This window comes from Tenrec ecaudatus, chromosome 10, assembly GCF_050624435.1.
Source record: "Tenrec ecaudatus isolate mTenEca1 chromosome 10, mTenEca1.hap1, whole genome shotgun sequence".
Taxonomy (NCBI): Eukaryota; Metazoa; Chordata; class Mammalia; order Afrosoricida; family Tenrecidae; genus Tenrec; species Tenrec ecaudatus.
Genome location: NC_134539.1, coordinates 147427382 through 147571560, shown reverse-complemented (window position 1 = coordinate 147571560; position 144179 = coordinate 147427382). Strand labels below are relative to the sequence as shown.

The 144179-nt window shown below is 40.5% G+C and overlaps 1 protein-coding gene and 1 non-coding gene across 2 annotated transcripts; one reads left to right on the top strand and one right to left on the bottom strand.

Moving 5' to 3' along the window:
* Positions 1–35851: 35851 nt before the first annotated feature.
* On the top strand, positions 35852–132288 carry ABCA5 (ATP binding cassette subfamily A member 5). The gene is made up of 39 exons (XM_075562150.1): positions 35852–36059; positions 52688–52804; positions 56141–56345; positions 56945–57106; positions 58714–58802; positions 61242–61471; positions 65376–65517; positions 66439–66627; positions 67376–67523; positions 70467–70635; positions 72398–72456; positions 74076–74186; positions 76264–76439; positions 77307–77426; positions 81333–81471; positions 82706–82796; positions 82929–83068; positions 85568–85687; positions 86923–87124; positions 89612–89781; positions 92299–92426; positions 92809–92946; positions 101515–101628; positions 105401–105571; positions 108879–108992; positions 109646–109780; positions 110477–110551; positions 110904–110995; positions 114467–114593; positions 114884–114998; positions 115100–115191; positions 116190–116365; positions 116737–116812; positions 116941–117035; positions 119945–120064; positions 121107–121256; positions 123606–123685; positions 125105–125160; positions 130155–132288. Exons 2-39 carry the CDS (start codon positions 52703–52705, stop codon positions 130260–130262), a joined length of 4926 nt encoding a protein of 1641 aa, XP_075418265.1. The 5' UTR covers positions 35852–36059; positions 52688–52702; the 3' UTR covers positions 130263–132288.
* LOC142460415 (U6 spliceosomal RNA) lies at positions 46991–47097 on the bottom strand. The gene has a single exon (XR_012786626.1). It is a non-coding gene; the product is annotated as a U6 spliceosomal RNA (small nuclear RNA).
* Positions 132289–144179: the final 11891 nt, after the last annotated feature.

Sequence of the window (144179 nt, the reverse complement as noted above, 5' to 3'; positions counted from 1 at the left end):
TTTTGGACTCCCACTGTTCCCCATAGCCCTCCACAAATTGGGTGTTCATAAATTTTTCTCACATACTTTTCTCCTCATTATTTTTGAATTTTGCAATTGTCATCTCTGAATCACACAAGCTGAAGTGTGTGTTCAGTGTGGACTTAGTTGACTCCTCGTCAGATAGCTGCTTGTTTGAGTGCAAGTCTTTAAGACGCCAGACAGTATTCCTATGGATAGCCGGGCACCATCTGCTTTCTTCACCACCTTCGCTGTAGCATCTGTATCTTCAGAGATTATTTCATGAAGATGAGTATGTAGCAGGGCCACGATGTAAGAACGAATTGTTCTTAAGTTGGAGCTTCCCTAGGTCTTTTCAAGGGGCAACTCCACCTCTGCTATCCCCTTCATGGATTTCAGAAGTATTTCATGGAAACCAAATCATTTGTAATGAAACAGGATGTAGCCCGTTGACTGTGCATGCACAAACATACACGCTTTTGTTGTATGTTGTACACTGTAGACTAAATCACCTTGAAAGCAGCTCGGCTCAATTTTTGAAGAGTTTTGATTTAGTGATGTGCCTGACTCTTAACCAAATGGTTGGTGGTGTGAACCCGGTTCTGTGGGAGAAAACCCTAAAGGACAGCTTGAGTCAGCCACAGAGGGTCACTAATGCATCAGGATCAACTCTAAGGCACCAGCAGCAGTGGTGAAAAAGAAGATACCTGTTAACTGAAAGTGAGCAAATAAAGTAATGATCATCATCCTTATGTCTTGGATAGGAGGTCTGGTGGTGTAGTGGTTACACGCTGGGCTGTTAACTGCAAGGTCAGCAGTTGGGAATCACCAGCCATTCCAAGGGAGAACGACGGGGCTTTCTACCCCTGGAAAAGTGACAGCCTGAGAAACTCACGGGGCCAGTTCTCCCCTATCCTCTAGGGTTGCTCTGAGCCGGCAGATTGGATGGCAATGAGTTTTGTTCTTTGGCTTCATGTCTTGGATACAGTGCCAAGTGCTTCAGATGCATCATTTTACTTAATCCTCAAAATAATCCAATGCTTTGGGTCTATGAAATGATCATTTTGAAAAGATTAAAATCTTTCCCCAAAATCTTGAAGGAGACCAAAATCATGTAAAGACAACATGGTGTCCAAGTAGATGCTCCGGTGACTCAGTGATTAAAGTGCTTGGCTACTAACCAAAAGGTCCACAGTTTGGTTCCATAAGGATTCAAGACACTGTCGCCCAGTAGAGCTGAGACTGTCCATCTTCATGGAAGCGGACAGCTTCATCATCCTCCCTTGGTGCCGCTGCGGGGTTTGAACTACTGACGTGTCAGTTAGCAGCCAGAGGCTCATCGCCCAGTATCACCAACCAGGACTCCTCCCACAAAGATTACAGCCTTGGAACCCTGATGGGGGCAGTTCGTGTCTTTCCTACTGGTAGCTATGAGTCATGGGTGACTGGCATGCGTGCAAGATGAATGACAATAAAACTACAGTGCCAGCCTCTGTGTATCCTAAGAAAATAGAGGGGAAAGGATGTCACGATTCACAATTAATACATTTCATGATGGTCCAGGACGGGCTGGGAATGGGAGCCGGAGGGACAGGGTGGATTTGACACAAGAATCAAAGACAGCTTTTTGGTCTGAGTTGGAGTGACTCAGCTGGTGGGAGAGCCATGAAGAGCTGTCAAGCACACTTCCTGGAAGGTGATGATTTCTGTTTGGGATGTAATTAGTTTGAGAAGTCAAAACAATTATGAAGAAATGGCTGTCAAGTACCTGGTAATGCATCACTAGTATTTTCAACTCATAGGGACCCCACTGGGGGCTCCCAGGGATTTATTCATTCTTTCTCTCATGGATTGGCTGCTGGGTTTGAACAGCTGACGTGGGCAGTTATCAGTCCAATGCTTATTGACAGAACCACAAGGGTTCCTTGGGTTTTAAATTGGACTTTAAATCAGTTCGTTCTGGTTTGAATCCCTGCTAAGGATTTCCAGTTCCACTCCAGATATACTGAATCAGCATCTCTTTTCGATCTTATATATACACCTAAGGATCATGGAGATCTTGCTAAAATTTAGATTATGATTCAGTATATCTGACGTGGAAGGCAATATCTTGGCCCAGGGTTGAACCACAATAAAGTGGTCTGAAGTCCTGATTGAAAACATCAGTCACCTAGAGGGAGAGAGATTGAGACAGTCTACTTCTGTAAAGATTATAGCCTTGGAAAGCCGATGGGGGCAGTTCTACTCTGTCCTGTCGGCTTGCTCCCAAACAAAACAAACTCACTGCCATCTAGTCAATGCAGACTCATGGCCACCCTCTAGGACAGGGTAGAACTGCCCCTCTGAGTTTCTGAGACTGTAACTCTTTACAGGAGTGGAAAGTCCCGTCTTTCTCCCACGGAGCAGTTGGTGGTTCCAAACTGCTGACCCTGTAGCTCACAACCCAGTGGAGTTGCTGTGAGTGGGCATCGACTCAATGGCAGTGGGGTCTTGAAGGTCACAGATTTGTGAGTTGTCATTGTTGAGGCGATAGTGGAGGTTACGCACAGAGATGAGATGGCTGAAGGGAACATTCAAGGAAAGAGAGATGTTTCATAATTCAATTGTTATTCTGACTGCACGAGTCTTACCTCATTTGTACCCACGATAGTACTGCTTGTAATGGTTTCGAAAGGGCAGAAGCCATAGCATGTCCAGACATGAGGCCACTGACACACTCTTTAAAAATAAAATGAAAAAATAAAAAACTAAAATGAAATGAAACAAGAGGCGTGCTTTGGAGGATATTGAAAAGCAGACTCCAAGCATTACCATTTCCCCCCCTTCTTTCTACTTCAGACTTCCGTGAACTTTGGTTCCCGCTTGGTCTGTGGCTGGCTTGAATTTTGAGCTCATTCATCTCTACTTGTTTTGCCTCACTTGGATTTTTTTTAGCCCTGGATGGCTGGTTTACCCTGTTGCCAAACTGGAAACCTAAGGCATTTATTTGCCTTTGTAACTGTTGCTTTTTTTTTTTCCTCCAGGAAGTGATATGCCCAGAGTACAACTCTGTTGTTGTTTTAACCCATCTGGGAATTAATCTAGTACATTGGGTTAAGCCACCATGATGCTTTAAAAATGCTTCAGGAAATTTGTAGACACCAGGTGTTATTAAAAAAAATCAGCTGTATTTTCAATCCTTTGGAGAGCGCCTGGCATATAGTAGGTGCTCAGAACAGCTGAACACGAAAATCCCCCCAAACTCAGTGCCATTGCATCGATGCTAACTCACAGTGACCCTGTAGGACAGGATAGAGCTGCCCCCTGTGAGTTCCCAGTTCGGTAACTCTTTGTGGGAGCAAAAAGCCTCATCTTTCTCCCACAGAATGGCTGGTGGTTTCAAACTATGGACCTTGCAGGTAAAGCAGCCCAATGAATAACCACTACACCACCAGGGCTCACTAAAGATATGTTATATAAATGTATGGAATCTTAGTGACATAGTTAGAGGGGCGTTTGAGTTACAAGGAGCCCTGGTGGCTCAGTGATTACAAGCTGGGCTGCTAACTGCAGAGTCAGCAGTTTGAAACCAGGAGGTCCTGGTGAGAAAAAGGAGAGTTTGAGTTACTTAGAGGATTGAATGAGGTTTTCCCCACCCCTTGAACCTGGCATTATGGGATTGTCACTGTGCACCATGCTGCGCATAGAGCTGCAAGCATCAAATAAATGGCAGTGGAGGGCCAACACAAACCCTGGAAATATACAAGTGGGAAAATAGGGTTCAAAGCCAAGATTTTCGTTTGCCGAGCTGGGTCTTCAGAAAAGAATAGTGTTTTGAATTCGAAATGAAGCAGGATTTAAAATTTACTAAATAATAAATAGGAAAGGGGCCGCCACCCTAAAGTCTATCTAAACTCAACTCACTGCCAGCGAGTCAATTCTGCCTCGAGGCAGCTCTGCAGGACAGGGTAGAGCTGGCCCCTGGAGCTCCTGCCTGTCCATCTTTAGGGGAACAGAAAACCCCGTCTTTCTCCCTCGACACAGTGGCTGTGAACTCAAACGGCTAACCTCAGCTCCTAGAGATTAAGGAGTTCTAAAAATCAATGAAAATGACAAACATCTGGTTTAGGGGGCTTGAAAATTCATATGTTACAGCACCATAGACTCCACCATTCATCTTTTTTTTTGACATTTGGGGTTTTTTCCCCCCCTACATTTAAATTTAAAATAAAGATGAGTGACTATTGGTAAGCTTCCATCTCAGCCCGCATTTCAGTTCTCCCCTCCATAAATACACCATCATTATTTTGAAATTCCTAATGCTAGCCATATTTCACAGAGATAAAAACGTCTTCTTAGGAATCCCCACACAAAACAGAACGAAGAAGCCACCCAGACACAAAAACAGCAGAACTTCCCAGCAGTTTACTCCCATTTCGATTTTTACTTTTATGGCGAAGGAGTCGGGCCAAAGTCAAGAGGGTTCCAAGATCATGTAATAACAGGGCCAAGAACCAAAGGTGAAGGGTTATACTTGCTTCCGTTTAATTTATTTTATTTCAGATCATTTTATTGGAGCTCTTACCGCTCCTATAACAATCCAAACATCCATTGCATCAAGCACATTTGTGCATACATTGCCACCATCATTTTCAAAACATTTTCTTTCTACTTGAGCCCTGGGTATCAACTTCTCATTTTTCTCTCCCTACCCCCTCCCACCCTTCTGGCCACTTGATAAAGTAGTATGATTTTCATATCTTACCACCAATCTCTGTCTCCCTTTCCCCACTGTTTCTGTTGTTCGTCCCATAGGGTGGGAGTGGGGGTGTTATGTGTTGTTCATTGTGGTCCGTTCCCTCTTCCTCCCCACCCCCCACCTTCTCCCTACCTTCCTGGTATCGCTACTCCCATTTCTGTTCCTGAGGGGTTTATCTGACCTGAATGCCGTGTGTTGTGGGCTCTTATTTGTACCAGTGTACATGCTCTGATCTAGCTTGAAGTGTAAGACAGGACTGGGGACATGATAATGGGGGATGAGGAGGCCCCAAAGAACCAGAGGGATATTGTCTGTTTCACTGGTGCTACACTGCACCCTGTTTGACTCATCCCTTCCTTGTGACCCTTCTGTGAGGGGATGTCCCACTGTCAACCGCTGCTTCTGTTTGAAGAGTACCTGCCTATTTTGTGAAGAAGAACGGACACACTTTGGTTAGAAAATATCACTGGATTTTGGGCCTCGACTCAAGTATTCCCTTAACACAAGAATACTTTGTTCTAATAATCCAGTATTCTGTGATGCTCACATTCTCGATACGATCACTCAAGACAAATTGGGTGCATAAGCAAATGTGGTGAAGAAAGCTGATGGTGCCCGGCTATCACAAGATAGAGTGTCTGGGGTCTTAAAGGCTTGAAGATAAAGAAGCAGCCATCTAGCTGAGAAGCAACAAAGCCCACATGGAAGAAGCACACCAGCCCGTGTGATCATAAGATGTCAATGGGATCAGGTATCAGGCACCTAAGATCCAGAACAAAACCATACCCAAAGTGAATGGGGCGGGGGGAGGGCATGGAGTGAACACCCAATGCCCATCTGTAGACAATTGGACATCTGGTCACAGAGGGGTCCCAAGAAAGAGATGACCCAGTCAGGATGCAGTATAGTACTGATGAAACACACAACTTTCCTCTACTTCTTTGGTGCTTCCTTCACCCCACTATCATGACCTCAATTCTACTTTACAAATCAGATTAGACCAGAGCATGCACACTGTTACAGATAAGAGTCTGCAACACAGGGAATCCAGGATTAGATAAGACCCTCAGGGCCAACAATGAGAATAGAGATACCAGGAGGATTAGGGGATGGTGGCAGGAGAAAGGGGGAATTGATCACAAGGATCAAACTAGAACCCCCTCCCAGGGGGATGAATAATGGAAAAGTGAAGGAGGACAATATAAGCTATGGAAATAATAATCTATGACTTATCAAGGGTTTGTGAGAAAGGGTGGGTGGGGGATGGGGAAGAAACGGGGAGCTGATATCAGGGGCTCAAGTGGGAAGAGAATGCTTTGAAAACGATGATGGCGGCATATGTGCAAATGTGCTTGACACACTGGATGAATGCATGGATCGTGATAAGAGATGTAAGAGCCCTCAATAAAAGTATTTTAAAAACACAACAATCAACCCAATGTGGAGATAGACTCTACACACTTCTCAGTAGTAAAGTGTGATTGTAGATCCAGTGCTTAGGAGCAGACCACGGGCCGCCCCTGAAGAGCAACCGACCGTAGATCGACACACGGTGTACACCATCATTTTCTCTCCTGTAGCTTGTTAGAATAGAAATCAGTGGCGTTAACCCATCGGTTGGAATTCCCACCTAAATTCCACCTCTCTATCTAGTTTCTGTGAAGAACACAGATATCTGTGACACAGAATGTCCGTGTTTATCGCATCAACCGGTTCACGATTCACATGGGCAGGTGGGACACATCTGTTAGGTATTTTGCCAGTTACTGCCACCGACAAGGACTTGGAAGGCAGCCTCCGTGTGGGGTGACTTTGACTCACTTTTCCATTGCGACTCCATGTTTCACTCCCCTGTTCCGCCCAGTCTTACTTTACAGCACGGCAGGCACTGTTTCTCTGACTTTACCCTGAGTTGGCACTGAGCAGGGGAGATGAAAATATCTTTCGCGTCAGTCTGTCTTGCCTCATAACATTCTCCAGCTGTTTTCTCCATTTGAGCATCTCAAGGGCAGACTGGGCCGCATGGGTCCGCTTGGAACTGATTTGGCTCCCACTGGAGAGGGTACCGGCAGAGTTGATAACCGAACAGAGAAACGAGGACATTAAACTCACCTGCACTGACCAAGGGGGCAAAAACCACACAACCCAATGTCGAACAAGGGCTATTTAAAAAGTCAAGCTTCAAGGACATTTCTGTTGTATGGAAAACTCAGCCAGAAATGTCCTCCACTCAGAACATTTTTTTTCCTACTGGGCATCTTAATGTTCTTTTTATAGTATCTACATTGGTTTTCATTTACCATAAATAGAAGAAACACACACACACATACACTCACTGGGTTGAGGGACTAGAATGATCATTTGAGTTGAGTGATGAGTGGGTAGGGCATGGAATAAAAATGCCAGTTCTTCATATAGAAAAAGGTTCTATTTTAGAGCGAAAACAAAACCCACTTGGGATTCTAAAAACAGTCACTTGGATGCCGCTTGTTTTCTTCTCTCTAAAAGCACAGGTATAGCGACTCTCATTATTTAATGTCGAATGCTCGTTCACTTCAACAGACAGGATGTAATTAAGTGGGTGCAGAATGTGCTTGGGATGCAAGTAGGTCCACATTTAATTCTTCCTTGGTGTCCATTTCAGTGTGGAAAATGCCAACTTTTAAACCATCTTGCAGAAAAATGATAGATGCGTATATTCATATTAAAAGCCAAACCCATTGCCGTCCAGTTGATTCTGACTCATTGTCAGAGACCTACCTATCCCATAGGCTTTCCAGGGTCAGGAGAGCCTTGGTGGTGCCGTGGTCACACACTGGGCTGCAAACCACATGGTCAGCAGTTCGACACGAGCAGCAGCTTCTCAGGAGCAAGAGTGGGTTTTCCACTCCTGTGAATAGTCATGGTCTTGGGAACCCACAGAGGTTCACTATGAGTCAGCACTAACTCCATGGCAGTGAGTTTGCTATTTTTATTTTAAAGCTTTCCTGCCACATCTTTCCTTTGCACTGATTAGTACACGGTGGGTAGGAACCACTGACCTCTTGGCTAGCAGCCAAGGGCTTAACTATTGTGCCACTAGGGTTCCTTTTCCTTAGATGGGATCGAATGAAATTACATGCATTTGGGAAAATAACGCTCACATTGCTTCAATGGAGACTTAGAACAAAGATATATGTAATTCGAAGAACATTTTGATTCTTGCAAAAAATGAGGTGGTATTTTTCCTCTTTAACTTGACTGACAGGTATTGTTCTGATGAATGGGTAAAGACAATTTTGTGTCACTAGGTTTTAACCCCGGGTGCCCTGGTGGCACACTGATTATACATTGGACTGCTAACTGGAGGGTCATCAGTTTGAAACCTCTAGCCACCCCATGGGAGAAAGATGGGGCTTTCCACTCTTATAAAGAGTTATAGTCTCAGAAACTCACAGGGTCAGTTCTACCATGTCTTATAGGGTCACTATGAGTTAGTATTGACTCGATGGCACAGAGTTTTGAAAAGTCAGTGGTTAACTGCCTGGCTCCTATCCAAAAAAGTTGACAGTTCCAATACATCAGCCGCAGCAAGAAGACACAAGAAATCTGCTTATGACTTACAGCCATTTAAACCCTCTGGGGCAATTCTACTCAGTCCTGCAGGGATGCAAGTCAACCCAAGAGCAATGAGCATGCATTAGCCAAAGTGTTAAGTGTATTGAAGATCCCTCGGAGAGGTGCACTTTCTCTAGTAATACACAGACTAGATATAAATGAGCATCGCCAGGCTTTACTCAGAATAATTATCCTGTGCCAAGTTATAAGCTAAGTATGTCGCTTGTATCACCTCATTCAGGTCTCATCACAACCCCCTGTCATAGTTGCCATTTTTTCATTTCCACTTTTGCAGTCAGAGACCCTGAGCCTGAGCCCATGGCTCTGATCACACAGAATGTACAGAACCACTGCCTGCATACTTTGTCTTCTGGCTGGGTGAAGAGCCCTCTAAGTTAACCCTGATGGTCTTCTTGTAGTGGAGGAGCTGGGAACGATCATGTTTCTGTGACCACCAGAGAACTGACATAGGATGGCATTTGATAACTTGATATGAATCCATCCATTTTTACCATTCCCTATGTAACAGCACCCACCACTTGCCTGTCCGTTTGTCGTACTGTGGGGACTTGTGTGTTGCTGCGACGCTGGAAGCTATGTCACCGGGATGTGAAATGCCAGCAGGGTCACCCGAGGTGAACAGGTTTCAGCAGAGCTTCCAGAAGGAGAACAGATGACAAAGAAGGAATAGGCTGTCCACCTTTGAGGGATTAGCCCCCGAAGCCCTTCTGAACAGCACATTGTCAGATATAGTGCCGGAGGATAAGCTCCTTACAGGGAAGACACTGACAGTCCAACGGAGGGAGAGCTGTGTTCTCAAAGTAGTCAACACAGAGACATGGAAGGAGCAGAGCGCTCAAACCCTTCATCTGGGGCTCAAAAGGAGACAAAACAGCTGTAGACGTTCCCTAATAATGAGGACGTGCAATGCACAGCATACGAAGCTAGGAAAATTGGGAATCATCAAGAGGGAAATGCATAACTGTTGACATCTTAGACATTATTAGTGAGCTGAAATGGATTGGTTTGGAGCATTTAGAATCCGATAATCACATAGCTTACTAGGCCAGGAATAGTAAGTTCAAGACAAACGGTGTTGGATTCATTCGTATCAAAAAGAACATTTCAAGATTTACCTTGATGTACAAGGTTGTCTGTGTTAGGATAATATCAAACCGCATACAAGAAAATCCAGTTGACCCAACTACTATTCAAATTTACACACCAACCACTAAAGCTAGGGACGAATAAATTGAAGAATTCTACTAACTTCTTCAGTCTGACATTGGATAAACATGTAATCAGGATGCATCGTTAGCTTCTGGAGACTCAAGTGCAAAAAATTGGAAGCAGAGAAAGTAATAGTTTGAAAAGATGACCTTGGTGATAGAAATGAAACTGGAGATTGAATGGTAGAATTTTAAAAAAAATAATAATTTTATTGAAGGCTTGTACAACTCTTATCACAATCCATACATCCATCCATTGTGTCAGGCACATTTGTACATTTGTTGCCATCATTATTCTCAAAACATTTGCTTTCTACTGGAACCCTTGGTATCAGCTCCTCATTTTTCCCCTCCCTCCCTACTTCCCCCTCCCCCATGAACCCTTGATAATTTATAAATTATTATTATTTTGTTATATCTCACACCATCTGACATCTCCCTTCACCCACTTCTCTGCTGTCCATCCCCCAGGTTATATGTAGATCCTTGTAATATGTTCCCCTTTTCTCCCTCACCTTCCCTCCACCCTCCCCGTATCACCATTCTCACCACTGGTCCTGAGGGGTTCGTCTGTCCTGGATTCCCTGTGTTTTCACTTCCTATCTGTGCCAGTGTACATCCTCTGGTCCAGCCAGATTTGTAAGGTAGAATTGGGATCATGATAGTGGGGAGGAGGAAGCATTCAAGAGCTAGAGGGAAATTGTATGTTTCGTCATTGCTATACTTCACCCTGCAGCCTGCAGCCCTTTTGCAAGGGGATGTCCAGTTTCCCACAGATGGGCCCTGGGTCCCCACTCCACACTCCCCCTCACTCAAAATGCTATGATTTTTTTTTGGGGGGGAGGTTTTTAATTCCTGATACCTGATCCCTTGTGACCTCACTTTCTGGGCTTTGTTGTTTCTCAGTTAGATGGCCCTTTGTTTATCTTCTAGCCTTTAGAACCCCAGATTCTATATCTTTTGACAGCCAGGCACCATCAGCTTTCTTCACCACTTTTGCTTATGCACCTGCTTTGTCCTCATCAATCAAGTCAGGAAAGGCTGGTGACCTCTTCCATGTGAGTTTTGTTGTTTCTCAGCTAGTTGGCCGCTGTTTATCTTCTGGTCTTTAAGACTTCAGATGCTATATTTTTTGGTAGCCAGGCACCATCAGCTTTCTTCACCACATTTGCTTGTGCACCCATTGTCTTCAGAGATCGTGCCAGGCAGGTGAGCATCTCAGACTGCCAAATTAGAGCAAAGTGTTCTTGTGTTGAGGGAGTACTTGAGCAGGGGCCCACTGTCCATCTGTTTCCTTAATACTTAAACCTATAAATATATATACATAGATCTATTTCCCCCTCGTCATATATAAATATATTTACATCTGTATTTAGATCTCTATAACTACCCTTTGCCTCCTAGTTCTTTCCTTGATTTTTTTGTACTTTCCTTTTGTCCCACTATCATGTTCAGCCTTCATTTGGGTTTCAGGAATTCCTCTCAGTTACATTGCCCTTGATCCAGCCCTGCCAGACCTCTTACACCCTCCCTGCCACTGATTTTGGATCACTTGTTGTTCCGTTGTCCCTGGATTTGTTAACACCTACTTCCTTTCCCCCATCTCTCTTCCCCCATGTCCCCTGGAACTGCCATCCCATTGTTCTCTCTTCCGGCTAGTTTATCCCGCCTATCCCTTCCAGGGAGACATGCTATGTGCCATCACAAGACCGAGTACAATGAAGCAACAATAGAAAGTAAAGCAGTAGCTACAACGACACACACACACACACACACAGAAACTCCTATAAATAGTTCCGAATCTATTTGTTGTCCTTACGAGTGCTTTCCAGTTGTGTCTGATGGGGTGCCATGCCCTGGCCCCATATCTATTCCTGGGGACTTCATTGCTCTGCTCCCTCCGCTGCTCTGCTGCATGTTCCCAGAGGTTGTCTTCGGTGTAGTGAGCTCAGGGCAGGCACAGTTCCAGCCGTGTGTCTCTAGTGTTGTCCCCAATGGTGCTACAGGTCAATGAAAAATGTGTCCGTGGTGAGGCCAGCCTTGTGGTCGTCTCTGTGCATTGCTGCTCTGAGCAGAAACATTGTCCTCAGGGCTTGGTGAGCCAGGATGTGCTTCACTCATTTTTCCCCCCTTTCTCCCTAGTTGGCTCTTGTGTGCTCTGATGAGACAACTTCAGTTGTCAGTAGCTTCAGTTCTGTCCTCTGAAGTGAATTCTTCTTGGGGGGAGGGTGGTGCTGTATACTTAGTTGGTAATGGGGCTGGCCCCTCAGGCCTCTCTTTTTCGGTTCCCTGCTTCATGTCAGTGTGTTGCGTTCTTGGAGCATTGGGTTGAAGTCTGGTCCCTCTTTCCCTGTGGAGACACAATCAACCCCACCCCCCCCCCCGCCGCTGCGCCGTGTGGGTTAGTGCCCTGTTACCCCGGCTACCCATGTCTTTCCCCCTCTCCTTTTCAGTGGGCTACCATATGTATCCCATATATATCACTGAGTTTAGTCTGGTCCCTGCCATATTACCTGTACCTCACCCCAGAGATGTATGTATACAGTAACTTCTTCCCTGTGCCCCTTTTTAATTTTTGAGCTTACCTCAGTGGTCTCATGCAGTACTTGTCCTTTTGTGCTTGGCTTACTTCACTCAGCATAATTTCCTCCAGTTCTTCTTATGCGATGATGTGCTTCATAAGTTCATCATTGCTTTTTAGGGATGCGTAATACCCCATTGTATGTATGCACCAGAGTCTTTTAATCTTGAATGGTAGAATTTCGCAAGACCAACTTCTTTACCTTTTTCAACAACATGAAAGTGATGGGACACATGGAGGTAGCTGGATGGAATTGCCAGGATTCAAATTGATCACATCTGTGAGAAAAGACGTGAGAGAAGTAAAATATCATCAGCCAAAATGAGGCCATGGCTGACTGTGGGACAGACCATTAATTGTTCATCTGTAAGTTCAAGCTGAAGTTTAAGAAAATTAAGACAAGTCCACGAGAGCAAAAATATGACCTTGAGTCTATCCCACCTGAAGTTAGAGAATATCTCAAGAACAGAGTTGATGCATTGAACAGAAGTTCCTGAAGACCTGGACAACTGCGGGATGACATCGAGAACACCAAACATAAAGGAAGCAACAAGTCCTTAAGAAGACAAGAAAGACAAAAATCAAAGTGGATGTCAGAAGAGACTGAAATTTGCTCTTGATCCTAGAGTAGCTAAAGCAAGTGGAAGAAATGATAAAGGAAAAGAACTCAACAAAGAATTTCAAAAGGCAGCTCAAGAAGACGTTCAGCCCCAAACCTCGGCCATCCAGTTGATTCCAACTCACAGCAGTCCTAAAGGAGAGGGTGGAACTGACCCTGTGGATTTCTGAGAGTGTAACTTTTTCCGTGAATAAGTAGAAAGCTTCACCTGTCTCCTGTGGAGTGGCTGGTGGTTTTGAACCGCTAATCTTGTGGTTAATAGCTCAATTTATAACCCACTAGGGTTCGTCCCACGAAGACAAAGTAAACTGGTAAGCTGATTTGTGCAAAGGCCTGGAGTTAGAAAACAAAAACAGAAAAAGAGGGAAGGCACATTCTGTGTATCTCAATCTGAAAGAACTGAAATGGAAAAATTCAACTCTCAAATTACAATATTGAAGCAAATATGGGAAAATTTTGAATGATACAGGAGACATCAAAAGACAATGGAAGGAAAACACATACCAAAAAAGAACTGGTTGACATTCAGCCATTTCAAGATGTAGCACATGGTTAAGAACTGGCAGTACTGAAGGAAGATGTTCAGACTATATTGGAGGCATTAGCAAAAACAAAAACACCCTCCGGCCCCACCCCACAGCTCCAGGAATTGATGGAATACCAGTTGAAATGGTTTGCCAAACTGACGAAGTAGCTGAAACACTCACTTCGTCTCTGCTAAGAAATTATGCAGCAGTTACCCGGCCAACCAGCTGGAAGAGATCCATTTTGCAGCCATTTCAAAGAAAGCTCACCTGACGCAACGGAATGCAGAAATTATAGAATAATTCCACCAATATCATATGCAACCAAACTGTTGATGAAGACCATCCAACAAAAGCGGCAGCAGCACATTGCTAGGGAGCTGCCAGGGGTTCAGGCCAGAATCAGAAAAAGACATGGAACAAGGGATATCATTGCGGATGTCAGATGGAACTTGGCTGAAAGCAGAGACTACCAGAAAGGTGTTAATTTATATTTTATTGACTATTCAAAGGCATGCAACCGTGTGAATCATAACAAACTATGGCTTACATTAAGAAGAGTGGGAATTCCATAACAACTCTTTGGGCTGTTGTGGACTCTATAAAGGGACTACTGTATGGTTTAACATAGGAAATACGTGTGTATAGATCGTATCTTTTCACCGTACCTATTCAATCTTTATGTTGAACAAATAATCCCACAAGCTGGACTATATAAAAAGAACACGGCATCAGGAGCGGAAGAAGGCTATGAACAACCCGTGACAAACTGATGATTCAACCTTATTTGCTGAAAGCTAAGAAGACTTGAAACCCTGGCTGGTGAAAATCAAGGACTGCAGTCTTCAGTATGGATTACATTTCAATACAAAGAAAACCAAAAGATTCCCAACTGGACCAAGGGATAACATCCTGATAAATGGGGAAAAGATCGAGGCAGTCTATCAATGCTGTTGGACGCAACAGTCAAGAAATCAAATGATGTGTAGCATTGGAAAAATCTGCTGTACAAGATCTCTCTAAAGCAAGGTACATCCACCCAAGCCATGGTGTTGTCAACTCTCTTATGCACATGCGAAAGTTGGCCAATAAATAAGGAAGACCAAAGAAGAGTCAATGCATTTGAATTATGATTTTGGTGAAGAGTACTGAAAGTAGCATGGATGGCCAGAAGAACAAACATAGCCGTCTTAGCAGAAATACAATAGAATGCCCCTTGAAAGAGGTGATGGTGAAGCTTTGTCTGAAGTACTTCCTATATGTTATCAGCAGAGACTCAAAAAAACCCCTCTCTACTCACTACCAGTCAATGTCTACTCACAGTGACCCCAAAAGACAGTGTAGAACTGATGCTGTGGGCTTCCAATATGTAAATCGTTGTGAGAGTTGATAGCCTCATCTTTCTCCCATGGAGTGGCTAGCGGTTTTGAACTGCTGACCTTGTGGTTAGCAATCAAACATATAATCCACTACATGACCAGGGGTCCCTATATAAACCAAGTTCACTTCCATCAAGTGTACTAGTAGTGACCCAGGAACAGACAGAACTCCCCTGTAGGTATCACGCTTGGTAAAGTTAAAGGTCAGCAAAAACGAGTAAGCTCTTCAAGGTCAGGGCGTAACCCAATGACTGCAACAAAGGACTCAAACATAAAAACACGTTTGAAGATGGCATGCAGGACTGGAGTCTTTTTCCGTCTATGATCCATAGGGTCGTTATGAATCGGAACCAATGTAAAACAACTTCGTGTAATGCACACGTTTATACAAAAACACTTGTCTTGATTTCCTAGTGCTGCCGCAACACAAATACATCTAGTGAGTGACTTTAAAGAATAGACGTGCGTTTTCTCACAGTTCTGGATCTAGAAGTCCACAGCAGGCCCTGTTCATTCCTATGGGTTAGGCAATGAATTCCTTGTCTCCCTGCGACCGTTACAAGGCATCCACCTTCCCTTGTGTGTGCCTGTCTATGTCTAATCTACTCTTTTTAGAACTCAAAAGTGATTAGACTTTGAACCCACCTTACTGGGGTATCAGCTCACTAACATAACCCCAAACCACCTTATTTTCAATCAGGAGTTCATCCACAGGTGTACAGTTAGGGTCAAAGAATTATTTTAGGGGGGATTCACAGTTTAATCCGTAGCACCTAAGATTTTATCGTGTTTGATTTTGTAACGGAAAACCTTGTTAGTGAAGGGCTCGGTTTTCCTCATGTTGTTAAGAATGAAGGGGTCTGCTTGCACCCTTTATGGTCTTTTTGTAGCTACTAGCAAATTCACTTCAGCATTCTTGATTGCCTGCACACCAAGGGACTTCAAACGTGTGGGGGGAGTTCCATTAGCTTTCAATGCCATTTAGCGTTTTTGAAGCTCCTTCTTGGATGTAGTGTTTGAATTCGCCTTTGAATCAATTGTATTGTAGCATCTTATTGATTCACCATTATTGAATTAGTTAAATAAAATACTTGAAATGTTAATTTTTTTATTTTTATATGATTTGTGATTTCACCATTCAATTTTTTTCTTTAATGATTTCTTACACCTGAGCATTTATTAAAGGGGTTGACAAAACTGCATCACAGTTCAAGTCCTGTTTTTGTATGGTCTAGTCGTAAAATATTTTTACATATAAATGGTAGGAAAGGTAAAAAGAAAAATATTACTTTGTGACATATGAAAGTGATAGGGCATGCAAAATGTAATGTCCATAAATAAAGTGTTTTTAAAATCTTTTTATTTTTAAAAAATCATTATATAAATAAAGTTTTATTGGAACACAGCCATGCCGGTTATGGTACATATTGTCTATGGCTGCCTTTGTGCTGCAAAGACAGCTGGGTAATTATGATGTAGACCAAGACCTTCTTATGTATTTCACCTCCTGCCTTTTAATCTGTGGGCTTTACCTCTTACCTAGCCCAGACTTTGTGACATTCCCATTGACCAAAAGAATTCTGGTCACCTTTGCTCACCAAGCCCAACAGAACACTTGAGAACGCCTTTAGGATTGTGTGTGTGTGTGTCTGTCTGTCAGCAATAGCTACTGCTGTTTTGTTCACTGTCTTTGTTGGTTAGGTTCCCTAGAAAAGAAAAGCCAATGAGAGAGAGAGCGAGTGTTAGTGACGGATTCATGACAATGAAATAGCTCACACGGTTGTAGAAATGGGTACGTCAAGTCCACTTACAAGATCCTGAGTCAGATGTTAAGTTGGAGGCTTCTCCTGACTGATATGGTTTTTAGGGGTTGATGGACCCAGGATCAGCAGGACCACCACAGGCTGCAGACTCAGATGCATCTGAAGTCAGTCAATCAGACAGCAGACTGCTGATGGCTCCCAATGTTAGCAGACAATGTGGCGGGCCATTGACCCAAGTCCAAACACCTGGAGGTCTACATTTCAGATAAAGCATCTTGGCCTAGCAAAAACAAAACAGGCTTTCCACAGTGTTTATTTATGTAAGGACCAGGCCATATCCCCAAGAAACCTCCTTCCACTTGCATCAGGGTTGTGGACTATGTTAGTAAATTACATGTCATCCCAATCTTCTCCAAACGGCTTTGCTGTTCTCAGCAGATACCATTGAGGAGGTGATTACATTAAGTTAGGTCACATTCTAGGAGATTAACAGGCTTTACCTTCCAAACCACCGAGACTCCTGACCCAGTCAAGTTGACATAAAACCTAACTATTGCACCTTCTTTCTCAAAGACTCATCTCTGCTCATTGTTCTCTACCAGCTAATTCTTCCTTTCTGTCTCCTCCCTAATCCAACCCAGCAGGATCACAAAATTAATTGACTCTATTTCATTATATCTTGAATATAATAATATACATCTGTGAAATATGTCTTCTCTTGTTGCATATGTATCTTAAAAAATCTCTTCAGGTTTGCCTCTTGCCTTGCAAAGTCAAAGATATACATTGTCCAACCCTTTGCAGAAGAATGTGCTAATACTCGTTCTGTCAATGATAAGCACTGTTCTAGCCTCTGAGGATATGGCAAGGAACAAGGAAGAAGCAATTCTTTTCCTGGGGAGCTTATAAGACAGACTTTTTGTAAACAAAATGATAATTGTATGTGTGTAGTAAATTTACTTTGTCCCTAGGAAATGCAAACAAAGATATTTAGTGAAAAAGAGTAACAAATGACTCTCAGAAACAGCCATTCTAGTCTGTTCAGTAGGATCATTGTGAAACAGAATTTACTTGAAGGCAGTGGGGAAAATTAATAGCAGTAGCCTTCATGACAAACCAACCCACCAACCAGCAAAAATTTAGAAATTGAGAATGTCTCAACTTTGACTTCCTTCTTTCACATTACAGTATTATAATTTCATTATGACATTATTATTACATCTGGAAATATTTAGTTTCTCCATCCATCTTCATCAGTTTCTTTATTCAGTAGTTCTTGCATCCTGTTTCTTCCTCATCAACTCGATTTTCTTCTTATTGAAGTCCATCCATTCATCAGTTTTTCAGCCCAGGTTTCTGAGTACTGATATATATCAGGTCTTTGTCTGAAAATGCCATTTCATCCTCATTTGAATGTTAATAATAGAATTTCCTTGTCCCTTTAAAATTTTTATCTCAATTTTTACCAATGAGATATCTGATATCAATTTGTGTCTTTGTAAATTATATCTTTTCTTTTTTTGTGTGTGTATAAGAAAGAACTTTATATGAAGGGCAGTTATATATTAAGAAAATGTCCCAGCCCAGTTCAGTTCAAGTCCATAAGTCCGATATTAGTCCATTTGTCTGATACCAATCTATAAGTTCTTCTTCAGACTCACTCAACACGTGCAATGATACAGAATATAGGAAAATTGAGCAGCCCATATTAAGGGATCAAGTAGAAGGTAAATGTTTTGAGAAGGATGATGGCAACAAATGTACAAATGTGCTTGATACAATGGATGTATGTATGGATTGTGATAAGAGTTGCATGAGCCCCCAATAAAATGATTAAAAAAGAATATAGGAAAATTGCAGGTCATTGGGTGGAAAGCCTTGTGGATCCAGTCATGGTGGAAACATCATATCACTGGCACTGACCGTATGGGACAGAGTAGAACTGCCTCTGAAATTATATCTTTTCTTGCTTTACTACTATTATTTTTTTTTGTCTTTGGGATCCTTCAAGTTGAGGCATCTTTGTACTGATTTATTTGCAAACATGCCATCCAGTTGAGGCGTCATTGTAGTCTTCTGTGGGTAATTTTTCTCTTTATATCTGAGGAGGGCTCTGCAGTAGCCTTTTTGAAAAGTGCCTTTCCACTATCTGGATTTTCATTCATTTTGAGACTGGATTATTGAAAATGATTCATCTCTTTGTATTCTATCCACCATCTCTCTTAACTTTTATATGCTCCGTCTCTCTAGTTTCTATTCCCCCTAACCCCTAGGAGAGTGCCTAGAACTATGGACACTCAGTAAATATGTATTAGTAGAACTTACCTATGACTAGAGGTGCCCTGGTGGCAGAGTGGTTACATGTTGGGCTGCTAATTGCCAGGTCAGCAGTTCAAAACCACAGCTGCTCAGAGAGAGGAAGACAGGACTTTCTACTCCCATAAAGAGTTACAGGCTCAGAAATGCACAGGGGCAGTTTTACCCTGCCCTATAGGGTCACTGTGAGTGGGAACTGACTGGCAGAGAGTTTGGGTTTTTGTATCAATGAACAGACTTATGATGTTCCAAATATATCTGTTCTCCTTTCAGGCTAGCTGGTCCTTTTCATTTGAATTTTTTATTTTCCTCCTTTTACATTTGTGGTTGTTTTATACATGTTTTTTTTTTCTAGACTCTTCCGGGTTAATTTACTAACTCGCATTATTTGGCGTGGGCTTTCCTACCTGTGTGCCTTCTGATTACACTTTGTACGGAGCTACCCCTGTGTGCGGTGTGCAGATTTCATTGAGAGTTATCTTCAGGGTGTTTGGTCCTTTATTATGGATGTTTGTGGCTACCTAGTGGTACAGAGGGCCACTTTGTTTATTAAAGGAAAGGTTGGTTCTTCTCTGTCTTTACTGGCCTGCGCTGAGTCAGAAGCAACCGAACTTCAGTGGGTTTGATTTGGGTATTTGGCCTGTACCACCTCCAGCCAGTGCATTGGCAGTGAATTTTTGTTTTATTAGCTGTTTATTCTATTTTCAATGACAACAGGAAACGGAACTCCCATAACCTGGGACTTCCAAATTTTCATGGGCACTGTTACCTTTCACTCTCACCCAACCAGACTGTTGAGTGGAAGATACGCTGCTTGGCTTCTTCCTTAAGCTTCAGAAAGGATGGCCTCACAAGGGTCTTGGTTTACATGAGTTTTAGGTCCATTTTGTCCTTACGTGGCTATATGGCCATATCACTTGGTCCTCTATGGAACTAAGACCTCAGCCTCCAGTCCTTGCTACCGTGACTTTGAAATGCTTCATTTCCAGTATCTGAAGCTTTTGGTTTTCTTTATTTTGAATGCAATTTCATTTTTAAAATGATAGCCTATCCATTATTACCATACATTTAGAGAGGACAGCATTCTCATGCCCTGGCTGTCATTTCACATTTCTAGGTGGAAGCAGGATTCCACAGGTCTTGTGAGTGGAATGTCACTCAAATCGCCCAAGAGCCTACCACTTAAATCTCCATCCGTTTTAGCGATCTCTGGAGAAACAGGACCAGTTACTTAGTCAAAAAGTTTTTACAGAACCAAGGAAATCTTTATTAAATGAGACATCAAAGTGTGAAGCTATATTTTTCTCTCCATAGAGCCCCTATCTGGTGGTATAGTGAGTTCTGCATGGAGTCAGCAGTTCGAAACCACCAGCCTCTCCACAGGCGAGAGATGAGGCTTTCTCCCCCGGCAAGGAGCTAGCGTTTCAGAAACTCACTGTAGACCTCTGCTCTACCCTGCAGACTCTGTAAGGTAGAATCACCTCAGCGGCAGTGAGTTTGGTTTGGGTTTTTGGAGATCAAAACACCCTGGAAAATGGTGTTTCCCCCTTTCTAACCCTTCCCTCGAAGAGTTCTGAGCCCTGCCGTTTTGGCCACATCAGAATGGCAGTTTGGGCATCCTTGAGGGACTCCGTGTGTTTTGTGTTGGTTTTGTGTTTTTTCAATGTTCTTTAAATTTGGGGAACAAAGCGAAGGTCCAAGGGGCAAGATCGGGGCTCTAGGGTGAATGGGTCAGATGTCCCAATGACCACCTTTGCTACCCTTGAGGAATAAACAGGTGTATGGTCATAATGGAAAAAATTCCTCAGCACAACATCCAGGACCTTTTCCTCACCAATTTAGTTTTCCATTTTTGTAAAGCATCACCCATGGTGGGGTAGAGGTTACACATTGGTCTGCAATCCACATGGTTGGCAGATCAACACCCCCAGGAGCTTCACAGGAGAAAGACTGGGCTTTCTACTCCTGTGAACACTTACAGGCTCTGAAACCCACAGGGGGTCTGTCGAGGTCAGCATTGACTTGATGGCAGTGAGCTAGTGCGTAAAGCTTCATCATATACCCTAGTGATTATCTAGTGTCCTTTGAGGAAAACCTATCAAGATTAACCACTTGGAATAAAAAAAAAATAGTCACCATAATCTTCGTAGCTGACGTCTCTGCCTTAAATTTAAGGGGCTCAGCGGGTTCTCTCAGAAGCTCCTGTTTTGATTGGAACCCCACTGCCCCCTTCTTTTGAGGCATCTAAACGATACTCTCACAACTCACAGTCCTCGAATTGATGCAGATGCGCAGTGATCGATCCTGTAGGACAGGGTAGAACTGCTCCTGTGGGTTTATGAGACTCTATTTTACTTTAAAGATCTTTTATTTAAAGATCATTTTATGGCGATTTCTTACTGCTCTTATAGCAAGCTATACATCAATTATATCAAGCATACTTGTACATATGTTGCCTTATCATTGTCTAAGCTTTTACTTTCTATTTGAGCCCTTGGTATCAACTCCCCTCCCTCCCCTCGTGACCCCATAATAAACGACACATTATTATTATTTTCATACCTGACACCTACCACTGTCTCCCTTTACCCACATTTCTGATGTTCATTCCCCGGTGGGTGGAGGGGAGGTGGTGATGGTGGTGGTATGGGTTGCTCATTATGAATGGTTTCCCCTTCCTCCCCTCCTTCCCCCACCTTCCTGCTGCCCTTCTGATATCACCACTCCCATTTCTGCTCCTGAGGGGTTTATCTGACCTGAAGGCCATGCCGTGTCCTAAGCTCTTATCTGTACTAGTGTGCATGCTCCAGTCTAGCCCAAAGGCAGGACTGGGATCATGATAGTTGGGGGGTGGGTGGTGGGTGGTAGGGAGGAAGCCTCAAAGAACCAGAAGAACAAATGTACATCAGTGCTATACTTTGCCCGGGTTGACTCATCCCTTCCTTGTGACCCTTCTGTGAGGGGATGTCTTATTTCGACAGAAGGGTTTGGGGGTCTCTGCTCCGACCCCTCTTGTTCTCAACAATGTCTTTTTGTTTGTTTGTTTGTTTTGTTTTGTTTTGGGTCTTCTGATGCCTGTTACCTGACTCCATTGACACCTCACGATCACACTGAGACTGAAATAGAAAGCTGCATCGCTTTCCCTTGGAGTGGCTGGTGGTTTTGAACTGCTGATGTTGTGAGTCGCAGCCCAACTGGAAGCCTGCTACACCACCTAAGACAAATATATTAAACCGAGGCTGTATTTCCACCTGCCATCTCATTGGAATGACTGGTTTAGGCATGCTTTGTTTCATATAAACCCATGCACATGTCAACTGAAACCCTACTGGTGATATTTTTAAGCTTACCCTCAAATGTGCTTGTGTGTACAGACACAAAGAGAGAAAGAAAGGATTACGCTAAAGAATAGGCTTGTGCCCCCTCCATTTACTCCCCCCCCCCCACACACACACACAAATACACTTCAGAGGACAGCACTGAAGCTTCAGCTCTGGGAGAGAGGTGTGCCTGATCAGTGCACACAGGAGAAAAGGAAGAGGGAAGGAGACAGAGTGTAACACATCCTGGCCCACCAAGTTCTGAGGATGATATCCCTGCTTATAGCAGTCTATGCACAGAGAGGGCCATAAGACTGGCCCCACCACGAGACACAGACATGACCTCCCTCACTGACCCATACTGCTAAGAGGCACAGCACTGGAGACACAGTGCAGGAATTGTGCCCGATCTGATCCCATCACACTGGGGTAAAACACAGGCTGTGCAACAGAGTAGCAAGGGGAGCAGAGCAATAAAGTCCCCGGGGGGAACACCAAAAGACTTTGGGGCCAGGGCATGGCACCCCATCAGACTGCACTGAAAAATACTCCTAAAGGTCAACAAACAGACCTGGAACTATTTATAGGCTTTTTTTGTGTCATTGTTGTTGTTTGTTGTTGTTGTTGTTTTGTTTTGTCTTGTTATTGTGCTTAATATCTTTGCATGTCTATCTAGATAATATAGGCAGGATAAACAATCCGGAGGAGAAAATGAGACCGATGGTTCTGGGGGGGAAAGGCAGAGGAGGAGGCAGGGGAAAGGAAGAGGGTATCAACAAACGCAGGGACAAGGGAACAACAAGTGATCTAAAATTGATGGCGAGGAGAGTGTAGGATGCCTGGTGGGGCTTAATCAAGGGCAATGTAGCCGAGAGGAATTCCTGAAACCTGAATGAAGGCTGAACATGATAGTGGGACAAGAGGAAAGTAAACGGAAATAGAAGAAAGAACTAGGAGGCAAAGGACATTTATAGAGGTCTAAATACAGGCATGTACAAATTTAAATATATTTATATATAACTATAGGGAAATAGATGTATGTACATGTATTTATATGTTAAGTATTAAGGTAGCAGACAAACATTGGGCCTCTACTCAAGTACTCCCTCAACACGAGAACACTTTGTTCTAATAATCCAGAATTCTGGGATGCTCACCTTCCCTGACATGATCGCTGAAAACAAAATGGGTGCATAAGCAAATATGGTGAAGAAAGCTGATGGTGTCTGGCTATCAAAAGGTATAGCACCTGGGGTCTTAAAGGTTTGAAGATAAATGAGCAGCCATCTAGCTGAGAAGAAGCACACCACAAGGAAGAAGCACACCAGCCTGTGTGATCATGAAGTGTCGATGGAATCAGGTATCAGGCATCAAAGACCCAGAACAAAAAATCATATCAATGTGAATGAGGGGGAGTGTGGAGTGGAGACTCAAAAGCCCATCTGTAGACAATTGGACATCCCCTTACGGAAGGGTCACAAGGAAGAGATGAGCAAGTCAGGTAACAGTATAGCACTGATGAAACACAACTTTCCTCTAGTTCTTTAAAACTCCCTACCACCACACCCCCTCACTACCATGACCTAAATTCTACCTTACAAATCCGCCTAGACCAGAACATGTATAATGGTACAGATAAGAGATCACAACACAGGGAATCCAGGATAGAGGAATCCCTCAAGACCAATAATGAGAGTAGCGATACCAGGAGGGTAAGGGAAAGATGGAGGGAGAGGGGAAATTGATCACAATGATCTACATATAATCCCTTACCAGGGGGACAGACAACAGAAAAGTGGGTGAAGGTAGGGAGGGTGGTGGAGGGGAAAATGAGGAGCTGATAATAAGGGTTCAAGTAGAAAGAAAATGATGATGGCAATATATGTACAAATGTGCTTGACACAATGACTGTATATATGGATTGTGATAAGAGCTGTAAGAGCCCCCATTAAGATGATTTTTTTAAAAAAGAATAGACTCGTGAAATTGTGGGGTGCTATCAAATCCAAAATCTGTGATTCAAGCATCCAGCTGGAGACTCCTGCACTTCTCTCCAAAATGCCCTGGTCACATTTTGGTCAAAGTGCAGAGTGACGAGAAAGAGAGGGTTTGATCCAAATATCTGTTTATAGTCGTGAGGTATAACATGCCCTAGAGAAATCCCCTTCTCAGCTGATGGCTGGAGCGCATGGCCTTAGACTGCCTTATGGAAAGTGGCGACGGGACAGTATGGAACCATCCCTGGACTAGGCTTTTGCTAAATTCCTGCCTAGCCATGTTGACACAGAAAGTTAACTCTCATGCCATGTCATTCTCAATTCTTAGAGTTTGTTGCAACAATCTTACAGCACTAGCTTTTTAAATCGATTTGATAAATAACATCAGGCCAAACACTCCAGACAATATATCCCAATGACTAGGATAGTCTGATACTCAAGAAGCAAATATTATGCAGCACAGATTTTAATCAATGTGCATAACCGCAAGACAGAGGCTTTGAGTACTACTGTAAATGCTTCGGTGTAATAGTTCTTTAGAATAGGGCACACAACATTAATTATTAAACAGATTATTTAGCTTGTTAAAGGATGACGAGAAAATAGAAGGGAGTTGTTTTACCTCCTAGTGGTGAAACATGGGGGGAAAAAATCTCACTGGAGAGTTGTTGGACTGTGTCCTGGAGAAGGAGTAGATTTCTAAAAGTAATAATGGAGGGCCATGTCATGGAAGCTTTGGACTGCTAACCTCAAGGTTAGTGGTTCAAATCCACCTGCTGCTTCTCAGGAGAAAATTGAGGCTATCTTTTGCAGCCTCGGAAACTCTGTGCAGGGTTGCTATGAGTTGGAAATGACTCAGTGGTAATGGGCATAACGTGGCAGTGGGTTGGTTTCTTTGGTTCGTTGGTTGGTTGGTTGGTCGGTTGGTTGGTTGGTGTGTTAGGAGGGACCAGCTGACTCCTGAGTGAAGGGAAATTCAGACAGGAAATGTGAAGGTGGAGAGTTTAAACAAGAAATAGCAAGTCATCTACTTTGCCTGGTTGGGAATGTTAGAGTCGTAGGATTATTAAAGAAAACAAAGCATGGATAGAGACAGGGAAATGTGAAGTGTATAGCCATTAACGGGACTTAATTTGAAATAACCTTAGTGCCATATTTATTTAAGGAGAACTATGATGCTCTGTTCTTTTCAAAGATACAGCTAAGAACCAAGGTGACTTGGAATTTAAGTTGGGCTACTCCTTTTCTAGGGGTTCTGGTGGTGTACTGGTTACACGCTGGGCTTCTAACAAGGTTAGCAGTTCAAAACCACCAGCCGCTCCTTGGTAGCAAGAGGAGGCTTTATGCTCCTGTAAAGTGTTAAAGTCTCAGAAACACAGGGGCAGTTCTCCCTTGTCCTATAGGGTCGCTATGAGTCAGAATGGACTAGATGGCAGGGAGTTTGGAATTTCCATTTGGAGCTCTGTCTTGATAGTGTGATTGGTTAGTTTCACAAGTTGCCAGCAAGGTAAACTGAATCAGCATTTTTGTCTCTCAGGCATGTAACTGCCATCTAGTGGTAAAAGAAGATAACCACAGGAACAAAAGACAAAACATTTACTGATCTGCCTGTGTTTTGTGTGTTACTTATGGTGCGCTAAATAACATTGACACCAACGGTTAAGCACTTGCCTGTCATCCGAAAGACTGGTAGTTTGGATTCCCTCAGAGGCCCTTCAAAGAAAGGCCTGGCAATCTCCTTCAGACAGGTCACAGAACTGGACAACACATGGGCTGAACATAAGTTGGGATCCACTTGACAGCCACTGGAATAATCTTGCATCATTTTCTAACCAGAGAGAAAAATTAAATAGCCAAAAATCTGCATGGTCATTGGATTAAGAAAGTATAACAATACGTGCAGACACAGGATTCTTATTGATACAACATCTGAGCATCTCACATCAGACTGTAACATGAAATTATATTCTGAAAATATTCCTCAAAGCGTGGTGCATTCGAGTTTATAGAAAAAAGTTGAAGACGTTAAGAAGTTGATACAGTGAAGGTAACAGTATTGTCCCAGAATATCCCCATCTCCCCTTGTCCTAGTTAGGAATGCATAAAGAGCCCTGACGGTGCAGGGGAGACATGTTGGGCTGTTAACTAAAAGATGGAGAGTTCGAACCCAGGAGCCACTCCATGGAAAAAAGGGGAAGCTTTCTTCTGTAAGTTTTCTGTAAAGATGTACTAGGAAGAGGTTCTATTCTGTTCGTGGATCACTAGCAGGAACCCCGGTGGTGTGTTGGTTATGAATAGGGTTTCCAACCACAAGGTCAGCCGTTCAAAGCCACTAGCCAATCTGAGGCACAAAGATGGTATTTCTATTGCCATAGAGAGAGATTTACAGTCTCAGAAACTCATCCGGACAGTTCTACCCTGTAACTATGAGTTGGCATCGACTTGATATCAGTGAGTTTGGGTTTATGGGTCACAGGGAGTCAGAAATGGATTCAGTGGGAGTGGGTGTTCGTTGGTTTAATGTTCAGATCTCAATTTAGTTATGACTTCCTTTGGACAAGCTCCCCTGACACCTCACATTTGTGTTAGGTGACTCCCATGCTTTACAGACCGTTGGCCCCATGATGCCGCTGACCTAACACCACAGTCACTTCTAGCTTTTAACCTATATCTCTCACTACAGTCTTCACTCTTGAGCACCTGGCACCATACTGGTTTCATTCACTGTTCTATTCCTAATGCTTAGCATGGCACAGGCCCATCACAGGACTATCTCAAATCTGAGAAAACCTTAACAAATTCATGGAAAAAAATCCATGATCTTTTCATTCAAGTTTCCATGAATTTTCTCGCATTTACAGAATTAGTGCGCAGAATCATGACAAGACTGCCTGTGATGGAAATATTCACCGTCTCTGTGAAGTTTAAATGAAAACAGAAATCTTCTTTCGGGAACATCATTTGCAGAGAACAACGAGGACAAACTCTTTCACTATATGCTGTTCCCTACACCCTGCCCCCTTATTGGTAGTCCTGGGAACTGGACAGTTTGAGAGGAATTAATAGTTCGGTGGAAGGAAAAATGAGAGTGCATAGCACACACACTGTCATTGAAAAGGGTTTTTTTTTTCTTTCTTTTTTTCCCAGACTTCATATAAAGTACATACATGAGTGACTGGCACAGTTTACGTGCCCAAACATCTAAATCTTCTGCTACCAACTTGATTCTGTCTCAGAGATCCTCTTCCTTTGTCCATGGTCTAGCTGCCGGGTTTGAACTGCCTCCACTGCAATGAGTGGACCACTGCCTAACCCACATCGCCACTGGGGTTCCTTGCATATTTAATAGTTGAATTTAATGGTTGTATGGACCTTCCTCTGTACTCCTGGAATTAAACTGAAGGAATCAAAGAAGGCAGGTGTTTTTAAATACTATTTTACAAATTAGGAAACAGGTGATTTAGGGGGCGTTAAATATGCCGGTTATTGACATTTCTGAATCCAGAATCTCTATGCAATAGATCTTTGTCCTTTCTGTGGAAAGGACTTACCTCGAGCAAGAATGCAGAGTGTCTAAAGGACAATTCAACCAAACCAAAAAGCCAACCTCAAGGCTCCTGAGTCAATTCCAACTCAAAGCCACCCTGTATAAGGTTTCCCAGGCTGTGAATCTTTACAGGAGCACACAGCCTCATCCTTCTCCCACTGAGAAGCTAGTAGATTCAAACTGCTAACCTGAGGTTAGCAGTCTAATGCTTGCCTCATAGTAGCAATATGTAGCCACTATGCACCAAGGCTCCTGAAAGGAAAGTTGGATACTAAGTCACAGTGTGGCGTTGTATAGAAGGAGAGAAGGTAGGTAAGTTAGTTTCTTATTGCCACTGTAACATACGACCCAAATCCTTAGTACATAACTTTATTATCTCACAGTTCTGTAGGTTGGAAATCCAGCACGAGTCCTCTGTCTGGGCTATGATCCAGCAGCTAGAGGACTTCTTTCCTTTCTGGAGGCTCAAGGGAGGAAGCCATGTTCTTGCCCTTTGCAGCTTCTAGAGATCTCCAGGTATTTCTTGGTTCACGGCCCCTTGCCAACCTTGGGGTTCACAGCCTGGACCACAGGGGCTTCGTGTGGGCATCCCTAGGGTCCCTTATTCTGTTGACTTTAGCAGAACAGTGAATTTGTAAAGGGAATAAACCTCCAACTAAACTCACTGCCATCAAATGGACTGTGACTCACCGTGACCCTGTAGGATAAGGTGTAATTGCCCCCCTGGGTTTCGGAGACTGCAACTCTTTACCAGAGTAGAAAGCCTCCTCTTTACTCTCACAGAATGGTTGGGGGTTGAAAGGGGGATAAAGTTGTGTTTAGCAGCTCTTTGAGAAACTCATTATGCCATTATTTGTAAAGGAAATACTGTCTCCTGAATAGGCAAGTGCTCCTGAGCACTGAACTCTGGTAGTATAGTGGTTAAGTATTGGCCTGCTAACTGGGGGGATCAGGAGTTCAAAGCCACCACCCAGTTCCAAGGAAGAGAGATGAGACTCGCAACTCCCATAAAGGGTTATAGTATCAGAACTCACAGGGGCAGTTCTAATGTACTCTATAGGGTTGCTATGAGTCAAAACGTAATGGCAGTGAGTTTGTTTTGTCTCTAACTGTAAATCACCACCACCACCACAGACATATTAACTCACATGGATCCTGGCCAATACAGAAACCTCTAGATAGGTTTTGCATGGCTAACCAGAATCTACTCATGCAGGAATCCTCATTGATTTCTTTAAATTTTTATCTATGATTTAGCTTGCAGTTCAAATTGTTAAAGCAATTGTTTCCTAATGCTCTCTTCAACCACATTTGATATTTTAGAGTTTTTGTCTTATCTTCTGCTTTGGCCAGAATGATTTCTTTGTCTCCACCCTAGTGATTTTGTGAAGAAGAAGGAAAAAAAAAGAGCAACAACAAAAAAACGCATGGGAACAAAAGTATTCAACAAAACATTTAGCTTCCAACCCACTGCTGTTGAGTGGATTCTGATTCATAACAGTCAGAATATAGGGTTTCTGAGAGAGTAAATATTTATGGGAACTCATCGCCTCATATTTCTTCTGTGGATGGGCTAGTGGATTTGAACTACTGATATTACAGCCAATAGCTCAACACCTCACCCGCAGCACTATCTCTTTATAATTACAGCAAACTTCTATTTTAGGATCTCATTTTCCAAAATATAAAAATATTAGAGTGGACAAAATGCTTTGCTGAAATTATTTAAAATTTCCATTTTAACCCAAAGATGGAAAGGGAAAATCAGGATGTGTGACCTAGTTATAGTTAGTCTTGTTCCTAAACAAACAACAAACCTCCAATGCCATTGAGTGAATTCCTACTCAGAGACCCTAAAAAACAGAGCAGCTTTGCACCCTAGGGTTCCCAAGGTTGAAATTTAACTAATTTCGAGTGTCTAAACCCAAACACACTTGTACTGAGTCAAGTCTGAATCATAAAAGGCTGTAAATCCTTATGAAAAAAGACAGCCTCATCTTTCTCCCACAAAGTGGCCGATGGGTTTGAACCACAGAACTTCCAGGTAGCAGCCCAACACTCAGCAGGCAGCACCAATAAGCCATTCCTACTTAGGTTTCTGGGGACCACCAAACTCCGTTTTTAAATGATCACAAAATGTGTTAAATTGTGTGCTCTAGACACGTGCTTCTCCAATTTTTCAAAAGAACATCTTTTTCATTTCATCCAGTTTCTCCACGCATACAACAGTGTCTTGGGTTACCTGTCAACAGCTGTGGGATATGATTTGTGCCTGGAAACATGAACTGAATTGAAGCAGGTGTTCCACTCTCCCCTCTCCGAGCCCAAGTGTCAGGTCTCTTTCTATGTTGCTTCACCTTTATCGACTTGCGTCCATCACGCCACCAGGGCTCCCGTCCTTCTTGAAGGAGAAGGGAAAACCCAAACAAAGTCAAGTGTGTCTCTTTCTTGTTTTCAGTAGCTTCACTGGCATATCATTCACATCTCATACAATTCAAAAGTTTAATCACATCAAGGAGAGTTGGTGGATCATCACAGTTTCTTTTTACATTTATCGTCTTCTCTTAGGTAAACTGCTAATTTTGCATTTACAGAAAAAACACAACACAAAACCTTCGCAGGCTCATTGCACTCTGCCTTTCAGTCTATGATCCACTCCATTGAGAACCCATCTTCCCGTCACTTCCTCTTGAAATAACCACGGTAACTGCAGCGCCCGGTGATTTCCCAAGAGCACTTGACCATTTGCATGGCCCCATTGAGCAGTCCGACAGGTGTTGCCTTCCTGGTTGGATGAGCTTTCATGGTTTTGCTTTGTCTCTCAGAATGTTTGTCCATTTCTTTACATTTTTGTGCTATTTACCTACAGTCAAGGATATTGCCAAACAAGCACATTAGGCATTTGATAAATACTTGGTTGCATTTTTAAATACCAAATTTAGCTAGAAGTTAGTCTCCCTGTCTTGTTTTTCTGTTTGGAGAAACACAAGAAAGGCAACAACAACAACAACAACAAAAAACCTGTTTGTTTTTAGTAAGAAGAGCAATAACAATAACACCAATGATGTTATTGGTGAGGATAAAAAAACCTAACAGAGCAAAATTACTTTTCCAATTCACGCTCTATGTACTCTTTTAAGACCCTCCACCAATTAGCAATCAATTCCCAAAGCTACTTAGTATCAATTTCAGCCACAGTTGAGATAGTAGCTAGAATTCAAATCTTGTGAAAGATGCTAGATTCCCTTTTCCTCTTTGTCAATCACGGCAGTGTATCATCGTCTTGCTATATCCCAGAGAAAGATACTAATTTGAAATTCTTGAATTCTAATTTAAACCCTAAAGATGAAGAAACACAAAACAAAACCCTCATTATTTCTCACGGCATCTTTAAAAGCCTCATTAGGCGTGTTGTGTTTGAGTGTTTATACACAAATGCTAAGTGCTTAATAGTATAGATTAGAAATGATACATAGCATGTTTAATGTAGTGCTAATCACACAAAACATATGCTGGTAACTATCAGAAACAATGCCTCGGCCATTGAGCACTCTGCTCGAAATGCTCCCACAAACACATAGACAAGCCATTCAATAAGGTCTTGATTTCTAGCAAGTGTTTTTAAAAAAGTGTTGGTGCTCGTGAGTGGAAGATTACGGTGCAGCCTGGTAAGTGTTTGAGGGAAGCTAACCTCAATTAAACATAGTCAGCATTCCAGCCTGCTGTTAATTTTGTACAGCGAGGCAACCTGTTAGATCTCAATCCATGGCCTCTGTGATGTACGTATTCCCATGTGCTTTGTCTAAAAAACGTTAGTAATGACATGTGGGGATTTGAGTTGCCTCCATGACAACCAAGCCACATGTCTTGTTTGCTATTTCCTAGTAACAGAAAGGAACATCTTCCCTGCAGCTGCTGTTTAGGACTGGGTCCCGGTCACTATGGAAATCTAGATTGAGAGGATGTGGCTAAATTGCTTACCAGGTACAAGCGTGCTGATACATTGACAGTAAACTGTGTCATGGCCAATACATTAACGTATAGCAACTATGTTCCTAAAAGATTTTATTTCGTATTCTCTAGGTTCTATTACCCTATTATCAGGAGAGAGCAGTCCCTGGAAAAGGACATCGTGCTTGGTAAAGCAGAGAGACAGTGGGAACCAGGAAGACCCTTGACAAGATGGGTTGGCACAGTGGCTGCAGCAAAGGGCTCACACATAACAACAATTGTGCAGATGATGCAGGGCTGCATCGTGCTTCCTTCTGTTATATGCAGGGTTCCTGTGTGTGCCAGAATGGACTGAGCAGCCCCAAACAACAACTGCACCTTATTCTTCCCCATAAGCATATAGCCATCGCAATATTGTCATCCATCTCACGAGAAGGATTTGATATTACCCTTTTCAGTTATTAGGTCCGTTTTATTGAGTGAGTGGTCATGCTTTGTGGAGCTACTAAGAACAACAATATTTGATATTTTATCTTTTATGCTTATCAATAGCATGTACTGCATTGTGACTCATAAATCATGCAAAGCAGTGGGTTGTTTTCTGGGACCTAGTGCAGGAGGCTGAGACCCTCTGGTGGGAAGGCTCTTGAAATAACCAAGGTAACTCCAACTTCAATGGCATGGATGCAGTGAAGCTTCAGGGGCATCATTTGTGGATGCAGCGTGACTCAAAATGAGATGTGCTACAAACATCTATTAATCATTGGAATGTAAGATGTACGAAATATGGATCTCAGAAAGTTGCAAGTCATTAAAAAGTGAAGTGGGATGCGTGGAGATCAATATTCTAGGCATTAGTGAGCTGGAATGAACTGGAATTGGCCAAAGGACAAATATCGTCGACTATGCGAGGGATGATCTATTGAAGGGGAATGGCGTCACAGAGCATCTACAGATCACAAGTTGTTAACAACTTTAATGAGCCTTCCTCCAATCCTAATGCCACATGCTTCTTTGTATGGTCCAGCTTCTTGGACTATTTGCTCAGCATGGAGATTGAAAAGGGATGGAGGAAGGATACAACATCAACATATACCTTTCCTGACTTCAAATCACTTTAAACAAGTCTCTCTTGATCTCTAGCAGGGTTCACCAGAGCACAATTACGTCTTCTGGAATTCCCACTCATCCCACAGTTGTAACCAGATGACACAACCTTACATGCTGGAAGTGGAGAACTTGAAGCCTAATGAAGATCAAAGACTACGTACACACAGTCTCCAGTATGGATTCTATTCAACATAAATACAACCCAAATGCTCACAATTGGGCCAATAAAGCACCATCATGATAAATAGAAAAGATTGAGGCGGTCAAGGATTTCATTGTATTTCTCTCTGCAGTCAATGCCAATGAAAAGAGCAGTCAAGAAATCAAAGGGCATCTGCCTTGGGTAAACCTTTTGCAAAAGGCCTCTTTGAAAGTGTTCAAATGCAAAGATGTCACTAGGAGGACCAGGGTATGCTGATCCAACCCATTTCATATGCTTCATATACACGGGAGAGCTAGAAAAAGACTAGGAAAGAATCGATGCCTTTGAATGATGGTGTTGGTGGAGAACGTTGACTATACTATGCACTGCCAGAAGAACAGATCAATCTGTCGTGGAAGAAGCACAGCTAGACTGTTTCTTAGAAGCGAAGCTGCTGAGACTTTGCCTCTGGTACTTTGGATATGTGATCAAGAGGGATCAGTCCCTGGAGAAGAAAAGCATGCTTGGTTAAGGGTCATCTCTCAACAAGATGGACTACTGTGAGGAGGGTGCACCACTGGGCAGTATTGTGTTCTCTCATGAGCTCACGGTTGCTATGAGCCAGAACCAACTTGACAGCACATCACAACAACCATACATCCCAAACCCCCAAAAAAAGAACAAAAACAAAGCCAAACTCACTGCCATTCTGACCTGGAACTTTAAATCATTCTGAAAAGAGTGATCGTTACCTCAAGCTACTTAACCCACTACAGCAGAAGTGAGATAATTCTGTCTGGAGTGATGGAGATATTAAGGAAGAAATGGGTTTTGATATTGGCATCTTGAAGGAGGAGCATAAGTGTAATAAGCACATGGAATGAATAATGGACAACCAGGATAAAAAATCCCCGAAACAAGTGTCTGGGATACTGGCAGGAATGATGAGTAGACAATTAAGGTGATAACAGAGTCTTTTTAAAAAAGATCATTTTATTGGGGCTCATACAGCTCTTATCACAATCCACCCATCCATCGTGTCAAGCACATTGGTACATACGTTGCCATGATCTTTCCCAAAACATGTTCTACTTGAGTCCTTGGTATTAGCTTGTTTCTTTCCCCTCCACCCCCCTCATGAACCCTTGATAACTCATGAATTATTTGTTGATGTCTTACACTGACTGATGCCTACTTTCACCCACTTTTCTGCTGTGCATTCCCTAGGAGGGGGTTATATATAGATCTTTGGGATGTGTTCTTCCTTTCCCCCCCCCCCACTCTCCTGGTAGTGATACTCTCATTATTGGTCCTTAGGAGTTTGTTTGTTGTGAATTCCCTGTGTTCCAGCTTTTATCTGTACTAGTGTACGTGTTCTGGTCTAGCTGGGTTTGTAAGGTAGAATTGGGGTCATGATAGTGGTGGGGAAGGAAGCATTAAAGAACTAGAAGAAATTTGTTTCATTGGTGCTATACTGCACCCTGATTGGTTTGTCTCTTCCTTGTGACCCTTCTGAAAGAGGATATCCAACTGACTACAGATGGGCTTTGGGTCTCCACTCTGCCCTCCCCTTCATTCACATCAATATTGTTTTGTTTTTTGTTTTGGGTCTTTGATGCCTGATACCTGATCCCATTGACACCTCATGATCACAACAGGCTGCTGTGCTTCTTCCATGTGTGCTTTGTTGCTTTTCAGCTAGATGGCTGCTTGTTTACCTTCAAGTCTTTGAGACCCCAGATATTATACCTTTTGACAGGCAGGCACCATCAGCTTTCTTCACCACATTTGTTTATGTATCCATTTTGTCTTCAGCAATCGTGTAGGGAAGGTGGGCATCACAAAGTGTCAGGTTATTAGAACAAAGTGTTCTTGCATTGGGGGAGTACTTGAGTGGAGGCCCAATGTCAGTCTGTTACCTTGATGTTTAACATATAAATATGTGTACAAAAGGAGACAAAATAGAGCATGAATGCTTTCCACTGCCAGCTTCAGTGCGCTGGTACGGTTTCTCCCACGTTTTGATCTTCCTCGCTCTCCCCTCCACTGCGACTGCCCGATCTTTCAAGCATCATGCATTGTGATGTTTTTGCGCACTTTCTCTTGAACCCATAGTCCTCAGGGTAAATAAAAACTCAAGTTTTCAATTTCGGTAGAACTTGGAAAGGGGACGGAATATGGGGAAGATTTGGAAATATCGACTATTACAGCAAAAACAAACAACACCAAAACGGGACTGGCAGACAAACTTAAAAGTCGCTCGATTGTTCAAATTCGCAAAAGAACGATGTAAAGAGCAGTGATTACAGAGAGAAGGCGGCAGGGTAGTGGGTGAAGGTTTGCATTCCCCTAAAAAAATAACTTTAAAAGAAGTCATCATTTCTGTCACTCTGAGTAATCAAAGCGAAAACACCAAGATTCTATGAGCAAAAAAGTGAGCGCGGTGTCCAGTCTCCCACGGATGCCCTAGCTCTCCGGCCTTGGAGGAAAACTCGATCGTCCACATTCCCGGTTCTGAAGCCGGTTCCCAGGAACCAAGCCAGGAGGGGGAGGCGGCTCGGAAAACCAGGACACTGCACCGCGGGCGCTGCGGCGGGAGCGACTGGGAAACGCAGCGCTCGGGCAAGACCATTCCCACGTCGGGAAACGGTTCTGGAAACGTCTGGACCTGATGCGGCAGGAACCGAACGAGAAGGGTCGCGGGCCAAGGTCGCACGCCAGGAGGCGACGGGGCTTGGGCCTCAGCCCCCTCACCCGGGACTGCAAAACCGTCGTTTGTGCGCATGTCCCACGGGAGAAGGAGGCGAGATCTCCGCGGAGCGGGCGCTGACGAAGCTTCCCGGACCCTGGGGGCCGAGCCACGGGACCCGTCTCCCCGGACTCCGCGACGACGCGGGAGGGCGGACGAGCGCGCGCGCGCGCGGGCCCCGCCCCCAGGTGCACGCTCTTCGTGGGCACGCCTGCGCCTGGACGCGCGGGGCTGAGCGGCGGGCGCGCGCACGTCCACGGGGCGACCCACGCTCCCGCGCTCGGCCCGAGCCCGAAGGCCGTTCGCGGCGCCGCGCGCTCCTTGGCCCCAGGCGCGCCCCCGCCCCCACCGGGCCGCGAGCCTGCGCGGGCTCGGCGGGTGTAGCGGGGAGCGCACGCGCGCGGTCCCGCCTCACACAGCGCTGAGCTCCGGCTGCCGCGCGTTCTCCCCAGAGCGACCGAGTCCCAGCCTGACGGCCTCGCTGCGTCGGCCTTGAGGTAAGGATGGAGTCCCGGGCCGCGACCCTCGAAGTCCACTCGGGGGGAGCCCTCTGGGGGAACGAGGGGCGGCCAGAGGCGGGGGCGACGGGAGGGCGCTGAGGCCCTGGGGGTCTGAGGGGGACCCTTCCCCCTTCCCTGGACGTCCGAGAAGTGCGGTTTCGCCCCGTGCCTTGGGTGGGGGCGGGGAGGGGGGAGTGGGGATGCTCTGACCTGTCCAGGATGGTGGGTGGCCGGGTGGAGAGCAGGGGGCGCCCGCCAGGCTGCAGTGGACCCTAGTGAGCATGACGTGGTGGTGGTACCCATCCTGGGGATGTTGGCTAGCGAGGACTGGGTCAGAGACAGGGTCCCTCCCTAGAACGGCTGGATCCCATCGCGGGCACTCGTTATTCCCCCGGGGAGTTCGCGTGTGCTGGCGAGGAGTTCGGTGGGGAGAGGGAATTGTGAGGATTTCATGACTCGGGGTTTGGGGGTCTGGGTGGGTGGCGGGGAGAATGCCTGATTGCCCGACACCTCAAGATGGGCTGTCGCCGTAGCCGGGAGAGTGAGCTGGGCTGCGGGTGGCAGTGCCCATGAGAGGTGACAGCTGTCCCGCCGGCCAGAGGCGGGTGTCTGCTGAGCTTCCCTGGGCTCTGGCAGCTGAAAAATAAACAGCCGCATCCGGGAAGAAGGAAAACGCCTTCCGGAGAACATTCCAAGAGATGTGCGAGGTTGGAAGGGAGTAGGTGTTGGCTGGACCCCCAACTTCCAGGCAGGGTCCTTAGCACCCGCCTTCATCAGGAGGATAACCCTCCTGAAGGCGGAGGTCTAGGTCGGCCCTTTGGGAAACAGCTCTCAGAGAGATTAGGTGACTTACTAAGGGCTCAGTGAGCCAAAGAAGGGATGCTGGCAGTCCACTGTCAGAGGCTTTATCCACTCGTTGCCCTGTGGCTGCCCATCACAGAGTTAGGGCACTGGGGGCGGTGGAGGGGGGGCTTTGGTTTTCACCACACTATTGTTGCTAGTGTCCATCAGGTAGATTCTGACTTGTGGTGACCCCTGAGTGCAGAGTAAAACGGCTCCAAAGGTTTTCATGGCTGTGACCTTTCATGGCAGCAGCTCAGCAGGTCTGTCTTCCAAGTTGCCTCTAGGTGGGTTCCAACTGCCACCCTTTGGACCAGAACCCAGGGACTCTTAAACTCTCACTAGCAAAGCATTAATCTGTGGGTCTAGGTTGTGGAAGTGTATTTCCCTTGAGAGGGTCCTGCGGTGTACAAGATGGATTCTGGCTGGGAGGGACACTGAGAGGAATCAGCATCCTTACTGAGAAAGTATCCTGGGCCAGGAGGAAAACGGAGCACCCATCCGACTCCATGATAACCTCAGTGGAATCCTGTTAGCAAGTGCACAATCAGCCCATCAGAGATTAGACATGTTTTCTTTCTTAGTTCTCCTGCAAGTGGACTTGCGAGTAGGTACGTTGTGCTCCCATATGTTAACACCAGATCCTAGCTGATGCCTTTGATTTGATTCCACCTAGAAGGGCCTCATAGGAATTTCAAGGCCGTAATCTTTATGGAAGCTATCATACCTTCTTTCCCCTCCCTGAGGAGCTGCTTGTGGGTTTGAACTACCAGCCTTTTTGGTTATCTACTGAGCTCTTAACCACTGCGTTAACAGGGCACCTTCTCTATGTGTTAGACTGTATTTAAACTCACACCCTTCATTGTTGTGCCTGGACCTCTATCCAGGTGATTTGGTGAGTCATGTCTGTGGCAGGGATCTTGGCAGAGGCCCCTGTCTGTAAATTCCCTAATAAAATTGAGATCTGATCAACCTGACCTTTTCGTTCCCCCCCCCACCCCCCACCCCACTCAAGTTCTGATCTGTGCCTCTGAGGGCTGCTACTGGCATGGTTGTGACATTCCTTTCCAGCAGGGAATGGGTGGGGCAGAGGGGGCAGGGGAATCTTACATTTAGGATAGAAGCAAATTTATGAATGCATTACATTAATTGAATCAAGTGTCCTTTAATATGCCAAATAGTATGCCACATGCTGAGAGAGGTTACTTGGTAACATGGTGACCCGAAACAAACAGTGCTAAATGCTTCCTGACCTTTCCACAGCATTCTCACTGGATGCTTTTCAGAAGTAGCCTGCTAGCTGGTTCTTACTAGTCCTAATGCTCATTGAAACTTGTTCAGCACCATAGCAACATGAAAGCCTGCACCATCTGAGCAGAAGGCCTGTGGATAACGTGGATTGGCTAGGGTGGAAAGCCAGGGCGCTTCCCTCTATGTTGAAAACATCGAGATAAATATCATTTACATTCTTTGCCTTTGAGTTCAACCGAGCACCTTTTACAAGATGAGAATTTTAACTACAATCTCAACTGTGGCTGAAATTGATACGAAGTAGCTTTGGGAAATGATTGCTAATTGGTGGAGTGTGGTAAAAGAGTACATAGAGGAAGTTCTTGGAAAAAATTCCATTATCTTTAAAAGTTTTTTATTTTAATTAATAACTGATTTTGCTGGGGGCTATTACAACAGCCTCTACATCATTTGTATCAAACTCATTTGTACATATGTTGCCATCAACATTTCCAAACATTTTCTTTCTGCTTGAACCCTTGGTATTAGCGCCTCTTTTTTGCCCTCCCTCTCTCACCCTCATGGCCCATTACCTTTTAATTCTTGTTTTTCTGTGACCTTTTTGAAGCCCCGGATTCATTGTGACTGCTGCTTCCATTATGCTGATTGTGGATCCAAATAAAATGAAATCCTTGAAAAATGCAATAATTTATCCTCTTAAATTCAAAGGTTTGATAGAGTGCTTTTATTGAGTTGGACAGGAGTCTTTTCAAGACATCTGCTAGATATGTTCTTAAACTTTCAAAAAAAAAAACCCAAACCCCTTTATAATTGTAGTCAGAGTCCATTTAAACATTTGCGTTTCAGCATTCTGATGGGAACCGAGTTTATTCAGTGTAGGAAGAAATGCTAAGTTGAAAACTACTTTGTGATCCTTTTATAAAGTGTACAAGGATATCTTCACTGGTTTAGGTAGGTGGATAGAAGGAATAGTGGGAGATTTTGAACTTTTTTTTCTTGATTGCTTTAGTTTTTCCAATAAAGTAGGAATCTATGTCACTATTAGAGAGTAATGAAGCAAGTAGCAGTTTTGGAGATTTGGGGACTGGGAGACCGAACAGATTAAAGAAAGAAGTGATTACGAGAAAATTAAACAACCATTCTTCAGCCTGAACATTTCAATAGAAGTAATACAAGTCCTTGTGGTACTATGCTAACCATAGTACCAGTTCACATGTATCAGATGCTTTGAGGGAGAAAGAAGAGGATCTGCCTCCCTGAAGATTTACTGTCTCAGAAACTCTAAAAAGTATTTACAAATTGGCCTTATAACCACAAGGTCAGCAGGTGGAAACCACCAGCCACCCAATCCAAGGGAGAAAGACAAGGCTTTCTATTCCCATAAAGTGAGTTTCAGAAACCCACAGGGGCAGTTCTACCCTGTCCTAAAGGGTCACTATGAGTCAGAATTGATGCAGTGGCGCTGAGATAGGTTTGAGATGTATGGGAATGAATTGATGGTAATGATGGAGTGGTGGGTAGAGTCCGCACGAGTACCCTTTGCCCCCCATTCACTCTTAAGCCTTCATCATTCAACAGTTACTCTTGTTCTTTATACAAGTTATTCCCTTTAGGGGGTCTGTGCTCTACTGTCTACCTTGAACTTCCATTTCATTGTTCCCCAAACCCTTTTCCCAATTATATGAAATTATATACATTAGATTGTATCTATCTGCAAAGTAATCAACAGTGTGTAAATTTCTTTTTCATGTTTGGTGCAGAAGTCTTTCAGTAAATGTTCATTAAATGACTATGCCACGCGCCTCACTTCCCTTCCATGTCTACCTTTCCTCTGTAGCAGAGTGCGACAAACTTACTGTGTAGAGCCAGATAGTAAATATTTTAGGCTTTGCAGGCCCTATGGCCTCTGTCTCAATTACTTAACTGTGTCTTTGCAGCACAAAAACAGCCATAAGTAATAAGCTAGCTAAAGAGCATGGCTAAATTCCAGTATAACTTTATTTCTGGGCATTCAGGCTTTAATTTCATATAATTTCCATGTGTCACATAATAGTATTTATTCTCTCATTTTTTTAACCACTCAAGGATCTAAAAGTCTTTCTTAGCTTGTGGGTGTTACAAAATTAAGTCAGATTAGATTCAGACCTCCCCCCTTTCTTTTCAGTTGCAGAGCCTTGATCTAGAAGGACTGTCAGCAAATCTTAAAAGAATTTGCAAGAAGATGACGATAGTTATAATACACCCACTCCTTACTTAATGACTATCTTGATGCCAAAATTTTGCATTTAAGACAATAGTAAAAAATACACCGTCATCTTGTTTTGAGCATTAACAAAACACATTTGGATACAAACAGCCTGGGAATCCTATGGAGCAGTATTGTCCTTTACAATTTGCTGTGAGTTGGAATCGACTGGACAGCATTTTTTCCCTGATGCTGTGTATTGAGTGTTTTTAATCGCAAAAAAATTTGAATAAGGCACTTGTAATGTTAGATAAATGGATTTATATTGGACAGACATTGCTAAGAAAAGCAGTCTTTTTAACAAAAGCATTTAAGTACTGTCAATTTTAAAATGTTTATATAGTTTTCAGATTCCTCATTTTCTTTAAAATAAACTTAAAGGTCTAAGTAATTTTTTCCCTAATAGTTGTTTTTAAAAGTCATGCAGCAGACAACATGGGGCCATATCTGATTTCTTTTGGCTTCCCTTTTGGCAAGAGGCAGGTGTCAGACATGGCTCCACGCCCCCTCCTTTACCTACTCTGATACCAACTGGTCCTCCCATGGCACTCAATTATTTGGGGTTTGATAACTGGTTACAATGGCCACACAGAACTCACAGACAAAATTCACAATTATAGAGGTTTATAATGAAGTTCATAGGTTACCATAGATCAGAATAAGCACACAGCAAGGACACAGTCATTGGTCCTCAGCGACATCCCCCTTCAGCCAGCAGGCAAATCCCTTAGATCCTAAGCTTTTCAGCCTTGGCTTCCATAGACTAAGATGTCAGCCTGTTCTGTGTCATAGTCCCATAGTCTTGGTGTTGTTCCTCTTGCTCTGTCCGGTGGTCTTCACTCCATAGTCCAGTGCCTCTGGTCTCAGCCTCCGCCACTTCAGACAGAGCTCTGGAATGGGATCTTCTGGTGGGCCTGGGCTTTCTCTCTGCTGTTTCAAAGATGGCTCGTTCTCAGAGCTGTAGGTGGGTGCTAACAAAAACCACCAGTCCCTTCTATTAGTAGCCCACATGTCCTAATTGCATGGTCCCATCCAGTCATTTGGTAACAGTTACAGATAAGTGGGGAGAAGAGACATATTAATACATTTCACTCTATCACAGGTAATGTAGTTAATAAACATGAGCTATGTTTCATAGCACTGGCATATGCTAATCAATACGGAATATCTTACATCATTTGAAGCCTTGTTGTGTTTTAGTTGTTTGCTTTCAAGACCATCTTCTAATATATGTTGCAAAAGAAAAAGTTTATCTGAATTGTCCACTCAGAACACTGCTAAAAATGTAATGCTATATGATCCTTTTTACCATTTCCAACTTTCCTCCCGACTTTTATAGTGAGAGAACTGGATGTGGTCCCATCAGTACTGCCTTCTGTTCCCATATAGCACAAAACCCAAACTTACTGCCATCCAGTTGATGCCGACTCATAGTGACCCTATAAGACAGAGTAGAATGGCTCCTGTGATTTTGTGAGACTATAACTCTGTACAGAAGTAGAAAACCTTGTCTTTCTCCCATGGAGCAGCTGGTGGATTTGAACTGTTGACCTTGTAGTTAGCAGCCCAATATGTCACCATTATACCACCAGGGCTCTTATAGGTAGCTGGCATTAAATGTGTTTGTAGATTGTATGGTTCTGACTTAATAGCAGCACTATGTACTACATGCAAATAATCAGAAGCTGGATTATATGAAGAAGAATGTGGCGTCAGAATTGGAGGAAGGCTTATTAACAACTTGTGATATGCAAATGACACAATTTAAAAAATCATTTTATTGGGGGCTCATACAACTCTTCTCACAATCCATACATACATCAATTGTGTAAAGCACATTTGTACATTCATTGCCTTCATCATTCTCAAAATATTTGCTCTCCACTTAGGCCCTTAGCATCAGCTCCTCATTTTTCCCCATTCCTCCCCACTCTCCCCCTCCCTCATGAACCCTTGATAATTTATAAATTATTGTTTTGTCATATCTTAAACTGTCCGATGTCTCCCTTCACCCACTTTTTTTGTTTCCATCCCCCAGGGAGAAGGTTATATGTAGATTCTTGTAATCGGTTCCCCCATTCTACCCAACCCTGCCGGTAACGCCACTCTTCGCACGGGTCCTGAAGGGATCATCTGTCCTGGATTCCCTGTGTTTCCAGTTCCTATCTGTACCAGTGTACATCCCTGGTCTAGCTAGATTTGTAAAGTAGAATTGGGATCATGATAGTGGGGGAGAGGGGTTGGGGAAGCAATTAGGAACTAGAGGAAAGTTGTATGTTTCATTGTTGCTACACTGCACCCTGACTGGCTCATTTTCTTCCCGCGATCATTCTATAAGGGGATGTCCAGTTGCCTACAGATGGGTCTTGGGTCCCCAATCTGCACTCCCCCTCATTCACAATGATTTGATTTCTTGTTCTTTGATGCCTGATATCTGATCCCTTCGACACGTTGTGATCACACATGTTGGTGTGCTTCTTCCATGTAGGCTTTGCTGCTTCTGAGCTAGATAAACGACACAATTTTGCTTGCTAAAGGTAAGGAATTGAAGCACTTGCTGATGAAGATCAGGGACTTCAGCTTTGCGCATACATTGCCATCATTTAAAAAATATTTTCTTTCTACTTGAGCCCTTGGTATCCGCTCCTCTTTTTCTACCCTCCCTCTCCCCAACCTCCCAATCTCGTGACCCCTTGATAAATCATAAATTATAATATATATATTTTGTATGTGTAATTATATATATCTTATACCATCTGCTGTCTCCCTTCACCCACGTTTCTGTCGTTCATCCCCCTGGGGGGGAGATGTTAATCCTTGGTCACTGTGATTGGTTCCCCCTTTCTCCTCCTACTTAGCTCCTACCCTCATGGTGTCAGTGAGGGGATACCTTGTCTCGTAGTAGGACCGACCCTACAGTCCTCTTTGTGCCTTGGCTGCTCTGAACAGGAGTGCTGTCCTCGGGGCTTGGTGGGCCAAGATGCGGTCCACTTTCTTTCCCTTTTAGCTTGCTCCCCTGTGGCTGGGCAAGCATGCCCCTCTCCCCGGGTTGTTTCTTCAGTGCAGGCCTCTGCAGTGCAGTCGTCTCAGGAGGAGGCTGATGTCGCTGTGATTGGGGCCGGCCCTGGTTTCTCTATATTTTCATGCAGAAGAGCCCAGCCTGAGTTTTCTCTGCATCTTGTTGTTAGTTGCCATGGAGTCCAATTTTTGGTGATCAAATGTCCTTTTCAAATTAGAACTGTTTAGACACTTTGGGTTGGGTGGGTGGCAGGAGTGGGAAAGCAGAAAAATAGATTCATTGTTGAGTCTGGTTCTGAAAACTTGATTACAGACGTTATTGCTGAAGAGAACATTTACTTTAAAATGTTTGTGAAGAAAATCAATATTAAGAATACCGTTTTTAACTGTTCAAGTCAGATTTATTATGCCTTTGATCTTCTGTACTCATCTCCCCAATGCTCTCTGTTCAGTAACAGTTAAACTTCTCCAGTTTTCTCCAATGCATGCTGGACCCGATCTGGCTTTCAACAGTTTCTGTATGTTTGCTTTGTTTTGTTTTTGTATGTTCTTATTAGGGTGTATATCAGAGGTGTTATGTCAATGCAGGTCACCTTCTCTAGTTGTGTTATATTTTTCTGGTTTCTTGGTATATGAAACTCAGGATTGATTAACCTATAAGGACAGCCAGTAGAACAAGGGTTTTGGAGGGAGGCTGGAGGATGGGGGTGAGGAGAGGGAGGTGGTGTACAGTAGTGGTGGTGGGGTAAAAGGGAGACAATGTCAAGGAGTCCAGGAAGAAAAAGAATGTTTGAAAACATTGTGGTGGCAATTGCACAATTCTGCTTGACATGATTGGACTATGGAATGATATTATGTATTAACTCCCTGTAAATAAATAAAAAAAGGACGAATACCATTTTTAAAAATCAGTTAGCCACACCAGCGGTTTTACACTGTGAAAAAAGCCCAATTGCATTGTTGTCTTTCAGAAGTTCTGTCTTAATTAGTTTGAATAGATAGGCATTCAGGATTTTTGAAATTTAATTTTAGACTAAAAGCTTTTAAATAAAATTACCAAATTGTTCAGGTCAGCCATAAGAGTGATTCATAGATAAAATTTCATAATAGAGCTTTGTTTTCCTTTTATCGTTTTCTTGTCTTTGACCTTTTGACATTCTGGAGGGTTGCTTTGCATCGGTCATTAGTCTGTCTCACTAATTTACCTTCAGTGCACCTACTCCGATACATCTGTTGAGGCTTTGGACTTCTATCAGCCTATTATTCCCTTTTGAAATTCTCTAACAATTTTCCCCTTAATTGCCTATTTCTTTTTTCATGAATATGCTATTCTCCAATCTTCCTCTGAGGATACTAATTAGATCACTTTTTTATACAGTAAAAATCAACATACATGAACAATTTGTTGTGTATTAGACACCACTTTCAGCTTTATACATTCTTTGATCCTTTTTAACAATCTCAAAGTATGGGTATAATTTTTGCTCCATTTTACAATAGAGAAAAATAAGGCACAGCAAAGTAAAAAAAAATTCTCCAGTGCCTCATTGCTTATAAAAGCCAATGCCATGATTCGTGTCTAGTTAAGTTTGGCCCCAGGTCATACTCTTAACCACTAAACTAGACTACTTTAGACATGCTGACATCTAATACTTATTGATTTAATTGGCATGTCTTCCTTAGTGTTTTTACATAAATATTTACTTATTCCATTTTATGTACTGAACTTTGTACTTGAGATTCCCTTTCAACATATTTGAAATACTTTACTGTAGCCAACTCTCTTTGACTGTGTGTAAGTGCTATGGTAGGAGGTATTCTGCCAAGTATTGTCTAGCAGGCTCCTGAGGGTTTGTTCTGGTTGGATGCCATCCATTGAATTTTGTCACCTCTCCATTTAAATACCCACACCTACTCTTCCAGGGTGAGTGCTGGAATTTTATTTGGTGGGTCAGACTTTTCTCAACAAGGTGTTGTTTTAATTCAGAGTAGCAATCTTTTAAAAATACCAAAATAAAAGACAGACGTGGTATCTCCTTTTTAGTTATTAAATACATTGTTAGCTCGGCTTATCTCTGTGTTTGTGGATCTCATTTGGAAGAGATGGACTAGAGAAGATGATAAGGGAAGGTAGTTCAGCTTTTGACATCAGATTGATGAGCTGGTGACAGACAACATGTAGAGTATTTCCTGAGAAGCCTGCACACAAAGTGGTCCTGCACAGTACAACTAAGGTAGAAGGACCAAATCAGTGTACCTATAGAACAGAGTGTGGGTCTGAAAAGAAAACCGCAGGACCGCACCTTTTGCTTGGGTGATACTGTTAGGACTTTGTGCTTTAGAAGAGAGAAGACATAGACTAAGGGCTTAATAGAGACTGAAGTGAGTTCTGTGAATCATCGTTGTAATCTTCTGCAGAAAAAATTTCCTTTTTAATATTATTTTGAATTTAAAATTTTACATTAGATCTTAATTTTTTATTTGCCTGCAAACTCAAACTCACACCATTGAGTATTGATTTTAACTCATTTGCAGAACAGACAGCCTCATCTTTCTCCCATGGAGCATGTATTGGGTTTGAACTCTCACCCTGTAGTCACAGCCTACTGTCTAATAGACAGTGCCACCAGCACTCCCTAATACTCCCACTGTGGCGTTCCTGACCAGTGCCCACCGTGAACAAGCTCAGCTGCTAACTGAAAGGTTGGAGGTTTGAGGCCACCCAGAAGTTCCCAATGAAAGCCTTGATGATCTACTTCTGAAAATCAACTGTTGAACAAACTGCTGTGCAGGTGGAGCCACTGTGAGTCAGGATGGACTCAGTGACAGCAACGTGTGTGGGGAATACACACTCCCATTAGTGTGATTGAGATTCTGCACAAACTAGAGAAGGAGACAGTTGTTTGTACTCTTATTTGCATTTCATTTGCTCATGAGCCAAAAGATTTTCTTTCTCCCCATTTCTTCTGTGATATCTTCTTTTCCTTCTGTACAAGCCCCTTTCCAGTAAGGATTGCCTTGATGGCAGGAGAGCTCATGTGTGGGTTAATATGACACGAACCCTGTAAGTATGGCAATGTATATCGGGGACCTTGATAATCCTCAGCAGTCTCAATGACCAGAGAATCTACATCTAAGCCCTTACTTTTAGCATTACTCTCTACTTTTAAATATATGCAGCAGAAATTTACCGCATTCTCTTGGGGGCTACTCTGTCCAACTACATTGTTTGACCTAGGTATGCCTACCAACTCCACCTACCATTGTAATCTTGGAACAGCATGCATGCTTTTGTAATGAGAAATCATTCATATATTTGGTGGCTTATGGGATATACACCCCCATGATGACCTGGGTATTTTCAGAGGTGGTGTTAAAATGGTCCTGAAGATTTGAACTTCCGATTTTTGTTTAGTTTTGTTTTGGGGATCAACTGAATAATTAGCTGTTTCAAGAGATAATTACAGGTCTTTCACTGTAAGCGAGCTAGTCGGGCTTTTTTTTTTTTGAGTGGGGGTTATATGTACCTCTTTATTCTGCCCCCTTTCAACTTGGAAAGTTCTTCCTTTTTAAAAGAAATATGGACCGCTTCACAAATTTGAGTGTCATTCTTGCGCAGGGGCCATGCTAATCTTCTCTGTATCATTCCCACTTGGAAAGTTCTTGAGCATTATGACCATGGACTTAAAGACATACAGATCTGTTTCATTGGCCTCAGATTCCTTGAGTTGTAGAGGGGGACAAAATCTGATTCTAAATAGTGTAAGTGGAAGCGAAAGTATATTGGAAGGATAATAAGGTGTATCATATTCTCCAAGGGATAAATACCAAGTTTCCCGCACAGATTACCAGATACCTTTAGGAATATCTCAGTTGCAAGAATTTATGAACATTTCTCCATGCTGTCATTAATGTAACTCAGTTACTGCGATTCTGTTTCTGGACCCTTATAAATTCCATACTGTCAGTAAAGACAAAAAAAATACAGCTTAGTGGTGGTGGTGGTGATGGTAGGCATGAGGAAGAGGGGGAGGGTTTTGTTCTGCTCTCAGAAGGTCTTACTCTAGGAGTAGGGGCTCTGGTGTCACCGCTTAGGTTTGCTGACCATGAGGCTGGTGGCTCAAACCCACCAGTTGCTCCATGCAAGAAAGACAAGGCTGTCTGTTCCCCCACAGAGTTACAGTGTTGGAAACAGGGAGGAGCAGTTGTACTCTGTCCCATAAGGTCATTAAAAGTTTGAATTGACTTGATGGCAATGGTTTCGGTTTTGTGAATTTACTAAGAATGGTATTTATAGTTTAAGTTATTCCAACAAGGCTGATAGCAGTTCTCAATGGAGGAAGGATACATTGAGTCTAACAGGTGTCTATTACCTAAAAATGAAGAATTAAGCATGTAGCATTCAATTTGAATGAATTATTTAGTGGTGCCTTGGAAATCAGTGTGTTTGCCAGAGAATTTGAGAATGGTTAACTGCTGTGTTGATTAGTGTTACTGTATTTGCTTTGTAACAAATTATCTGTGAAAGTGGCGGATCTTTCCTTCTACTTAGTCTTTACCTGACAACCAATTACAAGGCTATTGGAAGAATTTTAATTAATATATTTTTCCAAACCATTTAATTAGGCGCTAATCCAGACAGCATACCATTCCATAGTTAGTCATATCAAGCAGTGGTATCCAGTTGTTACCAAAATCAGTTTCAAAACATTTCCTTCCTTCTTGTACTCGTTGATATCAGCTCCCCTTAATCCCTCTCACCCCTGCATCCCCCTGAAGCCTCATTCTTATTGTTGTCTCCATAGATTCACCTATCCTGAGTTTCATATACCAAAAAACATAGAAAGACATGTAACAGGGTCAAGAAGGCCACCAACTGTGAAAAAATACAACAGAGATAATCCCAATATGAAAAAAACAAAAAACTCACAGAAAATATTAAAAATCAAATCAAGTCCAAAGTGTATTATAAGGGAGATCAAAGGACAATGCTTCAACCATTCAAGTCAGATTCATCATTTTAATCTCCTATAGTCATCTCTCCAATACTCTGAAAACCAGGTTATTCTCATCCCTCAAATATGGTTAGAAGGAACTCACCGGAGGCTAATTTTTAATGCATCCTCCACTCTTGCCTAGTTTTTTTTAAAAAGAGGCTTAGATTTATTGTTTTATATTGTTTAGTGTTTTTACTGTATGTCTAATTTTCATAGCTTTCTAAACTTATGTAAACACTACCTATCAATGGGAAAATAGAGAAACACACCAAGAAAGCAAAAGTAGTTCTTAATTGCATTATTAAAGTGTTTTTAGATATTTTCTAGTCTTTCTTCTCAGTATAAAAGAAGGGTGCTTATTTAAGCCAAACTTTAATTATATATGTTTGCCTTTTTGGAGAAGATACACTACCTCTTAACAGATTGCCTTTTGTTCTTTACCTAGGTGGAGTCTGTTGGCTGGTTTGGAGCAGGTTGTCCTTGGTTTAGAGGAGATTCACATCAGTGGTTCCATTAGGCAGGCTTCTGTCAAACCAGGCAGCGCCAGTAGCTCTAGAAGGTGTCTTAACAGGACCTTTTTTGTTTCTTAGCTGCCCTCCCACTTGGGCTGACATCCTAGGTTACTGGGATATGCACATGGGAGCTAGAGGCCTTGGAGGGTGCACTGGAAACTCTGACTGCTTGACTGTAGACTCTAGCTTTACTGTACTGTGAAGGATTGAGAGGTTCCATGAAATCATGTGTAATCATTTTACATTACTCTTTGTATGGAGGCACCCCAGTTTTCTTCTTATAGAACATTCACCTTACCTACATTAAAAAAAATTCATTTAGCTTGCTTTTTAAAAAATGGAAATGATTGAATTTAAAAAGTTATAGTTTAAGTATAATAATTATGACCCAAATCCCAGTCCACCACTATTGAATTGAGTCCAACTCATGAGATCCTGCATAGGGTTTCTGAGACTGTAAATCTGATGAGAACAAATAGGCTCATCTTCCTCCCATGAACGACTGGTGGGTTAGCCCATTGCTGGATCCACAGTGCCACTAGGGCTTCCTGATAGTACAGAGGTTAATGGGAAATCAAAGTGCCCAGGAAAAATAACAGTTTAGTGCCTTTAAGATTTGTGGGCAGTCAGGATCATCATAACATGCAATCTGCTTTTTTGCTTAATGGAAAATCAGCTACTTCTGTGATAATGGCAGCTCTGTTAATGTATATGATTTACATTGACCACATATAATTGTATTTCTTTGCTGAGGAAATGACGTGGGTGCCACAACTGACCTCTTCCAGCTACACAAGGGGGAAAGAGACTCACGTTCCATACCAGCTCAGTGCTGATTCCCACAAGGCAAGTCAGACATGCTTCCACTTTCCAACCTCTTTTACCCTACTCTGTGAGTAAACATCTCTTCCAGGGCACTCTACTCTGCTGCGTTCAATAGTCCATTGCAAATTGCCACACAGAACTTGCAGACAGTTCTCACAATTATGGGGGTTTACTCAGGATGTTACAAATCAGGACCCAAAAGGAAGTAATCTCTAATATGTGTAGAAAATTTCAACACTTCAATAACAAAAAACCCACAATAATTCAATTAAAAATGGGGAGGGGACCAAGCACACATGAAGAAATGCTTCCAATCATTCTCCATCACAGAGATGCAAATCAAAGCAACAGTGAGATGCGGTCTGGACCCAAGCATGAATGGCTGCATCCTCTTACACACGTTCTGTACTTTTCCATCTAGGTCCTAATATGTGTTGCAGTAGCCACACAAAACGCAAACAGTAGTCGTTTTAAAGGGTTTATCAAGAAGTTAACAAGTTATCATGGAAGTAAGAAATGGTGCGGATAAGTTGTTTATCAGGACATGTTACAAAGTTCTTTCAGGAGTGGTAATACATGCCCAAAGGACATGCCACCCAACTATAAACCTCAACCCAAAGGCATTCAGCTCAAGCTCTTGTAGGTTTACAGACCCAGATCTCCAAACTTAAGTGCCCAGAGACACCTCACTCCAGTAAGCCACAATCTGAAGGACTCCTCTCCACCTCCATGAGTCAGCAAATCCAAACTCCTGGAAGTCAGCGCCCATGCCTCAGCTTGAAGACACTTGGCTCTGCCTCCGTGGGTCAGCAACTCCAAGGCCTCCAGTTCAGTGCCCAGAGGCACTGCCTCCACAAAAGAGTCTCCTGCCCCAAAGTTCTCAGCTTTACTTGCGTTGTGGGCTGGGGAGTCCACCCTTGTGCTTTGTGCTCCGACTCTGTCTGTTTGTTTTTTTCCACTGCTCTGTCGTCACAGCTCTCTTCTGGGTCAGGAGGATCATTGCACAGAAATCTTAGGATTCAGAAGATGCATTTTCACTTCTGAATCTCACTGGTAGAGAGATCCTCTCTCCTGCTTCATGGAGGGCTTATTTTATATCCAGCACATTGACGCTCACATGACTCCTGTTAACAATTACTCACACATGAATCTTAATGAGTGCCTGCCCCCCACCCTCTTACCCAGATCCTTAAGGTAAAGGTCGCTTGGTGGAAGTTATGGAGACTGGTAGAGGAGCCACATTAGATCATTCACTGTCCCAGCGACAGCAAAGCTCAAACAAAGCAAGAGGGCAAATACTGGCAAAGGCAGAGAGACTGCAGCCTTCATACACTGCTGACGGGATTGTAAAATGGTACAACCACTATGAAAAGCAGTATGGTACATCCTTAAAAAGTCAGAGATAGAAGTATCTTACAATCCTGTAATCCCACTGTTAGATATATATCCTAGAGAAATGAGAGCTGTGACATGACTAGATAGATATATGCACACACCCATTTATCATGACATTATGCCCAATAGCAAAATGATGGAAACCACGTAAATGCACATTGACAAATGAGTGGATAAGAAAATATGCATACACACAATGAAATACTGCAAACAGTTTAAAGAATAATGATGTTTGGGGAACACCATATAATGTGGGAGAACCCAGAGGACATTATGCTGAGTGAAATAATTCATCTCCTAAAGGACAAATACTGTTTGAAACCATTATTGTAAAAAGACAGAAGATTTTTATACAAAAAGAGACTTTCTTCCATCGTTGCAGAAGCAGGAGTAAATAACCAACAGCAAGATAGGTGCATGTTGACTTGGGTGAAGGGGAAGCAATAAGAGAGGGAAGTCAGGAAAATATGATGAAGGTAAAGGCAGGCACTGGCGGCAATACACACATTAAAGGCAACACAGGCACACCTTGCTATATAACCATCTTTCAATAGCAGTAATGCATTAATGGATGCAGAGATAGACATGCAAACTAAACAGGTGTGGGAAACAGAATGGGACCACATCCACAAATATGTAGGTTTGGTAGGATATTTCTACATCTGCTGCAAATATATCTGTGAATACAGTAGAGCATATAGGGACAAAGGTATGAAAACTTAGCTATAATGAAGTTAATTTCTGGGCTTAGAGCCTCAACACCATAGTTTTGGGGGCACAACAAGGTCAGATAGCTTAACAGTGCACAAAGATAATGTTCCGAAGCTCACTTTGTTGAGTAGAGTGACTGGAGTTATAAAAAAGCTCCCCAGTGGACATCTAAGGTGTAGCTATTGGTTTCTCCCCATCTGGGGCAAAGAAGTGTGGAGATATTTAAAGACATATGAAAATAGTCCAGTGGACTCATGAACCTTGAGATTAAAAAGCACTAGATGGTGCCTGGTAACCACTATCAACTCTGAAAAAGTTCACAATAGAATGTTTTGGACTGAGTGGGAGAAAAAGTGTCGAACAAAACTCAAAATCATAAAAAAAAACAAACCCAGGCTTATTGGTTGGATAGAGACTAGAGAACCCCTGAAATTGTGCACCTTGGTCACCCTTCAGTCCTGCAACTGAACTCGCCCTCAAGGTCCAGTTTTCAGGCCAACAGTAGACAACTGGGGAGATATGTAAGGGGAGGCATAACCCAAGAGCGATATACACTCCTTAGAATAATCAACCATTTGAGATGAAAAGACCATTTACCCCAGGACAAAGCTCATTGCTACTGACTAGGAAAGAGGGAGGAATGGAAACAGGTAAATCGGGGGTGGGGGTGGGGTGGAATAAGTGATGAAATCAGTGACGTGAAATGAAATGTGTATGAATTGTTAAATGGAGCACTGACTTATTCCATAGACCTTTACCCTATTCACAATAAAATATTTTGAAATATGGCATATGGTTGTGCTTTTACTTTGTTGTTTTCTCCTTAAATAGATTGATAGAGAAAACATGGCTACTGCAATTAGGGAGGTTGGAGTTTGGAGACAGACAAGAACACTTTTATTGAAGAATTACCTAATTAAATGCAGGACTAAAAAAAGTAGTGTTCAGGTAAGTTACATGGTTATTTTCTTAAGTTTTGTTATTCTTTATTGTTTTGATAGGTTCTATGGATTCATTTTGCTCAGTACAATTTTATTTTTATAAAAAAATTAATGCTGTCTAGTCCATTCTAAATCATAATAACCTTTAATTTGCTTGTAATGTATAATCTTGTTGTATTTGCTAAAGAAAAATAACCGAGTTACTTAAAGTTTTCTTAATGGTAAAAACTTGAATAGTGATTCCTGAATTTAGTTAATTTCCAATATCAATGCTTAATTTTGAATGGTTCGGCATGCTGTTCCCAAGCAGGTATTCCTACGGGCTAGCATTCTATGGAAAACTTTAGCGGAACATGATTCTATAGATTTATTCCCTCTGTACTCTCTACTTAATGGTCTCTGGCTGTATTTTCTATGATTACTAAAGTGATGTACTGTAAGTATATATTAATTTTAAAGTTAAAGTGGTTAAATAAGGTAAGAGTTTTGATTAACCAACTCCTAAGAACTGTAGTTCATCTGATATTAAGAAAACAAGTACATAGCAAGGTGAAATAAAAGTTCATGTGTCTTGGCGATGTCCCCTCTCTGATACATACCACACCAGAAGACAATACTGGGCACACACGGTGGGGAGTTAGTCCAGTATGAACCCCCCAGAGTGGGGCGAGCCAAGAAGGGAATATAACAGATCAGCAACGGGAGCAAAGCCAAACCACAAAGCCCCGGAGGAGCCCTCACAATACACTTCAGACTTAGAGGGGCAGGTCCCGAAACCCCCCAGGGCCAGTGTGGAGATAGCCATAAAGGTCAGGGGACAGGCCTGGAATTATGTATGCTTGTTTTTGCTAGTTATTTTTTCCCTTTTTACACAATCTTTTGTTTTTGTTTTGTCTCCATTATTGTTGGTTTCCCTGTCTATATAAGATAGGCAGGGGAAACAAGCTCGAGGAGAAAGCAACAGGACTGATGATTCTGGAGGGACTTGGGGGGAAGAGGAGGCGTGGGAAGGGAATGGTGAGCAAACAGTGCCAAAGACAGGGGAACAACTAGGGAATTAAAATCAACAGTGAGGAGGACATAGAAATCCCGGGGGTGTTGGAGGAACAGCAATCTAGCTGAGAGGAATTACTAAGAGGCAGAAGAAGGGTGAGCACATGGTTGGGCAGGAGGATGGTAAAAGGAACCAGGAATAGATCTAGGAAACAATGCTATGGATAGAGGTATAAATAAAGGTGTGTAATATGTAAATACATTAATTCATAAAAATAGAGGTATTGGCTTATGTCCATATATTTATATGGCAATACACAGAGGTCGTGGACGAACTTTGGGCCTCTGCTCAAGCCCTGCCTCAATGCAAGAATACTTTGTTCTAACAACCTGGCATTCTGGATGCTCATCCTCCTGATCACTGAAGAGAAAATGGATAAGCAGGCAAATATGAAGAAAGCAGATGATGCCCGGCTATTAAAAGATAGAGTGTCTGGGGTCTTAACGGCTTGAAGTTAAATAAGCGGCCATCTAACAGAGAAGCAACAAACGCACATGGAAAAAGCACAGAAGCCTGTGTGATCATGAAGTGTGCAGAGAAGGGGAGGGAGAGGCAACTGATTGCAAAGACTGTCAGCCCTCTCCCACCAACCCAGGGGGACAAACCACAGAAATCCGTGGAGGAAGGGAGACAGTGGTTGGTGTAAAGTATGAAAATAATAATAATTCATAACTTACCAAAGGAGTCACGAGGGTGGAAAGGAGAGAGGGAGGGGAAAAAAGAGGAGCTGATTAACAAGAGATCAAATAGAAAGTGAATGTCTAGAAATTATGATGACCACATTTGTACAACTATGCTTGATACAATTGATGTTTGGATTCTTATAAGAGCTGTGAGAGCCCCCAATAAAATGATCTTTATACATAAAAAAGTTCATGTCTCTTAAAGTGGAGAATGGAATTGACTATTGCTTTAGAAGTATAAATTTAGGAGTCTGCTTTCTAACTCAAGACTCCAGGAAAGTAATTTTTATAGTAAGTTACTTTAAATTTTATATGAGAAAATTTAGTATAAGTTACATCAGTAGTCTAAGATATTTAACTATTAGCTTTCATATCACTTGTAATGCAACTGAGTTGGAAAAAATGTTAGTATATTTAGGGAAAGGGAAAATTACCTAGTATGTCTGATTAAGTGAGATGCTCAACACCCTGTTTGTTTTTCCCCCCAACAGTTTTATTGGCATTTAGTTTGCATGTCATACAGTTCAATAGTTTAGTCATTCTATCCTGTCCAAGAGAATTGTACAATCAGTACAATTTTAGAGCACTCCAACCCCACCCATAAGTCCCCCATGGTTATATCGCCTTTACGATGAGTTTTGCAATCTCAATCCATTCTGATGCTCACTCCCCCCTCATGCCTTCATTACTTACTCTTGAAATCCCCCTTCCCTCCCTATCACCCACCAAACCCCTGTATTCCCTATCCCTTATATCAGTTATTATCATTATGCATCCACTCCTCCTGCACTTCACAGCGGGAGACCCAACAGGAAACAATACAAAAACCAAAATTGGACTAAAGGGGGTAAGGATAAAGTCATGATGGTACGAAGACAAAAGTACAATAATGCATAAAAAGGAAAAGACCCCATCAACATTTTAAATTTTCCGTCATTGAACCAGTAAGAGATATTTGCACCCTGAACAAATTCAGGCCGCGTCTTTAGGGTGGTCAACTGGCCAAGTGTAGAGTTTGATCCAGCATAATCAAGATGACAGTGGTCTCTGCCTAATACTCTCACCTGTGGCTAGAGCAGACCTGCCAGTGACTCCGTCTGACTAGATAGTCTGCAGAGGGTTTGGACTCCCCCCCCCCCATAGCCCTCCACAAATTTCTTAATTTTAGCTGTGATGCTTTTTTCTTCTCCATATTCATATTTTTAATTGTCAACTTTGGATCACACAGGCTGGTCAGCACACTGTTTCTTTGGGGATTGAATTGCTTTTAACTAAGGTCTTTTTGTAATTAAGAAATCCATTACTGTTGGATTCAATTCACTGTGATCCCATACGACGATCCTATAGAACTGTCCCATAGGGTTTCTAAGGCTGTAAATCTCCCAGGTGCAGGCGGCCACGTCTTTCTTCCATAGAGAAGCTAGTGGGTCCAAACCACTGACTTTTTCGTTAGTAGCACTGTGTTCCTCAAGCTCCTTGTACTTAAGGAAGGAAACCCAATTTTTCTCTTTTTAAAAGGCGTTAATTGTACCATTGGCTTAGGAATCGTGATAACTTTTTCTGTCAGTGTCACATCTTGTAATTATTGTTTCTTTCCTTTCCATAGGAGATTCTTTTCCCATTATTTTTTTTATTTTGGTTAATATTAATTAGCATGTTGCATCCGAATAAGAAATATGACGAAGTGCCTGACACAGAACTTAGCCCTATGGACAAATCTATCCTCTCTAACCTAATTCTTGGATACACTCCCGTGACTAATATTACAAGGAACATCATGGAGAAAGTGTCTACTGATCACCTTCTTGATGGTATTGCGAGCTTATATTTATATTTTATCCACAACATGATGCCTCTTCAGTATTGATATGATTGTTTGAAAGGTTCTCTTTCATCCCAATACAGCTTTATAAATGTGTTAAAATAACTCTGCTATTTTATGTTTCTCATGAAATATATATCATGTCTTCTTGGCAGTCAAGGAATGCATGTGTATCTTCAAATTTTATATTGAAGCTTAAACCATTTATGAAATATTCACATATAATTTTATAGGTTAATATATTGATAGCCAATTTAATTTTGATTCTGATTTTTGTGCAATGATTAAGAAGCTAGAAACATAAATAATACTCTTAAAGCAACAATCTTCCCCAGCTGTCATTTCTTTTTGTGGTGCTAACTGGTAGAAACTGAAGAAGTACTTAGTGCTGGGGGTGATTATGGCTAACTGCCTATGCCTGCCTTTCTCAGTGTTTCTACATTTCACATGGAGGCAGCAGGAGAGCATAGCGAGCAGCTAAGTTGTAGGGTCAGCTCACCAACGTTAACAGTTGACTATAGCACAGACATAGACCAGGTGTATGATGTGTGGACGGACTTCACTAACCTTTCAATTCCATTTTTACAGTTATAGTTACTGAAGAATATGCAAATGAAAAAGAACTGGTAGTATCCAGTGTGTCTAAGTCCACCAATTTTGTGGGGGTGGTTTTCAAAGACTTCATGTCCTATGAACTACGTTTCTTTCCTGACAAGATTCCCGTTTCTTCTATTTATATGGATTCAAGAGGTAAATAACCCTAGTGAATAGTGTCAAATTAGTCCAATGCTTGTCTTTGCTGCCTCAGTGTTTAGGCAAAATTTGATGATTTTCCACTTTGGCATTTTCAGCTCTTCTTTGTTCAGACAGGCAAATTGTCAGAGCAACATACATCCACACACCTATATTTCCTTTAGCATCCACAATATATTTTGTGAAATAGGATGGTATGCAATTTGGAAGTAGTTCAAATATGTGGGATCAGTGCCAACACTGCTGTGCTCAGGTACTATGTGAACCTGACTCTGTTGGCCACCCATGGCTGCTACACAGTCTCAAGGGCTAAGCTTGGCCCGTCCCATCCTCTGCTACATGCTTTTCCAGTCTTCCTGTCACTCCCATGCTCAGTGGCCACCACCACAAAGGAGCTGCAGCCTCAGGCCTACAGGGTCATGTGTGTAGGGTGTCTCTGCTGAGTGGGGCAGTGGCCTTGGTGGGACATACCCCTTAGTGGCTTTGGTGGAATCTGTTCAGTTACTGTATGAGACCAGTGCAGCAAGACAGGCAGCTATAGATGGGAATCCCACCCCTCTCCCTCCCCCCCCCCCCCCAGCTATTGCTACTCATGGCCAGGGTGATTGTTAGACCCAGAGAACTGGTAAGAGATGTGTTGGATCTTGGGATCTCAGTGTTTAGGAATGTATGTTGCTACATCTTGGTCTCTGATAAAGATTTAACTCTATTGTAACTTTGTTGTTCTTAAGTGTCATTGAGTCATTTCCAACCCGTAGCAACCCAATGCACAGCACAATGAAACATGGACTGGTCCTGTACCGTCCTCAAAATTGTTGCTATGCTTGAATCCACGGTGGAAGCCAGTGTGTCCATCCATCTGATTGAGGGCCTTCCTCTTCTTCGCCTCCGCTCCACTTTACCAAGCATGGTGACCCTCTCCAGCACTAGCGCATCCTGACAATATGACCAGCGTACGGAAGACAAAGCCTTCCTTGCCTCTGAGGAGCACTCTAGCCGTACTTCTTCCAAGACCGGTCCGCTGCTCCTTTGAGCAGTCTGTGGTATTTTCAGTATTCATTACCAGCACCACAAGTGGGGACCCAATTCCTGTGTTGTGGTCTGTTCTCAGTCTGGAGGCTCTGCTGACAGCTGTTCACTTTGGGTGACCCTGCTGGCATTTGAAATCCCGGTGATACTGCTTCCAGCATCACAGCAACACCCAAGCCACTGAAGCACTACAAACTTAGCACAATTGTATATGTGGTCTGACATTGCCTAAAAGGATGATAAGCAATGCATACCTACCTATGTATAAAATATTTCCTATATACATATACATAATAAAAATATTTTCACGTCAATCTTAATAATGTATAGATTTTATATAAAAAGTAATAGCAAAGCATGACCGTGTCTTAAAATGATTTTTAAAATTCCCTATTTTTCAATGCAGTTATTATCATATGGATTTTACTATCAACTATAGATCTGTCTTTACAATGATAAGGTCTTATAGCCATAAACTTTATTAATTTTGCATATGAAACATGGAAAACAGCCCTGAGTGCTTAAACTTATAAAGAGCTATTTTCATCAGTCATCTCACAACTCTTTCCCTATAGCTGGCTGTTCAAAATCGTGTGATGCTTCTCAGTACTGGTCGTCCGGGTTCACGGTTTTACAAGCATCCATAGATGCGGCTATTATAGAGGTAAATATGATAAATATAACGAATACTAAGCCACATTTTAGTAAACATGTTCTTTACAATAAAAATTGTTTTGACTGATATAAAATATGTAAATCATAACTCTTTTACACTCCTTCAAAAAACTGAAGAAATCATTTTATAATTCAATGTTCTTCTAAAATTCACTTCACTTGATTTTTAAGGATATGACTGGTAACTTACAATGGTGGTAGGTAATATTCATGAAAGACCTATCTTTATAGACTTTACTCCTGGAATACAAATTAATTACATAAAAATTTGAATAACTTAATTTTTATAATTGTAGTGGTCGATTTTATTTTTTGTTTAAAGTTATTTAGTATTTATTTGCCAAAGACTGCTTCTTAACTAAGATATGTCAAATATTAACTCATTTGAAGCTTGAAAAAACTAATTAGGTATTGTGATTTTGTCCATTTTATATTTCAAAGTGAAACATAGCATGATTATGTTTCTTTCAAAGCTAAATTGTGAGTTGTGCCTTGAATCCTTTCTCAGTCATACTGACCCTCTGTACAACAGAATGAAATATTGCCCTGTCATACACTGCCTTTATCAGTGCTGCTGTACTTAAGTCCATTATTGTAGCCATTCTGTCCGTCCATCCGGCTAAGTGTCTTTCTTTTATTAAACTGATCCGCTTTACCTAGCATGATACCCTTCGCCAGGGCTGATCTCTCCTTGTAACGTTTCCCAAGTATGTGAGACAGTCTCGCCAGCCTCACTTCTAAGGCGCATGCTGGTTCCTTAGATTCCTTTATTTGTCTGACATTTTATAGTATACTTAATATTCTTCCCTAACAGCATAATTCAAAGGCATCAAATTGACTAAGTAAACTTAGTTTTTTAGTAATTGCGAATCAGGGATTTGAATGATGGCTTTTTGCCCCCAAATCTGTGCTTTTAAAATTATATCTTGCTGTGTCTCATATTGTATATAAATATTGTAGTTAGATTCTAAAGACATATTTAAATTTAATCTAGCTTTTCACATTATCACATAGGAAAACTAGCCATGATATTTATTTCAAAAATTCCAATTTTGTGCCTGGACAGGATAGCAGTAAGAATGACGTTCTCTTAGAGTTCAAACAATTCAGATTAAGCTCATGCCTCAGTCTTCAATAACTATATGAATCTGTTTGTAATTTATTAAAGTCCAAAATAATGTAATTTAGGTGCTATATATGTAGATCTTTATCTCTGTTAAACTCCATGTTTGGAATATACAGGAAGAGTGATAAAACTGGAATCAAGACATGAGCAAGAGTCCCATCTCTATTAATTGTTATGTGAATATTGAAAAATTACTGGTGTTATGTAGTATAATGACTACAATAACATTTTAATTGACAGGGTAGTTGTAAGAGCCAAGTAAGCTATGTCTGCAGAAGTGTTTTATAAACCCTTCAACATGCTATAAATGCATTATAGTTAAGCTGTTGATTTTAGGTGCCATTTAGATGCTTTCAACTCATATGAACCTTGTGTACAATAAAATTAACCGCTACCTCGTCCTGTGGCATTCTCAGATCACACTAATTCAGTAGATAAGATGTTAAGGCAAAGACAGTTGTCCCTGAAGTTTTGGAAGCCCCCTTGTTAGGTGTGAGAGCATGTATTTGTGTTTTGGCCAGAGAACTTCACCTCCACAGTGCAGATCCAAACACTGGATGAATAGTCAGAGCAGAACCGGTATCGTTTTAGGAATTCAGTTCCAAGATAGGATCACATCTGGTTAGCATGACGTGACATAGTCTTGATCTTCTGCTTATGTGGAATAAATACCTTTCCACTGCCATCAAATCGATTGCCATGAGTAGCCGCCATTAGAGAAGAGTAGAACTGCCTGTGTGGCTTTCTAAGGCTGTGAATCTTTAGGGCAGTAGGAAGCCGAAACGTTTTGCCTCCTGAGCAACTGATGAAGTTGAACTGCTGACCTTACAGTTATCAGCCCAGCCTGTAACCCACTTCCCCAGTGTTGCTGTTAGACTCTGTCGAGTTGATTCTGACTTTGCCACGAGGGCTCCAAAAAGAAGGAAGCGCTATTAAAGAGCACGGTATTTAAAAGAATATGTTTTGAATAGCCATTATTCCAAGGCACGAATAATCATTAATTAATGTCGCAATTTTATAGGTGTATATTTTTATTAAAATGAGGATAGTTGCTTAAGATAATAGCACAATTAAAAATATTACTTAATGAGCATTTAGACACTACTTAAACTTTAGGCTTTATGGCATGCCCACAGTATGAATTAAAAGCAACATTTTACTCTGTGTCATGAGAGTTGGGTTAATCACTATCTTTCAGTTTTATATAGTTTTTGAGGGTTGTATTTGTACTTAGTTATTGGATAAATTCAAGGTCTGGGGTCAGAACTAATTTAACTGAGTGTGTTTACATTTTCTTTGCAGCTGAAGACCAATATTTCTGTTTGGAAGGAGCTGGAGTCGACTAAAGCTATTGTTATGGGAGAAGCGGCTGTTGTAGAAATAGATATCTTTCCCCGGGGAGTAATTTTAATATACCTAGTTATAGCATTTTCACCTTTTGGATACTTTTTGGCAATTCACATTGTAGCAGAAAAGGAAAAAAAGTTAAAAGAATTTTTAAAGATAATGGGACTTCATGATACTGCCTTTTGGTATGTTTTTAAATTTTCTTATTTAGTATAATTAACAGTTGTGTTATATATCAGTAAATCTTGAAGATTATAATTTTGGTAGGTCCTTAACATAATCTTGATCCTTTTTTGTTACCATCATTACCTTTGCTATGGAATTCCAAACTAGTGAATAAAAACCAGGTTTCTACAACTAATTGGCCTGTTTCTTATATAACCAGTAAAAACCCAGCCAGCATTTGGCATCCAGCAGATCCTGACTTGTCAGAACAGAAGTTGGAATCTTGGAGTTCCCTGTGGCTGACTCTGGGAAGTACACAGCCAGGCATTTCTTCTAATAAGACTCTGTGTGCATTAGAATAAGCAGTCTCTGCGTTAATAGTCAGGTGTATTGGCCATTTATACCAGTATAGTCTGTTTTCACACTTTTTATACATAGTTCAATATTAGTTCATTTTTACTACTTTATGTAATGGATTCACAGTGTAAAATGTTTTCTCTGCTCATTTTCTTAGCCTGTCATTTTGCAGGTGGTTGACTTTTAAACTGAGTTGTGTTATATAAGTATTTTGTGGGTAATTTAGCTGGATTACCTGAGACAAATCGATCTCTCAGTGCCTTGGTATTGTCGCTGTTAAGTGATAAATTCACATTTGGTAATTTAGGTATCTTCCTACGTTACTAGTGATTTTAATATTGACCACAAAAATCATAATCTGCTAATGTGAAAAAATAGAAATGAAACAAAATGCAGATTCTTCTTGCTATCTAATAGTAGAAACCTTTCATAACCCAAAATGGTGTAAAAGGAAGAAGCAATTAACATTAACTTACTTGTGAAAAATTTTGGGTTGCTCCCAGATGCAAAAACTAACCTACCCCACGATACCAAATAACCTGAATAACAATTAGGTAACTCATTGCCATCGAGTCAAATCTGCCTCATAGTAGGAAGCTAGAAGTTAGAGTAGAACCGCCCCATAGGGTTTCTGAGACTGTACATTTTTATAGAAACAGAGTACTTCATCTTCCTCTGGTTGAGTAACTGCTGGACTTAGAGCCACTGACCTTTCAGTTAACAGCCAAATGCTTAACCACTGCACCACCGGGACTCCTTATATAACACAGAAACTTACTGATGCAGTTCAAGCTGCGGTGACTTGGTGCTGAAGTGCTGAACGTACTTCCTGGGTGGAACCTGGTGATGCCACTCTCCCTGCTCCTCCTCGTATAGGTACGGCCTCTTCAACAGCTTGTTACCGCTTGGATGCTGTATTCTAGTTCGCTTTTGGCCTTTTTTCATAAAACTGAAAATCCTCTTCAGATTCTGTTTAGTGGAAACAAGTTCTGATATCTGCCTTTAATAAAAGGTGAGAAGTAGAGGTGAACTTTCATAATCCCAGGGTGACCTGTACAGTAACAATTCCCTTGAGCTCTGAATTGAAAAGGAACTTGAGAAAAGGATAGTTGATTTATTATTGATCTTGCTCTCTCCTAGTGTAAAGTTAGTAGTTCTCCTGTTGATTGTTCAGGGAGTTTTTACTGTTGATAGTAACAAAAGCCAAGAAAGGTTTCACTGTAGCTTGTGTCCTAAGGAACACCATTAAATTGGCTCATTAAATTATTTTGTATTGAAATAAAACCAGAGGTTGTCAACATAATGGAACATTCCAGAATGTTAGATTTGATATTAATCACAAACTGCTCTTAGTTAGTAAGGTTTTCTTTAACTCTTGAAAGATAATTGCTTTAAAAAATCATTTTACTGTGGGCTTGTACAACTCTTATCACAATCCATCCATCCATCATTGTGTTAAGCACATTTATACATTTGTTGCCCTCATTATAGAATACATCTTTTTTTTCAAGCACATTTGTACATTTATTGACCTCATCATTCTCAAATCTACTTGAGCCCTTGGTATCACCTCCTCATATTTTCCCCTCCCTCCCCAGCCCCCTCCCTCATGAACCCTTGATAATTTATAAATTATTATTATTTTTCATGTCTTACACTGTCTGATGTCTCCCTTTAACCACTTTTCTGTTGTCCACCCCCCAGGGGGGGTTATATGTAAATTCTTCTAATTGCTTCCCCCTTCCTACCCCACCTTCCCTGCACCCTCCCAGTATTGCCACTCTCACCACTGGTCCCGCAGGGTTCATCTGTCCTGGATTCCCTGTGTTTCCAGTTCCTATCTGTACCAGTGTACATCCTCTGGTCTGGCTGGATTTGTAAGGTAGAATTGGGATCATGATAGTGGCGGGGAGGAAGCATTTAAGAACTAGAGGAAATTTGTATGTTTCATTGTTGCTACACTGCACCCTGACTGGCTCTTCTCTCTGCGACCCTTCTGTAAGGGGATGTCCAGTTGCCTACAAATGGGCTTTGGGTCCCCGCTCTGCACTCCCCCTCATTCACAATGATAGGATGTTTTGTTCTTTGATGCCTAATACCTGATCCCTTCGACACCTCGTGATCACACAGGCTGGTGTGCTTCTTCCATGTGGACTTTGTTGCTTCTGAGCTAGATGGCCTCTTGTTTACCTTCAAGCCTTTAAGACCCCGGACACTATATCTTTTGATAGCCGGGCACCATCTGCTTTCTTCACCACATTTGCTTATATGCATCCGCTTTGTCTTCAGTGATAGTGTTGGGAAAGTGAGCATCATAGAATGTCAGTTTAATAGAACAAAGTGTTCTTGCATTGAGGGAGTACTTGAGTGGAGGCCCAATGTCCATTTGCTACCTTAATCCTAAACCTATAAATATATGCACAGAGATCTATTTCCCCATCATCATATATAAATGTATTTACATATGTACAAGCCTATATTTAGACCTCTAAAAATGCCCTTTGCCTCCTAGCTCTTTCCTCTGTTTCCTTTTTTCCTCTTGTCCCACTATCATGCTCAGCCTTCATTTGGGTTTCATTAATTCCTCATGGTTACATTCCCCCTGTTCAAACCCTACCATGCCTCTTACACCCTCCTTGCCACTGAGTTTGGATCACTTGTTGTTCCCTTGTGCCTGGGTTTGTTAACACCATTTCCTTTCCCTCTCTTCCCTCTCTCCCATGTCCCTCCAGAACCTTCGGTCCCTTTGTTTTCTCTTCCAGTTTGTTTATCCAGCCTATCTTATCTAGATAGACCTGCAGAGAAAACAATATGCACGAAAACAAGACAGAGCAAAACAAAGCAACAAAAGAAAACAAAACATCAACAAAAAACCAGTGCCCCTCAAAAAGAAAAGCCTGTAAATAGTTCCAGGTCTGTTTGTTGACCTTTGGGAGTGTTTTCCAGTAGAGTCTAATGGGGTTCCATTTCCATATTACATTACACTTTCTTGCAGTTGAGCCAATAGTGTATTTCCTTTACTTAAAAGGAATATTAATTTTCCATACCTAAATGTGTTGGGCTGCAGGTCTGCATGGTCTGCAGTTTGAAACCACCAGCAATTCCTGGGGAAAAGGACTGGGCTTTCTTCTTGCATAAAACAGTCATAGTCTCAGAAACCTACAGGGGGTCCCATGAGTCAGCATTGACATGGTGGCAGTGAGAGAGCAAGGGACAGAGGATCCTTGGTGGCTTAGTGGTTAAGTGTTGGGCCGCTAACAGCAAGGTCACAGTTCAATACTACCAACCTGCTCCAAGGGAGCAAAGTAAGGTTTTCTGCTCCCGGAAACAGTGTATAGTCTCTGAAACCCACAGGAGAGATGGTACCCTATCCTATAGGGTCACTGTGAGTTGGAATTGACCCAATGGCATTGAGGTTTTGGAAACAGTGAAATAGATCAAATTAATGGTAAGAATGAATTGACTAAAATTAAGCTGAAGTTTTGTTTTCTTGTTGTTGTTAAGTGCTTTTAAAAAGTTTTTAACTGAATGCATTTGACCACAGCTGTACCGGTATTCTCATTTTAGGCTTTCCTGGGTTCTTCTGTATACGAGTTTGATTTTTCTCATGTCCCTGCTTATGGCAGTCATTGCAACTGCCTCTTCATTATTCCCTCAAAGTAGCTGCTTTGTGGTGTTTCTTCTTTTTTTCCTGTATGGGCTTGCATCTGTAAGTATTTGAATTTGAAATGGAAATAAGGAACTGTGAAAATCATTTCATTGCCATAGCAGAAATATTTTTGTTACCATTTATTTCTTATAAAAGTCAGTTTTTTACTTGGTTAGTGAAAAATGTTTTGTTTCATTGAACCTGTTTCGAACCTGTTTATTTTTAGGGGAAGTATGAAATAGGCTCAGGTTTTAATTTAACTTGGTCTCATAGGTGTATTTCACATTAGTATTCCTGTGATTCTTTTACTACCGTCATCTGCTCATGTGTGTACTGAAGACTCTCCTGCATGGACATTTTTCCTTTGTTCTTATGGAATCTTGAGTGTTTCAATATAACTTATGTTACAGAATAATGATTCGTTTAAGGGTAGGTCTTTTTAAGTATAACTTTCTAGCAAAATTGGTATTCATCTGGCATTTTGGCTGAAAGGTGTTAGTGACCAGCCTTTGCTTAAGTGAATCCAATGATATTTTGGTTGAATTATATCCCCTTACAGATTTTTAAAATGATAAAAATAATTTATGTGCTTTTAGATCTGATTACCTCGTTTTGACCAGTTACGTATCTTACTGGTGCACTAAAGGTAAAAGATGAGCTTTATATTTACGGACTCATTAACTTATGGCCTTGTTCCGCCATGCTTTCCTCTAACTGCAAAGACATGACTGTTAGTGGTTGTGTAGTGGAGAGCTTACCATATTTGCCTTATTATATTTATAGTAAAACATAGCTTTTAGTTTATCTCAGTTTAAAATTTTTCAGTGTATTACTTAGATGAGAATAAAATCTCATATTTGCAAATCACTTTTTAATGCATGCATTTTTAATGTAAGTAGCTTGTTCTCATATGTGAATTAAATGTTTTTTTATCCCAATGTATGTGAACAGTACATTGATCTTAATATTTATGTCTTATAGGTGCTTTTTGCTTTGATGCTGACGCCTCTTTTTAAAAAATCAAAACATGTGGGAATAGTGGAATTTTTAGTCACTGTGGCTTTTGGATTCGTTGGTCTTTTGATAGTCCTCATGGAAAGTTTTCCCAAATCACTAGTATGGCTTCTGTGTCCCTTCTGTCAGTGTACCTTTTTGATTGGTATTGCACAGGTAGGTAATATATTTATCATGCACTCTCTCAGTATTTTCTTTGATCATCAGTTCCATGTACTATGTTCTGGGGCTTGTGGAGTCAGTCTGACTCATAGTGACCGTGTGGCAGAGTACAACTGTCTTAGAGGATTTTCCTTGCTATACATCTCTGCTGTACATTTTGTTTTTGTTTGCTCGTACATCTTACCTCTTCCCACCCACCCCTTAAAAGGTTTTAAAATTTCAGCATGAGAAAGGAATGATATTTGAACACATTTTATATCAGCATTCATTTATATTTTCCCCATTTTAAAGTATTCCACAAAGTTCTCCATTTATAACTGATCATTTCAACATTGTAAAACTGCTATTCATAATGTTATCTCTAATATTACATGTGTTTGGCTTCTCTGTGGCTCATAACCCTTTTGTTTACACTGGCTCAAGTTAACACTAGACTATTTTCATTTTGTTTAGTAAACATAGCATGAGAGTTAAGTGCCCTAGGCCTGGAGACATGCACCTTAAGATGCACATCATTTAAAACATGATCAAAAGTAATTGTTGTGAAAAACTTTTGTTTCTATATTTGTTTTCTTGAACATTCCCATTGCTGATTTACTAGATTGTTTAATCTGTTAAAAGCCTTGTTTTTTTTTACTTATTGTTATTCTGGAGATAAGAAATAATTAGAAGTTTAAGTGGCATCGACTCTTGCTTGTTTTTATTATTTTCTTATAGTGAAGTTGATATTTCTATTTTTTAGGTCATGCACTTAGAGGATTTTAATGAAGGCGCTTTGTTTTCTAATTTGACGGAAGGCCCATATCCACTAATTATTACTCTGATCATGCTAGTACTTAATAGTATCTTTTACGTCCTCTTGGCTGTGTATCTTGATCAAGTCATTCCAGGTATGCAGGTGATTATTGCAATTTGTTTTAAAGTTGTTTAATTTTTTTTGCCTTCTATAGAGAATAGCCTAAGTCATATTTATTGTTAAGGCTCTTAATTCAATTTTGGCTGAGTATTTTTTTAACTTATGCCTCAAACACCACCAAACAGGAGATTGTGTACATAAAGAATTCATTTTGAAAACTTTCCTATGTCAGCCTCTTTTGACTAAAGTTTTACCTTATTCTGTCCATTAGAGCCTCAAACTGTGATGCCATTTGTGACTTCGCTGTCATTCAATTATCGACAACTCCTAAACAAAACAAGCCAACCCACTGCCATTAATTGATTTAGACTCATAGTGATCCCCTAGGACAGAGTAGAACTGTCCCCAACTGGTTTTCAAAGCAGTAACTCTTTCTTTCCTGAAGAAAATGGCCACACATTTCTCTTATATAAGAGGGGCTGGTGGATTCAAACCACCAATCTTGTGGTTGGCAGTTGAGCACTTTAACCACCGTATCAAAAGGACTACTTCCAGCTCCTACAGATGCAGTAATATTACATATACAGCGATCTTTTCTTTTTCTCACTTTCTCATTACTTTGTCTGTGTTATAGACCTGCACTTCTTACTTGGTAATTACTAGCCACTTTGTGGTTTTTAACATTTGCAGTAGGGTAATCTAGATGGATTAACATTTTATTTTTTTCAGTAGCAGCAGCCACATTTCAATTGCTTAGTAGCCACATATGACTATTAGTTGACATGTAAGACAATGTAAATCTAGAACTTTCTCATCACCAGTTCTATTAGGCAGTGCTAATAATTTAGACCCTTGCAATACCTCTTACCTAGTTTTCCTACTTCAAGACCATCAATGAGATGGATTGACACAGTGGCTGTAACAATAGGCTCACACACAGCAATGGTGAAGATGGTACAGGACCAGGTGATGCGTCAACGTGTTGTACATGGTGCCTCCATGAGTCGGAACTGACCTGATGGCACCGACAACCACAGTCTATCAGAGCATTTATCACTCGCTTTAATTAGGATAATCACCTGCTGAAAACTCTGGTGGAGCTATCCCCGGAAGTAGGAACTCAACCTTTGTAGTACTTCTGTATATTTAATCTCTTATTCTCATCCTCTCCTTTTTTATTATACCTTACATCTATTTTTTTTTTGCAGTCTTACTTACCTACTTACACACATTCTAATAGATCAGATTGTTTTCAGCTCCCCATAACAGAAAACCTTTCGGATCAGCTTAAACAGGAAGAAAATTAATTGACTGATTTACAGGGAAATCCACAGATTGGGTGAGATCTGGGCTTGGGTGATAGAGGTCAGTTATGTATTCAGAGATCCACTTTTGTGGGTGCTTTGCCACCTTTGTCTCAATCTGGCACGTTTGCTCTGCTGGAGGTTTCAAGCAGTGGTGGGTGTTTTCTTTGTTCCACACCTAATAGAAAAGGGTGGGAAGTCCCTCTCCTAATGAAGCCAAGTACTAAAAGGTCTTCCCTCTAGTTAGGATCAGTTCTGAACCACGTGGTCATCTAGAAGTGGAGAAGGATGCACACACATTATTTAAAATTTTTTTCAGGGAAGCTTTAGAGTTTTTTTTAGGTAATGAAGAAAATGGATCTATGCTGCATTGGCAACAATCATTTTCCACCAAACCTTCGTAAATCTCTCACTTCTTTCTCGTATCCATGTTGCTCTCCTAATTCTGAATGCCTTTCCTAAGAACTGAATCCATTTTTCTAAATACCACCTTTTTTCCAAAGCTATCTGCGATAGTACCCATTCAGGTCTTCAGGATCTGTCCGTAGCTAGATAGAAACTTTTCCTTTTCTGAACTCTTGTTAGTACTCTTCTGACACGTGTGCTGACTTTATATAATGCGTCTTAATTTATCTCCAGGTTCTAATGTGCACTGCAGTGGCTGCACAGGACACACAGACAATATGATGAAAGGCTTTATTCAGGAACTTAACAAGTTGTAATGCCAGTGAGAAATGCTCAGGGTTGAGTGATATGTTACAAAATATTCTCAAGTACGTTAGTACATTCCCGAAGTGCACATCTCTATAAACCTCAACCAAGACAGCATTCAGCTCGTGGAGTGAAGTGCCAGAGGCACCCTATTTGAGAGGAAGGTCAAGTACCAAAGGCACTCAGCTCCACTCCTGTGGGTCAGCAGTAATTAAATGCCCACGGTACCCCACTCCGTAAGCCAGCCTCCTGCACAGAAACACCCAGCTTTACTTCCTCAGAGGGTTGGGAAGTCCATTCTGTGTTCCATGCGCTGGCTGCTGGTTCGGCTGCTGCTCTTTTGCTGGTATAGTTGTCCTCTAGGTCCAGGAGGTTCATTACAAAGGGATCTTGGGTTCAGAAGGCACATTCCACTCCTTCCTCTTGTTGGTAATGGGATTCCTCCTCCTGCTTCTCAGAGGACTCCTTGTAGACACAGCAGGATGGTAACCCAGGGAATCTTATTTGCAGTTACTCATAGGTGAATCCCATCACTGTCTTCCCCAGCCTTCTTGGTAGACTCAAGCAGGGAGGAGTGGTTTAGTGGGAGCTTAAGGCTTTAGCTAGAAGACCCACATTTAATAATTCACTGCCCCTGAGCATGCCTCACATTCTGCATTGTGCTGTAGCCATAAATTGTAAGTTTAGGACAGAGTGACTTTATGACACAGTGTGTTTTACTCACCTTTAGAGGCCTTTGAACTCACAGCAACTCTGAAGCGATCCATGAACTAGGAGTATTTGTCAGTAAAATGTAGATTTTAGCACAGTTATGATTTAGTACTCTCTTCACATCTAAATTTTAGATTTAGGTTGTCATGTTTCAAATACTGCCTTTATTGTGATTTAAAATTAATCTTCAGAAACAAAACTTATGGTAATTCCTTTTTTGTTTACTCTTGTTCTGTGTTTTTAATTTCCAGGTGAATTTGGCTTACGAAGATCATCTTTATATTTTCTGAAGCCATCATATTGGTCAAAGAACAAAAGAAATTACAAGGAGCTATCAGAAGGCAATTTTAATGGGAGTATTAGTTTCAGTGAAATTGTTGAGCCTGTTTCTTCAGAATTTCTAGGGAAAGAAGCCATAAGGTACGATGGACTCGAGCAAGTTTGGTATTACAATTGCTGATAGAATCTGCCACAGTTTAATTAATATATGTACCTAACACAGGAGCTTCAGTAGACACTTGTCTTTAATTATTAAAATCATCTTTGCAACCATTCAGAAGTTACTACTAGGTTTGAAATTATGTTTCAGTGGAAATATTTACAGCAATAAAACCCAGTGCTTATACAAATAAGCTGTTAAAAGTTTTCTCCAGAGGAGCTGATAGCCAGAGCCCAAATAGAAAGTAAATGTTTAGAAAATAATGATAGCAACATATGTGTAAAAATGCTTGATACAATTAATGTATGGATTGGTTTTTTAAAATTGTTTTAATAGGGGCTCATACAACTCTTATAATAATCCATACATACATCAACTGTGTAAAGCACATTTGTACATTCATTGCCCTCATCATTCTCAAAACATTTGCTCTCCACCTAAGCCCCCAGCATCAGGTCCTCATTTTGTCCCCTCCCTCCTCGCTGCTCTCTTCCTCATGAACCCTTGATAATTTATAATTTATTATTTTGTCATATCTTTCCCTGCCCGACATCTCCTTTCACCCACTTTTCTGTTGTGCGTCCCCCAGGGAGGAGGTCACATGTAAATACTTGTAATCGGTTTCCCCTTTCCAGCCCACCCTCCCTCCACCCTCTCAGTATCGCCACTCTCACCACTGGTCCTGAGGGGTTCATCTGCCCTGGATTCCCTGTGTTTCCAGTTCCTATCTGCACCAGTGTACATCCTCTGGTCTAGCCAGACTTGCAAGGGAGAATTCGGAACATGATGGGGGGTGGGGGGAGCATTTAGAAACTAGAGGAAAGTTGTATGTTTTATTGTTGCTACATCGCACCCAGACTCTCTTATGAATTGTTCTAAGAGCTGTAAGAGATCCCAATAAATTGATCTTTTAATTAAAGAAAAACTGGATAAAAACTTTTTAAAAAAGATTTTCTTCATTATGTAGATTGAACATGGTTAAATATGGACTTTAATTTTATTCATTTTTACTTTGTCTCATATTAAATTGATTTTTGCTAATTATAGACCCCTAAAACATTATAATTGAAATTTCAGCTAATTTTTACAAAGAAACCTAATATTATTCCTTGTTAGATTATGCAAATGATAATGATGAGGGAAAAGAAAAGAAGTAAATGAAAAATTAGAAAGATGTTTCACTTTTAAATTAAAAATGTATGTATTCGTATATAATCAAGGGGAGAGCTAGAAGACTTCCGATGTAGTAATTGGACCAGTGGTCCGCCTTCCCAGTAGTAAAATATGAACTAACTACCAGAATTTTGCATTAAAAATGATCTAATATCTACAGCAGAAGGAGGGAATTCTTTGATGTTTGTGGACAGTTGTGCTGAAATGAAACAGCAGTAAATTTATATCCCTCGTAACTGATATAATAAGGACTTTCAATTAGAAGTCAGAGTATCAGAGATGAAAAGGAAATCCACAAATTGCCAGAGCCAGTGACTTCATTTCCTGTCAGCCATTGTCTTGGCGTGAAATGACACTGACTGAACGACACGTACACTGGAGATTGGTTATAGGGTGCAGATACTTTAATAAGTATTTTCAATAATATTATAATTTACAGCTTTCTTTGATTCATTGTTTTCATTTATTGCTACTATTAAACATAAATACAGTTATACAAATGTTTTGTATATATAGGTATACACGCTTAAAATTTTCTCTAAGTACTTAGAGTAGGAAACTGTTTTGCAGAATCAGTGGTATTCAGAAGGCATACAGAAAGAAAAATGAAACTGTGGAGGCTTTGAGAAGTAAGTACCTGTCTTAGTATTCAGTCCCAAGTGCTAACATTGCCAAAAACATGGAAAATCATACATTTCTTTTGATTTTCGTTCATTTAAAAATTGTTTCATCTGTTTATGTGAATAATATGATAAAAATAACAAGAGTCACCCTCCATCAAAGTAGTAAAATCAGTGATCTATATGGGAAATATGCTACTATGAGAATTCCTAAGTAGGTGAATCATGTACTTTATTCATTTTTGCAAGGAAGGCTTGTGTTCTAACCTTGCACAGGGCTTCTCAACCTTCACATTCCATGTGGAGATTTGCTGCATGATAATTTTCTGTTGTGGGAATGCACCTGAGAATTGTGGGCTGTTTGCCAGCAACGCTGACCTTTACCCATTTGATGGTAGTAGAGTAGCAGCCCTCCCCCAACTGTGGCAACTAAAAATGTTTTGAGTTTTACCCCAGTATTTTCTTTTTAATGAGTTTTATGATTTCTGTCCTCATATTTAGGTCTTTCATCTATTTAAATCTGTTTTCATATATGTGTGAGGTATGGTTCCAGCTTCATTCTTTTGCATGTGGAAATCTAGTTGTCCCTGCACCATCCATATGTCAAAGAGATTGTTCTTTACTGGAACCAGGGCTTATTTGGACATACCATCTTTAGCATTCAGAATGACTAAGGTGTGTGTGTGTGTGTGTGTGTGTTGTGAGGTTGAAGAAGTAACTCTTTAAAACCACTGCACTCACCAAAAAAGGAAGGCTGGATCTTTGAGAAGAGAAATATTTAGCTCTCTAGACACGGTAACTCCGCCCCTCTTCTGCACGGCTCACGGACATGTTCTTCCTAACTCATTGTGTGCTAGTGCATGATTTGTAACCGTTCTGCAGGTAATCCCAAACTACAATGTATTTCAGTTACGATGAACTGTACTTAGAACTTCTTGCTTTTGTTTTTGTTTTCATATTAATTTTATTATTAGTAGAAAGTACTCACCATAGACTATTGAAGTATATCACTGGCTGATGTTATCTTTCCCAATGTTTTTCCACAGATCTTTAGTGTTCTGATTTATAAAAATAATAATTAGACCATAATAATGAAAAAATATATAAACCCCCTAAGCCAAAATAGTCTATTTATGCCAGAACTGACTTAAAACAGTGTCATCAGAATGAAGCCCAGTTATACGTGGGGGCTTTCTGTATTCTGATACCTTATTAATTTATTACTTGCCCCCATTTTTAATAAAGCATTTAGATTTTTGCAGATTATTGAATAATTTCTAGTTTTTATTAATAATTTAACATGTTTATAAATGGCTGTGAGAATACATTTTTGTCTCTTTATATGTTGAAATTCACTAGGAAATTTCTAAAAGTGAGTACTAAGAAAGCCCGAACTATTTTATTTACTCCCTAAGTCATGTTTGTTCTGAAACAAACTCTATTCTTGTTTGCTTATTACTCCTATTTGTGACTACAATAAAGTTTTTTCTACTATAAAATGTGGTGGAAATTTAAAAATCATTCTTTAAATTTGTTGCCTCCACTTCAAGATGGTGCAAAAAGTGTGCATTATTTTACATTTCTGAACAAAAATAAAAATCATAGTTGATTCTTCTTTCTTGAAATAGACTTGTCATTTGATATATATGAGGGTCAGATCACTGCGTTACTTGGCCACAGTGGAACAGGAAAGAGTACACTGATGAATATTCTCTGTGGACTCTGCCCACCTTCAGATGGTAAGAGCGTCTTTTTGCCCGAAAATGAAATCTCTTACTTTGTTAGTGTTTTTAATACAACTGACAAAATATAATTGTTTATCTTTTAAATGTATATTGAATGTTTTTTGTCATTGATTTCAGACCAACGTTATCTTGGGCACACATACTTGATAGTTTTCCTTTAAAAATTAAGATTATTTTATCATATTTAAGGAAAAAAATCTAATTTTGTATAATTTTTGTCATATATTGCATAAAAATGTGTGTGTGCTCATCTTCAAAAAAGGATACGTCAGTAACTAATTTGAAAATAAATGAAAACAGTAAATTATTTCAAGTTGAGAAAATAGAGCTTTTTACTCAAATAGCAATGTGTCAAAGAGAAAAGAATTATAAATGTGAACACCATTTCCTAACACAGAATTTTAAGAGCACCACTCTTAAAAGATTAATTTTGATCTGTGATTTTTCTGTAGGTTAGGATTCTAGATGGTAGATCCACACCTCTACAAGATCCCAAGTAAAGTGATAGTACAATAAATATTATCATTTTAAAATGATTTAACTTATGAGTATTGGATTGGAATCTCAGTCTTTTAAATGCAATGTTATCTTTGAAATGAGTTTGACTTTATTGATGGATAATCATATCTTATACTTAAATAGTTTTGCCATGTGTGTTAGGTCTTTCCACATGTGGTCTCATTGATTTAGCAGGTGACGATGAGTCGGAATGGACTTGTTGGCAATGATCTTTAAGTGGGATGTATAGGCATGTGACATATGACATTCCATTGGGCAAAGTCTGACCACATTTACACCCATGGTCTCATAAGGCAGAAATCTTGACTGGAGAACAGGAGGTAGCAAACACGACAGTTTTTCTCATGTACCACCTGCATCTCTGTCTCTTGTATACAAAATGATTCCATTGTCAGGTGTAGGTGTAATGATATAGTACACATATAACCTGCGTTCACAGAGTAAGTGCTCTGGTACTGGCTTATGTATGCACTATTAGACTGTACTTTCTATCTAAAGAGTTGACTGTATACAGAGTTCGCCATAGTAGAGTGTGTGTTTCAATTAATAGCAGCATCCAATCTCATGCATTGTGCATCTGGAGTATTATGATTGCCCTATTTAATTTTTCTTTGGCAATACTTCCATGTAGTACATCCTGTGCAGCAAAACCAGTGCTGGCCATGGTGTCAGCAAGAGGCAAAGGTGATGTATTTATTTGGAAGTGAAGCACAGGATTATTATTAAGTAACCGAAAGTAGGACATTAGTGACTAGGATTGGTCATGATTTAGGCATGTCACACTGGATGATGTTTAAGACAACCTCCAATCAAATAAAAATGTCTCCTGGATTTTAAAGAATTGCCTCCACTGAGAGCCCCCAGGGTAGTCAGCATGTGAATGGGAACTCCATTTGATATGGAGAAAGGACCAATGGCAAGGGTTGTTTCCTTGGGGTGGGGGGGGGAACAAGTGAATTCCTCTGAGTCCTTTGATGATCACTCTTAAGGACCAAAGCTTGTTAGAGATGCTTAATGAAAAATCAGGACAAGACTGTGATAGGGTGTTTGGACAACATCCAGATCACACTGTCTTATTTCCTGGAGCATGCGACATTAAGCAATGCATGTCTGTATGAATATTCAGTTTATAAAGGAGACAAACTGGTCTTCAGATTGGTTTTTTTCCATGACGGTGGAACTAGATGGGGAAAAATTTTTAGTTCCTCATTGTGTCTTCTCTCATAGTATCTCAAAAAATGGAAGGGAATCATTACTGAAACTAAGAGAAAATAATGCACCAGTAGATAATTTGCTTAATGGGAAGCTTCTAGTTCCTGCCTCTTCCCATTTTGTAGTGAGACCTAGAAAGGCAGGGAAAGGAGACGGGACATAGGGAAAGCACACACTCCCGAGAGGATGGCAAGGAGGGTGTGTCGTTCAAATTTAGATTTACTCTTGACCGAGGTATCTATTAGCAACCAAATAAATAAGTTATTAGGATAAGTTAAAGCATACACATTCTTTAATAATTACTATATTTAATATAAATTTAAATATGTTTTGCTTTTAGGATCTGCATCTATATATGGACACAGAGTCTCAGAAATAGATGAAATGTTTGAAGCAAGAAAAATGATTGGCATTTGTCCACAATTAGATATACACTTTGATGTTTTGACAGTAGAAGAAAATTTATCAATTTTGGCTTCAATCAAAGGAATACCAGCTAACAATATAATACAAGAAGTAGGTTATTTATATAGAATGCTTTCCTTTTTTCCCAGTAGTTTTTGGACAATTTTTCTTTTATTCAAAGCATTTTATTAAGACATAATCCAAACATCATACCATTCAATATCCAGTCTTATCAAGAAATGTTGTACAATCACTACCACAATTAGTTTCAAAACATTAATCTAGTTACTGTCTTTCCATATTTACCTGTCCTGGATTTCATGCACCAGGAAACAAAAAAATACACAACAGAGAGTCAAGATGACTACCACCAATAACAACATATGACAGCAATAAACTCAACTTGAGAAAAAAATATTAAAAACTAGATCAAGCTCAAAGTGTATCAAAAGGGAGATCAAATGGCAAGGTTTTAAGATTCTTCATTTAGAGTGCTTTAGTTTTATTCCTTGCAAATGATGAACTTTGAAACATTGTGTAATAAAAATATCCTTGAAAAATATAAATATAAAACCAGCACTGAGACAGTAACAAAATCATTATAAAGCATGAGGTGAAATTTAAAGTAAAAGATTGAGCACCCATAAACTAGATCTTGTTTCTTCAAGGACTCTGAGAGGATGCTAGCCTCTCACAGGTTTCTGTTGCCATCCTCCATTCATCCTGTTCATTTCTCATCACCCCCTTTCCCACCACAGCCTGGAGCCTTCACATTGATTCTTTCTTACCTTTCCCCAGCTTCAAGAAGCCTGCACTCTTTTAATTTAGTAATAGATGTGAATATAGTATGTCAAAGCTAAAATGTATACTAAATATTTTTAAGTTAACATTAAAATGGGTAAATTTGAAATCTAATATTGAACATTGCACAAATGGTATAGTTAAAAAAATAACATTGTTCATACTTTATTTTTCCAGGTGCAGAAAGTTTTATTGGATTTAGACATGCAGGCTTTCAAAGATAACCAAGCTAAAAAGTTAAGCGGTGGTCAGAAAAGAAAACTGTCCTTAGGAATTGCTGTTCTTGGGAATCCTAAGGTAAATAAATGTTAGTTTCATTGACAATGTAATTGAAATTGTGTTGGAAAGAAAGACAGGTTGTAGAAAGATACATATGATGCATTCTTTTAAATTTTAAGCATGCAAAAAATACAGCATATTACTGTGATAAAATCATTGCAGTAAGTTTTTTTAAACTGAAGTCAAAAAGATATAGTATCTTTTTGATAATAATGATTTATAATACTGATTATCTCTATGACAGGGAATGAAGAAGATAGACTTCAGTTATGTCTGTACTGTCTTATTTAAGATCTGAAGGAATCATGGCTGAAAAGTAACGTATTTGGAAGCTGTAACTGTTCTAATTTGCAATATTTTTTATTCGAAAATAGTTCATAATAAATGAATAGTTCAGTTTGTCCCTCTATTGCTTTGATTTTTTTAAATCATTTTATTAGGGGCTCATACAACTCTTATCATAATCCATACATTCAGCAATTATGTAAAGCACATTTGTACATTCATTGCCCTAATCATTCTCAAAACATTTGCTTTCCACTTAAGCCCTGGCATCAGCTCCTCATTTTCCCCTTCCCTCCCTCTCCTCCCTCCCTTATGAACCCTTGATAATTCATAAATTATTTTGTCATATCTTTTCCTGTCTGATGTCTCCCTTCACCCACTTTTCTGTTGTCCATCCCCCATCCCCCAGGGAGGAGGTTAGATGTAGATCCTTGTAGTCGGTTCCCCTTTTCCAACCCACCCTCCCTTTACCCTCCTGGTATCGCCACTCTCAACACTGGTCCTGAAGGGATCATCCTCCCTGGATTCCCTGTGTTTCCAGTTCCTATCTGTTACAGTGTACATCCTCTGGTCTAGACAGATTTGTGAGGTAGAATTGGGATCATGATAGAGGCATGGGTGGTGGAGGAAGCATTTAGGAACTAGAGAAAAGTTGTATTTTTCATCGTTGCTACACTGCACCCTGACTGGCTGGTCTCCTCCCTGCGGCCCTTCTGTAAGGGGATGTCCAGTTGCCTACAGATGGACTTTGGGTCCCCACTCCGCACTCCCCCTCATTCACAATGATAGGTTGTTTTGTTCTTTGATACCTAATACCTGATCCCTTCAATACCTCGTGATCACACAGGCTGGTGTGCTTCTTTCATGTGGGCTTTGTTGCTTCTGAACTAGAAGGCCGCTAGTTTACCGTTGAGCCTTTAAAACCCCAGACAATGTATCTTTTGATTGCTGTGCACCATCAGCTTTCTTCACCACATTTGCTTATATACCCATTTGTCTTCAGCGATCCTATCGGGGAGGTGAGCACACAATTATATGATTTTTGTTCATTGATGCCCGATAACTGATCCCTTCGGCACCTCATTAATCTAGCTTTCTTGCCCATCATTTTCTCATCTTTGGTCTAGGTAAACGCTAACTGCTTGGTTTAATTTAGATGGTTACTTAGAGAAACTTGAAGAAATAAAGTACTCATAGGTGATATTGTCATTTGGCTGAAAGATAACCTCTGGCAGTGATTTGAGTTCCATGTTTGAAGGGTATGCAATGATGATAGATCTGGAGTTAGAAAACCTACAAAGACATAGAATTAGGAAACCAAAAAGGAAGGACATGTTCAACATATCAAAAGAACTCGAAATTGAAGCCTAGAATTGAAAGCTTCGATGGGGGGAAATATTAAATGGTGCAGGAAGCTAACATGAGCAAGGACCAGTGGTACTGAAAGAAGTTCAAGCTACACTGAAAGCATTAACCAACACCAAGGCTCCCAGAATTAATGGAATACCCATTGAACTGTTTTAACAGCTAATGAAAACTGAAAGCGCTTACTCGTCTATGCCAAGAAATTTAGAAGACAGTTACATGGCCAACGGGCTGCATTTTAGCCATATTTGTATCCAAGCCAAAGGAAGGCAGCCCAACACAAGACTTGGATTATTCGTGTCATTAGTATCAAATGCAAGTAACAGTTTGCTTACAATCAAAATGGTTGCAGCAATACATTGATAGGGAGCTGCCAAGAGGATGTGAAACATGGGATTGCTATGTCCGATGGATCTTGACTCAAAGTAGAGGATGCTAGAAAGATGTTTACTTGTGTTTTACTTACTATGCAGAAGCATTAGAGTCTGTGGACCATAACAAACTTGAATAGCCTTGGGAAGAATGGGAATTCCAGAACACTTCATGGTGCTCATGGCTCAGTGTACATGGCTCAAGGGGCAGTTGTTCGAAAAGACCATGGGAACACTGCTTGGTTTAAAATCATAAAAGGTGTGTATCAGGGTTGTATCCTCTCACCGTACTTAATCTATATGCTGAGCAAGGAATCAGAGAAGCTGAATTAGATGAAGAAGATTACAGGCATCAGGACTGGAGAAAAGATGCACAGTTAGGGAGACATGTTTTCAGGAGAGACCAGTTGCTGAAGAAGGACATCCTGCTTGACAAAGCAACAGGGAGCAAAAAAGAGGAAGCTCTTTGACAAGATGGATGGACACAGTGGGGGCATCGGTGGGCTCAAGCAAAGTCACAATTAGGAGGGTGCAGGAGCAGGCAGTGTTTCGTTCAGTGTGCACAACGGTCACTGTGATTTGGAACTGACATGATGGTACCTAACAACCATGTGATAATTTGGGGATCCTCTATTGTTGATCCAGCAAGTCTGCCCCTTTTTTAAGAATCTGAGTTTTGTTCTACTAGAGACTGTCTGCTGTGCCCTTGGTTGGAACTCTAGGTAGTGGTAACTGGACAGCTGGACCTCATTTAGTTCTGTTAATCCTAGACTAGGTTTTTCCCCCCTTTATTTTAAAAAATATTCTAACATATATATATATATATAATTTTAGTGTGATGTGAATGATAATTTATAGAGCAATTCCATTTTCATTCAAATAAGCTATGCACACTTCGGTTTGTAGTATTGTTTGCAGTTCCCTTGACATCACAGCACGTTTACTGCTTTCTCCCTGCTTTCCCACTATTCATTCATCCCTTTTTTTTGCTCCTTGCCTTCAGAGCTTTGTTTTGAAGCAAAGACTAGACTCCCCTTTTGAGCTCACATCGTTAATTGGTCTGAAAAGTATGTTCCTCGTGAGGATTACCGCTCACTTTAGGGGCATGTTTGGCTGCAAGGTGACTCTGGGGTTGGGTTCAGTGCTAGGTGTGAAGGGCACCTAAGGGCCATGATCTAGGGGGTTCCACCAATCCCATATCAGACCACGAACACTGGTCTTTTTTACGACTTTCAATTTGGTTTCACACTTTTCTTTTGTGGGTTTGGTTTTCCTTCTTTCTGTTATATGTCAGATGCAGCGACCAGGAGCTTTATTTTAGTCCTGCTTTGGTTTTTATGTGATTGGTGCTGGTTCTGGTACTGTAGAAACAGAAGCAGCGGGAACAGCGCTTGGCACAGGGCTAGGATGCTGCCACGCTTTTGGATCCTCGCCATCCTGCCACATTGTCCATTATCTCCTGGAGATGACTCAGGAGTCTGACTCTGACCTTAATTAGTCGTTTCCAAACCTCCCCTACTGAGATATTTAAATTAAGACATGGTTGAAAACAAATTGCTTCACTTTAAATTAGAACAAGCTATATTTCTCTCCCAAGAAATTGCCACAGGTACAAACTTTAACTGTTCAGATAATAGCATTAGACTTAATTTTTTATTTATCTGATTATTTTTACACTTATGTCTTATAAATATTAGCCTTTTAAAAAGAAACTTTATATGGTATTCCCAAGTCATATATACTGTTTTCAAAATTTAAAATGTAAGTGAAAATCTGAGCTCTCCAATATTTATATTTGGAAAGAATAACTTGAAATAAAGGGAGATTTTCAGTAGCCACATACTGATTTTAAGTATTTTGATTTTTCTGAGGATTTCCTGCTCCTCTCTATTGCTTTCAACAGGTCCTACTGCTGGATGAACCAACAGCTGGAATGGATCCCTGTTCTCGGCATATTGTTTGGAATCTTCTAAAGTACAGAAAAGCCAATCGGGTAACAGTGTTTAGTACTCATTTCATGGATGAAGCTGACATTCTTGCTGGTAAGATTTTTGCTTTATTTTTGAAGGGTAAGTTCATGGGCCCAAATTGGAGGTGGACTCGGGTTAAATTCAGAGGAATACTTACAGAAGCTGGTACCTTATGGTGTGTGTGTGTGTGTGTGTGTGTGTGTGCTTCACAAAAAAGCACAACATTTAGAAGCTGTGCATTTTTATGTTGAGGATTACCCAGACTGCCCTAGGTTCATTGATTAACTAGGACTCACGGAACTCAGTGTATAGCTGTACTGACAGCTATAAATTATTACAGTGAAAGAAATTATTACAGCAAAAGGGAAAGGCGCATGGGGTAAAGTAGAAGAAACCAGGCACATGCTTCTGGGAATCCCTCTTCCCGTGCGGCTGCACAGAATGTACTTTGTGTCTTTGTGGCAGTTTGTATGAAGTGACTGCCAGAGAAATTTAGTACAGAATCAGTGACCATGAGTTTTACTGGCGGTTAATCATGTAGGCCTCTTCTGCCTAACGTTCTGAAATCCCAGGCTCACGGAAGGAAAGCAGCAATTCCATTGCTTATACAGATGCGCACAGTGAACGCCTCTTTGTTCTGAGAATGGCCGGAACCCTCCCACAATTCTAGACACCCACCAAAAGCCAGCCTTGCTAGCAGGCCTTTCTAAGGATAGCTGTGTTATCTCTTGGATGCATAATTTTCTACGCTTCTGCTTATGTAAATCCTATAGGTTTAAGTCAATGCATGTGGCAGGATCTAAGAAGTTCCAGTGTGACATTTTTCTGCGTGGGATTTCATCTAATACATTAGGAAAATAATTGATCTATTCAGCAATATCTTTGTATAGAGAGAAAACACAAATGATCCTTGTTTGCTCTCCTTTCTTAGCTGGTCTGAAGCTGTCTTGACATTAGTTGTAAGGACAATGTGACAGTGAAAGCTCTGGCCTTCCTAAGCAAGCCTCTCAGGGGAGAGCTAGAGGTCGCTGGGGCAGTAAAAGGAAAGTATGCTCTCGGGCAGCCTTCCCGGGTGCAGAGTCCAGCTTTGTCACTTAGCAACAGTAAATGATGGCAAGCGATTCAGTTTCTCACTCGATGTCCTCGTCTAAAAGACGGATGATAGTCAAGTGCTTTCCACTTAGGGTTGTTTTGATGATTTAATGAGATCATAGATATGTATCTCTCCTAGAGTGATCCGTGAAATAGAAATGCTCATTTAATGCTTTCTAAATATGAAAATTGAACTGTAAACCTTTGATTGCAGACAGGAAAGCTGTCATATCCCAAGGAATGTTGAAATGTGTTGGCTCTTCAATGTTTCTCAAGAGTAAATGGGGGATTGGATACCGTCTGAGGTATTCAACTTATTCTTTTTAATCTGTATTCTTTATCATATTTCCTAGCTGCAAATTTTAATTTCAAACATTTGGAAATTAAGCCTCATTGTTTTTTTCCTGAGTAACCATTGAACTTTCACTTGTCTTCAGCATGTACATAGACAGATACTGTGCCACAGAGTCTCTTTCTTCACTGGTTAAACAACACATACCCAGAGCTACTATGTTACAACAGGATGACCAACAACTTGTGTATAGCTTGCCTTTCAAGGACATGGACAAATTTTCAGGTTATTGTCTATTTTTTGTTTATTGCTCGTTAAACTGGGATCTTGCGTTGGGGGTAGGTTTGCTTGTTTTACTATTTATTTTTACGTATGATGTTTTCATGCTCCCATGTGGCCAGAGTTGATACTATTTGCTTGATTTTGAGAATCACAAATACTAGCAAGCTAATGCGTTTCTTTTTTATACAAACAGCATGTAGAACGCTGTCACTTATATGTTAACTTTGGTGCTAAAGAAATGAAGGGGAAAAGCATAAGAAATGATTATGCTTGTGTTGTTATCAAGAAATAAAGGGGACAAAACCCATAAAAATAGTTGTGCTTGCTTTGTTATCAAGAAATAGATTGCTCAAAGTTTCCTTGGAGACCTCCTGAGAACACGCGCATGCATAGTTAATTGTATATGTTCCAAGTTCAAGAATACATATGTGTTGTACCAATTCCCATAGCATTTGTCCTATAATTAGAATTTCCTATGTTAAGTTAGTTTATTTCTTTAAAAAATAAAAATAATCAACTAGATTGAGATATATATACACACACACACACACACATACATATGAGGGGTACCTCCAAAAACTAGGTAGACGCTCTGAGGACTGCAGTACACATTTTTTCCACTAGGTAAACATTGAGCAACTCACGCTTGAGTTCATACACTCAGTGGCCTCTGCTGGGAAGATTCTCTCTGGTCACAGTGATTTTTTTTCCGTAAAAGGTGAAAATGTCGATTGATGACAAACCAGTTGAAGAAATGGGAAATTATCTGGACTATCTGGGAGCTCTGTTGAATGAATTTTAATGGAAGATTTGGGAATGAGAAGGGTCACTATGAAGTTTGTGTCCGAGTGGCCAGGAAAAAGAATGTGAAGTGGAAACATGCCATGCTTTCAAAGAATAGCTCCGAAGCACCCCAAGCTTTTTCCCAAGGACATTACTGTTCTTATGACCCCGAAAGTAAATATCACTCAAGCCAGTTGAAGACTCCATCGTCCTCTTTCCCCCAAAAGTTCATCAAATGAAATAAAAGATTAAGACAGTGCTCATTTTTTAAAATGTGACGGGCATAGTGCATTTGGAGTTCATTTCACCAGGTCAGACTGTTAATCAAGCTTTCTATTTGGAGGTTCTGAAAAGATTGTGTAACAGTGTGCAACAAAAAATACCTAATTTGTAGCAAATGGGGATTGGTTTTGCCACCACGACAATGCATCTGCTCACACAGCCATTTCATTGTGCCAGTTTTTGGTAAAAAGCAGTATGCCTCTCTTGCTCCTCATACCCTACACTCCTGACCTCACTCTGTGGGACTTCTTTATGTGTCCACGACTGAAGAGGGGAATGAAAGGATAGCTATTTGATGACATAGAAGAGGTGAAGAAAAAAGCGAGGGAAGTGCTGTCAGCCATCCAAGCAGATGAGTTTGAAAAATGTTTCCAAGAATGGAATCACAGATTTGAAAAATGTATGAAATATAATAGAGAGTACTTTGAAGGTGATGAGGTTGTTTTGTAAAAAAAATTTAAATACATAGCTTTGAAAAAAAATTCTGTTTTTTCTTGGGTGCCCCCTTGTATAGATATACTCCATTGTGTCTACTTAACTCTTTCTTTAGTAACACATAATGCTTATTATGTGTAGGATTCTGGTCTATGGTATTTTAATTTTATATTAATATTTCAACACCTATGCAAGGTAAAGACAGTTCATGTTTTATTGTCTCCATTTTATAAATGCAGAAACAAGTATAGAAAGATTAAGTAAATTGCCTAAGGTAACATGGATGGTCAAGCTTGTTCCAGAAATCTAGTGTTTCTCGCTCTACTTAGTTACCTGCCTCTCATGTGTCTCTTGATAAATTGTCACACTGATTCACCCATTTTAAATTGTGCTTTGGGAATGCCTCTGAAGTGAATCCCAAGATGTTTTTAAGGCGCTTACGCAGACAAAGCTTGTTCATGAGTCTGTTCCCACGCAAGGAATACAGCTTCCCTTTGACACCTTGAGCTTTACTGGCTGGATTTGGGAAATAGATTGCCAAGCCTTTGTTTCAAGGCACCTCTAGGTGGACTCTGATCTCCATGCTTTCAGTTAGCAACACATGAAACCCTTTAGCCATTTGTAAGAACCTATAATACATTATTTGCCTTTTGATTCCATCTCTCATGCATATTCACTGGCATTTTCCAGAGACTACATGATATATCTTATCAGACTTATTCAATGCAGAAACAAATAGATAAGAATCTAATTGAACTCTATTAGGGAGACATTAAAGAAATTACAAAAATAAAGCAGTACCCTTTTCCTATTTAAATCTTTCATATTCTTTGTTACTCTGGGTCATTTTTAAGGGTGCAAAAGGGTTCTGATACTCTCTAAGATAATTTGAAAATTATTGGGCTACCTGAGTAAATTTAGTTATATGCTATTTTTAAAGGAAATTTGAAAATAATTTGTGGTAGTATACTTAACCATGCAATATTGTTTTCTGCATTTTAGGTTTATTTGCTGCTCTAGATACTCATTCTAGCTTGGGTATTATTTCTTATGGTGTTTCCATGACAACTTTGGAAGATGTCTTTTTAAAGCTTGAAGTTGAAGCAGAAATCGACCAAGCAGGTAAAAAAATCAAACCAATAAACCATTTTTGGAAATGAATCAGACAAATAACCACATAAATGTGTGGTATGTATATTGGAAGGAAAAGACAGAAATGCATAGATAAGTAGTTGACATTTTCTGATCATGATATGAATAATGAAAGAAATAAAGTATTCATTTCGAGAGGAAGCTAATTTAGATTACATGGTCATGGAGCAGGTTGGTGATAATATATAAAATCTGGATGACAAAAACTAGGTAGCAAAATTTTTAAGGTAGAGCTTTCCAGATAAAGGGAAAGTGAACTGGACACCTGTGAGATGCAAATAAAATGGTCACTGTGACAGGATCTCTGAGACCCAAGGAAAAGCTGAAAGCAGACAAGTGGGCCAGGGGGCAGATGATGCAGTGTGAAGCCACCAGTGTCCAATTTGTGTTTTTTAAAATGGCTTTTTAGTTGTTGAATGAGGAATCACTTCTAAAAATGGAAGCCAAAGCGGGGACCGGAAGGGGAGCAGCTGTTGTCTCTCTCTCTCTCTCCTCCAAGATGGAGATGCAAAAGACAAGACAAAGTGGTATTTCAGGAATGAACAGAGGGCAGTTGTTTTTGTTTGCTTTGAAGAATAAGACAGGGACATCAACGATGACTTGGGCCATGGAAAGGACAGTGAGGGATTTGGTAGTGTCGAAGACAAGGGCCATCTTCACAACAGCATTTCAGTAGCCTGGTAAGCATCACGAGCAGATCATAGAGGTCTGAGGTGAAGTGTCATGTGAGGTTGACTTTTCCTGACAACTGAAGAGTTGTAGGACTGAGAGTGCAGGCAACTTTGGTGGTAGAGCCATCATAGTAAGAGTCAGGGTGCTTTCAGTACACATTTTGCATGAATCTCGAGCGGTGTGTAATATCAAATAACATCTTGGTATCTCTGCCAATTAGTTTTGACTCTTTGGGGACAATTGGAATTGTATAATATGTCTCCTTTGTGTCTGTTTTTTAAAAAATCAGTATTATGTATGTTTTTAAGATCAAACCATGTTATTGTGTATAGTTAGTTGTACAGTAGCTGGAGTAGCTGGTTCACTTTCACTTCATTGTAAGCACTGTTTTACAGCCTGTTTGTTTACCTGTGGATGGACAATTAGGTTCTTTTCCCTTGATGGCTGTTCTGGTAGGGATTTTAGCCAGAAGGTCTTCCTCTTCCTGAGGAATATGCCACAATTTTCTTACTTTTTGTTGTTGTTGCACATAGATTACAGTGTATTTGCACAGCAGCCCCCAGAGGAAGAACTGGATTTAAAATCTTTTGATGAAATGGAGCAGAGCTTTCTTATTCTCTCTGAAACGAAGGCTTCTCTGGTGAGCACCATGAGCCTCTGGAAACAGCAGATGTGTACAATAGCCAAGTTTCACTTTCTCACCTTGAAACGGGAAAGTAAATCAATGCGTTCAGTGTAAGTATAATGGCTCTTCTTCCCAGGTGACGAGTGCTGTTTTGGTGGGACAGGAACACATCTGATTGGCCATTGTAACGTTTTCAATGCCGACTTATATAAATATGCAGTTTTGAAGGATTAAAACTACACTTTCAAAATGTCAAAAAGATAATTAGGCTCTGAGTAAATTCATTGAATACCTTTAGGCCCTCTTAATTTTATTAGGATTGATTATTCCTATCTAAAATGAGGGAGGTGACAAATTATATTCTCCAATTGTTTTAAAATCAGGAAAGTTGTGTATCAGAGTTGTGTATTTCCTCATACCTGTTCAGTTTGTATGCTGAGCAAATAATCCCAGAAACTGGACTTTATGAAGAAGCACACAGCATCAAGATGGGAAGAAGACGACAATTTATGCTACGTAGACCAACAACTTGTTTGCTGTCAGCGAAGAGGACTTTATCACAGCACTTGCTGATGGAAATTGAAGCCCACAGCCTATAATATGGATGACACCCCAACATAAGGCAAAAACGTCTATACAATGTTACGATAAATGGGCAAAAAAAGTTATCAAGTACTTTATTTTATTGAAAATCCTCAATCAATGCCCACGGAAGCAGTGGTCAGGAAATTGAAAGACTTACTGCATTGGGCACAACTGCTGCAAATTACTTCTTTAACAGTGTTAAAAAAACAAAGACGCAACTTTGAGGACCACTGTCCTCCTGACCCAAGCCATGGTGTTCTCCGTTGCTTCATATGCCTTCAAAAATTGGATAATGAATAAGGAAGACCATAAAATAATTGATTTTTAATTATGATATTGACAAAGATGAATAAATACACAGTTTATAGTCAGAAGAACAAATACACATTGTCTTAGAAGTACTGCTAGGATGCTTCTTAGAAGGGAGGATGGCAGTGTGCTGGCTCTAGTACTTTGGACACGTCATCAGTAGGGATCAGTTCTTTGAGAAGGACATCGTGATTGGTAGGGGCTCAGCAAAAAAAAACAAAAAAGACCCTCACTGAGATGGCTTGACACTGGCTACCAAGAATGGCTTTAAACATGTTCTGAAGACAGCACGGGACCAAGCATTTTTCATTGTGTTGTACACAGGGCACCTGAGAAATGACCCAGTGGCACCAAACAGCTGCGCTAACTCACTCCACACAAGACATTTGAGTTGCTGTCCAATTTTATTTGCTTTTATGTTTTTAATGGTTTTTTGCATGTGTAGGCTACTTTTGACTTCCCACTTGAGTAAACACAGTTGAAGAAGTTTAACTATGAGGAAGGCCTTAATGCTCATAGAGCTAGGTAATCGGGCCATTTTCAACTTAGCTTTCACAGTGCGTTAGCGATAATGATTTGGAATGAACTATCCAGTGCTTTCACGTACCACATAACTGTTTTGTTAGATCAAAGTAACAGTAGAAGTAACAATTGAATAATAATCAAGATTAATATTATGTGCTTTAAATAAGCTCAGTTACTTTAGTTTTCCCTCCACTAAATGTATTTACTCTCTTGACTGGTCTGCCAGTCAAGTAGCTAACTTAGTCCCATATCACCATTACTGAAAGAAAACTGTTTATATAAGTCAACATGTTAAATACTACTTGCATAAAGTAGTCCCTAAACATAATCGAGATACTCTGTGGTTAAATACATTCAGGAAATATTGAAGTCTATATTCCCTTTCTGGGAGAGTTGTTTATCAGCATATAAAAATACATGAGAGTTTCTATGACACAATTTTTAAACTTGTAGTTTCCCAATCTTAATTATGAAACATTTTTTAAACTTAACAACTATTATTGAAGGTCTGAAGTTCATTGCGGCATGCTTTTGGAAATGCTGACTTATGTCTACTTACAAACAACTTAAGAAGGATTTTTTTTTTAAGTGTGGGATACCCTTGTGTGACACATCACTTATCATGTAGGTATTTTACAAGCAATGTAGCTGTCTTCCAGATTAAAAGGGTCTCTTAAATTAGTAATGGAGTTACTTGCTGGACCAGCTGACAAGGATGATCCTTCCAACTTACTGTGCTTCCCTCTGAGAGCAGCAATCAAAGTAAATGTGATTAAATTATGATTAGGAGGGAACTTCAAAGCTACCTGTCATCCAAGATTTTACTGTGTTTTTGTTTTCCTCTTTGAGTCTGTAACAGGTGAAGATATGGAGAGCAGGTGGCTAAAATAGACACAAGGCAGAAAGAGTTCTTGCATGCAAACAGAAGCAAAAAGTGACATTCTTTAAGCTATTACCATGTTTGCATGCACCAAAAAATTTCAGGATATCTCTGAGTTTTGCAACTTTTAATTTTGTCATTCAATATTGGCCTTTGGAAGTAGAAATTCAACTTTTTTAAGTTTTTTTTCTTTGTTTTATTTTCAATGATTAATTTGTAACTGTCATAAGAATGAAGATGTTTACTGGATTTATATACTAATGAGCACTGACCATGTTAATGTTTTTTTTCTTTTCAGCTTGCTTCTGCTTTTAATTTTTTTTGCAGTTCAGACGTTCATGTTTCTGGTGCATCACTCTTTTAAAAATGCAGTGGTCCCTGTCAAACTCGTTCCAGATTTATATTTCCTAAAGCCTGGCGATCAGCCACATAAATACAAAACAAGTCTACTTCTTCAAAACTCTACTGGTGAGAGTGTGTGAAGGTCTGTGAATGTGTGTTGGCTGGTGCTGGGGAAGGGGAGGCAATAGGCTAAGAGATTGGATTTTAGACATATTTTTGAGGTAAAGGCCTGTTTTGTCTATATGAAATTGAAATAAGATGAAAGAAACATGTACTTTATTGATACTGATATAGCACTGAAATGATGGTTTAAGTAAAAAGGTATTTCAGTATTCTGATCTACATTGTTTATCATCATTAAAATCCCTTTTTAAATACTAGCAGGAATTATTTTCTTGTCAGCATGTTGTTTTGTCTCAAGTTCATGTTGAGGAAAATAAACTTCAGAAGCTAAAAAAGCTGGTCTTCAGGAGTCACAGTATCTGATGTGTATGAGGCTACATGCATGGACAGCAATCAGCCGTGTTGAAACAATGCTTGCTGCAGCTGTTCAAGGACTAGCTGAAGAGTTAGTTAGAATTAAGAGAAAAAAGTCATATCTGCAATCAAATAGATTAAATTTATAATGGATCTCTTTGGATCTTGTATACATTTGCATTTCCTATATAATTGTGAAATATAAATGTTTTTTGTAATAAACATTAAATGTTATGTTGGGCTGTCATCCATATTGTAGGCTGTAGTCTTCAATTTCCATAAGAAAGTGCAACATTAAGTGCAACAAAAATTTAAGAAAGCTTTTATAACAAAGCATATGGCCCGGAGCAAGGATCAGAACCAGTTCAACGATAGCTGGTACAGAAATCTGATTTTCAAAGTACTGAAACCTGATATAGACTTGGTTTCCTGTAGTCCATTCATTTGTTTTATTCTGTTCACCCAGCAGCTCCCATCTGCACAGATAGTTAATGCTTCCAAGAAGAGGGAATCACTTAGCCAACTCTGGCAAGTTTATAGCAAAACTAAAGCAGCTTTATTTTCTGTCCTGCTGAAATATATCAGGAGGTTGCGTTTCCACACACGTAGCTCTTAATTGCACTCATAACTTGAGGCTTTCCATTCCCTACCACTTCATCTGTTTTTTAGTATCTTTCCTTTTTGATTACAGTAAAGCACCTTCTTCGTATGTTATCTAACCTTCACATTTCAGGGGAAGAATTTACTTACTGTTAGAAATTTATTCTCACTTAGAAAATACTATTCTGCATTTTTTCTTTAGTCAGAATTGGTGTTTTCTGTTTGAATCTGTTTCATATTGCTCAAGTAAGGTACCTCATGGACCTTAATGTTCACTGACATTTTTATATATGTGTGGGTTAATCCCACCTACGACCCAGCTGTCCGTGCTCTGCATTCCCTCTCACAGGTCTGCTGGGGTTTTAGTATTTTCACAGCTTTTTGCCTCAACTGTTTTGGTAAAGTTATTTATACAAGTATTTTCCTAAGCCCTGCTACCTGTTTCAGTGAAGCCCCCTTTCCTTCAGGAATCTTGATGTGTGGATATGATAGTCAGTGCATTGTAAGCACATACCGAATGGCAGTTCATCTCTCCAGTTTCCTCAACTGATCACACAGCTGCACTGGCAAGCAGGAGATAGAGGTCACTTGGGGTTAGTTTTAAACATAACATCTCTCTAGACCTAAAGCACCATTTGTTCTACAACACTCAAATGTGGCGCTTACTTTGATCCATTGCAACTGATGGTTGTCTGCTGCTGCGCCACTGTGACTCATAGCGAGGGTGTAGCACAAAGCGTGTACAGGCTCTGATCTTTACAGAAGCCGACTGCCACCCTTTTCTCCCTGAGCGTAACTGGTGGATTCAAGCCACCAACCTTTCATGTGGCAGCCGCACACTTTAACCATGGCACGACCAGAGCTCATGGTTACAGACCATGTTTTTCCTTCTTCTCAGTATCACATTGATCTTTCCATGAATCCTGACTTTTGTGATAATGGAGAGTAAATGACCTCTTTTCATCAGACATACTGGTATGGATTTAAGCATGAGATAGGATTTAGAACTTTTCTTTGAACTTCAGGACATTTAGAGAATGTGACTAGAGACCTGATGACATAGTTGGGTATAGTAGGGTAGGTAAGGCAGGTGACATTTATAACACGTGTCTGTCCAGAGCATACAGATGTCTTTTCGAGTGTGCCGTTGTCAGGCAGGTTTACATTCTTGTCAATCAGATTTTGGCAAGTATTGATGGTAGAAACTTTAAGTGTTACTAAGAGTAGTCGCTGTGGCAGCAATTAACTTTTGAACAATGTGCTTGGTTCTGTTTAAAGTCTAGTGTCAATATTGAACCATTTAACTCAGATGGCCACTCTGCTCCCAGTTTACAAAAGCGGAACCCAAAATAAGTTGCTTGGAAGACAGGCAGTATGGGCAGTACAATTGGAGTTTCTATTCAGGCTAGCTGAGGCAAGACAAATGCTCTCACTTCTTATCTAATAAAAGTTCTGTATTTTTCTAAAAAAGGGGTGCTCTTCTCAAATCATGTATTTATCTTACTTTATCCAGCTATCATCTATTTTGTATTTAAATTGATTTTTTTGCTCGTTTTCTAATACCAGACTCAGATATCAGTGATCTTATCAGCTTTCTCACAAGTCAGAACATAATGGTGACGATGTTTAATGACAGTGACTATGTATCTGCTGCTCCCCATAGTGCAGCTTTAAATGTGTTTCAGTCAGAACAGGTAAGCGTGATTTATGTGCATGTGTGCCTACCCATTTCAGAGTGTGGAAGATTAAAACAGTTCCTCTAAAATTGATATTTTTCTGACTTATTTGTTGGAAATTAGGATTTACTAGCTGTGTGTATTTAGGACTATTTAGGTGTATATTTATGCCCTAATGAATTAATGACCAATATGTACACCTTTGAGGAACTTGGCTTTATTTTTATGTGAAGTTTTTCATTTAAAATATCAAAATTTCAGGATATGTATCATTAGTATAATTTATATGATTTGTCAAAACAATTTCCAGTTCAGGGAGAATCAGTGCTGGAAGAACAGCTTGGTACATAGCCTATCTGCTTTTTATGTCATAGGTAATAAGTCTTCTTTCTTATTGTAGGACTATATTTTTTCATTTGTTTTCAATACGACTATGGTTTATTCTTTACCCGTGTTGATGAATATCATTAGTAACTACCATCTTTATCATTTAAATGTGACTGAAAGCATCCAAGTCTGGAGCACCCCATTTTTTCAAGTAAGTAAATTAAGAAATATATGTCATATAATGCATGTGTACTGTTGATATACATATGCACTGTATATAAATGTACAGTATGAACCAAGTGATAATACCAAATTAAATCTCTAAACATCATCTTGTGATATCTCCTAGTCTTCTTAAAACTTGAGCGGGAGATGCAGAAATCCTTACTGAAATACCAGCACATGAATTCCAAAAGCATATTAAAAGAGTGTCATAGACTGTCAAGTAGGATTTACTCCACAAATGCAAGGGTGCGTAAACAATAGATCAATCACTGTAATAGGCTGCATTAAATAAAGCAAAAGAAAACAATCATTTAAAAATCAAGAATAGAAGTCTTTTTTGGAAAAACACGTTTGTATCATACTCCATGTAGAAAGAGCTGAGAATTACTCCCTTAGCACCAGGAATAAGACAGGGATCCTGATTCTTTTTTAATTATTTTATTTGGGTGGGGTGGGGCTCTTACAAATCTTTTTTAAAAATACTTTTATTGGGGGCTCTTACATCTCTTATCACAATCCATACATTCATCCAGTGTGCGTCAAGCACATTTGCACATATGCCGCCATCATCATTTTCAAAGCATTCTCTTCCCACTTGAGCCCCTGATGTCAGCTTCCCATTTCTTCCCCCTCCTTCCCCTGCACTCCCTTCCTCACAAACCCTTGATGAGTTATAGATTATTTTTTTATATCTTATATTGTCCTCTGCCGCTCGTCCACTTTTCCATTATTCGTTCCCCTGGGAGGGGCTTCTAGTTTGATCCTTATGATCAATTCCTCCTTTCTCCCACTGCCATCCCCTAACCCTACTGGAATCTCTACTCTCATTGTTGGCCCTGAGGGGTTTATCTATCCTGTATTCCCTGTGTTGTTGCTCTTATCTGTAGCTGTGTGCATGCTCTGGTCTAATCCGATTTGTAAGGTAGAGGTGAGGTCATGATAGTGGCAGGAAGGAAGCACCAAAGAATTAGAGGAAAGATGTGTGTTTCATTGGTGCTATACTGCACCTTGACTTGTTTATCTCTTCCCTGTGACCCTTCTTTTGTCTACAGGTGGGCATTGGGTCTCTACTCCATTGCCGCCCGTCCTACCCCCCATTCACATCGGGTATGATTTTGTTCTGGGTCTTAGATGCCTGATACCTGATGCCATTGACACCTCATGATCACACAGGCTGGCGTGCTTCTTCCATGTGGGCTTTGTTCCTTCTGAGCTAGATGGCTGCTTGTTAATCTTCAAGCCTTTAAGACCACAGACATTACATCTTTTGATAGCTGGGCATCATCAGCTTTCTTCACCACATTTGCTTATGTATCCATTGTGTCTTCAGCAATCGTGTGGGGAAGGTGAGCATCACACAATGCTAGATTGTTAGAACAAAGTGTTCTTGTGTTGAGGAAGTAATTGAGTCAAGGCCCAATGCCCATCTGCAACCTTAATTCTTTTTTTTAAACAATTTATTGGGGCTCATACAATTCTTATCACAGTTCATACATATACATACATCAATTGTATAAAGCACATCTGTACAGTCTTTGCCCTAATCATTTTTTCTCCTCTTTTCTTTTTTTACATTTTATTAGGGACTCATACAACTCTTATCACCATCCATACATATACATACATCAATTGTATAAAGCACATCCACACATTCCCTGCCCCAATCATTCTCAAGGTATTTGCTCTCCACTTAAGCCCCTTGCATGAGGTCCTCTTTTTTTTTCCCCCTCCCTCCCCTTTCCCCCCTCCCTCATGTGCCCTTGGTAATTTATACATTGTTATTTTGTCATATCTTGCCCTATCCAGAGTCTCCCTTCCCCCCTTCTCTGCTGTCCCTCTCCCAGGGAAGAGGTCACATGTGGATCCCTGTAATCAGTTCCCCCTTTCCAACCCACTCACCCTCCACTCTCCCAGCATCGTCCCTCACACCCTTGGTCCTGAAGGTATCATCCACCCTGGATTCCCTGTACCTCCAGCCCTCATATGTACCAGTGTACAGCCTCTGTCCTATCCAGGCCTGCAAGGTAGAATTCGGATCATGGTAGTTGGGGGGAGGAAGCAACCAGGATCTGGGGGAAAGCTGTGTTCTTCATCGGTACTACCTCACACCCTAATTAACCCATCTCCTCTCCTGAACCCCTCTATGAGGGCATCTCCATTGGCCGTCACTTGGGCCTTGGGTCTCCACTCTGCACTTCCCCCTTCATTTAATATGGTATATATATACATATACATATACACATATATACACATACATACACACACTTATATCGTGTTTTGTTTTTTTTTTGCATGATGCCTTATACCTGGTCCCTTGGCACCTCATGATCGCACTGGCCGGTGTGCTTCTTCCATGTGGGCTTTTTTGCTTCTGAGCTAGATGGCCGCTTGTTCACCTTCAAGCCTTTAAGACCCCAGACACTATCTCTTTTGATAGCTGGGCACCATCAGCTTTCTTCACCACATTTGCTTATGCACCCATTTGTCTTCAGCGATCCTATCATGGAGATGTGCAGTCAATGATATGATTTTTTGTTCTTTGATGCCTGGTAACTGATCCCTTTGGGACCACTCGATCACACAGGCTGGTGTGTTCTTCCATGTGGACTTTGTTGCTTCTGAGCTAGATGGCCGCTTGTTTATCTTCAAGCCTTTAAGACCCCAGTCACTATCTCTTTTGATAGCCAGGCACCATCAGCTTTCTTCACCACATTTACTTGTTCACCCACTTTGGCTCCAGCCGTTGTGTCGGGAGAGTGAGCATCATAGAGTTCCAATTTAATAAAAGAAGGTATTCATGCACTGAGGGAGTGTTTGAGTAGAGGCCCAAGGTCCTTCCGCCACCTTAATACTTGACCTATAAATATAGACACATAGATCTATTTCCTCATCCTCCTATATATATTTGCATGTACATGTCTTTGTCTAGACCTCCATGAATGCCCTTTGACTCCTAGCTCTTTCCTCCATCTCCCTTGACTTTCCTCCTGCCCTACTACCATGCTTTGTCACCACCTGGGCTAGAGTATACCTCTTCTCTAAGCAACCTTACCCTTGATCATTTCCCACCAGGCCTGCCACTCCCCCTTCTCTACCATTTGGGGTCCCATGTTTTTCCCTTGTCCCTGTGTTTGTTAACACCACTTCCTTACCCCCCCTACCCCCCCACCCCAAGTCCCCCCGGAACTGTCGGTCCCGTTGTTTTTCCTCCAGATAGTTCATCCAGCGTGTCCTATTCAGACAGACCTGTGGAGACACTAACATGCACGAAAACAAGACAGAGGAAAACAAAGCAACAGTATACAACCAGACAACAAAACAAACCACTGACAAAGAACAGAACAAAACAGTTCATAAGAGAAAAGCTTGTAGTTAGTTCAGGGATTGTTTGCTGGCCCTTAGGAGCTTTTTCCAGTCCAGTCTGTTGGGGCACCACGCCCTGGCCCCAAAGTCCACTTTCAGCATTCCCTGGGGACCTTGCCACTCCATTCCCTTGCTGTTCCACTGCACTCCCCCAGTGATTTGCCTCGGTGTGGTGGGATCAGGTCAGGTGCAATTCCCACACTGTGTCTCCGGTGCTGTCCCCTATATCACCCTTAGTCACTGATTGGCATCATTTCTCATAGTGGGGCCAGCCATGTTGTTCTCTCTGTGGACTGGCTGCTCTACTCAGGAACATCATGATCACGGCCTGGTGGGCCAGGCTGTGCTCCACTCTCTCCTCCTGCCCCTTCATCTTCTCCCGTGTGCTCTGATCAGATATGTTCATCTCCCGGAGCTGCAGAGTCAATGTCGTCCTTTGGAACAAATTCTTTTGGGGGGAGGGGCAGGAATCCACTTAATTTATGGTGCTGGGGCCAGCCTCCCAGACCTCTCCACTGGTTCCCTCCTCCACGCCGGGATATTGCATTCACACCTTGCGACACTGGGTTGAAGTCTGGTCCCACTTTCCCTGTGGAGATATAAACAATACCCTCCCCTTGGGTGGATTAATGCCCCATGACCCCACTACCCTTTTCTTCCTTGTATTCATCCTTTTGTTTTCCTTTCCCCACCTCCTCCACCATTGTCTATCATGTACATCCCTGGTTTTGGTCTGGTCTCTTCCATACTACACAGTCTTCACCCCTAAAATGTTTGTATACAGTAGCTTTTTTCCCTATGCCACTTTTGCTTTTTAAACAAATTTTTAAAATTCTTACCTCAGCGGACTCATGTTGTACTTGTCCTTTTGTGCCTGACTTACTTTGCTTAGCATGATTTCCTCCAGTTCTTCCCATGCTGCTATGTGCCTCATACGTTCATCACTGCTTTTTAGTGATGCGTAGTACTCCATTGTATGTATATACCACAGTTTTTTAATCCAATCGTCAGTTGATGGAAATTTGGGCAACCTTAATTCTTAACATATAGATATTAGTACATAGTTCTATTCCCCTCTTGTTGTATATATATAGACATATGTACATGACTGTATTTAGACCTCTATAAATGTTCTTTGCCTCCTGGTTCTTTCCTCTATTTCCTTTTACTTTCCTCTTGTCCCACCACCATGTTCAGCCTTCATTCAGGTTTAGTAATTCCTTGCTGCTACATTGCCCTTGATTGAGCCCCACTAGGCATCCTACACCCTTCCTTCCATTGATTTTAGTTCACTTGTTGTTCCATTGTCCCTGGGTTGGTTCCCACCCCTCCTTCCTTTATCCCACCTCCTCTTCTTCCATATCCCTCCCCGGAACCATTGGTCCCATTCTTTTCATCTCCGTATTGTTTATCCCGCCTATCTTATCTAGATGGACATGCAGATACATTAATAAGTGCAAAAACCAGGCAAAGCCAAATAAAACAACAAAGCAAGTTAAAACCAACAAAATAAAAACAAAATAACAATAACAAAAAGAAAGCCGCTGACAAAAATGGAAAAGCCTATAAATAGTTCAAAGTCTGTTTGTTGGCCTTTATGAGTGTTTTCCCATCGAGTTTGCCACACTCTGTCTCCAAAGTCTATTTGTGGTATTCCCTGGGGATTTCATCACTCTGCTCTCCCCAAATCTTATGACAATCTATAATTCAGTTCTATTAAGCACATTTGTACATATGCCATTAACGTTTTAAAAACATTTTCTTTCTCTTTGAGTCCTTGGTATAAGCTCCTCTTTCCTCCCCCCCCCCCTCAGGATTCTGATTCTTACCACTGCTATGAAATATTGTACTGGAAGTTCTAGCCAGAGCAGTTAGGCAAGGAAAAGAAAGAAAAGGTATACACATTGGGAAGAAAGAAGTAAAATTAACCAATTTTATGGGTTATGCGGTCCTCTTTATAGACAACACCAAAAAAATCCATAAGAAGGCTTCTAGAACTAATAAGTGCAATCAGCACAGTGACCAGGTGAACATACATAAGTCAGTTGTTTTCTATACAAAGAAATGAGCGTTCTGAAATGGAAACTTAGGAAACAAACTCATTTCCAATGGCATTTGAATAAAATGTGTAGGGACAAATTTAACAAGCAGGCTGAAAGAAGTTAAAACCCAAATCAAATCCACTGCCCTCAAGTTGATTTTGACTTACAGCTATCCTATAGGATAGAATGAAGCTGCCTCTTTGGGTTTCTTTGACTTTTAAATCTTGCTTGGAGCAAAAACCTCATCTTTTCCATAGAGTTGACTGGTGGATTTAGATGGCTGGCTTTTAAGGTAGATGCTCGACAGGTAACCCAGTACATCACCAGGACTGCTTGAAATAAATTACAGACGACCTAAATAATTGGGAGGATGCTCCATATTCATGGAAAAGAAGACCATAATATTTCAAGATACCAATCAATACTAACCTTCAACACAAATCCCAACAGTCTTTTTTACAGAAATTGAAAGCATAATCTTCAAGTTTATCTAGAACTGCCAGGGGCTGTAAATAGCCAAAGTTATCTTGAAAAAGAGCAAAGGAGAATGACTCATACATCTAGATTTTAAATCATGCTGTATTGCATACCTCATTTTACTATGCATTGCAGATACTGTGGGTTTTACAAATTGATGGTTTGTGGCAACCCTGCATCCGAGCGGTCTGTTGGCATCATTTTTAAAACCAACATGTGCTCATTTTGTATTTCTGGGTCACATGGTGGGAATTCTCAAACTATTTACATAATATTATTGCACATTAAATAGACTACAGTGTAGAGTAAACATAGTTTAAATGCACTGGGAAACAAAAAAAGCATGTGACCCTTTTTATTTTGATACTTGGTTTATTGTGGTCGTCTATCACCAAACTTTGCCTTTATAATAATAGATATATGATGTTAGTTGCTTTCGAGTGGCTTCTGACATCATGGTGACCCCAGGTGTGGAGAGTGAAACGGCACTCCACAGGGCATTCAAAGATGTGATCTTTTCAAAGCAAATTGCCAGGCCTGTCTTCCAGGGTGCCTCTGAGTGGATTGAACTGCCAGCTTTCATAAGTTGGCGTACAGGCAATTAAAATAGAACTGTCAGTTTAAAAAACAACCCATATATTGATGGTCAATTAATTGTCAACGAGAGTCCCAAGCCCATTTTTATGATAAGTCCAGGGGTTGTGTGGAAGAGTAGTCTCTGAAAAAATGGTACTCTGGTAAATGACTGTACTTCCACATGGACTCCTACTTCATACCAAAGACACACATTGAAATGGATCTCAGGGCCCAAGCACAGGAAACTACAACTATAGCACTTACAAGAAAACATTTTAGAGAGGTTCCTGGCACCAGAGGGAAGTAGGGTTTCCTGTGTGGGACAGTAATGTGGGGAGAGAACAGGAAGTTAAGGGGATCAGATCAGATACATACATGCTATGTATTCATAATTGTACTATTCAGATAAGAGTAGATGATAGGAGGAGCTAACACAGTAACATTTGCGATGATGACGCGGATATCATGTTTAAAAAGTGGATTGATGTAAGTTGATCCCTTGCACCTGTAAAGTGAGGAAGAGGAAGGTGTCTTGCATTTCTTAGTTTGAGGTATTCAGGTGCATAATATCATTCGCTGATTTTGAGAATTCAAGTGAAAGAGAAATTGTTTTTGCTCTTGTTTTGATGCAGTGCTTACTGATCTCTCCTTGGCAGGTGCTGAACAATTAGTTGTCTTTGTGGGATTTCTGTGATGGCCATTAGTAAGCATTCTGATGTATGTGTGTCTGGAGAGCTTCCTGGACAGGAAATAACTTGGATAACTTGGGAGTCAGTATTGGAATAACTAGAAATAACTTGTCAATCAAATTTACCCCACACCAATTTCCTATCCCTGTCTCTTTGATAGAAATACTATTAAGAATTTATACTCCCCATATGTGTGTTTTGGCACTGTGGGACGTGTTGGGCTGCTAAAAAGACAGACATTGGTTCCAACCTGCTAGCAGCTCCAAAGGAGGACGATGGGGCTGTCTGCCCCATAAAGACTCGCCGTCTCAGAAGCCCTATGGGGGCCTGGGGCGGGGGGGGGGGGTCACTATGAATTGGAATGGATTCGATGGCAGTGGGCTTGATTTTTTATTTTATACAAGTTTTTATGATATTACTACATAGGTATATTTGTATGTATACAAAACTGTAATAAAGGATTTTACATCTTCATTCAACATTGAATCACATATTATTTTGAAAAACAGAAAGAAAGAGACTTAAAAAATTAAATCATTTTATTGGGGCTCATACAACTCTTAGCACAATCCATATATACATCCAGTGTGTCAAGCACATTTGCACATTTGTTGCCTACATCATTCTCAAAACATTTGCTTTCTGCTTGAGCCCTTGTTATCAGCTCCTCATTTTCCCTTCCCTCCCCGCTCCCCTCTCCCTCATGAACCCTTGATAATTTATCAATTATTATTTTATCATATCTTACCCTTCCCGATGTCTCCTTTCACCCACTTTACTGTTGTTCATCCCCCAGGGAGGAGGCTATATGTAGATCCTTGTAATTGGTTTCCCCTTTCTAGCACACCTTCCCTCCACCCTCCCGGTATCGCCACTCTCAGCACTGGTCCTGAAGGGATCATCTGTCCTGGAGTCCCTGTTTCCAGTTCCTATCTGCACCACTGTACACCCTCTGGTCTAGGCAGGTTTGTAAGGTAGAACTGGGATCATGGTAGTGTGGGGGTTGGGGAGGAAGCATTTAAGAACTAGAGGAAAGTTGTGTGAGTCATCGGTTCTATGCTGCACCGAGTGCCTCGTCTCCTCCCTGCAGCCCCTCGGCAAAGGGATGGAAACAGACATTTTAAAAGAGAATTGCTCGTTCGTCTGACTAGTACCTCACATTTTTCTCTTCCTCTATACTTTGTATGACTGGATCGACCCTCGTGGATTCGCTCAGATTCGTAGAGCTGTTTCGTAGGTAGCAGAGTTAGTATTGCGGCTTACTGCCTGCTAAAAGCCCTGCCTCCCATTCTTCTGCTCGATCGCCCGGAATAGGTCACCTAATGTGTTCGATCAGAGCTTGGAATAGTACTGAGATTATAGAAAACTCTTCTAGCACCATTTCTTAACCTATTTTTTGTTTTTCAGGAAATTACAGACATAGTTTTTAAAGTTGAGCTGTATTTTCAAGCAGCTTTGCTTGGAATTATTGTCACTGCGATGCCACCTTACTTTGCCATGGAAAATGCAGAGAATCATAAGGTAATGATCAAACAGAACAATAAGTACTGTTAAAAGAATCACAAGTACAGTTTGCTAAGAAGAAATTACATGCTAAAATGACCTTATTTTATGAGTGTAAGTGTATGATATATCACTGTTATTTTAGAAATAAATCAATGGAATCAAATATGTATTATAAATTCTTATTGTAGGAATAACTAGTATTTGTTACTTGAGAATTTGCTGTGTGCTTTTAAAATTCCATTTTTTCACTCCTTACAACATTATGACCTAAGTTCTATGTTACCCACTTTACAGGAAAGGAAATTGTGGGTTAGACTCTTCAGATCGCTTGGCCAGATTGACTGACCTTGTTTAAGTGCTAGGTTTAAAATAGAATCTAATCTGTATATTCTTTATTAATGTACTAAACTGTGCCTCACTTTTAGCCTTTAATAGAGAGTACTGAATATAAGAGTCACTGATTTTTAGTTTAATGACAAAAAAATGATTGTCAACGCCACAACCTAGTAATGAACAACTCCTGTGTAGACAGTGTCTTGGTATTGGGTCACCTTTTCTTCACCTGTCTTTTTCAAAGTCCTCTTAGCAGTTGGTGATATTGTACAGTCTTCCGACTGTTTACTGCTGTCCAGCCTTCTGTTCTCCTGATAATGTTATACTTACAGGAGGGTATGTAGAAAAGTAGTGCTGTAAAATCATAGAACTCTTTATAAAACAAAAAAATAAAAATGTGAAGTTACTGTTTTTAAACACATCTCACATCAGTTTTGTTGGGGTGCTTTCCAGAGAAGAAAATAAGGAATTCTAAACAAAATAGTGGCTTCTGAAGGAATCCTCTGAGCAACTCAAAATATTATGGTGCCTTTTTTGTATTCCAAAAGGACACTCTTGATTGATTTCCATGAAGGACACAGGACAGGCATGGGTGTTGAGTAGAATGAAGGTTTATGAAAACTGAAAACCGCCTTCAATGTGGAAAAGGCCAGGGAAGCTGCACCCAGGAATTTTTCGTTTTCAGCATGACACTGCACCTGTTCCCTCTTCAAGGACAGCGAGGCAATGGCAGGGAAGCCCTTTCTGAATTCTAGCTGCAGTAGGAAGAAGGGCCATCCAACTCCACACTGGCCTAGTGCCAATTCCCCAAGGCAGAGGTCAGCTCGCTTTCATCTTCCAACTTTCTTTACCTTATTCTTACACCAACTGACCCTCCCATGACATTCTACTTCTCTGCTTTGTTCAGTAATGTGTTGCAGTGGACATACAGAACTCATCAATAGACAATTCTTAACAATTACTGTGTATGCTTGAATAAAAGCCAGTCCAAATATCAGCCGAGGCACCTAATTTTACCACAAAAATTGCATTAAAAAGGTGCTGAAAAACTCTGCTTATACACAAGTATATACAATATTCAGTTTATTAGGGAAGCTAACCGATTATAAAATGTTAAAGGTACAGGTCTTTGGTGTGTGGCCTCTCTTCTGAGCTGTGCTGATATGAAGCTACATTGTCGCTTAGCTCTGTCCTACTTGGGCAAATGTTATACAACTCTTTTAGCACTGAAGAATTCCCAGAGAACAGCCTACTCTAGAAGTCAATCTCCTGCCCAAACGCATTCAACCGTACTTGTTACATGGGCTGGGAATCCAGTTGCTCTGTCTCAGGCTCTTGGTGCTGCTCCTCTGCTGCCTCTCTCAAGGATCTCAGCTGTACTTCACTCATGGTTCTTCTTTCTTGCTGGTCATGGGATTCCCTGCCCTTGCTTTCTGAAGTGGCTTGCCTTATACGAAGTAGAATGGCAAAAGTGACCTATCCCCTCTATTAACTTTACATAGCCTATCTGCATGGTCCCACCCAATTGTTTGGTGAGAGTTTCACAGGCTATAGATAAAAGAGTTATATCAAGTAATTCTATCTTAATACTGGGGGTGGTAGTTTCAACAATGTGCTCAAACATAGGAACAATTGTGAAGCTGACTCAGAACCAGATAGTGTTTCATTCTGTTATGCATAGGGTCACTGTGGGTCGGAACTGACTTGGTGTCATCTAACTTGATGACAACAGGTAACAAGGGCTATCCTATGAGAATTTCATTCAGAAACTACACTGTATCCACCTCATATCCCTTACTTGCCCAGTCAAACTTTATGTCCTGAAAAATCAAAGAACACTTCAAAGGAACATGGTTTGAGTCTTTGAGGATGCGGAAACTGCCATTTTGACGTGTTCTAAGTTGAGTGCAGAATTCTGCTGGGGCGGGTTAAAGAAGTGAGTAGATCACTTTCAGAAGTTTATAGGCCTAAACAGGGGAAATAACAAGAACCAATAGCTTCACATTTTGATATTTTTGTTTAATAAAGGTTTCAGTGATATTGTAGCAGTACCTTTGACTTACCCTAATATGATCTTTCCTTTTGAAAGAATGCCAAACTTTTGATACAGGAACTGTACTATTTTGCATCCCCAGTATCGCCAACACTTGTTATTTTCACAGTCATTCTAGTAGGAATAAAGGCATGCTTCATTGCATCTTTCTAATGACTGATAATGTTGAGCATCATTTTAAGTGCATGTTTGCCATGTGTAGATTCTCTCTGGTGAAATATCAAGATTTTTATCTGATTTTTGATTGAGTTGTTTGTATGTATTTCTAGATATTAAACCCTTACTAGTCCATTCCTTATTATTACTGGGTACTCCCATGGTACGGCTATATCACAGCTTTTTAAAACCATTATCCTTTGAAAGGAATCTTGGTTATTCCTAATTTAGTCTTAGCATGAATAAAGTTGCTATGAACATTGGCTTGCAGGTTTCTACAGGAACATAAGGTTTCATCATTCAGGGACAGATGTCCACGGGAATGAGCGCTGGATTACATGGTGGTTGCACATTTGGAAAGAAACTGCTGGACGTTTCCCCACAATGTCAACGCCGTTGTGCATTCCCTTCAACACTGTCTAAGAACAGACTACCCAAAAGCATTATATCTCAGTTGGTTTATGTTTTTATGCTTACACTAAAATTCATGCATATCTTATGCTTTAATTTATTAAACACGAGTGTTCACATTTTTGCTTTTATCCTCCTTCTCACTAACCTTTATTCCATATTTGCTTAACCTCATTGTATAGCCACTGCTTTTTTCCGGTATTATTAGGGCTAGATGTTTCATAGGTGAAAATTTTATCTGTCTTCAAACATCACCTAAAGAAAATTTGTTATCTATTTGGATTTATAAAGATTTTTAAAATCTCAGATAATGAGAGCATAAAATGATTAAGAAAATGAAAATCATTTAAGTTACTGTCAGTGTACCAGGTGCTAATAACTTACATTGTATCACACAAGAAGGTATAAAATAATTTCCAGTGCATTATGTATATACTAAATTTCATACTTAAGCTGAAAGAGCTATGTAAATCCAGTGGGTACTTCCCAATTTAGTAGTATTTTCATGAATACTTCATTTTTTAATATATTAGAATTATTTTCCTATTTAATAAATATATTTTTGTCAACAAACTTTCAAATTGTTTTTTGGTTACTGTGATAATGGGTCCTTGTTTGAACAGCCATAACCTTTGTGCCATTTTTCTCTTTAATTTAGTTTATTTCCTAACAGCACTGCTTTATTCTAATCGTGAAACATTGTTGAAATTGCTATATCTCAGAATTAGTGAGCAAAAGTCAAGGCTAAATGTCATTTACATTTAACTGATGAGAAAGTTTTTCTTGCGTGTAAAAATGTAAAAAAATGATCATTTTGTTCTTTTTGTTTTTTAGATCAAGGCTTACACTCAGCTTAAACTTGCAGGTCTTTTCCCATCTGCATATTGGATTGGACAAGCTATCATTGATATCCCTTTGTTTTTTATTATTCTAGCTGTGATGCTAGGAAGCTTATTTGCATTTCATTATGGATTATATTTTTATGCTGTAAAGTTCCTTTCTGTGGTAAGTTGACTCATGCACTTTTGCTATTAGTAAATAATAAGATGTTTCTTTAAAACTGCACCAGCATGATAGCTGGCTGAGTAATCAATTCTTAAAAAACATAAATAGCATCTAATTAATGGTTTGTGTTGATACCTATAATCAATGTAGCTTATAAGTGATCTTAAAAAAACCTGTAGTGGCCTTTCCTGTAGACCACTTAAGTAGTCCTGCCTTAAAATGTATTCACTGTCTGTTCTCATACCTGAAAAATATTTTTTAAAGAAAATATTTTCTTCCATATTAAGAATATTCCTTGAAATACAAAGCAAGAGTTTTGATTTGTGTTTATGTGTGCATGCATACAAGGGGGTACCTATAAAACTGGAATTTTTTTCCAAAGCTCTAAAACAACCTTATCGCCTTCAAAGTGCTCTCCATTACACTTAAATACATTTTTCAAATTTGTGATTCCATTCTTGGAAACATTTTTTTCAAACTCATCTGGTTGGATAGCTGACAGCACCTCCCCAGTTTCTTTTCCTTCACCTCTGCTACATCATCAAATCACTGTCCTTTTATGTCGCTCTTCATTTGCGGAAACACATGGGGCGCATGGAGCAAGGTCAGATGAGTAAGGTGCACGGGACAAGAGAGGCATGCTGATTTTTGCCAAAAACTGGTGCGCTGAAATAGCTGCGTGAGCAGGTACATTGTCGTGGGGACCAAAATCAGTCCTCCGTCTGCCACAAATCAGGCTTTTAAAAAAAATCGTTTTATTAGGGTGTCATACAACTCTTATCACAATCCATACATACAGCAATTGTGTAAAGCACGTGTGTACATTCATTGCCCTGATCATTCTCAAAACATTTGCTCTCCACTTAAGTCCCATCAAGTCCTCATTTTTACCCTCTCCCTCCCCCATTTCCCCTCCCCCATGAACCCTTGATAATTTATAAATTATTATTTTGTCTTACCTTGCCCTGTCCGATGTCTCCCTTTACCCACTTCCCTGTTGTTCATCCCCCATGGAAGAGATCACATGTAGATCCTTGTAATCGGTTCCCCCTTTCCAACCCACACTCCCTCCACCCTCCCAGTATTGCCACTCCACCACTGGTCCTGAAGGGACCATTGGCCCGGGACTCTCTGCATGGACAGCTCCTATCTGCACCAGTGTCCATCCTCTGGTCTAGCCAGACTTGCAAGGTAGAGTTGGGATCATGATAGTGCGGGGGGCGGTGTGTGGGGAGGAAGCATTTAGGAACTAGAGGAAAGTTGTATTTTTCAGCTTTGCTGAATCATACTCTGACTGGCTCGTCTCCTCCCCGAGACCCTTCTGTAAGGGGGTGTCCAGTGGCCTACAAATTGGCTTTGGGTCTCCGCTCTGTACTTCCCCCCCTCATTCACTATGGTAAGATTTTTTGTTCTGATGATCCCTTTGGCACCTCATGATCATACAGGCTGGTGTGCTTCTTCCATGTGGGCTTTGTTGCTTCTGAGCTAGATGGCCGCTTGTTTACCTTCAAGCCTTTAAGACCCCAGGTGTTATATCTTTTGATAGCTGGGCACCGTCAGCTTTCTTCACCACATTTGCTTATTCACCTGCTTTGTCTTCAGCGAATGTGTCTTGAAGGTAAGCATCATAGAATGCCAATTTAATAGAACAAAAAGATGCTTGCATTGAGGGAGTATTTGAGTGGAGGCCCAATGTCCTTCTGCTACCTTAATACTAAACCTATAAATATATGCACACAGATCTATTTCCACATCCTCATATAGAAATATATTTACATATGTACATGCCTTTATTTAGACCTCTATAAATGCCCTTTGCCTCCTAGCTCTTTCCTCTATTTCCTTTGACTTTCATCCTGTCGCACTATCATGCTCAGTTCCCACCAGTGTTTCAGCAATTCCTCTTGGTTACATTACCCTTGATCATGCTCTACCAGGCCTCCCACACCCTCCTCACCACCTATTTGGATCACTTGTCGTTCCCTTGTCCCTGGATTTGTTAACACCACTACCTTTCCCCCGACCTTCCCCTCTCACGTGTCCCCCCGGAACTGTTGGTCCTGTTGATTTCTCCTCCAGATTGTTCATCCAGCCTATCTTATTTAGACAAACCTGCAGAGATGATAACATGCACAAAAACAAGACAGAGCAAAACCAAGCAACAATATACAACAAAACAACAACAAACCAATGACAAACAAAACACAACAAGAAAGAAAAGCTAGTAATTAGTTCAAGGATTGTTTGTTGGCCTTTAGGAGTGTTATCCTGTCCAATCTCTTGGGGCATCACGCCCTGGCCCCAATGCCCACCTTCAGCATTCAACAGGGACCTCACCGCTCCATTCCCTTGCTGTTCTGTTGCACCCCCTTCGTGTTTTGCCTCAATGTGGCGGGATCAGATCAGGTGCAGTTCCCACACTGTGTCTCTGTTGTTGTCTCCTGTAGGGCTGTGGGTCAGTGAGGGGCATCATGTCTCATAGTGGGGCCGGCCATGTGGTCCTCTGTTGACTGGCTGCTCTAATTGGGAACATCATCTTCGTAGCCTGGTGGGCCAGGAGGTGCTCCACTCTCGCCTCCTCCCCCTTCATCTGCTCCCGTGTGCTCAAATCAGGCCTTTTTTGTGGCACCCTATTACACTATCTTTTCAAAATCTCTGAATAGAAAGCTTGTTTAACAGTCGGACCTCCAAATGCACTACCAGTAGACATTTTTGTTCATTCTGCAAGTTGACGGTCATCAGTACAAGGTTTGTCATCAATCAACATTTCACCTCTTTGAAATGAGAAAAACGCTTATACACTTGACTTTTCCATAGCACTGTCCCTGTAAGCTGTGTTCAACATCATAAGTTTCTGCAGCATTTTTCCTGAGTGGGAAACAAAATTTCACAGCCGCACATTGTTCTGTTTCATTGACCATCACCAAAAAAGAAGTTCAAGTGAAACAACTTTCACACATAAAAATTCTCTGTGACCAGAGAGAACATTCTTAGGTGATGCCACTGGGTGCACTAACTCAAAGCAAGTTGCTCGATGCTCACCTAAGGGGGAAAATGTGTACTACAAGTGGTCTACGCAGCGGAGCTTTCTTCCAATTTTTTCGGGATTATATTAATAATAAGTTAGAAACATGCTTTTTGTTGCTTGAAGAGATGGGAATAGGTCCTTAAGTAACTAACAGTTTCTCTCTGCAGAATGATTTGTTGAACAATTAGGCGTGTATTCCTTAGTATTTTAATATGGCTGGTATTTTAGATGTATTCTATTAATATTTTCATATGATGCATATGCATTTTTGTTTTACAGATTTTTTGTCTTATTGCCTATGTCCCGTCAGTTATTCTCTTTACCTACATTGCATCTTTTACCTTTAAGAAAGTTATAAACACCAAGGAATTTTGGTCATTTATCTATTCTGTGGTAAGTCACATTTGATATTATCCCAACTTTTCATAGCGGTCTTTCATGATTCAAGCCATAAATATTACGTGTTTTGTAAATGCAGAATTTAGATAACTTGCAGCATTGTTTGTATGTTTGCCTTTTTTATCATCTTCCACCCCTCCCATCAAAAGCATGTAACAACAAGTGTGGCAAGGATGTTGTTGTGTGCTGCTGGGTTGATCGTGACTCCCAGGATCGTGCTATGGTAAGAGTAGCTAGAACTGCGCTCTGAGGTTTTGGAGGTTGCAGTCTTTATGGAGCACTAGGGGGCAGCCTACTCTGCCCTTACAGTGAGGTGGCTTGGACCTGAGGGTACACAGCAATGAGGACCATCTTTACAGGCACAGACCCATCAAGTCTTTTCTCCGGTGGAATTGCTGGTAGATTTGAACGCCATCCTTTTTGAAAAGAACCAAATCCATAACCATTGAGCTTTCAAGGATATTAGTTAGGTAAAAACAACTGGTACCAGCATTTTGGTACTTCATGCTTAAATATTACATTTGGTTCCATATTTTATTAGAGAATTGATAAAATAATCAAATGCTGGGGCATTGATCTGCAAGTAAGTTTGATGAGACCTCTAAACACTTTTCATCTTTTTGTTGTTTCCTCATTTGTTTCCTTAGACAGCCTTAATTTGCATTGTAATCACCGAGCTCATGTTCTTTATGGGCCACATGGCTTCAGCGGTTCTTCATTATACTTTCTGCATAGTCATTCCAATCTATCCACTCCTGGGTTGCCTGATTTGTTTCATAAAGGTAGGTATGATGGATATTTTAATATTCTAAAAGCATAAAGACTTTAGAAGCATGATCTTTGAGAGTCCTCTTGTTCTTGTACTGAAAGTAGGTAAAAGATCAGGTGCTACTACTTGATTTAATTATCATTATTTCAGCAATTTGAAAGTCTTCTGGGATCTTTTCAAGCTTGTCTTCAAAGTGTGCATTTTCAGTGGAGAAAGTACTGTGTCCATCATCTGTTCTTTGATGCCCCAAATTGACTTCATAAGAATAATTCTGAACTCCCTTAGTATTTATTTTGGTGGAATTTTTCAAGGGTTAACTAGTGAACACAGTATGCTATCAACAGATGAAGGATTGTTTCCAAGAAAAAATAAAACTAGGTTCATTTTAGTCAGTCTAAATAATTGAAAAAGTTTATCCATGCAGTTAGGAAAAAAAGAATTGATGAGTTATTTAATTAGGATTGGTGATTGATCTCACTTATTAACCTTTCAGCTCTTTTCTTTCTGTTTCAAATCTTCAAATCTGTTGAATTCACATCTACTCTAAGAGAAATATTTTTGAGCAGGGGAGATTTTATTCTAAGAACAAAACATAGCTGTTTATCTTGATTAATACTTTTTGTAGTGAATGTGTGTTTGCTGATTGAAATATATATTTCTCATTTTTAATACATTACACCATATAATTTTTCAAAAATGTTTCCCTTAGATTTCTTGGAAGAATAGTCAAAGCAATGAGAATACTTACAATCCATGGGATAGGCTTTTGGTGGCTGTTATATCGGTAAGAAAATCTTCATTTACTGAAAATGTCCCCTTTAAGATACTTGGTTTTTCCCCAAGATGTTAATTCCTTTAGTTATAATTCTGTTTTACTTAGAAGCAAAACCAAAGCTTTTTACTTTCGATGACATTTTACAAAGCTGACACCAAAACCACTTCTTAGACAAGAAAAACTGTGCAGGATTATTTTAATAAAAATAAATATATCTTAGTTCATATCTAAAAACTGTGACTAGTTGTTCTGGGATTGCCAAGGAACCAGTGTAGAAAGTCTTAGTTGTGTTGGCATGGCAAGTGGGCATGGGGGAGAATAACCCAATTTTGCTATGAGCTATTATGTGTTCTTGTTTTAGCCTTATTTGCAATGCATACTCTGGATTTTCCTCTTACAATACTACGAGAAAAAATACGGTGGCAGATCAATAAGAAAGGATCCCTTTTTCAGGTTAGTTTCTCCTTTCCCTCGCCACCTCCTCAAAGTTTCTATCTTTTCTAATAAATTCACCAAGTTTGTGTAACCATCACCATAATCTAATGTAGAACATTTCTTTCAGCCAAAAATAACCTTGTATCTGTCAGCACATAGTCCTCCAGCTTCCCCTTCCTTGACTCTAATCCTATGAACCACACACTTTTTTCCATGCTAGGTTTGCCTGGCGTGGTCATTTCACATGACTGGGTGGTGTGGTGTAGTACAGAATACATGTTTCTCCTGGTGTGTTGTTTCAAAGCTTCACTCATGTTGTAACTTGGAGCAATATTTCATTCTTTTGCTAATGACAAGGTATATGTATGGTGTGGATAATAGCACATTTTGTGTACCTATCAATTAATGGACACTTGGATTGTTACTAATTTTTGACTGCTATGAACTCTTGTGTACCTGTTTTTGCATGGACATGTGTTTTTTCTTCTTTTGAGTGAGTACCTAGAATGACATTGTTGGGCCTGTGTTCAGTCATTTAAGGAAACCCTTTTCCAGTATGGCGCCATTTTATGTTTGATATTCCCATTAGCAATGTAGGAGGCTTCTGTTTCCTTCATATTTTTGCCAATGTTTGTCATTGTCTTTTTTATTTTAGCTATTGTAGTGGATGTGAAGTAACAATGTCCAATTGTGCCTTTGTTTTGATTTTCCCCAATGTTTAATGATATTGAACATCTTTTCACAAACTCCTTTATTAGCAATCCTATATCTTCTTTATTTTTTTATTTTAATTTTCTAATCATTTTATTAGGGGCTCATACCACTCTTATCACAATCCATGCATACATCAATTGTGTAAAGCACATTTGCATATTCATGGCCCTCATCATTCTTAAAACATCCGCTCTCCAGCCAAGCCCCTGGTATCAGCTCCTCATTTTTCCCTTCCCCTCTCCCTCATGAACCCTTAATAATTCACAAATTATTATTTTGTCGTATCTTTCACTGTCCGACATCTCCCTTCACCCACTTTTCTCTTATCCGTCTCCCAGGGAGGAGGCTATATATATATCCTTGCAATCGGTTCCCCCTTTCCAACCCACCTTCCCTCCACCCTCTGTATCACCACTCACACCACTGGTCCTGAAGGGATCATCTATCCTAGACTCCCTGTGTTTCCATTTCCTATCTGTACCGGTGTACATCCTCTTGTCTACCCTGATTTGTAAGGTAAAATTGGGATCATTAGCTGGGGGAGGCGGGGAGGAAGCATTTAGGAACTAGAGGAAAGCTGTATGCTTCATCGTTGCTACATCACACCCTGACTGGCTCGTCTCCTCCCCAAGACCCTTCTGTAAGGGGGTGTCCAGTGGCCTACTAATGTGCTTTGGGTGTCCACTCTGTACGCCCCCGCCTCATTCACAATGATAACGATTTTTTCTTCTGATGATGCCTGATCCCTTCAACACCTTGTGATCACACAGGTTAGTGTGCTTCTTCCATGTGGGCTTTGTTGCTTCTGAGCTAGATGGTTGTTTGTTTGCCTTCAAGCCTTTAAGACCCCAGATGCTATATCTTTTGATAGCCAAGCACCACCATCTTTCTTCACCACATTTGCTTATGCACCCATTTGTCTTCAGCAATCATATCAGTGAGGTGAGCATACAGTGATATGATTTTTTGTTCTTTGATGCCTGGTAACTGATCCCTTTGGCACCTCGTGATCATGCAGGCTGGTGTGCTTTTTCCATGTGGGCTTTGTTGTTACTGAGCTAAATGGCCACTTGTTTGCCTTCAAGCCTTTCAGACCCCAGATGCTATATCTTTTGATAGCTGGGCACCATCAGCTTTCTTTACTAAATTTGCTTATTCACCCACTTTGTCTTCAGCGATTTTGTCGGGAAGGTGAGCATCATAGAATGCCAATTTAATAGAACAAAAAGATTCTAGTATTGAGGGAGTACTTGAGTGGATGCCCAATGTCCTTCTGCTACCTTAATAGTAAACCTATAAATATATGCACATAGTTCTATTTCCACATCCTCATATAAAAATATATTTACATATGTACATACCTTTATTTACACCTCTATAAATGCCCTTTGCCTCCCAGCTCTTTCCTCTATTTCCTTTGACTTTTCCTCTTGCCCCACTATCATACTCAGTCTTCATTTGGGTTTCAGCAATTCCTCTTGGTTACATTACCCTTGATCATGCCCTACCAGGCCTCCCACACCCTCCTCAACACCGATTTGGATCACTTGTTCCCTTGTCCTTGGATTTGTTAACACCACTACCTTTCTCCCCACCTTCCCCTCTCCCATGTCCCCCGGAACTGTCGGTCCTGTTGTTTTCTCCTCCAGATTGTTCATCCAGCCTATCTTATTTAGACAGACCTGTGGAAATAATAACATGCACAAAAACAAGACAGAGCAAAACCAAGCAACAATATACAAGCAACAACAAACCAATGACCAAAAAAAAAAACAACACAAAACAAAACACAACAAGAAAGAAAAGTTTGTTGTTAGTTCAAGAACTGTTTGTTGGCCTGTAGGAATGTTTTCCAGTCCAGTCTCTTGAGGCACTAAGCCCTGGCCCCAAAGTTCACCTTCTGCATTCCTTGGGGACCTCACTTTTCCATTACCTTGTTGTTCTGTTGCACCCCCTTAGTGTTTTGCCTCGGTGTGGCAGGATCAGATCAGGTGAAATTCCCACACTTTGTCTCCAGTGTTGTCCGCTCCTATATCTTCTTTAATAGATATCCATTGAAACCATTTTCCCATAAAAAATTGATTTGTTTTTTTATAAATCATTTTATTGGGACTCATACAACTCTTCACAATCCATACATACATCATTTGAGTAAAGCACCCTTATACATTCGTTGCTCTCATAATTCTCATAATTCGCCTTCCACTTGGGTTCCTGGAATCAGCTCATTTTCCTTTTTTCCCTCCCCCTCCCTCCCCACTCCCTCCCCCATGAACCCTTAATCATTTATAAATTATTATTTGATCTTACCTTACACTGCCGGGCATCTCCCTTCACCCACTTTCCTGTTGCCCACCCCCCAGAGAGGAGGTTATATGTAGATCCCCGAGATCAGTTCCCCCTTTCTACACCCCCTTCCCTCCTGGTGTCACCACTCTCACCATTGGTCCTCTTCCTAGGCAATTTCATTTATACCCAGGCTGAAATTCTTTGTTGGGTCTTGTTTTTACACATCCATCTTTCTTTTTTCTCTGTGTAGCTTAATGTGTGATGCGTATTATTCATAAATAGTAGTGTTGAATAAATGAGTGGATTTAAGGAGTATATTCATCTATTTAATAAGAAAGTGTTCATTAATAAAAACTATAAGTGAATTAGAAATACTACTTAATTCCACCTTTTAGAAGTCACCACAGATTTTATGTTGATGTTTATTTTCAATTGAACATCATAGTGTGTTAATAATTTAAACATTGACTCTTTTTATATATTTAGGACTCTTTCCAAAAAGCCCAAAAGTAAGAAGTTTCCAGAACCACCCAACAATGACGATGAAGATGAAGACGTCAAAGCTGAAAGACTGAAGGTCAGAGAGCTGATGGGCTGCCAGTGTTGTGAGGAGGTGAGTTAGCCTTTTCGGTTGAGTCACACTAAGTGCACAATGACGAGTTTCCAATGCGGAGGCATTAATCTGCCCCCATTTTTTCCTCTGCTTGGGAATTAATCTCAAAAACAAATATTTTTATCTACTTAGTTTTGAATAGCCACTATTTCAATCATAGATACTTACCTGACTACTTACAACAAATACAGTTTTTAATGTGGAGGCATGAGATGTGTGTGTCTGGTATACCAATTTCTGTTAAGGATAAGGCTTATTATACTCTTCTTGCATCCTGCTTCCTTTACTAGAAACCAGCTATTATGGTCAGCAACTTGCATAAGGAATATGATGACAAGAAAGATTTCCTTACAAGAAAAGTAAAGAAAGTGGCAACAAAATACGTCTCTTTTTGTGTGAAAAAAGGCTGGTATTTATTTGGTTTTCCTTAAATAACCTTTCAAGAGAATAATTTTCCTTTTTAATTTGGTTTGTGTATGATTATTTTTTTCTTCTAATTCTTTTAGGCGAGATCCTGGGACTATTGGGCCCAAATGGTGCGGGCAAAAGCACAATTATTAATATTCTAGTTGGTGATATTGAACCCAGTTCAGGCCAGGTATGATATATAAAGGTGTCAGATCTACTAACTATAATTTACTTTTTTATTACAATAAATTCCCACTAGTTAGGATGTTGATTCTCCAATACTATATTTCTTTCAAGTATTAAAATTTTAAATTTTAGTATAACTTGTTCAAATTATCTCTTTGGTTATCTGTGAAAGTAATAGCTACAGTGAACTTCTCACACAGACAGACAACATACCGCCCATCCAGTGTTTCTGCTTTTATAATTATTACATTGTGGGAAACTAGGAGTTCTCCTGGCACAGTAGTTAAGTTCTCAACTGCTAATTGCAAGGCTCACTGTTTATACACATCAGCTGCTCAGTGAGCGAAAAATATGACAGCCTACTTTCATTAAGACGTTCAGTCTTGGAACCTGTTGGGACAGACAGTTGTACTCATCTGATAGGGTTGCTGTGAATTGGAATCACTTGGACCACAGTGGGTTGGGTTTGGTCTTGGATAAGTGATATGTCAACTTAACATGAAAAAACGGTATTAACTTCAGAGATGTGAGAGGTAGTCTTGATCCTGCCATTGATTAGTTTTACTGTAAGCACACCACTTACCATCTTATTACAGAAACTGCTCTGAACTCGTCTTCTCCTTTGCCATCCACACAGGCTCATGGCTTTCCTGCATAATGCCAGGCATGCTCCAGTGGCCTTTTGCTCTCTTGTTTCCTCTCTTGGCTACACCTTGATCCCTAGAAAGCTACTTATCTCCTTAGCTTTAGTATCACCTTCCAAGTGAGGCCTTAGCCATTCAATTTTAAATAGTAGTTTTCCATTGTCACTCATCCTTGGATTCCTAATGACCTTTTAGCCATGCCATTTGATTCTGATTTCCCTATGTAATTGCTTCATTCACAAAGAGTAAAAGTCTTATGTCATGATAACTTGGCTTGAGTTGAGTTAATCCATTTATCACTTCTGGCATAGAAGTAAATCAAGCAAAAACAATTAAGAATAGATTTATATTTCTGTAGGTCTTTCTCGGAAGTTATTCCTCAGACACAACTGAAGATGATGACTCCACTAGGTGTATAGGATACTGTCCACAGCTGAACCCATTATGGCCAGACAGTACATTGCAGGAACATTTTGAAATTTATGGAGCTGTGAAAGGAATGAGTGCAAATGACATGAAAGAGGTCATAAGCAGGTAAAACAATTATCTTTGAATTCTTTTGCTACTAAGTGAAAAACTTGCATTTTCCATTTTATAAAAGACCCCACATTTTCATGGATCATAGTTTCAATGTATATTTAATATATTCTTTATAAAATTATAGTAGTTGTAAAAATTAAAAGGCAGGTTTTCTTCTATTTCTAATAGAGTCAATGTGCTTAGAGATATCACAAAACAATTTGAAATGAAATTTTTGCCTTTAAGATATTAATTTGTGTAAAATTATATAATTTAACTGAGTAATCATTCTGGAAAAAACAAGGCCAATGATCACAAGCAATTTATGTGGATATCTATTGTGTGTATATATCATGGTACACTCATTTTAGTTTTCCATTTTGCAGAATTTCAAATGTACTTGATTTAAAAGAACATCTTCAGAAGACTATAAAAAAGCTCCCTGCAGGAATCAAGCGAAAGGTGTGCTCTTTAAATAACAAATATATATTATGTTTTTAAAATAATTTCTTCCTTAGTAGTATCTTGAGAGAATTACTTTCTGTGAAGCCATAATTGTGCCTCATGCCCCCCGTTTTCTTTCCATCTAGCTGTGTTTTGCTCTAAGTATGCTGGGAAATCCTCATATTACTCTTCTAGATGAACCATCTACAGGTATGGATCCTAAAGCCAAACAGCACATGTGGTGAGTATGGCATTGAAGAGGTTTTTGAGACATATAACATTGTATCATACTTTAGAATACAGGGATCATTTCATTGGTTATATGTACATATTGATTTCAAAATCTATTCAAATTTATCTATACAAATTCTAGTGGATACTCCTTTCTTTTAAAACTTTATTAGCTCTTACATGAAATGTTAATATGTATGGATTTTAAAACAAAATTGGGTATGTAGATACTTATTAAAATAAATAATGAATGCTCTTACCTGATTTTTTTCCAAAGATTATTTCTTAGTTATTTATAATAAACTATCCTTCTCCTAACGAGAGTTTCCTGATTCATGCTGATATTGTTTCTGATAATTTAAAGTACTAAATAGTTGACTAAGTCTTTGTAACCCGATGAAAAACTTGGTTTTGATGAATATGAAGGTGTCCTTCAGCCCTGCTTATATGGCTGTTTTTGTTACAATGTTAAAAGTCTTTGTGTTAGGCAGGGTTCTCTAGAGAAACAAACCAGGACACTTAAGATTATGTATAAATACCATAGGAGAGGTTTATATAGCCAAAAGGAATACAAAAGCAGATTAGTCCACACAGCAGTCCAGAGCTCAGTCCAACTCACTTTCATGGGACAATTAATATAACGAAGTTCCTTCTGATTCACACCAGCCACTGGCCCCAGGCGGAGGAGGGAGACAGTAAGGAGATGAGGACGCGGAGCAGAGGACAGCAGCACAGCAAAGCAGGAGCCTGATTGACAGGCTAACCTCCACCCACATGTTTCTATAGGGTCCATGTTGGCACAACACACCTATCTACCACAGGCTTCAATTATAACTTACTAGCTGCCATGTTTTTAGCACATGCTGTCAGGTGCCATCGAGTTGGTTCTAACGCATAGTGACCTTTCGTTCAACTGGTACTGTCTTTGAGCCCTTTCTTATGCCCACCATGTGGATCCATTCTGCTGAGGGCATTCTCTCTCACTGGCCTGCTTTACCAAGGCTGAGGTTCCAGAGAGACAGAAACAGTGACACCATGTCTATACATGAAGAAAGAATTTTATATTAAAAACAAGTGGCCCAGCCCAGTCATGACTCTCATACTGGCTGGAGCCTTCTACAGACTACAGCTGCCAGTGGATGAAGCAGAAAGGCAAAGCAGGAAGTGGAGAGATCACCGACTGATGGGTGCAAAGTCATGTGGATGTAAGGCGCACAGAGATAGGGCAAGGCACTACAGCTCCCATGGTTGGCAGGCCGAATCGACTACCAACCCTAGAGCCAGATGCACCACCCAGGAAATAAAGAGATGCAAGTTCCCAGTGACTCCATTCTAAAGACACCACACCCCCAAGGAGGCATCATCAGGCTGTTGCCCTGATTGATAGGTGGGACTCCACCCTTACCTCCGCACAGATAACTTCAAGTTGAAAATGTAACTATCACATTCTGCAGGGACTGGTTCCTCCTGACAGTATATGCAAAGTTTCTAAGACAAAGTGTCCGCATCCTTGCTTCTAAGGAGTGATCTGACAGTGCGACCGATTTGTTTGGCTGTCTGTTCATGTTGTTGTTGTTTGGTGCCATCAGGTTGGTTCCAGCTCAGAGACTCTGTGTACAACAGAATGCAACACTGCCTGGTCCTGTGTCATCTTCACAATTGCTTCTGTGTTTGACCTCATTGTTACAGCCACTCTGTCAGTCCATCTTGTCACAGTCCTTCCTCTTTCTTTACCAAGCGTGAGGTCCTTTTCCAGGAGCTGGTCTCCGGTCCAGAGTTGTGAGACAGTGCCTTACCATCCTTGCCTTTACAAAGCATTCTGGCTCCACTTCTTCCGAGACGGATTTGTGTGTTCCTTTGGCAGTCCGTTATACTTTAAATATTCTTTGCCGACACCTTAATTCAAATGCACTGATTTTTCTTCAGCCTTCCTTGTTCAACGTCCAACTTTCACATGCATATGAAGCGACTAAAAATACCATGCCTTGGGTCAGGCTCACCCTAGTCCTCAAAGTGGCATCGTTTATTTTTAACACCTTAGAGATACCTGTGCAGCAGATTCACACAGTGCAATGCATCATTTGATCTCCTGACTGCTACTTCCATGAGCACTGCTTGTGGATTCAAGAAAGACGAAATCCTTGACAACTTTTAATTTTTCTGTTTACCACGATGTAAGCAACTGGTTGGGTTATAAGGATTTTGGTTTTCTTTACCTAGAATTATAACCCACACTGAAGGCTACACTCCTTGGTCTTCATAGAATAGCAATCTTTTTCCCCAAATAATTCAGAGTCATCAGGTCTTTTCCTTCTTAATTGTCCGGCTTTCACATGTATATGAAATGATTGAAAATACCATGGCTTTGGTAAGTTGCACCTTAGTTCTCAAAAGCCGTTTTTTGCTTTCTGGCACTTTAAAGAGGCCGTGGCTCAGATTTGCCCAGTGCAATTATGTTATTTGACATTTTGACTGCTACCCAGGGCCACTGATTGTGGGTTCGTGTAAAATGAAATCTTTGGTAACTTCAAGTGTTTCTCCATTTGTTGTGGCATTGCCCCTTGTTTCATCGTCGAGGATTTTTGCGTACTGTATGTTGATGTGCAATCCACCCTGAAGGCTGTCGCTCGTGGTCTTCATCTGTCCGTGCTTCAGAGCCGTGTTTGCTGAGTGTGAAGAGGACTGGACGCAGCATCTTTTAACCCAGAGAGAGACATTTAAAATCACAGGATTTCATTCTATTTTATAAGGTTTCAAAATAAGGGGAAATAGATTTGAATATAAAAATCACAGCTGGTTTTGATAAAATAGTCCCATCAATTAATATTTCATATATATTAATTAATCCAATTAATCAAGTAGTTGGATTTTTTTAACATCCAGATATTTTGTCTTATTCAAATTTTGCTTATTTTATAGGCGAGCAATTCGGACTGCATTTAAGAACAAAAAGCGAGCTGCTATTCTGACCACTCATTATATGGAAGAGGCAGAGGCTGTGTGTGACCGAGTGGCTATTATGGTGGCTGGGCAGTTAAGGTAGACGTCTAACTACCACGGCCTATAGGGAAAAGTCACTGGGTGCCATCTGAATGCTGTCATGTCAGAAACGCAGTAATAAGGCACAGTGACTTACGTGTTTTTAAAAAGTTTCCTTTGTGAATTTTAGAATCATTCTCTAGCTTTTCTGTAGAATCACTTGGAAATAAGTAGTTTATAGCACATGGCAAGCTGCTTTATATTTGAAATCATCTTAGTCAATAATTTGGAATGTTATTTTCAGCCATAATATTTGTTATTTTAAAATATTAATGTTACTTTTTGGTATTAATATTATTTTGGTAATTAATGGCATTAGAGCATAACTTAAAGTATTAAATAGATCTATATGAATTCATATCATATAAAAATGGTTAAATAAATTATGGAAGAGAGGCAGGTTTTCCTTCCAAAAGGATCTCACATAGCATATAGAGATAGAGTTAATTCCAGAGTGGCGCTCCATCACATGGACTGGATTGAATGAGTTACTGTTAAAAAATTGATCCCTTTTAATGTGGATAGCATGTGCCCCCCAGTATGTTGTCATCAGGACTTTTCTGCTCTGTGGTGTTTTCTCTGGAAACCCTTAAGCTGAGTCTAATTATGAGGGGAAACCTCAGACCTCCTCAAATTGAGAGGCAGTTTCCCAAACATCAGATCAGTATTCCTCAACACTGACAAAGGTGTGGAAAGCAAGGCAAGAGTGAGACTCACAGAGCAAGACTAAATGAAAGGTGTCTTAACAAGTAGATTCTAGAGCAGCAAGGACATTGGTAGAAATTCAGTCTGAGTTTACTTAGTAAGAGTGTGCTGGTGTTGGTTTCTTAGTTTTGATAAATTGCCCACATCGTGCAATATGATAGTATCCGGAAACAAATTGAGTGAGAGGTATTTGGCAACTCATTATAGTCACTGTTTCTGTAAATTTAAAGTCATCAGGGAATGCAAAATTAATTTAAGAAACCATAGCATGAGAAGTCAGTCTTTGAAATTGTCATTTTACATGTAAGTTTTGGGGTTTTTTTTTTTATTACTACAGATGTATTGGGACTGTACAGCATCTAAAGAGCAAGTTTGGAAAAGGCTACTTTTTGGAAATTAAATTGAAGGATTGGATAGAAAACCTAGAAATAGACCGACTTCAAAGAGAAATTCTATATATTTTTCCAAATGCAAGCCGCCAGGAAAGGTAAATATTTAAATTAGTTAGATGTGTTTTCTGTAGAGCAATAATACTTGATTGCTTTATTAAGGATTGGGGGGAACCACTCTCCACTCAGGCAGGTACACATGCATTCTCTTTTTCTACACACATACACACAAACACGCTCACGTAGCCTTCAGGAAGTTTGTGGAAAATGTCCATCTTTTAATTTTATTTTCCCACAACATTTTGATTTCTCCTTGGGTACTTATATGTGCATGTATGTATACACACAAACACACACACAGTTTTAGCAGCCTTAAGGGACACAAATCACATCCCTTTCAATCAGTGGTTCTCAACCTTCCTAATGCCGCTGTGGAGGTTGTAAGGCCAGCCCCCCTCAACTAATCGCAGGTTTCATAGGCACAATTGTACATTATATGTATATAATAAAGTCATAGAGAGCATGAGAGATAGAAGAGATATTGAAATAGTGGAGTCAGACACATTTCATGGTAGCATGCCCACCTTAGCCCCCCGCTCAGTGGTGGTCCACGTGGAGATGGGGAGGAGGGAAAGGAGGATGGGGAGGCAGGGAGAAGAAGGGGGAACTGAGAGGCCAAGAGGGATCTTTATTGCTAACCAAGGCCCATATATACCTTTGGGGGGAACATGCAAGCCCCCTAATTACAGGTAAAGATATACATCACAGGAAGGGGTTGTACTATAGGTAATACAGCAAGGAGAGGGGGACAATCTAGGGATATACATGCAATAGGAAGAGGAGGGATTGGGGGTATACATGTGGCAATAAGAGCTGATCCTAGATTCAGGATTGCAGCCTAACTTGTTCTTATCTCCATAGAAACCATTATCAGTAGGGTGTAAGCCCCACCTACAGCAACCAGACTAATGGTGGCAAGCCTTTAGGGAGAAGTAGCCCATTGTCCTTAACAGCAGGGAGTGGGGCCTGCCTGTGGTGGGACCAGACAGTAGTCTGGCAACTGAATGCTTTCAGGGACATAACTTGATAATCATTTACCATTAGCTGCAAGCAGTGTCCTAAGTCTAACATATATTTGGGGGAGACGACTTGGGAGAAATCTTTCTGTTTCCCACATGCCGCGACCCTTTAATACAGTTCCTCATGTTGTGGTGACTCCCCAACCACCATAAAATCATTTTCGTTGCTCCTTCATAACTAATTTTGCTACTGTTATGAATCGGGCAACCCACATGTTGAGAACCACTACTTTAAATGGTCTTTGGGAACAAAGGAAGTCCTCAAGGGAAAGATTAGGTCTATAGGACGAATGGGATAAGGTTCCAAAAGAAATTCTGTTAGGACAGCCCTTGCTACCTCTGAACAATGAGCAGATCATAGCATCCTGATTGCAAAACAAAACGAAAGCTTGACACAATTTTACTGGACTTTTTCTCACAAGGAAGTTATCAGTGGTCTTTAAACTTATGCATAATAATCCCCTATGATTGTTCTTCAAGAAGATTTATCAAAATTACCCTTTAGGCATCCCCCAAAATAATCACCATAACCTTGTGAGCTGACCTCTCTATTTTGAATTTAACTGGTACAGCAGATCCTGTTGGAAGCCACTGTTTGGATTGGACTTTGCTCTCAAGATTATATTGATAAATTTAAGACCAATCACTGATTACAATCTGTACCATAAAATTGTCCTCATTAGTTTTGATCTTGCTTAAAAAAAAACAAAAGAATGGAGAGATCAGCTCTATGAGCTAATGATATTCCCATACCACTTTCTTTTAGTATTCATCTTTGTAAGGTATTTAACAAGACTAAGATAAACAAACAAACAAACAAACAAACAAGGCTAAGATAAGTCTATTGCTGGAAGAACTTGTCTGTAGCTATCCACTGACTACAGGCACACGTTTACACTCATTTTACTTGGAATAAACCCATGCATGTATGAACTAAAAGCCTGGTAGCAGCCTTTTATGACTTCTGCTCATGTGTGTGTGTGAGATTTAAAAAGTTAGTGGAAAAATCCCTTTGTCTTTTAATTTCAATTTTTCTATACCCTTTTGGAACCCCTCCATGTTTATATAGGCACACATGCACATGTAAAACTGCTTCGCCTCATAGTTGTGCTCTCACATTGTATCATCTTAGGTTAGATATTTTAATGTTGATAGTATTGAAGCGTTTTAAAGTTCTTGGTTATCATGACAGTTACTATATGTGTAAATATACTATAATACTAAAGTTTATCCAAAATATTTTATAAGGTCAGTGTTTATCCAAACATATTTAAATATATTATTGACATTAATTTTAACCTTTAAACTTTAATCATTTTAATTTTAGCTTTTTTAATGATTCACATTGTATCTTACATATGTTTTCAGCTTTTCCTCTATTTTGGCTTTCAAAATTCCTAAGGAAGATGTTCAGTCCCTTTCACAATCTTTTTCTAAGCTGGAAGAAGGTAAGTAGTATTGAGAGAAAATATAAGATAGCTCTCTAATTATGAAAGATTTAATTGTTAAAAATTCAGTATTTGGGACTCATCTTTTTTTTAAAAAGCATGATAAATGGTAAGATATATGCAAAGTCAGTGCTATAAGAATTTTGTAGATCAATTGTGGGATTCAAAATTTTCACAACTAGTTCACTGCCCTATTGTCTACTTTAACTATAAAAAATTATATGCCAGAATGTAGTTCACTATCCGAACACCACTGTTGCACAGACGTGTGTCGGAAAACTCGTAGCAACCCCCAGTGAGATTGCCAGACTGTACTGTTCACAGCAGTAGAACACCCAGTCTTTCTCCTCTGGAGTTGCTGGTGGTTTTGAACTGCTGACCATGTGGTCTATGGTATAACCACTACCACACACACACACACACACACACACACACACACACACACACACAAAGAAATGCAAATTTGGGATTTCCACATTGAGGGGTTGGGCAGCCAGTTTAGAGATAACCCTAATTACAAGGGCTATTTTAACAAGCTGGTGGGATCCTGATGGCCCATCACCACAGTTCATCACAGTGCTCCTATGAGAGAATTCTGCATAGTCGTTCCTCCCTAATTTATTCCAGCAGTGGGATCTTTGGGTCTCCTGAATTCTTACTTCCTTAACTGGGCCATAGAAGGAGCAGTGGTATCAAGAGCCCAGTAGCAGCAGGCTAGAAAAGAATTCATACTGCCGGAGGATGGGGAGAGCTCTAAAGGAACACGGAAGCCCGGCATTATGTGGCAGCTGGGGTAGAGATTTGCTAAAGATAGCCCGGAGGTCTGGTGGCGTAAGGAATTGCATTGAATGGCTAACCGCAAGGCCAGCAATGTGGAACCACCAGCTTCTCTGCAGGAGAAAGAGGAGGTTTACCACTCCCATAAAGAGTCACAGCCTTGGAAACCCACAGGGGCAGTTCTGCCCTGTCCTATAGAGTCACTATGAGTTGAAATTGACTCTAAGGCAGTGAGTGAATGAGTGAGTGAGTTTGTGAGTGAGTGAATGAAAGACAGCTATATGGAAATATCACCAGTGACTAATCTAGTTAAAAAGTCAAGATCAGAATATTTTGGGAGTTGGGGAATAGGAGACAGAGCAGGGATCAAGAGGAAACAAAAGAACAGGAGTAAAAGGGCAATGAAGGGAGGCGCTGGGAAGAGGCTAAAGGAGGCTAGAACAGTAAACGTGTAGTCCATAGGCTTTCGGGATACTGTGCAAGTGGGAAAGGGAAATGAAAGCAAGGTAGAGGAAAGGGGCCTTTTAGCAGCTTCTAATTTAAATTAGTTGATTTTAGAGATTTTCTATTATAAAAATTAATACCTTATTGTCATTTTAATGTTTAAAAACCTTGATATGTATTGTTTTTATACCTTAATAGCTAAACATACGTTTGCCATTGAAGAATACAGTTTTTCTCAAGCAACACTTGAACAGGTACTATAAAGTTAAACTGTGTGTCTAAGTATTTTTGTTGTAAAAATATAAGCGGGTTTAAAAGGGCCCTCGGAAAAATGGAATTAGAAGGTAAGAGAATTTTCACAGGAACTTTTTGACGCTCCCTTGCATAACACACATGTGTCAACATTTTTCAGGTGTACAGTTTAGAGCATCAGTTACATTAATCAGATTATATAATCATCATCTATAATTGTTGTTAATAAACTTTAGTTTCGAAGCTAATTTGTACTACTAGATTTCTGACTGGGGCCGCAGACACAGAATCTGTATTCTTACCGAAAGAGAGCATGGAATTAACATTAAACTTAAATAAAACACATTTAAATTAAAAATGCAAAAAATTTAAAAATTAATTTTAGTTGCTGTCAATTGTTATTTCACGTGTGTGAGGCAATCCAATATTAATCATTTTGTGACTAACATATTCTACTCAGCATTAGGTTTTCAGGATTCATCCACCTATCAGAATGACATTTCTCTTAAGAATGACATTTTTCTTTGTGGCTAAGTGGTATTGTATTTATGAATGACGTTATGTTTATCTACTCATCCATTGGTGGACATCTAGGTTGCTCGCACCTTTTGGCTGTTGTGAATTGTGCTGCAGTGAATGTTGGCGCATGTATATTTATTTGTGTTACTGATTTCAAATCTCTTGGATCTATACCTAATTAGAATTGCTGGGTCATAGGAATTTTTTGCTCAACTATTATAGAATTGGCTATTTTGCATCCTTCCCAGCAATGGTTGGGAGTTCTGGAAATGGTTGAGAGTTCTGGTTTCTGTACATCTTCACCTGTATTTGTTATTGTCTGTTTTTGTTATTTTTACCTTAGTCAACCTCCCAAACTCACTGCCATCAAATCATTTCCAACAATAGCTACCTATAGGACAGAGTAGAATTTACCCCTCTGGGTTTTGAGGCTGTAAATCTTTTTAGGAACAGAAAGCTTCATTTTCCTTCCTGGGAGTGACTGGTGGTTTTGAACTGCTGACTTTGTGGTTAGTAGTCCAGCTACCCCACCAGAGCTCCTTTAGAAACCTGAGGGGAATGAAATGATATTTCATGGTGAATTAATTTGCATCCACTATGCTTAATTGTCCCAACCCCAGTCAAATTTAAAGCACATCTCAAGAATAGATTTGATGCATTGAACACTAATGATAGAAGACCGGATGAGCTGTGGGAGAACATTAAAAAACATCATAAAAGAAGAAAGCAAAGGGTCATTAAAAAGACAGGAAAGAAAGAAAAGATCAAAGTGGACGTCAGAGACTGTGAACCCTGCTCTGAAATGTGGAGTAGCTAAGGCAAATGGAAGAAACGCTGAAGTCAAAGAGCTGAAGAGAAAATTTCAAAGGATAACTTGAGGAAGACTTATTTAGAAAATTAAAAAGGAAAAACACGTTCGGCATATCTTAAACTGAAAAAAACTAAAGAAAAAATTCAAGTCATGAGTGGCATTAGTGAAAGATTCTATGACACAAATATTAAATTATATAGGAAGCATTAAAAATAGAAGGAATATTCAGAATCACCATACCAAAAAGAATTGGTTGGCATTCACCATTTTCAAGAGGTTACATCTGAGCAAGAACCAATGGTACTGAAGGAAGTCTAAGCTGCACTGAAAGCATTAGGCAAAAACCAGGCTCCAGGAATTGATGAAATACCGATTGAAATGTTTTCAGCAAGCTGGTGAAGCACTGGCAACATTTACTCAGCTATGCCAAGAAATTTGGAAGACAGCTACTTGGCCGGCTGACTGGAAGAGATACATACTTGCATCTATTCCAAACAAAAGTCACCCAACAAAATTCAAATTATAAAACAAGATCATTGATATCACATACAAGTAAAATGTTGGTGAAGCTCACCCGGCAACAGTTTCAGCAATACATTGGCAGAGAACTGCCAGAGGTTCATGCTGAATTCATAAGAGGATGTGAAACAAGGTATATCATGGATGACATAAGATAAACTTAGGTTCAAACCAGAGAAAGAATACCAGAAAGATGTGTATTTGTATTTCATTGACTATGCGAAAGAATGTGATCATAACAAACTATGGATCGCCCTGAGAAGAACAAGAATTCCAGAACACTGCATTGTGCTCCTGTGGAACTTGTACATGGATCAAGAGGGAGTTGTGCAAACAGAACAAGGGACACAACATGGTTTCAAATCAGGAAAACTGTGCTTCAGGGTTGTATCCTCTCGCCATACTTACTCATTGTGCATGCTAAGCAAATCATCAGAAGCTGGATTATATTAAGATGAATGGGACATCGAAAGGTAGGAAGACATATTAAACTGCGATATGCAGATGGCACAATCTTGCTTGCTCGCTCAAACTGAGGAGGACCTGAAGCACTTGCAGATGAGATCAAGGAGTATAGCCTTCAGTATGGATTACAACTCCACATGAAGTAAACCAAAATTCTCACAACTAGCCAGGTAGATAACATCATAATAAATGGAGAAAAGCTTGAAGTTTTCAAGGATTTCATTTTGCTTGGACCCACAATTACAGCTCATGGAGGCAGTAGTAAAAAAAACTATATGCCCTATTGCATGAAGTACATGTAAGGGGGTACCGAGACAATCCCAGAACTGTGTTGGATGGAGCAGAACTTTCTCAGTACACATTTTCCCTGCTAGGCAAACATTGCGGCAGCTCTTTGAGTTAGTGCACCTAGTTGCGTCCCCTGGGAAGGGTTTCAATGGTCACAGTTAATTTTTTTGTAAAAGCAGTTTTACTCGACCCTCATTTTTTGTGATGGTCAATTTAAGAGAACAGCGCGTGGCCATGAAATTTTGTTTCCAGCTTAGGAAAAATGCTGCAGAAACTGTTGTGATGTTGAGCACTGCTTACAAGGACAGCGCTATGGGAAGAATTCAAGTGTACTAGTGGTTTTCTCATTTCATAAAAGGTGAAGTGTTTATTGATGACAAACCTCATACTGGACAGCCCTCAGCTTCCTGAATGGATGACAATGTTGACTGGAGTTAGTTCCACCAGGTCAGACTGTTAATCAGCTTTCTATTTAAAGCAGTGGTTCTCAACTTTCCTAATGCCTTGACCCTTTAATACAGTTCCTCATGGTGTGGTGATCTCCCAACTATAAAATTATTTTTGCTGCTACTTCATAACTGTCATTTTGCTACTGTTAAGAATTGGGCGACTCCTGTGAAAGGGTCGTCCAACCCCCAAAGGGGTCTCTACCCACAGGTTGAGAACCACTCATTTAAAGGTTCTAAAAAGATAGCATAAACAGTGGTGACAAAAAAGGCCTGCTTTGTGGCCAACAGGAGACTGGTTTTGCCACCACGACAATACACCAGCTCAGTGCGCCAGTTTTTGGCAAAAAACATCATGCCTCTCTTGTCCCATGCACCTTACTTACCTGACTTTGCTTTGTGTGACTTCTCTTTGTTTCGGCTAATGAAGAGGGACATGAAAGGACAGCAATTTGAGAAGTAGAAGAGGGGAAGAAAAAACAAGGGAGGTGCTCTGTCAGCTATTCAAATAGATGAGTTTGAAAAGTTTTCAAGACTGGAATCGCATATTTGGCAAATGTATTAAGTGTAATGGAGAGTGCTTTGAAGGTGATTCGGTTGTTTTGTAAACATTTAAATGCATAGCTTTTGGTGTATGGGAGGATTACATTTGGGGGGTACCCCCTTGTATGCTGCATAAGGCCTCTTCAGAGTCTTGAAAAGCAAGACTATGGCTTTAGGAGTAAGGTAAGCCTCACATGCATGTGAAAGTAAGACACTGAATAAGGAACACGGAAGAAGAACCCACGCATCTGAACTGTGGTGTTGGCAAAGAATATGATGGACTGCCAAAGGAACAAGCAAATCTTGTCCTGGAAGAAGTTCAACCAGAATGCTTCTTAGAGGCCAGGATAGTGAAACTTTGTCTCATGTATGTGGACATGCTGTCAGGAGAGACCGTGGAGAAAGGACATCATGCGTAGTAAAGTAGATGATCAGCAAAAAGGGATGGCCTCCGTCAACATAGACGGACACAGTGGCTGCAATGATGGGCTCAAACGTAAAACCAATTGTGAGGATGACACAGGATCAGGCAGGACTTCGTCCTCTTGTCCTCAAGGTCGCTGTGATTCAGAACTGACTCATCTGCACTTAACAACGTCAGCAACATGCTTACTGGTCAGGAGGAAGACTCAGCTTTACCTCCTGTAAAGAGTTACAATCTCAGAAACATAGGAGCAGTTCTGTCCTGTCCTCCAGGGTTGCTATGATTCAGAACCAACTCCAGAGCAGCGACTTTGATGTTTTTGAATGCTTAATGATATTGAGCATCTTTTCATGTGTTTGTTGATCATTTCATATCCTCTTTCATGAAATGCATACTTACATGCTTTTAATTGGATGGCTTCTCTTTTATTTTGCTAACTGTAGCAGTGCTTTATATATCTAAGGCATTAACCTTGTAAGCTGTGTCTTCACCTTGTTAATAAAAAGTTAAATAAAATATTTTATAAATGAAAGTTTTTACTCATCAATCATTGAAGTTTATATCGGAGAGGGAGAGAGATTGTGAACCAGAGACAAATATTATAGTACATTTCTAAATATTTTATATAATTTTAACAACTTCAAGGCCTGTGCTTATTTTGAACAGTTCAGTTTAAAAGAAAAAGAGAAAGTGGAATGTGATGATGGCATGTCATATTAGCATACATACAATTATGTTTACAGAATATTTTAGATTGTTTTTATATTGTGATAGTGATCAATACATATGTTAATCATAAAGAGTCTAATACTCTTCTAGAGTAAGATGGATCTTTGCTTGTGATTGATGAAGATGACTATTTTTTGAATAGTATTAATATCAGCAATTATTTGATAAGTGAGTTATTCATATAATTAAAGACTTAAAGTTCTGAAGTAATTTTAATTTGGTACGCTGTCGTCATGTCCTTTTGCTCCTCAGGTCTTTGTGGAACTCACTAAGGAGCAAGAGGAAGAAGACAGTAGTTGCAGCACTTTCAACAGCACGCTTTGGTGGCAACGAACACAAGAAGACAGAGTGATATTTTGAATTGTGTTACTCCAGTTTCCTTGTTGAAAGTATTTATTATTCACTTGGTTTGAACACTGGTTTAAAAGATGTATTATTTAAGTAGTGACTTGGAGAACCATGAAAGCATATGGAATAAAGAAAAGGCTTATTTCACCGGATTTACTAAGCTCATTAATTGAAATGCTGTGGTTGTGCTTTGCTTTCTGCAAATAAAATTTTCATATAATTAATAGAACCTGCATGTTTTGTATCTGAAGCATATTTAACTGTAATCTGTATGTCAAGTAGGGTATTTGCTTTTACACCCTTTGAATTTGAGGTTTGAAAGGATAATGATAAAATTTTATTTTGAAATTACATTTATTTTTAAGGGCTTTGTTATCTTATCACATGTATAATGCCACCATATAATAATACATAGAATACGACATCATATCAAAGTTTCTGGCTTCTACCTTTTACTTTCTAATAGAAACTGTATGAAAATTGGCATCATTAAAAAACATAAAACATGGAATCACTAGACAATCTCAGTGCTGTTGGAAGGGTTCCAGAAAGGGGCATCCACCAGGGGGCACTCATCGACCTTAGTAAACTTATGGACAGTTAAGTTTTACACACTGATAACAGGAATCTGAATTTCATTTCTCTTGCTTTAACTAAAATGCAGAGGTTTTGATCAGCAAAATTGAAGGAAGACTGTATCTAGTATCTTTCTTTTCAATTATCTGATTCTTTGACTTTTTGTCAGCAGAATGGCAGATAACCTAAAGAAGTGGTAGAATTAGGCTATAAGAAAATTTTAGCACTTCCTTTAGAACGGTGCCTTTTATTTTATTCTTTGCATAAAAATTTAGTTGGGTAATCATGTTTATCCATAAACTTGGTTATTTGAAATAGCTTTCCTCTCTGGAACATGAAGTACAATATTATATAACTGCAGATTTGCTTTGGTATGTGGTAGGACATAAAAAAGACTCTTTTTGGAGATTCAATAAAAATTAGAAATAAAATATACTTATTGCCTATAATAAAAAAACCCAGAACTTTACTGTATGACCCAGTTGAGGTAAGGTTATAGTTAATTATAATTAATATAATCTTAGATATACTTCCATACATAATCCATATATGGGCTATAGGTACATTCTAGTAGAAATAACACTACTGCATATTATACTGCAACCAGATTAATAAAACTGAAAATTTGCATAAACAAATCGGGGGGTGATTGTATTCAAAGGGATTTTAAAGAGTAACAATGGAAGGATTTGGTATTGAGTTACTTTAAATTGCAAGGCCTTTTAATGAAGTTATTATTTAATGAAGATAAAATAGAATGACCTTTTAACTAAAGAATGAAGATATTAGAGAAGACAACTGTGATTAAGGTTGCAGTAATTGGTTGAAAAAAGCGTTCTTTTTTCATTCTTCATATTAAGATTGATGTTTACTCTCATTGCTTTGGGAATTGTACACGTTCACATTCTTAAAGATGCCTAATTTTGCCAGCTACCCTAGGGGTCTTCTCATGAATCTAAATGAGCCCCTTTACCAGTTTCTGCTTAGATCTTATAGCCCACAGTGGCACCATTTCTCTACGTGAGATTTAGTTGGTACTGTTTTTTAGTCTTATCATTGTTTCACGTTTGCCTCATGATAGCAAACTGATTTCAGATTTGTCACGTGGTACTCTCTCTGTATCTTTCCCTGAGGATCGCTGTACTGTGGATACTATTCAAGACAGAGTTGAAAGAAAATTTTTACTCTGTACATAGATTGATAAATAGCACATTGCGTTTCTAAGCAACTCATTGCCGCACGGTGCTGTTCACTTAAAGGGGTATCCGTTAGATCTTTTGTTCATATCAATATCCAGAAGTCTCTCTTTGAGAGTATTTTTGTAGCTATGTATTACTTTGAACACTAAATTAAGTTTAATAAACACATAGTTTACTGGTTAGTACAGACATTGAAAAAAGTGGCTTTAAATAACTTAAGAAATGTTAGTCCAAAATAGAGCACGTTACCTGCTTTTGTACAGTTTATTTGATAATTTTAATCTTTATTGTGTGTGACTGATTTGAAAAATTTCCCCAGCAAAGTGAAAGCTGAGAATATGCTGACTAATTAATCATGTTTTTACCTATTTTATTTATTTGTTTCCTTTACTAATATTGCATATGAATACATATTCTTGTAAACCTTTTTTAAAAAAAAAGACATTGGAATTATTTTTTAAATTTTTACATAGACAATATTTTGGTCACAAATTGAATTATTTGCAGGAATGGTCTATTCTCACTCAGAGTAACACAATCTTTTCGTGAGAATTATAATTTAACTAGTAATTGGCAAAGGAAGCGGCCGGAAGGCGGGAGGCAAAGGAAAAGCAGAAAAGCTAAATGTGAAGTGTGTGTTTGCAGTGTGATCTCCATGGTTTTGCATGTGTGCACTTTATTTCAAAAGGTCTTACAGTTCTGATCTCAAGCTTTTTTCTCAAAACCAAAATAATTATAAATATGTGTATTCGGAAATTGTTAAGGTAAAACCCCAGCATCGCCCAGCTTATATTTTCTACCCAGGACCAAATTTGAAAGTGAAGACCAGGCTTTACTGAGTCACCGTGGTTACTGAGAGGGAGCCCTGACACACGGTGGTTATGAGTTCGGCTGCTGATCACAAGGCTAGCATTTTGATGGTTAGCGGTGTGAAACCACCAGTTGATCCTCAGGACAAACATAAGACGGTCTGCTCCGTTCAAGATGGGCAGCCTCAGAAACCCAAAGGGGTAAGTCTCCTCTATGCTGCAGGGTCACCGAGTCAGGATGGACCCAGTGCAGTTAGTGTGAGCGTGGCTCACTGACAAATAGAAGCCTCAGAGCTTAGGCATCACACAAGTAGTCATAACGGAAAACAGTTAGATGAGTAGATCTCACGCTGCACCCTGGGGACTTGTAGTTATTTTCCATTTTGTTCTTCATAAAAACTACCTTTTCATTTATAACTTTTTTAATGGGCAAAGACTATAATCTCAGCATGTCATTTTAATCATTTTTTTTTGCAAAGAATTCAACATATATTGATTGGGCTTCCTATGACTCATTCACTTGGGTGTTTTAGATAGCAAGGGTTACTTTCCAATTTATGTATGACTTAGAATCTAGTGGAAGAAAGACAGATCCTCATAGCTAATTAAAATAGAATCGGACATGTTGCTTGTGCTATCACCAGGCTTTATAGGAGCACAACTTAGTCTACGCAGAGTAGGAGTCACTGTTTCGATTCTTACAGTCACCATCTCATTCCAATCTGACTGAATTTGTCAAAGTGAGACTATTTTCATGTAGTATATAGAGAGGTGTTAGTTGTTATTGAGAGGTGTTAATTTTTGAAGAATAGAAATTCTCATCTTTAATGTATCTTTCATACTGCTTACATTTTTCATCTTATTTCCTGAAATAACATTACATAAGATGGAAGACATTATTCTCAGGTGAATAATTTTTATATCAACTATTATAATTGTATGGCAAAATTACTTATTTTTAATCCATAAAGTCTTATATGTAAGTAATTATCAATGCTACCTTTTAAGAATAATATGAATATATTAATAAGATCTAAAAGTTAAGACAGACCTTTCATTTTGTATACTGAAATGGATTCTTTGCTATATAACTGAATTAAGAGTGACTCGTATTAAAAATTAAAAATATACTGGCACTAAAAATACTAAAATTGTTACTGTTTGTGTTTTGTTTTGTTTTTTAGTATCTGAGGGAAGGGTTACAGTTTAAAAGGAACCCTGGTATTACTTAATTTCTTTAACCCACATTCATTTTCAATTTAACCTGAGGATTGTACATGAGGATATTAGGTGGGACTGTGGGTTGTGCACTGGGTTGTTCATTCCAAGGTAAGTAGTTCGAACCTACCAGCACCTCTTTGGGAGGAAGATGAGACTGTCTCCTCCCATAAAGACTTAAGAGTCTCTGAACGCCCGAGGGACAGTTGTAGTCTGTCCTATAGGATCACTGTGAGTCAGAATTGACTCGGCCCTGAGTTTGGATTTTTCTTTTTGTTTAATTCATGTATATCTTCTCATATATTTTATCTAAATGTAAAGCAGTAACTTTCCCTTATATTTTATTGGATTTAGCAGATTGAATGCTTCTCAAATATTTGACACTTGTTAGGTGCTGTTGTCGGTTCCTACTCCTAGAAATCCTGTATGTAATAGAATGATCGACTCCCCGTTCCTGAGCGAGCAAGCCTCGCAATTGTTCCTATGTCTGAGCCCATTGTTGCCACGGTGTCAGTCCAGTGCGTTCAGGGTCATCCTCAGCACTTCAGCACCATCTGCGCGCTTATACAGGGTCCTGGTGATGTGGCGGGTTATGCGTTGGGTTGCTAACCACAAGGCCAGTGGGTTAAAACCACCAGCCACTTCACCAGAGAAAGATGAGGCTTTCTACTCTCCTGAAGATTTATGGTCTAGGAACCTATGGGACAGTCCGTCCTGCCCTATAGGGTCACCGTGAATTGGAATCAGCTGCATGCCACTGAGTGCGGTTGCTTTGTGGGATGCAGTTTTTAATAAATTTTATCCAAACATAGTCAAGATTTCTTATTATGATGCCTTACTAAATTTTGAACTGTACTGATGTGTTATCTATTCCAAACAATAATATACTAAATACATTTAATACAGAAATTATATTGAAGGGCATTCAATAAGATCTGACAAGTGAAAATAGATGAGACTTGAACGTTAATGAGCCAATTCTTCCTATGCACCCACGCAACCCTTGACAATGTAATGGGTCACCTCTTTAGATTAAGCTGATCAACTTTTCATGAATTTAATACACTGAAACTTGAAAGGGGGAACCATTAGATGTTTAGTAATGTGGAGTAATAAGCAGGCAACTGAAATGTTCAATAGAAAAAAGAGCACAGTTTACCAAAATCTCTCTATAAGGAACTAAATCTCTACAAGGAAACTACTTTCACTGTTCCCACAAATAGAAGGGCCTGCTCGAGTCTAGCAGTGGAATTAGTCATTCCAGACCCTCCACAGAATGGCCTCGGGGTGCTGGTTCTCATGGGTGCTGGAAGGAACCATTCATATTTCTTTGGGACAAAGAACTTACTTCTGTTACTGTGAGCGCTGCTAGGAAATAGTCCTCAGCTGTTAACCCTATTACAGGATGGCCTTCGCTGAAAGGAGCAGTCTCCCAGAGCATCCTGCATTTGATGATGATTGACAAGGGTATGAAGGTTTGGTCTGCTCTCAACTACGGAAAACTCCAAAAGGCTGTTCCTTCTAAAGAACTTGTGTGGGGAAGAGCTCCCCTGGAAACTGCATTGCACTCCACTTTCTCCTTCCCAATCGAGATTCTTTCCTTGCCCACGGTGTCATTCCAGCACACTCCCCACAAGGCCATCTATACTCTGATCTCTGAGTCTACTCTCTGGGAAATTTCCTAGTACCAAGACTGATCTGAGGAAGCAGATGCTGTGCGCAGATTTTGTACCTGGACGGCTATAATGATGGAGCACAGTCAGATCCTGGTTCAAGGAGGCAGTTAACCTTTGTTAAAACGTGACTGGGGATGATCCTGATAGGTGTTGACAAGTGAGCTTGATTGAGGCATTGGAAAGTGAAAGACAGGCATTATTTAAAACTATCTGGCAAAGCCTCTGAAAAATGCAGTCTCCTCTCTTCAAATGGAAAGTAGAGAACTCTCAAGCCCAGGGCTTGTAAGACAAGCTGAGCTCCTAAGAGATTAATAGAGTGCTTGGAAAATACAGAACACATTGGGGATAGTTCCATCTTGATAGACAAACCTGAAAACCATGATTCTCCAAACTCCTGCCAAAATTAATGAGTCTGCAGAATAGACTCATCCCCCTATTGAAGTTCTAATGGTCCCTGCGTGCCTCCATCCTAGCATCTGCACCCACCTCTCTTCCGGCCACTGGGCTGGGAACAAGGATGAAGCCACAAAGTAGCATAGCCAAAGTTGTGTGGTCCCTGCTCAGGGAGAAAGGTGACTATGTCACACGGTTGCTGTGGGAGCTAGTCACGTCTGCTTGGAGCTAGGGAAGCATGTCTGAGACTGGATTTTAAGGGCAGAATGTAAAGACGGGCAAGAACATTTATTGATTTCAGAGTGCTCTCCTGGTGTGTGAGATTTACACTCTGACAGGGGACCCAGGAGGTGGGGTGCACATGGCTGGGGTGGGAAAAGCGGTGAGTCACTCTAGCCAGTGGCAATGCTGAGTAATCGTGGTGCATGAAGCAGGAAGGCAGAAGAAGACTCCCAGAGTGGGCATGCTACACAGAGCCAGAAACCAAACCAGAGTGCTAAATGCAAAACAATCAGGCCAACTCATGAGAGCTCACCAACATCACTAGAAAGTTAGGGGTGGGAGCCCTCTTGGCACAGTGACAAGGTTGTCAGGCCCAACTCACCAGCTGCTCTGTGGGAGAGAGCTGTGGTAGCCCTGGGAACCTGGTGGGGCAGTTCTACTTGGTCCTGTAAGGCGACTGTGAGTCGAAATTGGCTTGGCCACAGTGGGTTTATTGAGCTTTCTGCTGTCCATGAGCTGATGGGAAACAGTGTCTTTACAGTACTGGGCTGGTGGGTAGCAGTGGCAGTGGGATCTTTAAACCCTGAGTAAGAGAGGCTGCATGGCAGTGCTTACCAGAAACCATGTGGAAGGAATGATCTTAGAGCCATTCTCTATCCTATAGGATCTCTGCAAATTGGAGTTGACTCAATGGCAGCAGGTTCGGTTAGTGTCCTTTCTGAACAAATTATAAAAAATCCCAGTTTGGAAATGCAAAGTAATAATTTATAAATTATCAAGGGTTCAGGAGGGAGGAGGAAAATGAGGACCTGATGCCAAGGGCTTAAGTGGAGGGCAAGTGTTTTGAGAATGATGAGGGCAACGAATGTACAAATGTGCTTGACATGGATAGTGATAAGAGTTGTATAAGCCCCCAATAAAATGATTTTTTTAATGTGGCAATGATAGAGTCTGTCATTCAGAAACACTGTCTTTACCTTGACAAGTAAAGCTCTCATCACCCATCCACACACCCATCCATCCATCTTCCACCCACCTACCTCCGTGACCATGGCACATCAGTCTCTAATCCTGCCAGGTGGAAGCGCACAGTGAATGCTTGCAGGTGTGTAGTGAAGGAGAAGACCAATGGGTAAGACGCTGGCACCGCCAGGTGGCAGCAGAAGGCTGTCTGTAGAAGTGCCTCCCAGATCTGGGAAAGGCCTGATTGAGGCAGCTGCAGCAGCTGCAGAGCAGAGTTGAGTTGGAGCCAGTTTAGGAGAAGGGGAGGCTGTACTCTGCTGAGCCCCGAAATACCCGTGTACTGGTTCATTTGAGAAATGGCGAGGGGGCCTAAGGCTACATCATAAGAAACAATTGCTCTGAGATTAGGGCAGTCAGCGATCATTCTCATGTTTTCCTCAACTACAGGCTGTCACGGTATTGTAAGAGAGATTCGTTCCTGCATTTGTCTTTAAGTTGAATTTATCCGTTAAGTGAACACGGACACAATTGTTTCTTATTTCGACTTATTTTTTAGTGCAACACAAGGCTTGATGCCTTTTCAATGATTTAAAAGCTGCAGGTGCGACCACAGAAGGTGGTTGTGGTGAAGAATTGGTTGCTACTGGGGATTGGTTCAGTCCTTTCAAAGTTAGGGTAAATTTGCATAACATTAAAGGACAAGTGTCCTTTTCATTAAGTCTGATATTCGTAACTGTAACCAGGAAGTTACTGTAGACTACTAAGATCAAAAACGTCGGGAGGCTTCCTACACAATTCAGTTCACATTTATTTCCTCTGTGGGTCCCTGGGTCGGCTTTGGATAATCAATTCCAAGGGGATGTCCTTGAATGTCAAGATAAGATCCCAAATTTGCATATCTTATAAAACTATTTTTACTGGCCATTAGTCAAACAGTACACTGTTGTTGTTGGGTGCTATGGAGTTGTTCCAATTCAAGGCGACCCTGCGTACAATACAAGGAAATACCACCTGGCCCTGCACCATTCTCTCAAATGTTCTCGTTTGAGCCCATTGTTGAAGCCACTCTGTCAATCCATCTTGCCCAGAGCCTTTCTCTTTTTCACTGGCCTTCTACCTTACCAAGCATGTTCCCTTCTCCCAGGACTGGTCTCTCCTGAAAACAGGGACAAAGTATGTGAGACCAAGTCTCCCCATCCCGGCTTCTAAGGAGCACCTGGCTGTACTTTTTCCGAGACAGATTTTTCGTTCTTTCAGTAATCCCTGGTACTTTCGATGCTCTTTGCCAGGAGCATCATTCAAACGCTTGATCCGTCGTCTGTCTTCCTCATTCAATGTCCGATTTCCACATGCATATGAGGTGATGGGAAAAGTGGCTTGGGTGAGGCGCCCCTTAGGCCTCCAGTAACATTCTTGCTGTGAAGTGCTTGAAAGAAGTCTTGTGCAGATTTGTCCAATTGTAATTTATCATTTGGTCTCTTGACTACTGTTTCCATGAGCATTCATTGTGGATCCAAGTAGGATGAAATCCTTCACACCCTCACTATTTAGTCTGTTTATCATGTTACCTATCAGTCCAATTGGGAGGAAATGGGTTTTTTTTTGCATTGAATTATAAACCCTACTGAAGACTGAAACCCATGATCTTTATTAGCAAGTGATTCAAGTCTCCCTGACTCTCAGCAAGCAAGGTTGTGTCATCTGCATATCGCAGGTTGTTAATCAATCTTCCTCCAGCCCTGATGTCATACTCTTCTTCATATACTACAACATCTCTGATTAGCAGACAAGCCCTGGTGGTGTAGTGGTTACAGGTGGGCTGCTAACCGCAGAGCCAGCGGTTGGAATCAATTCAATGGCAGTGAATTTTTTTCCCTCTGGTTATTTGCTCAGCATACAAATTGAGTAAGTATGGTGAGAGGGTGTATCCCGTCCTGATTTTCAACCATGCAGTGTTCCTTTGTTCTGTGTACAGATTGCCTCTTGATCCCTGTACAGGTTCCACATGCGCACAATGATGTGTTCTGGAATTCCCATTCTTCTTAAAACTATCCACAATTTTTTTTTGCGATCCAGAAAGTCAAATGTCTTTACATATTCAATGAAATACAAATAAACATCTTTCTGGTATCCTCTGCTCAGATCCATCTGACTTCAGCAATGATATCCCTTGTTCTACATCCTCTTCTGAATCCAACCTGAATCTCTGGCAGCTCCCTGTCAATGTACTGATGAAACCATTGAATAATCTTCAGGAACATTTTAATTGCATGTGATATTGTTCTAAAATTTGCACATTCTGTTCAGTGATCTTTCTTTGGAATGGGTACAAACAGGGATCTTTTCCAGTCAGTTGGCCAAGACGGTGTCTTCTGAGTTCCTGGCATACATGAGTTTGTGCTTCTAGTGCATCATCAGCTTGCAGACACATTTCCATCAGCACTGCATCGATTCCTGGAGCCTTGGTGTTGGTTAATGCTTTCAGTGCAGCTTGTAATTCTTCCTTTGACGCCGCTGGTTCTTGCTCACAGGCTAACTCTTGAAATGAGTGAATGTCGACTAGTTCTTTTTGCTACAATGACTCCTTTTGATAAGTCTGCATCGTTCAATACGTTGCTCTTAGAATCTTTAAATATTGCAACTCAAGCCTTGAATTTTTTCTTTAGTTCTTTCAGTTTAAGTTTTATTAGTCTAGTATTCTTTTTTGGCTTCTTTTAAAAATAATTTTATTGGGGCTCATACAACTCTTATCACAATCCATCCTTCCATCCATTGTGTCAAGCACATCTGTACATTTGTTGCCATCATCATTCTCAAAACATTTGCTTTCTACATGAGCTCTTGGTATCAGCTCCTCATTTTCCCCTCCTTCCCTGCACCCCTCCCTCATGAACCCTTCATAACTTATAAGTTATTATTTTGTCATGTCTTATACGGTCTAATGTCTCCCATCACTCATTTCTCTATTGTCCATCCCCCAGGGAGGGGGTTATATGTAGATCCTTGTCATCAGTTCCCCCTTTCCACCCCACCCTCCCTCCACTCTAGGTATTTGCACATTTCATTATAATATTTTACTTTGTCTTCTCAAGCTGACCTTTGAAATTTACTGTTCAGCTTTCTTACTGCATCATTTCCTCCATTTGCCTTAGCATTGCAGATGGACTAGGCTTTTCAGTTCAGAGTAATATGTCACTGAAATCCTTGTGGGTAGCATCAAAACACTGCAAGTTACTGAAATAATACAGTAGTGGTAGTATTTTAAAATTTTTAAAATCATTTTATTGGGGCTCATACAACTCTTATCACAATCCATACATACATCAATTGAGTAAAGTACACTTATACATTCATTGCCCTCATCAGTCTCAAAATTTGCCTTCCACTTGGGTTCCTGGAATCAGCTCATTTTCCTTTTTTCCTTCCCCCTCCCTCCCTTTCCTCCCTCCCTCATGAACCATTAATAATTTATAAATTATATCTTATCTTACACTACCCAGTGTCTCCCTTCACCCATTTTCCTGTTGCCCATCCTCCAGAGAGGAGGTTATATGTAGATCCCAAAGATCAGTTCCCCCTTTCTATCCTCACTTCCCTCCCGCTATCGCCACTCTCACCCTTGGTCCTGAGGGTTTCATCTGTCCTAGATTCCCTGTGTTTCCAGATCCCATCTGTACCGCTGTACATTCTCTGGTCTAACCAGGTTTTCAAGGTAGAATTGGAATCATGATAGTTGGGGGGAGAAAGCGTTTAAGAACTAAAGGAAGGTTGTTAGTTTCAATTTTACTACACTGAACTCTGAGTGACTCATCTCCTCCCAACTATCCCTCTGGAAGGGATGTCCAGCTGTCTACAGATGGGCATTGGGTCCCCATCATGCACTCTCCTCATTCACGATGATATGATTTTTTCCCCCTGACTTTGGTGCTTGAAACCTGGTCTCCTTGACCCTGCATGATCACACATGTTGGTGTGCTGCTTCCATGTGGGCTTTGTTGCTTTTGGGCTAGAAGGCTGCTTGTTTACTTTCAAGCCTTTAAGTCCCCAGACACTATATCTCTCGATAGCCGGGCACCTTCAGCCTTCTTCACCACACTTACTTATGCAGACATTCCATTAAGAATAAAAAAAAGAATGTTGCTCATTATGGAGTTGTTATTGTTGTTGTTTTAACCTACCCACAAAGACTACTTTTTATTTTCCCTTTATTTCTTGGAATGCTCCAGGTGAATTCACGACTCCCCGAGAAAGCTTCTGCAGATATGGTTTCAAAGGTTTACTTATTGTGAAATCTGTTTGGCCAGGTTCATTCCTGTGAGACTCAGCTTAAGTCTTTGCTAACTATGAGAAATATGCAGTTCTCATTGGAAACCACTGCAGAATAACGTTATCCAGAGGCCCTGCTGGGAGTTGCCCCACAGGATTTCCAAGGGTGGAAGTATTTACAGAAGCAGATGCCACAACGTTCTTCCTGCATCACTCGGAGCATTCAAAGCACCAACCCTTCAGTTAGCAGTTAAATACTGTAACCACTTAACTAATAGAGCTTCAGGAGTAGCATTTGATATGTGCTTGGGTGTCTGTTCATTTTTTTCTCCCTTATTAGTATACTTTGTTTTGTTATGTTATTGAAGTTTTTTTCCTTCTTTCATACTTGGCTTAAGTGAATAGTTTTTCCCTCCCTTCCCTACCCTCCTTCCCTCGTGAACCCTTCATGTCTTACACTGACCATTGTCTCCTTTCACTTACTCATTTGCAGTCCACCCCCTGGGAGGGGGTTATATGTAGATCGTGGTGATCATTTCCCCTTTTCTCCCCCCACCTTTCTCTTCCCCTCCTGGTATCACTATTTTCATTATTGGTCCTGAGGGGTTTATCTGTCCTGGATTCCCTGTGTTTCCAGCTCTTATCTGTACCTGTGTGCATGCTCTGGTCTAGCCTGATTTGTAAGGCAGAATTGGGGTCATGAGAATTGGGGAGTGGGGAGCATCAAAGAACTAGAGAAAAGTTGTATGTTTCATCAGTGCTATACTACACTCTGACTGGCTCATCTCTTCCTTGTGACCCTTCTGTAAGAGGATGTTCAATTATCTACAGATGGACTTTGAGTCTCCACTCCACACTCCCCCTCATTCACATTGATAGGATTTTTTGTTCTGGGTCTTTGATGCTTGATACCTGATTCCATCGACACCGCATGATCACACAGGCTGGTGTGCTTCTTCCATGTGGACTTTGTTGCTTCTAAGCTAGATGGCCACTTGTTTATCTTCAAGTCTTTAAGACCCCAGATGCTCTATCTTTTGATAGCTGGGCACCATCAGCTTTCTTCACCACATTTGCTTATGCACCCATTTTGTTTTTAGCAATCGTGTAGGGAAGGGGAACATCATGGAATGTTAGGTTATTTAGACAAAGTGTTCTTGCATTGAGGGAGTACTTGAGTAGAGGCCCAATGTCTGTTTGCTACTTTAATATTTAACAGAAACATATGTGCATAGGTCTATTTCCCCATAGTTAAATATAAATATACATGAACATGCCTGTATTTAGACCTCTATAAATGGCTCCTAGTTCTTTCCTCTATTTCCTATTACTTTCCTCTTTTCTCACTATTATGTTCGACGTTCATTTGGGTTTCAGTAATTCCTTTTGGCTACATTGCCCTTGATCAAGCCCCACCAGGCACCCTATACCCTCCTTTGTACCGATTTTAGATCACTTGTTGTTCCCTTGTCCCTGAGTTACTTGACACACCCCTTTCTCTCCCCTACATCCCCCTGTCCCATAGCCCCCTGGAACTGTCAGTCTTATTGTTTTCTCCTCCAGATTGTTTATCCCACCTATCTTATCCAGATAGACATACAGACACCATAATGAGCACAAAAACAAGACAGAGCAAAACAAGGAAAACAAAAAGCAAAGCAACAACAACCAAAAAAAAAAAAAAAAAAAACAACGACAAAAAAAGAAAAGCCTATAAATTGTTCCAGATCTGTTTGCTGACCTTTAGGAGTATTTTCCAGTCTGTTGGTATTCCCCATGGACTTCATTGCTTTGCTCCCCTTGCTGCTCTGTTGCATGCCCTTAGCGTTTTTCCCCCGGTGCCGTGGGGTCAGAGCAGGCACAATTTCTGCACCGTGTTTCCAGTGTTGTCCCCTGTAGGGCTATGGGTCAGTGAGGCATGTCAGTAGGTCCAGGAATTCTTCCAACATTGCCTTTTGTTTCTCCTGTTTTTTATTTTTTCGTTGAGGTTGTTGGGGGTTAATTGCTGTTTGCGTTGTGTTGTTTAGAGGAGCCCAGCGCCATTTTCCAGAGAGTCGAAGAGCACTGGGCTCTCTCTTTAGGCAACTCATAGGAATGCTTCTTTGAACTGTCTGCAGCTAATTGCACTGTGCGGTCAGGCTACCACTTTATCCTCCCGTGGTTTCACTCTTTCCATAGCCAACCAGTATTCTGTTATCTGGAGGGCAAGTTGGATGGTCCTCTCAGAGAATGCTGCACTGGGTGGTCTCTTAGGAAGCCATGATGGTGTTGCCTATGGCAGCTTGGGGTATATGGTAGTTATATAATTGTCCATTTGAGAGGATTATGAGTGAAGGGGTGGAGTCTAGTCTGTCAATCGGATCATAGCCAATGAGGCTTCTGTGTGGGCATGGTTTTCTCCTGAGAATTCTGGGAAATTAGGTATTTCCTCCTTGGTGGTGAGAGACTCTGCTCACACCCTGGGAGATATAGCAGCTGACAGGACACATGTACCCATCCTGATGCAGAGATGGGTCCATGTGTCCTGTCAACTGCTATATCTGCCCTGTGGCAGAAGTTGCAAGTTACACAGCAGAGAGCAGGCAGGTTCTCCCAGTTGTGTGGAGG

Coding starts and splice junctions, on each gene's coding strand:
- ABCA5 (XM_075562150.1), top strand. CDS start 52,703: ATGGCTACTGCAATTAGGGAGGTTGGAGTTTGGAGACAGACAAGAACA. Junction 52,805..56,140: donor CTAAAAAAAGTAGTGTTCAG/GTAAGTTACATG, acceptor TCCTTTCCATAG/GAGATTCTTTTCCCATTATT. Junction 65,518..66,438: donor TCCTGTATGGGCTTGCATCT/GTAAGTATTTGA, acceptor TATGTCTTATAG/GTGCTTTTTGCTTTGATGCT.